Below are 121,896 nucleotides of genomic sequence, written 5' to 3'. Positions count from 1 at the left end.
AATACATTTTTATATTATTATTAATAATATCACCAGAACCATTAATGGATTTAAGTTCATCATCATACACAAAGAGATCATTATGACATCATTGCTTTTGGAATTCCAATCATTTCTAGAACATTTGCAAAACCACAAGACCCATTCACTTGGCTAGGTTCTATTCAATGGTTCCATGGTCCATTTATTGTAAAAACATGAAGTCCTCACAAGTTTTCTTAAGAGAACCTTTTGTCTCTGAAAGGCTAAGGAAGAGAACAGGTAAGCGCTTTTAAGTATTTTTGTCAAACGTAGCACTATCATGACATTTATTTACATCCCATTTGATTTGCAGTAAATATGAATCAGGATTGCCATAGTGTGACAGCAGGACCCCATTCTATCTCTAACCAGGTACCCAGTGGAGTCCTTCTCACTCTCAGGCATTAAGAGCAGCAGAACCCCCTAGTATACTTGGCTCAAAACACCCTCACGCTCTCTGCCCTCCCCTGAAGCCAGCAGACATCTCCTACAGACACACGGTGAGGAAGGGAGGCAGTAGGTCAGTGGCGCCCAAAGAGCCGTCGGTCACGGTCCACCTGGACTTCCGCTTCCTCAGAGCCTCCTCTGCCCTGGAGAAGTTCAATGGGGAGCTGCTGTATAAGTGTGCCAGCTGCCTGTGGTACTACCCCAGCCTGTCCCCTCTGCAGACACACATCACCCTGAGCTTTATGGAGGGCTTCAGCTGCAGGGTCTACTACAGGAAGCTGAAGGAGCTGCGCTGCAGGAATGACATGAAGAGGATCCAGGCAACAGAGATGAAGAGCAGTGAGGAGACAGAGAAGAAGAGCAGCGAGGAGACAGAGAGGAAGAGCAGCGAGGAGACAGAGAAGAAGAGCAGCGAGGAGACAGAAGAAGAGCAGCGAGGAGACAGAGAAGAAGAGCAGCGAGGAGACAGAGAAGAAGAGCAACGAGGAGACAGAGAAGAAGAGCAGTGAGATTCAGAAGTGGCTCTCTGAGATAGAGGACCCCACTGACCATTACAGTCACTGAGATCATTATCCCTATTTTCATTACAGATTCATTTTCACAGTACAAAACACAGCTATAGAAAATAAAACGTTTTCATGATCCCTGCTTCTTGTTATTCTCAGAGTACAGTCAGAGCCAGATATACTAAATACATGCTATTTCATAAGGGAATGAATGAGTATACTGATTGGCGTCTGGGATTTCAAGCAGGTGGTTTTCTAACTCTGTCCATGGTGTTGAAGTTGGGTACATCCTGAGGTCAGTAGCACAGCACCCTCAGATAAGTACAGAGTACGAGGGGAAGGCTAGTGTCTTTTTGGACAGATCTGTAAAAGGTCCTTCTACAACAACTATCACTAACAGAATAACAGTATTTTACAAATGTATGTGGTAGAGCTCATCTACTCAGCCCTCTTTGCTCTACTGCCCTCTAGTGCATTTTATAGACACGTCTGGGTCATTCTTTCACTAAATGGCCCTGCTGGCCTGCATGTATTTCAAAATCATAAATTGATTTGTATTCAGGATTTGTTTTTTGTCCAATATTTCCTTGATTTTTTTCCTAAAACCTTTTTCAACATCTCCAGCAAATTTGAGCAAAATAAAACTGTTAATCTTATCACCAAACTTACAGTGTAATGTTTATTAATCTACCCAAGTGCTTCTCATGACAAACATATTCATTTTATTTCACATGCAAAGCAGGAGGCCCTCAAAGGCAGAAGGAAAACACAAAAAGTATAAAATGCGCACCATATCTATCTTATTTCTTAATGGCCTAATACATTACACTACAGGACAATCCATAGACAACAGGGAGGTCTTTAAGAGCTTCAGAAGGCTTCAGCAAGCTTTACAGAGCTTTAGAGAGCTGCAGAGAGTGTCAGAGAGCTTTACAGAGCTTTACAGAGCTTTAGAGCGCTTTAGAGAGCTTTCTAGACAGACTCTGCATGACAACCCGTCTGGCCAGGTCACTGTACAGCGCCACTCGGTGGACACGACTATCCACGACGTGGTAATCAAACCCGTTCGCCTGTCCCGTCACCAGCTCGCACACGCCCTCCTCGTCAAAGCCCTCGCCCACAGTGACGGCCAGCAGCTGTGTGTTCTCTGCCAGGGCGGCGGCGGCGACTCTGGGGATAGCAGCCCGGGCAGAGGCCACAGACCTGCCGTCTGTGAACACCACCACTTTCTTGGCAACAGCGGAGCGGCCCTCCCTCTGGAGGGTGGAGGTCAGGAATGCCAGGGCAGCCGGTAAGTCGGTGGCCCCGTCCATATAGCGGGTAGCCGCTAGCCTCGTTTGGACATCTTCAACCCTGGCAGTGAAGGGCACCTCCACTCTCTGCTGCTGCCCATCGCTGTACTGCATGACAGACAGGCGGAGCAGCCCTCCCCGGTCCGAAGACAGCAGTCTGGCGGCCATGTTCTCAACAAACTCTCTGGCTCTGTAGAAGTTGTCCTGGCCCACACTGGAGGAGCCGTCCAACATGAAGACTATGTCTGTAGCCTCCTCGAAGTTGGCTGGAGAAAGAGTGGACCATTTTAGGGCAACAGTTGAGGTTCAGATACATTTACATACATTCCACTAAATCTTTCAATTGCAGTACTTAATAAATAACGTATTGTAAGGCATAGGAAACTGTGACCATAAAAACAAGGGAGAGGAGCAGTCTTACCTGGACAGCTGTAATCAGGACATTTCTTATCTGTAAACACAACACAGACTTTAGTTGAGAGCAAAGGAACATAGCATGTAGCTAGCTCTTGATATTATAAATTAGGGCAAGCCTGTACATAGTCTACCTTGGCAGATATAGCCAGTAACGTTGTTGAAGAAGGAGTCCTCCAGCAGCTGCGCGTGGTCTGTAATCTTCAGGTAGAGTCCAGGTGAGGCTGTGCCCAGACAGGTGATCTCCTCCAGCATGGTGGCGTAGGACGCCCGTCTGAAGATGTCTCCAATGCCAATGCCCACCACCTGAGGAGCCAAGATGGAGGACATACTGAGGCTTTGACACAAAATGGCTGACTTGGAGGAGCGAGAGATGGTTATCTTTATGTCTATTGAAATGGACCCTTAGTCCTGCATTCATCTCTTCACCCCCAACCTAAACATGTCCTTCAGCCCAATGCCCACTCTCCCCATCCCATTTCCCAGTCCCATTGCCATCCCTGACCATTATATTTGGCACAGAGCAGAGGGAGGACAGCGGTTTGGCGTCCTGGCGGGTGTCCGACCGTCCGTCCGTCAAGACTATGGCCACCTTTCGGTCCAGCTGGGAGCTGCCGAATGCCTGCCGGGCAAAATCCAGCGCCTCTCCCGTGTACGTACCACCGGCAATCCAGCGCATGTTTCTCACCGCGCTGCAAGTAGGGGGCAACAAACACAACAGTTAGTCAGTCAACTGATATCAGGTAACTGCTGTACTTTGGACTTTTGACTCTTATCTGGTCTGACCTTTTGAGCTGTGCTACTGTGGTGAACTTGGGGTCCTCCATAGATACCAGCTCCTGGGTGCCATCATGGCTGTACTGAACTACACCCACTCGTGATCCTAGCTCCTTCTGCAAACAGAAACACACACAGAGAAACAACATTTCGTTAAGGCCCCTCTCTCACCCAGGGAAGTCAGGACAAACGTTCACCCACCTTGTCTTTGCTGAACTTGGTAATCTTGTTGATGATTCGAATTATGAACTATTTTTCCAGGGTGAAGTTCTGCAGCCCAACGCTCTCTGAACTGTTGTTAGATTAATTTGGATTTTAAGAATAATGACTAAAGGATTTCACCCCAAATACAGTATAAATGTTAAAATTATCATGTAGTGTCAAACCACTAACAGAGGGGGCGGTACTAAACATTCAAGGGGGAAGGCGGAAACTGTTTAGAAAACCCACCTAAAGGTGGGAGGAGTCAAGTTCAGGAGGTATAAAATCGTATGTTTGGGTCTTTGGCCCAGAGCTCTCCATGAATAAATATACAGATAAATACTTGTGGGTTGTGGACCTTGAATCATTGATGATTAAAACCAGAGCCTTACAACCTCTGGTAATGATTCAAGCTTAGGTTGAATTAGAGATAGAAATTCACATGACAGATTGGTCCTTCGAGCCGGATCTTAATACATCTTTATCGTTCTAAGAACACCGAAACCCGTGCACGGGCGGGTGATAGCATCCGTGAAAGAGTCCTGGCCTTCGACGTTAAGGTTATAAACAGGCCGGTGATTACTCTTTATGAACGATAAAGACGTTAACAAGTTTGAAAAAGCATTTAAATCCAAACTGCAAGGAAAAGGTCAGTAATTTTTATTCATGGATTTTGGTGAAATGATTTGAACTTGTATGAGAATAGTGATTCTTGTGAGAGGGCAGAGAATAGTTACCAAAGTCTCAAAGGAAGTAATAATTATTACGAAACAGGGAGGGTCCGCAATTGACCCTAGGTAAATAGCTATTACCAGAATAATCTAGTCCGAAATGACAAGGGGTGAAGGCCATCACCAATGTAAACTAGTTTTTTATTGAGACTGTACTGGGTACAGTGCTACAATAAACAGGGAAAGGGATGATTTTTTGTCGTGTGCTATGGATACATAAAACAGGTCAAAAGTCGCGTATACGACTGGGGATTTGCTAGAACTCTGTGTGTTTCATGAAACTAGAGCAGTTACGACCTCTAGGTTACAAATAGGTTTAGCAAATGATTGTATAATGTTGTGTACGTGTGAGACTTGAATCCATCAGTATACGTGATAATTATTTCAAGGAAGGAGCTAAAAAATAAGTCGCGTGAGAAAAAATTGTTATCTAACTCTTTTCATGAAACCGGAGTTTTAAATAAAAGCTCTGGGTTAGGGGTTAAATAATTTTAAATGGTTAATTACAAAAGCAGATCATACATTGGCTCAAGAGACGCACTAAAATAATAGCTCCTAGAATAATAATTCTGGGAATTATTACTAAAGGGGGGATTTTTAATTTTCCGCCATGGGAAAAAAAACTTCTAAAGAGATCGAAGAAATATGTGTTATGGATCCACTTGGGAGAAGAGGTATGAATTTATTGGGCATCTCGAAGTAAAAAAGTTAGTAGGCAGATGCATATAAAATGAATTTGAAAAAACAGCGAAAGGAGGGGCTAGAGACAGCGAGTGTTTTTTTAAGCGCGAAAGTGCTTTAACGGTAACAAAGGAAAATATTTGAAAAAATGATTCGTGTCAATTAAGAATTGGCTAAAAACACCACAAAGCGATTATTTGAGAGGTACATATAAAGTCCAACGATGCATATGTATGAACTTTCACACTCAAACGTAGACGTACGTCATGAGTGAGAAAGTAGAGAATATTTACATTTGCATTTTTGGTCATTTGGCAGACGCTCTGGTCCGGAGCGACTTGAAGAACCAATAGAGGGTTGCATTGAACTATTCTGTTGTGTTGGGCATTCGAATGGCATAAGGTGAAATATGTGGGTATGAGGGAATTCAACGGCGGGTATGAATGATAACCGGATACTACTTAGTATTTGGTTGGTTAAATGCTGAATAAGAGATTTGAGGCGTGGTTATGGGGTAACTAGGAAGACGCACTTATTCAATGGGGAATGGGTGTAGGGAGAGAGAGTTTTTTACATGTATTAAAAGTTGCATTAGATAGCTTTAGTAATATTCTAGATAGGTCTATGAAAATATGTTACAAGTACGAATGACATTATTTCCTAAGAAGGAAGATTGTAGGGAAGTTTCCCGCGCCTCCCCCATAATGTAGGAAGGAGCAGGAGAGGGGGGGGGGGGGGGGGGTGAGAGACAGTAAATAAGTTCAGATGGTAGGAATGTCATGTATGCTGATCAACGATATCAAGCATTTGTTTTATTGATTGGGGCCGAATCAGAGAGAACTGTTAAAGATATTGAATAGCGAACTGAAATGGGTTAGCGGGAAAATACAAATAGTTGGAAAATTTTAAAACGATAATTTATTTTCGTCACAGGGAAGCAAGTGGCATTGGCTGTTGTGCTGGGGGAATAGCGCCAGCCTGTGGTGGGTTCTGGATTTGTTATAAATAAATTTATATTTTAAACCAAAGTGACGGAATAGACTACAATTATAACATCAGAAAAAGGACACAATATAATTCGTAATAGTTATTATAATTATTATTGATAGTTATTGCAGTTATTATTATCCTGAGTGGCGCAGTTGTCTAAGGCACTGCATCGAAGTGCTAACTGTGCCAGTAGAGATCCTGGTTAGAATCCAGGCTCTGTCGCAGCCGGCCGCGACCGGGAGACTCATGGGCGGCGCACAATTGGCCCAGCGTCGTCCAGGGTAGGGGGGAAAATGGCCGGCAGGGATGTAGCTCAGTTGATAGAGCATGGTGTTTGCAACGCCAGGGTTGTGGGTTCGATTCCCACGGGGGGGGGGGGGCAGTAAAAAAATATAAAAATAAAAATGTATTCACTAACTGTAGGTCGCTCTGGATAGGAGCGTCTGCTGGGTGACTAGAATATAAATGTATTATCATTGATTCAGTAATGATAGAAGGGTAGAGAGGAAATAGGCAGGTTAAGGGTAGAGTTAGATAGAGAGAAAGAGGTAGTGAGAGCTATAGAGGGTGTAGTGCACCCTAAGACAGGAATAGGGGGGTTCAGGAGGGATTTGGAGAGTCTAGCAGCAAGCTTTAAGCTAAACACAGGGGATATTGAGAGGGCAGTCAGAACCCTAGTTGGGAAAGATTGGGCAGCTGTTGGGGGGCAGTGGGTTTCAGGGGATGCCAATGGAGCAGTCCTACCATGGGCAAATGATGGGCAATATGTTGGGAAAATAACTGAGTTGTGTAATAATTTAAGGGAACCTTACCATCGACATGCTGACTTCTCCAAAGTACATGAATGTAAACAGGAAAACAGTGAGACCATCAGCCAAGTGAAATACCTGAGCCTCCCCAGGGACAGGGAAATGATACTCCGTATCATCAGCAGCTAAAAAATAGCATTCCTTAGTGGAATGAGACCAGAAATAAGCTGGAATATTAAGAGGACTTTAGTGGGATGGGGAACTACTTCGTTAGCCGAGGTCAAGAGATATGCAATCCATCATGAGCGGAATAGTAGACAGGATAGAGTAAGAAAAATAACATACGGGAGTTGAGTATTTAATGGCCACTAGGGGAAATAGCTGGTAGAGGTAGAACTCCAGAATAGAAGGGGAGAGAGATTTTCTTAGGGGGTGGATCAAATAATTGATAATGGATCATTTGAAATGAGATCACATGTAGCAGATTTAGAGTAATCAATTAAATAATCATTGTATACTCGAGGAATTTTGAGGGATTTTATGGATTAGTTATAAGGAATTAGATTGATACTGTTGAATTTAGGGGATTTTCAACAGTTCATAGGTGGTGTTTACTATGCTGTGGGATGGAACGGTTTATTGGGTGATATTTGAAACTAAATTAATGGAATAAGCTGCAGTAATCAGAGGAATGTACAATCTAAGGCGAGACAACTATTGCCTAGATCATTGATTTAGCAATAGGATCAGGTAGATAAGGACTAGGAAAAAAAAAACTGGTGAGCATCCAGTCACTAGAAGGAAAACTGGAAGCAGGCCTGTTGGGAAGGGCCCTATCAGGTTTCGTTGGTCACCGCCTTTGCCATTAGAATAGCAGAAAGAGCAACCTGGGTCCATGTTACCCACTGCAAGAAGGTAAGACCACATACACATAAAAAAAATTAGATGAAGAATGATGAGCTTTTTGGTAAGGATAGACTGCTGTAAAGCTTGGGTACTCCATTATGTACTGCATACGGGTAAACTTAAGTGATCTTATCTATGGGAAGGCAATGGCAGGCCTGTTGGGAAGGGCCCTATCAGGTTTTGTTGGTCACCGCCTTTGCCATTAGAATAGCAGAAAGAGCAACCTGGGTCCATGTTACCCACTGCAAGAAGGTAAGACCACATACACATAAAAAAAATTAGATGAAGAATGATGAGCTTTTTGGTAAGGATAGACTGCTGTAAAGCTTGGGTACTCCATTATGTACTGCATACGGGTAAACTTAAGTGATCTTATCTATGGGAAGGCAATGGCAGCCCATGGTAAAATCATTTGGAACTCTGAGGAGGAAGAACAGTTTATGTTGTTGCTCTCTTCCCAAACAGTCTTAGCTTTCATACATATATCAGGGATGTTACCCAAATGGTAGAGAGTAAAGAGGGATATGACATTGGTCGTGATTTAAAGATTAGTTTTTTTTTTGGTGGGCTATTAGAGATAACTGGGTTAATCACGAACATAGAGGTTTTTATTCTTTGTTGCTAGGCAGAACACTTAGGTGACCTAAATATGGACTTGTCATGTCCAACAATCAGTCTTCAGGTCAAGCCCGAGAGAGCCGGGGTAGAACAGAGGTTGAACTAAACATAAGTGTTTTTACAAGATAAGAGATTGTTTGATTGGATTACTAATTGATTCTGAACTGAATGAAAGTCGAATTTAGCCGCCATAAAGACAAAGGAAGTGGGAGGAGCAATAAAGAAGCAAAAGACAATCTCAAAAAGAAAGGCATGGCAATTGGTTGATAAATTACCTAAGGGAATGTTTAGGAAGGTGGTAAAAAAATTGACACATAAGCAGAACTATGTGTCAAGAGGGGGGAAGAGGCTAATTGTAGGATTAAATAATATACGAAGGAGAGGACAAAATACTTTTTAAAAAAAACATTTTTTTAGATACAGTCTAAAAAGAGAATGCAGTCAGAAATTGTTACATTAATCTGAACATGTGTGAAGATAGTTTATTAACCACACCCGTATGTCAGAGGTTTTGTGCCCCACAGGTGAACTAAAGGAGAAGGTGACCCACTATCTAACCAGGTGACTGGTGAGCATCCAGTCACTAGAAGGAAAACTGGAAGCAGGCCTGTTGGGAAGGGCCCTATCAGGTTTTGTTGGTCACCGCCTTTGCCATTAGAATAGCAGAAAGAGCAACCTGGGTCCATGTTACCCACTGCAAGAAGGTAAGACCACATATAAGCACCACTTAGCACATGCAGAGTTGGCGAGCAGAACTGGGCCACAGGGTCCGGGGGTCACCTCTGTCAACGAAGATCTCCTACCCAGACCTATCATCACTGTAGTGTGTTCCTAGGGTGTGAGTATGGGGTGGTACCGAGCAGAAGGACTCAAGACAGGAGAGGGTTGGCGGTTTTTGGGAATATGGGTGACCCTGAGCTGCATCATAGTCTCGGCAATAGTCGTGGTAGGTCAAGATCCACCACCACCTCGCACCAATTACACTATGGCCTTACCATTATTAAGAAATAAAAGGGAAGCGACCCGACATACTGACCGTCAAGGGCGAGTGATCTACAAAATAGGAGTCAGAGAAGGGTGGGGAGTAAGATTCAAATTTAGGATCAGGGATCTTATCAGGGCAGATAAGCAAGCAACGTGGGATTATAAAATCCCATTGTATTTATGTTCAGCTCCCTCGGCGGATTGTTCCTGGGCTCAGGTATTTAGACATACTGGGGGACGGAGAGATGAGACGGGGGGGGGGCTGGACGTCCAGATGGAGGATAAGAAGGTATAACGACATCCCCACGGAGATGGTAGTAACGATAGTAAAAGTCACTAAAGAGGACATGAAAAGAACTTACTGGGCTTGCGCGGACAAATACGGATGGGATACTTGTCTAAGATTACATTTGATGGAGTCAAAAGATATGGAAAGCACAGGTGTTGTCATTAATCCACTAACAGTAATAGACCGAGTAAATCAGTCAAGGGATGACGGAGTCAATTCGACTAACCCGTCCACTATGAAAGATTTTCTCCTCCAAGAATGGAACAATGGGGAAGTGGAGGGGGTTCCTGATGAGAATCTCTGGTTAAAGTGGATAAAATACACCGCTAGGGCCTTGGGGGAGACTAATTGTTATGCATGCTCCATTGGGCGACCGACAATGTTGACCGCCCCAATGCCAAAGGCAATGTTTCCCTGTGTATTAGACCTGGGGTCCAATCAAAAAGAGCCCAATTGCACAGGGATTGGGCTGGCAAAATTGACATACTCGGCCAGCCCACTGTCAAGGGCTGATGTAATGTGGTGTGGGAGTCAGGCGCAGGACACCGAAGCTTAGTCCAACAGTCTTTACTAGTGAAACACTAGGCAAAATACAATAACGGCCTCAACACAAAACAGAGGCGAGCGATTACGCAAACTGTGCGTAAACAACGAAAACAACAAACATAGAGAAACATGCAGCACTAACGGACAGGCGTAACAATAACACACAAACTAACCAACACAAAGCAGGCAACTTATAGGACACATAATCAGACACAAACGGACACAGGTGCAATAGACAGACAAAACCAATCTAACATCGAAACATCTAACGGTGGTAGCTAGTACTCCGGGGACGGCGAACGCCGAAGCCTGCCCGAGCAAGGAGGAGGAGCAGCCTCGGCAGAATCCGTGACAGTACCCCCCCCTTGACGCGCGGCTCCAGCCGTGCGCCGACCCCGGCCTCGGGGACGACCAGGAGGACGCGGAGCCGGGCGCGTGGGATGACCACGGTGGAACTCAGTCAGGAGAGATGGATCTAGGATATCCCTCCTAGGCACCCAGCACCGTTCCTCCGGACCGTACCCCTCCCACTCGACGAGATACTGGAGACCCCCCATCCGACGTCTCGAGTCCAAGATGGTCCTGACCGTGTACGCCGGAGCTCCCTCGATGTCCAGTGGGGGCGGAAGGGTCTCTCCTATCTCACCTTCTTGGAGTGGACCAGCTACCACCGGCCTGAGAAGAGACACATGGAACGAGGGGTTAATATTCTTATAATCAATAGGCAGTTGTAACCTGTAACACACCTCGTTCAATCTCCTCAGGACTTTAAAAGGCCCCACAAACCGCCGACCCAGCTTCCGGCAGGGCAGGCGGAGGGGCAGGTTTCGAGTCGAGAGCCAGACTCGATCTCCCGGTGCGTACACCGGACCCTCACTGCGGTGGCGATCGGCGCTCGCCTTCTGTCGACGGATGGCCCGCTGCAGATGGACATGAGCAGCGTTCCACGTCTCCTCCGAGCGCCGAATCCACTCGTCCACTGCAGGAGCCTCGATCTGGCTCTCGTGCCATGGTGCCAGAACCGGCTGATACCCTAACACACACTGGAAAGGGGTTAGATTGGTGGAGGAGTGGCGGAGAGAGTTCTGTGCCATCTCTGCCCAGGGGATATACCTTGACCACTCCTCCGGCCGGCCCTGGCAATAGGACCTCAGAAACCTACCCACATCCTGGTTGACTCGTTCTACCTGCCCATTGCTCTCTGGGTGGTAACCCAAGGTAAGGCTCACCGAGACCCCCAAGCGTTCCATGAACGCCCCCCAGACTCTGGAGGTGAACTGGGGACCTCGGTCAGACACTATATCCTCGGGAACCCCATAGTGCCGGAAAACGTGGGTAAATAGGGCCTCAGCGGTCTGTAGGGCAGTAGGGAGACCCGGCATTGGGAGGAGACGACAGGCCTTGGAAAACCGATCCACAACGACCAAAATGGTGGTATTCCCCTGGGAGGGGGGAAGGTCGGTCACAAAATCCACCGAAAGGTGGGACCATGGTCGTTGTGGAACGGGCAGGGGATGTAACTTTCCCATGGGAAGGTGTCTAGGCGCCTTACACTGGGCGCACACCGAGCAGGAGGAGACATAAACCCTCACATCCCTAGCTAATGTTGGCCACCAGTATTTCACGCTAAGGCAGTGCACTGTCCGGCCAATACCGGGATGTCCAGAGGAGGGTGATGTATGAGCCCAATAAATAAGGCGATCACGAAACTCGAGCGGAACGTACGTCCGCCCCACAGGACACTCACAGGGGAGTAGGGTCGGTACGCAATGCCCGCTCGATCTCTGCATCGACCTCCCACACCACCGGAGCCACCAGACAAGACTCCGGCAGTATGGGAGTAGGCTCAATGGACCTCTCCTCTGTGCCATACCGCCGGGACAGGGCGTCTGCCTTACCGTTCTGGGACCCTGGGATGTATGTGATCTTAAAAACAAACCGGGTCAGGAACATGTTCCACCTAGCCTGACGAGGGTTCAATCTCCTAGCTGCCTGGATGTACTCCAGGTTACGGTGGTCAGTCAGAATGAGGAAAGGGTGTTGAGCCCCCTCAAGCCAATACCTCCACACCTTTAGGGCCTGAACCACAGCTAACAGCTCCCTGTCCCCTACGTCATAATTACGCTCCGCCGGGCTGAGCTTCTTAGAATAGAACGCACAGGGGCGGAGTTTGGGTGGCGTGCCGGACCGTTGCGACAGGACTGCCCCAATACCGGCCTCGGACGCGTCTACCTCAACTTGGAATGGTAAAGCCGGATTGCGCCAGCACCGGAGCCGAAGTGAACAGGTTCTTCAGTTTAACAAATGCCCTGTCCGCTTCAGCTGACCACTGCAAACGCACCGGACCCCCCTTTAGCAGGGACGTAATGGGAGCTGCCACCTGTCCAAAGCCCCGGATAAACCTCTGGTAGTAATTAGCAAAACCCAAAAACTGCTGCACCTCTTTTACAGTGGTTGGAGTTTGCCAATTACGCACGGCCGACACACGGTCAACCTCTATCTTCACACCAGACACGGACAACCGATAACCCAAAAAGGAGATGGACTCCTGGAAAAACAAGCATTTCTCTGCCTTGACATACAAGTCATGCTCCAAAAGCCTCCTCAACACTCGGCGCACCAGGGCTACATGCTCGGCTCGTGTAGAAGAGTACACTAGGATGTCGTCGATGTATACTACCACACCCTGCCCATGCATGTCCCGGAAAATCTCGTCCACAAAGGATTGGAAGACTGAAGGAGCATTCATTAACCCGTATGGCATGACGAGATACTCGTAATGACCCGAGGTGGTGCTAAATGCTGTTTTCCATTCATCCCCCTCCCTAATGCGCACCAGATTGTACGCGCTCCTGAGATCCAACTTTGTGAAGAACCGCGCTCCGCGTAATGACTCCGTCATAGTCGCAATCAGAGGAAGAGGGTAACTGTACTTAACCGTGATCTGATTGAGACTATGGTAATCAATACACGGGCGCAAACCCCCGTCCTTCTTCTTCCCAAAGAAGAAACTCGTGGAAACCGGGGAAGTGGAGGACCGTATGTATCCCTGTTCCAAGGACTCGGCTATGTAAGTCTCCATAGCCGCTGTCTCCTCTTGAGACAGGGGATACACACGGCTCCGCGGAAGTGCCGCTCCTGTTTGGAGATCTATCGCACAATCCCCCTGTCTATGAGGTGGCAGCCGTGTTGCCCTAGTTTTGCTGAACACAAGTGCTAAATCCTCATATTCAGGGGGAATGCGCATTGCGGGCACTTGGTTCGGACTCTCCACCGAAGTCGCCCCTAAGGAAACACCTAAACATCTCCCTACACACTGGGCAGACCACTCCATAAGAGCCCTCTGTTGCCACGCAATGGTAGGATCATGGGCGCTTAACCAGGGAAGCCCCAGCACCACGGGATACGCAGGAGAGTCGATCAGATAAAACTGAATGATCTCCTCATGACCCCCCTGCGTAGTCATCTTAAGTGGTGCTGTGACTTCTCTGATCAACCCCGACCCCAGCGGCCGGCTGTCTAGGGCATGAACATGAAAGGGGGCTTCCACCGGCCGAAGGGGAATTCCTAACCTAGAACAAAATTCACGATCAACAAAATTCCCAGCTGCGCCTGAATCTACTAGCGCCTTATGCTGGGAATGAGGTGCCACCTGTAGAAATCTCACAGGTATACACAGGTGACCAACAGAGAGCTCTGGGTAAGTGGGGCGCCTACTCACCTGAAATGACTCCCCAGTGCGTGGCCTGTTGTCCCCTCTCCCAGGAGACCCTCCCCAGCACCTAGCCGCAGTGTGCCCTCCACGGCCACAGTTGGTGCAGGGGACGGCCCCCCTCGGGTTCTCTCTCCTCCTCTCCCTAGCGCCAGCACCCCCGAGCTCCATGGGAATCGGCTCGGAGGTGCTGGAGGGCGGAATGGACGACCCCCATTCGGGACGTCCGCGGGTAGCCAGCTGGGTGTCGAGACGGATGGAAATGTCCACCAACTGGTCGAAGGATAGGTTGGTGTCCCTGCAGGCCAGCTCACGACGAACGTCCTCTCGTAGGCTACACCGATAATGGTCGATGAGGGCCCTCTCATTCCACCCCGCATCAGCCGCTAAAGTCCGGAACTCCAGGGCGAACTCCTGTGCACTCGTCTTCCCCTGTCGGAGGTGGAACAGACGCTCCCCCGCCGCCTTCCCCTCAGGTGGATGATCGAACACAGCCCGAAAGCGGCGGGAGAACTCCGCGTAGGTGATGGTGGCGGCGTCTATTCCCCTCCATTCAGCGTTGGCCCACTCCAACGCCTTGCCGGATAGACAGGAGATGAGGGCGGAGACGCTCTCGTATCCCGAGGGCGCCGGGTGTACGGTGGCCAAGTAGAGTTCCACCTGCAGGAGGAACCCCTGACACCCGGCTGCAGTACCATCATATGCCCTCGGGAGCGAGAGCCGAATGCCACTGGGTTCCGGTGCTGGGAGAGGAGGACTGGCCGATGGTGATGGTAAGGTGTGCGACGGCGTGGGCACCTCTCCAGTAACCAAACGGCGCAGAGTGTTGGACACCTCGTTCATGGCGGCCCCAAGTTGCCGGATCATGGTGTCTTGATCGCTGATCCGATCTTCCAGCGACTTGGGTGCCGCCGCTGCTCCTGCTGACTCCATTTGGTGTGTTATTCTGTCAAGGGCTGATGTAATGTGGTGTGGGATTCAGGCGCAGGACACCGAAGCTTAGTCCAACAGTCTTTACTAGTGAAACACTAGGCAAAATACAATAACGGCCTCAACACAAAACAGAGGCGAGCGATTACGCAAACTGTGCGTAAACAACGAAAACAACAAACATAGAGAAACACGCAGCACTAACGGACAGGCGTAACAATAACACACAAACTAACCAACACAAAGCAGGCAACTTATAGGACACATAATCAGACACAAACGGACACAGGTGCAATAGACAGACAAAACCAATCTAACATCGAAACATCTAACGGTGGTAGCTAGTACTCCGGGGACGGCGAACGCCAAAGCATGCCCGAGCAAGGAGGAGGAGCAGCCTCGGCAGAATCCGTGACACCCACCTAGATTCACTTTAACTCCTGGCGAATACCAGTGTTACAGACATAGAAATGGCACCCGTAACTTGGGTGATTTTGATGGCTGTAAGGAGATAATTAATGTGACTGATTTAGATGGGGAAGGGAGGAAAAAAAATTAGGAGCCTAACCATCCCTCTGACTGATGTGTGGTGGGCATGCACTAACAAAGGGAGCATTCGGCAGACATTACCAGAGGGATGGGTGGGTACTTGTGCACCAGTATTGTTGGTCCAACCTGTAAGAATTGGTAATCAAAGACCAGTGACAGGAAGAATAATTAGGAGAAAAATAAATATAAGTCAGGAAGGAAATAGCCCAATTTGGATAGATGGTATAGGCATCCCCAGGGGTATTCCAGACTAATACAAAGCTATGAATCAAATATGGGAGAGTTTTACTACAACATTTTTCTGGTGGGTGACAATAAACAAAAATATGGATTGGATAAATTATATCTATTACAACCAACAACGATTTATTGACCAGACTAGAGATGCAGTAAAGGGGATCTCTGAGCGATTATCCGCCATCCCGCTCATAACTTAGTAGAGGTTGGTTCTAGATCAGGCAGAAAGGGCCGGTGTCTATAGAAAGATAAGCCATTGTTGCACATTTATCCCTAACAACACCACACTGGATGGGACAGTCACCAGAGCTCTTACAGAATTAACTGCACTAAGTGAAGGATGAACTGAACTCAGAAGTTAGCACATTGTGGATAGATGGTTTGATGAAATATTTGGTAAATGGAAAACCCTAGCAGCCACCATTTTAGGAGCGGTCAGTGTTTGTATGGGTATTCTTGTATTATGTGGTTGTTGTCTTGTTCCCTGTGTCCGAGGATTGGTGAGTCAGGCGTTGGTGAAATGCAGTATCTAAACAATGATGAGAGATGGACTGACTCCGGACTCTGACCAGGGGAATGTGAAAAACGATCCTCCAGGCTTGGTGGATGACGAGGATTTGGACCCTGAAAGACCGCAATAGGATGAAATGTTTATTAGTTCTGATGTGATCTCTGAGATTAATCATGCTTGTAAAATACATTTATCCTGAATGTGGGAATATTTAGTCAAAGGGGTGTATTGTTAGATTAATTTGGATTTTAAGAATAATGACTAAAGGATTTCACCCCAAATACAGTATAAATGTTAGAATTATCATGTAGTGTCAAACCACTAACAGAGGGGGCGGTACTAAACATTCAAGGGGGAAGGCGGAAAGTGTTTAGAAAACCCACTTAAAGGTGGGAGGAGTCAAGTTCAGGAGGTATAAAATTGTGTGTTTGGGTCTTTGGCCCCAGAGCTCTCCATGAATAAATATACAGATAAATACTTGTGGGTTGTGGACCTTGAATCATTGATGATTAAAACCAGAGCCTTACAACCTCTGGTAATGATTCAAGCTTAGGTTGAATTAGAGATAGAAATTCACATGACAACTGTCCATTACGAAGAGGAGCTTCACTGGACCACACTCGCACACTGTGAATGCCAGTTACATTATCATTATAATAATATTATGATATATTCTCAGCATCATACACCATATGCATAGTACAGATGAAGGATCTTAATTTGATCACTCTTTTGTTGCTGATAATTTTTCTGCACAGCAGGAAATGCAAACTTGTAGTGTATTCAAGGTTTAAAAAGGCTTCTAAAGTTTGTAATTTCCACTTTAAAATGTCAGACTTGATTTGCCCTAATGAAAAATGTATCTACCCCTACAAAAAATGCCCATTAACTATCATCCACATAATAATTCACATTCCCTGTTGCTGCAGGATTATTTTCCTGCTGTAGCAAACTGTCTCAATTTAAGATCCTACATCTGTAAATCTATGTGACTATTTACAATACATGCTGAGGATGTCAGTTGGTGTCTCTCAGAGTCTCTCGCTGGCATACAGAGTAAAATTGAATCTTGAAAATGTTAATTGAAGGTCATTTAAGGATGTAAAATAATGCCATGTGTAAATGTTAAGAGCTAAAACTTTGTATAGGTCCAGGAACTTACCACAGCACGCTACAAGAGAAAAACAAAGACATTAAATCAAGATCCACCCTGACTGATGTCTTTGATCGCAGCCCCATCATTTAAAAACACTTGCATTCTAAACATACACAACACTGAACTACAGAATGATTATATCTACATTACATCCACAGCTGCCGCCACAATTACGTGTGTCCCTGAGTGTGCGTGTGTACCTGCGTGTGTGTGAGTGTGTGTGTGAGTGTCACTAATAACCGATGTGGATGTGGTGGAGGAGTCAGGCGCAGGACACAGAGGTTACGTCCAACAGACTTTAATAGTCCAACGTAAATGAGAAAAACACGACCTCGACTAAAACCAAGAGGCGAGGGAAAATTACGCAACACGCGTAAACACTAAACACAAAACAAAACAGAGTGCAAACACGTAGCTCCGACAAAGTGGCAGTCATAACAACACACAATCAGTCTAGTGCAAAACAAGGAACTTATAAGACAAGTAATCAACACACAAATGGACACAGGTGTAACAGACAGACAAAAGCAATCAAATAACGAAACATAGAGCGGTGGCAGCTAGTACTCCGGGGACGGCGAACGCCGAAGCCTGCCCGAACCAGGAGGAGGAGCAGTCTCGGCAGAATCCGTGACAGTACCCCCCCCTTGACGCGCGGCTCCAGCCGTGCGCCGACCCCGGCCTCGGGGACGGCCAGGAGGACGCGGACCCGGGCACGTGGGATGCCCACGGTGGAACTCAGTCAGGAGGGATGGATCGAGTATGTCCCTCCTGGGCACCCAGCACCGTTCCTCCGGACCGTACCCCTCCCACTCCACGAGATACTGGAGACCACTCATCCGGCGCCTCGAGTCCAAGATGGTCCGGACCCTGTACGCCGGGGCCCCCTCGATGTCCAAAGGGGGCGGAGGGGTCTTTCCTATCTCATCTTCTTGGAGTGGGCCAGCTACCACCGGCCTGAGAAGAGACACATGGAACGAGGGGTTAATATTTTTGTACTCTATAGGCAGTTGTAACCTGTAACACACCTCGTTCAATCTTCTCAGGACTTTGAAGGGCCCCACAAACATCCGACCCAGCTTCCGGCAGGGCAGGCGGAGGGGCAGGTTTCGAGTCGAGAGCCAGACTCGATCTCCCGGTGCGTACACCGGTCCCTCACTGCGGTGGCGATCGGCGATCGCCTTTTGTTGACGGATGGCACGCTGCAGATGGACATGGGCAGCGTCCCACGTCTCCTCCGAGCGCCGAATCCACTCGTCCACCGCAGGGGCCTCGATCTGGCTCTCGTGCCATGGTGCCAGGACCGGCTGATAACCTAAAACACACTGGAAAGGTGTTAAATTGGTGGAGGAGTGGCGGAGAGAGTTCTGGGCCATCTCTGCCCAGGGGATGAACCTAGACCACTCCTCCGGCCGGTCCCGGCAATAGGACCTCAAAAACCTACCCACATCCTGGTTGACACGTTCCACCTGCCCATTGCTCTCTGGGTGGTACCCCGAGGTAAGGCTTACCGAGACCCCCAACCGTTCCATGAACGCCCCCCAAACTCTGGAGGTGAACTGGGGACCTCGGTCAGACACAATATCCTCGGGGACCCCATAGTGCCGGAACACATGGGTAAATAGGGCCTCAGCGGTTTGTAGGGCAGTAGGGAGACCCGGCATTGGAAGGAGACGACAGGCCTTGGAAAACCGATCCACAACGACCAAAATGGTGGTATTCCCCTGGGAGGGGGGTAGGTCGGTTACAAAATCCACCGATAGGTGGGACCATGGTCGTTGTGGAACGGGCAGGGGATGTAACTTACCCCTGGGCAAATGTCTAGGCGCCTTACACTGGGCACACACCGAGCAGGAGGAGATATAAACCCTCACATCCCTAGCTAACGTTGGCCACCAGTATTTCATGCTAAGACAGTGCACGGTCCGGCCAATACCTGGATGTCCAGAGGAGGGTGATGTATGAGCCCAATAAATAAGACGATCACGAACCTCGAGCGGAACTTATGTCCGCCCCACAGGACACTCGGGGGGAGTAGGGTCGGTACGCAGTGCCCGCTCGATTTCCGCATCGACCTCCCATACCACCGGAGCCACCAAACAAGACTCCGGCAATATGGAAGTAGGCTCGTTGGACCTCTCCTCTGTGTCATACCGCCGGGACAGGGCGTCTGCCTTACCATTCTGGGACCCTGGGATGTATGTGATCTTAAACACAAACCGGGTTAGGAACATGTTCCACCTAGCCTGACGAGGGTTCAATCTCCTAGCTGCCCGGATGTACTCCAGGTTACGGTGATCAGTCAGAATGAGGAAAGGGTGTTGAGCCCCCTCAAGCCAATGCCTCCACACCTTTAGGGCCTGGACTACGGCTAACAGCTCCCTGTCCCCAACGTCATAGTTGCGCTCCGCCGAGCTGAGCTTCTTGGAGTAGAGCGCACAGGGGCGGAGTTTAGGTGGCGTGCCGGACCGTTGTGACAGGACTGCCCCAATACCGGTCTCGGACGCGTCTACCTCTACTTGGAATGGTAAAGAGGGATCCGGATGCGCCAGCACCGGAGCCGAGGTGAACAGGTTCTTCAGTTTGACAAATGCCCTGTCCGCCTCAGCCGACCACTGCAAACGAACCGGACCCCCTTTTGCAGGGACGTAATGGGAGCTGCAACTTGTCCAAAACCCAGAATAAACCTCCGGTAGTAATTAGCAAAACCCAAGAACTGCTGCACCTCTTTTACAGTGGTTGGAGTTTGCCAATTACGCACGGCCGATACATGGTCTACCTCTATCTCCACACCAGACGCTGACAACCGATAACCCAAAAAGGAGACGGACTCCTGGAAGAACAGGCATTTCTCTGCCTTGACATACAAGTCATGCTCCAACAGTCTTCTCAACACTCGGCGCACCTGGGCTACATGCTCGGCTCGTGTAGAAGAGTACACTAGGATGTCGTCGATGTAAACTACTACACTCTGCCCATGCATGTCCCGGAAAATCTCGTCAACAAAGGATTGGAAGACTGAAGGAGCATTCATTAACCCGTATGGCATGACGAGATACTCGTAATGACCCGAGGTGGTGCTAAATGCTGTTTTCCATTCATCCCCCTCCCTAATGCGCACCAGATTGTACGCGCTCCTGAGATCCAACTTTGTGAAGAACCGCGCTCCGCATAACGACTCCGTCATAGTCGCAATCAGTGGAAGTGGGTAACTGTACTTAACTGTGATCTGATTGAGACTACGGTAATCAATACACGGGCGCAATCCCCCGTCCTTCTTCTTCACAAAGAAGAAACTCGAGGAAACCGGGGAAGTGGAGGACCGTATGTATCCCTGTGCCAAGGACTCGGCTATGTAAGTCTCCATAGCCGCTGTTTCCTCTTGAGACAGGGGATACACACGACTCCGTGGAAGAGCCGCTCCTGTTTGGAGATTTATCACACAGTCCCCCTGTCTATGAGGAGGTAGCCGTGTTGCCCTCGATTTGCTGAACACAAGTGCTAAATCCTCATACTCAGGGGGAATGCGCAGTGCGGGCACTTGGTTCGGACTCTCTACCGAGGTCGCCCCTACGGAAACACCTAGACATCTCCCTACACACTGGGCAGACCACTCCATAAGAGCCCTCTGTTGCCACGCTATGGTAGGATCATGGGTGCTTAACCAGGGAAGGCCCAACACCACGGGGTACGCAGGAGAGTCAATCAGATAAAACTGAATGATCTCCTCATGACCCCCCTGCGTCGTCATCGTCAGTGGTGCTGTGACCTCCCTGATCAGGCCCGACCCCAACGGCCGGCTGTCTAATGCGTGGACAGGAAATGGAGCTTCTACCGGCCGAAGGGGAATTCCTAACCTACAACAAAATGCCCGATCAATAAAGTTCCCAGCTGCGCCTGAATCTACTAGCGCCTTATGCTGGGAATGAGGTGCCACCTGTGGAAATCTCACAGGAATACTCATGTGACCAACAGAAAGCTCTGGGTAAGTGGGGCGCCTACTCACCTGAAATGACTCCCCAGTGCATGGCCTGTTGTCACCTCTCCCAGGAGACCCTCCCCAGCACCTGGCCGCGGTGTGTCCTCCACGACCACAGGTGGTGCAGGGGATGGCCCCCCTCGGGTTCCCTCTCCTCCTCTCTCTAGCGCCAGCACCCCCGAGCTCCATGGGAATCGGCTCGGAGGTGCTGGAGGGTGGAATGGATGACCCCCACTCGGGACGTCCGCGGGTAGCCAGCAGGGTGTCTAGACGGATGGAAATGTCCACCAACTGGTCGAACGACAGGTTGGTGTCCCTGCAGGCCAGCTCACGACGAACGTCCTCTCGTAGGCTACACCGGTAGTGGTCGATGAGGGCCCTCTCATTCCACCCCGCATCCGCCGCTAGTGTCCGGAACTCCCGCCGCTTTCCCTTCAGGTGGATGATCGAAGACAGCCCTGAAGCGGCGGGAGAACTCCGCGTAGGTGATGGTTGCGGCGTCTATTCCCCTCCATTCGGCGTTGGCCCACTCCAACGCCTTGCCGGACAGACAGGAGATGAGGGCGGAGACGCTCTCGTATCCCGAGGGCGCCGGGTGTATGGTGGCCAGGTAGAGTTCCACCTGCAGGAGGAATCCCTGACACCCGGCTGCAGAACCGTCATATGCCCTCGGGAGTGAGAATCGAATGCCACTGGGTTCCGGTGCTGAGAGAGGAGGACTGGCCGTTGGTGATGGGATGTTGTAAGAGTGCGTGGGCACCTCTCGAGTCACCAACCGGCGCAGAGTGTTGGACACCTCGTCCATGGCGGCCCCAAGTTGCCGGATCATGGTGTCCTGGTAGTTGATCCGGTCTTCCAGGGATTCGGGTGCCGCCGCTGTTCCTGCTGACTCCATGGTAAAGGTGTGTTGTTCTGTCACTAATAACCGATGTGGATGTGGTGGAGGAGTCAGGCGCAGGACACAGAGGTTACGTCCAACAGACTTTAATAGTCCAACGTAAATGAGAAAAACACGACCTCGACTAAAACCAAGAGGCGAGGGAAAATTACGCAACACGCGTAAACACTAAACACAAAACAAAACAGAGTGCAAACACGTCGCTCCGACAAAGTGGCAGTCATAACAACACACAATCAGTCTAGTGCAAAACAAGGAACTTATAAGACAAGTAATCAACACACAAATGGACACAGGTGTAACAGACAGACAAAAGCAATCAAATAACGAAACATAGAGCGGTGGCAGCTAGTACTCCGGGGACGGCGAACGCCGAAGCCTGCCCGAACCAGGAGGAGGAGCAGTCTCGGCAGAATCTGTGACAGTGAGTGTTTGTGTGTGTGTCGTTTTGCATCTCTTTCACAAAGTTTCTCCCAAACTCAACCCAGGATAAATGATGCTTAAAAGGAACTGTTTAGCTAGGAAGATAAACTATGCATTAGTCGTATTTTAGCCTTTAAAGGAGACGTGTTCAGATGACTAGTGCAGGGGCATTTTCTAACAGTAGAGGTAGGGACTGTATTCAGTCTCACTGACACGTCTTCTAAATCTATGTTGCGTAAAGTTTTGTTTCACTACAAGAACATGTTCGGCAAAGCACAATGTTCATCTGGAAAATAATCACTCCCTTCAAATGAAGATATTACTGAATTTTGAGCACTCTATATACTTACAGCAGAGTTTCTGAATGACCTCCAGGATCTCACATTCCTGAGACAGGAAGATAAATGCATTACAGGGAGATTTAGGAGAACATGCGTGTGTGTGTCTGTGACTGGTATCTAAGGGAGTGAAATATACACTGTCGTCATTCAGGGTAAGCAGTGTTGACTGCTGACCTGTTTGACACAAATCACGATGACAAGGTTTAGTACACATCCCCTGTGACTGAGGAACAGAGAGGTCACTTTTCTTTAACCTCTGACCAACCTCATCAAACTAGCCCACCCCACACTCGCCCATCCCTACGAGCGCCAAACCCCAACATTCCTCAACTCTTATTCCTGCACTCCCCTATTACACACAACCAGGGATGAAAAGTGGGTTTGACTTCTGCTCCTTCCCATCACCTACAATTGCTCCGTTATTTAAGAGTTACTCACGTCTGCCCCCAGGTGGCCCACTGGGCCTGGTGATCCCTGTAAGGAAGGACAGGAAGCCATGAGTCAGTATGCATATTTTTGTTGGTACTTAGTAGGTACTACTTAACATATTCATAAAGCATAGGTCATAATAAAAGTTGACAAATATGTCAACTATGTATTCAGAGCTGTGATGTCATAATATTTACTGTGAACTCAGTGTTGTTGTGGAACTTACATTCTCTCCTGTGAGACCAGGGTATCCTTTTGGCCCACGGGGGCCTCCCCGCCCTGGCTGGTCGTTCTGTGGAATCAATATGGAAGGAGTATGAATGAGCACACAGGTATTAGCCATGCTAGGCTATAACATTTATACCATACAGAGAGATTACAATGCACCTGGTTTGGCCCTTTGGTGGCAGTGGACAGTGCTGAACTCTTTGTGATCTAAGGTCAACTTACATCATCACCGCGATCACCTGGCAGGCCGACATCACCCTTCAGCCCGGGGAATCCCCTGATACCCTATTAGAGAGAGAGAGCGAGAGAGAGAGACAGAGAGAGAGAGAGAGAGAGACAGAGGGAGAGAGAGAGAGAGACAGAGGGAGAGAGAGAGACAGAGGGAGGAGAGACAGAGAGATAGAGAGAGAGAGAGAGAGAGAGAGAGAGAGAGAGAGAGAGAGAGAGAGAGAGAGGGAGAGAGAGAGAGAGAGAGAGAGAGAGAGAGAGAGAGAGAGAGCGAGAGAGAGAGAGAGAGATAGAGGGAGGGAGAAGAAAGAGAGAGTAAAAACAAAACCCACAGTTTGACAACAAATGCCTCTTACAAAGGCAAACTTCACACCAGTAGGTTTCCAATATAATTGCACACATCAATCGCTTGCTTTGTTTTTTCATAATGTGATTATTGATGAGCTGGGACTTTCCTGTTTATCATGTGAGAGAAATCAAAGAGAATTTCAGTGGAAGTTCTCAAGGAGTTCTCAGCAACTTCTTACCACTAACCATCAGTTTTTTCATTGTACATCTGCAACACATGCCTGAGAATGTATGTGGATATGTGACTAGTGTCGTATCGGATGAGTGGTGGCAATTATTGCTGATGAACAAAGGAGTCCGCTCATACTGAACGTTGATCATAAGGTTTATTCAGATCACAAGCTTCAGCATAAGTGACAGGTGACATGACACCCGGAGAGCGACGCCTCAGAATGGCTGCTCTGCCTCTCTTCTTCGTTTTTCCCCCTATTTATAAACAATGCAAAAAGATGCTCCCTCTTCTGGCCAATCACCAGTCTCCCCTGTCTACAACACACTTCCTGTCTGTTGTATGTGGCGTTACACTAAAACATTCCCTCTTGATACTAAAATCAACATTCTTTCAGTTCCACTTAAAAAACATTTAACACCATCATAATCTCAATACACTACATATTCCCCCCTTCGAGACAAACTAAAAGTCTCGAAAACAAACAGAATAGGATTATGACAAGTAACAATTTATCTTATTGAGTATCTTTAACATTAAACCAAAAACATTCTCCTCTAGAGTGTAAATACCTTTCTTATGAAATAACTGTTTATGAAGTGTGAATACATTACTATGAAATATGAACAAATCTCTATGGAGTGTAAGAGCGAAAAACTGTCCGGCAACCTTCAATCAAGACAGTAAAATTCTCTCACGGTCCCTCTGCCCCAGGCAACCACCTTCGGTACTCCAGATAAACTCATAAACCATGTAAATGCATTTGAAACTATGATGCAATTAAATACACATGTAAGCCCCTGCAAACAAAATCCTATCCAAAAACATCCACTCTAAGGCTGGTCAACCCATTGGACCCTAAAGTGGAACTCTCCCTGCCTAGCCTCTCTGTCCCTAAACATCACCGAAATAAACAAAAACATCTAAGATCCTCACATGTATTCAATAACATCATTCTACAAAAATTTATACCTAAGAATATGACACAATTATGTATTACACATGTCTATATTTCATTGCAGACACTGGAATGTAGTCCACTACACTTCATCTCCCCGTAGTCTCGACTTCCAATGGATTTGTTGATGATGGAATCGGCCACACCCTCCTTGTTTCATCTCCTCCAGTCATATTGTCCCTTCCCATGTTCCCCCAAATGCTTCTGGAAGAAAAGAAAAAACCAAACAGTATCTTTTGCAAAACAACACTTTCAAATTAAACATCAATATCAACTAAGAATATAAAAATGATATATAAATGATGTATGAATCACATAAACCCATTCCCCCCTTTGATTCATAAATCATACTACAAATCACACTAATATTGGAAGATTTTTTTTTTGAAAAATGATCAAAACATCAAAAATGATATTTATCCATTCAGTTCCACTTGTCCATCTTCCTCCAGATCAGGAACAGTCAACACCGGCATCTGAGTGTTGTCTCCAGGCATCACTCTCCAACCTATCTCAATATCATAGCTTTCTCAAAGGTCAGTAACAAATTACAAACATCACACAGTGTTATCAAAGCTGCCATTAAATGTAACCCATCACTGCCCCTACTGGCCTACCTGATCTTGCAACCAAGTCTTCTCAGATCTCCCAAACGCATCCCTTATATTCTTCAATGCATATATAACACTCGTGATATTATCGGAACTATCTGGACTCAAAGTATACCTAATATTATCAATATGATCTTCCCAAATGTTACACCATACCATGGAAAAAGTCCCCCCTTCTCCCTTAGATGTATCCTTCAATGATAGGCTTGAAGACTATGACATGTAGCCATGTCTCTTTTCATCCAATTTCAAACCTAGCTTCAGATTTCTGTGTCCGGTGCTACCCCTCTTATAATGGTAGAAACCTCATATGGAAGCTTCAACGTTGACATGTAACAACATCCTGTCTATCCATAGGGTAAGAATATATATGCTTTATCACCACAAACCCTCCAAATATCTCAAAAATTCCCCATAGTCACATTGTCAGGCAAAAGCTAATATTTTAACCATCAAAGTCCTGCTGTTCTTACTACCTGGTACATAAAAAGTAACATATTTCTCATTACTACCCTTAAGGTCATGCATACCCAAAGTTATCATATAACATCACAATCTGATATTCCCATAAACATATCCCTTACCTCATATGTTTTATTAGAACAAAAACAACTTTTAGCCCTCAATGGTTACACCTCAAATGCTTCAGTTACGCTGTTACCTGATTTTACTTTCCATCTAACAAATGCACCCAAGTTAATTCACTTAACCCAATAACACCTAACCCTAGGCTTAAACAAATGTTTTGACAATGACATTATTTTATCGGTTACTGATTGTTGTTGCTGATACAACAGTCATGACAGCATAAGATTGGCACATACTTGATAGAGGTCGAACGACCGTCTCTAACATGTTTGGTTCTGGAATTCTCACCAGACATGGACCCTCAAGATTCCTCACTGATCTTACCGAATGAGCTGACCGCTGGAACCAAAGATCCCTACCTGCCATCTATCTCTAACTTTCACAACAGAAGAATCAAACCACATGCATATAGTTTCTCTCTTCCCTAACGAGCGGTACTGATCAGATACCTCTCCTTGTCTGTCATTAAAATCAAAGACCTCATCCTGTACCTCCATGATAGTATCACTATTTCAGATGAATCTATATTGTTCTCTACTACTATCTGCTCTCCTATTTTAAGTCCTTCTTGCTACCCCTTTAATTTCAGAAAAGTTGTTGTCGGTGTCATACTTCCTACATTTGCTATTGACCTAATATTATCATTAATCCCTTCCAAAGTTACCATTAAAGTAGTTGATTTAGCTGATGTATAAACCTTAATTACTTCTAGTGCGAAAGTTACCAATATCCTATGTGTATTATCTACTGTTGGAGTGGCTACTGTAATCTACTCCTCCTGAACTCCCTCAATGACTGTGGAGGCTACAACAGACCTCAACTCTTCCATTATAAGCGTTACTTTATGAATTACATAGCCTTTTAACACATAATTCTTAACCGGAACAAATTCTAATGCTTGCCCTAGATAAGTATACTTCTTCTCCATAATTATCTCTCCATGTGGGAGAAACGTCCCCATCCTAACCCTAATAAGTATTCTTTCCTAAAATTGGCGCTGGAGCTATTGGTTCCCTTATAATCAAATGCGATATATTTATGGCTTTAATAACTATCAATGTTGAAAGAGTTAAATTGCTTCTCACTGTTGTTTTAATAGACTGAAGTGTTAATGTCCTTATTTACTTCTAGTTTTTTCCCAAAGAAAAGTTGTCTTTGCTTGTACTTCCATCTATCACCACTAGTGTCACTTTTTCCCAACTCTCAGTCCTATCTCTAATCCCTGACTTTCAAACTTTTGATTATAAAAAATACACCTATAATTACCTTGATCTCCCTGCTGGGAACTGTAACTATAGATACTCAGTCACCCTCAATCTTCTCTTATCATTCAGCAACACATACTTTCTCAATGCATCTGCTCCTAACAGATCTAAACTCCTACCATATCTTCCCACTAAACTCTAAAATGTCCTTCACTACTGTTCTCTCTCTCACTTACTACTAACTTTGAAACTTAGCTTACTGTCTTAGGGTTTCTTCAACCTAGTTCTCCTAACTTATTTTAATCTAATCTTTTCCTCCTAACCTTTAAAAACCTTTTCCACTGATTTATTCACAAAATCCCTTTACCACCAAATTTTAGAATATGTGATTGGGAAAGTCCCCACCTGCTTCTGACTTTTTTTACACACAGACTTGGCAAATGACTAAACACCTTTTAGCCTAGCCTGAAATCTCTTAGTGTAAGAATGTAACCCAGAATAACAGTCACCCCTTTTCACTTTATTTCCCAGACAGATTGTCCAATAGGCAGTCTAATAGATTATCATCCTTCCTATGATATTATCTTTTTAAGCAAATATGATTCCCAAAAACCCTACTTTTTAAAATCTTCTACCAGACAGCCGTCTAGTGTACATCTTATTGTACAATTCAATTTAAACAATGCATCTCTTCCCAATAATGCAATAGGTATATGCTCTAATATTAGTATCTTAAGAGTAATTAACTGTTTTACTACCTCAAATCCCTATCCTAATTAGTTAATTTTACATAGTGAGATGTTTAACCTCTTTAGGCTGAACACAGATAAGTTTTTCCACTATTCACCATCACTTCTCATAGTCCTCTGGTTTTACTTCAATTGTTAGATATTTTCTCTTCTCTAATCGGTGCTATCAGCTGACACCCCCCTCGTATCTTCTAGGCACTCTAGAATCTTTAGGGTTCACCTGGAGAACCGGTGATCTTGAATTGCCCCTGTATCTTCCTTAAAAATGTTCTCTGTTTTTCCTCCTGACTTGTTGCACTCACAGGTAAAGTACCCAATCTGTCCACAATTATAACAGTCTTCTGAAAGTTGCTGGAAGTGTAGCTGAAATCTTCCTCCTCCTTCTAAGCCTTCTCGTCCTCTTCCTCTCCAATTCTGTGTCTGTCCAGAAACTGGCTGTGGATATGGAACACCTGGGACCCCCCTTGGCTGGTACAATTGCATTTGATATTGTTCAGTTGAAGCTGTAACAGTGATTGTTGATTTGGTTCACTCTGATTCTTCATAACCAAAGCTTCTCTTCTCCACCAGTTGTATGATTGAGTTTTCTCAGAGTTTCTTCGTCCTGTTCTTTCTTGCTGTTGACATATCAGGATTCTTCAAAAGCTTATATTCTAAGTTCTGTCCTCAAAATATCATCTTCCATCATCTTCTTACTTCTCTTCTGTGCCAGTCCTTGTAGGACAAACTCCTTTTGAATACACAGCACCTTCAGTCTCCTCTTTCTCGCTGTCTTCATCTGAACTCGAATCTCTTGTATCCTTCTTCCTTCAACTTTCATCAGAGATCAAATCTCTAGTATCCTTCTTCTTTCCTCTCTTGCCAACTTCCTTCTGATCACAGAGTCATATCCACCCATGACCTCTTCTCAATCACTCTCATCTTCATCATCCTCGTCCTCTTTAACCTCACTCTTCTCTTCCAGACATCTCATTTTCTTCCTTCTGGAGTTTTGGATTCATCTTTATCGTCGTTTCTGCTTGTCCTCTATCTATTATTCATCTTCATCTCTGATGCAACAATCACCCTCCTGGATGATCCCTGGAAGCTGAGGATAAACATCCCTAAGCTCTACTCCCTTAGCCTTATCTCTATAGCTTTGTTTATGTTATCGCTGGAATCTTTTATCAGTTTTTGTTTGAGAATGAAGGGCAACTTTTGTTTCACTTGCCGGATAACCTCACAATACTTTAGTTAAAGGGTCACTATTTTGTACTATATCAATCGGTGTAATCACCTTCTTATAGCCTTGCTGACCTTTCTCCCCATTGTAACTACTCTTTTATATTCCTTTATTATGAATTATCTTATTTTAGACTATATAGCCTATGGCTTCCCCCCTGTAATTATTAATATAAACCTAACAACTCCAAAAAAAAAACAATTTTTTTTTTTTCTTTTTTTCTCCCAAAATCAAATCAACTAAAATATGAATATTAAAAAATTCAATTAAATGTTTTATTCAAAAACCATTTCTAATTAAAATAAAAAAATCAATCAAAAAATCAATTAAAAATTATGAATAATTAAAACCAATTTTTTATTCCTATATCACCAATTTATCAATTAGTGTTGGCTATCTTACCACAACCCATCAAATGCAAGTAGTAAACTTTAGACCACAATACCCATAAACAAAGCCTGTAACCCTACAACACTACACTTCCCATAAACCCCTTGCTCTATAAACACCTAATTATCTTACATTTACAGAATAATGTCAGTCCTTGATTCCCAACACATCTCCAATCAAACCCCAGTGATGCACATAGCCTCCAAAATGCAATTTTTATTCAAATGAGTATTTGCCAAGCCTATGTGAAATTGTCATACCATCACATATTTTGTGAACTAGCCTGATATCTGATCCGATCCTCTGCCGCGTCACGTGATGTCACGTCAGCACTTCCTGTATCTCCTCTCTCTCTCTCTCTCTCCTGTCTCTCATGACAAGGGAACAAAGACACAGGAACAGCTTTTAGTAGTTAATGCAATCACTGAGTTATTTCAACCATATTCAATATTCGTTCGTTCTACATTCGCTCTAAGAATTAACTCAGGAATAATTATCGATCGCTCAAAAACATTTTATTTAATTTTAATCGTCTTTTAATTATTTAATTCAATTTATTATAATCCGTTACCATATATCTAATTTATAAATTCAATAGGTCACAAAACAAGTTTCATCTTTAACCATCCGCCGTTTAAACTAGAAGATTCGTGTTAAAATCTCTCCTCTGTCTGTCTATTTCTCTGTCTCTTCCTGCAGTGTAACCCCACAGAATATGACACGTTACCCACAATGCCGTTTTGTAGTTTTACTATACCCTCGTGTCGTAGTTTAGTGCCGTAAAACAAAACGTGTCCTAATCTCGTGCCATAAACTCCCCCTTTCTGTAGTGTAGTGTTGCAAAATTAAACGCATGCGCAAATGCATTCTAAAATACTTTTTCACCGTGGAAGGTCTTAGATCTCTCCCCAATCCCCAAATAGACGGTTAACAGTCCAGCTGTACCTCCCGTTTCCCCCTCATAGTCAAACAACATTTAACAGCGCTCACAAAACATATAACCTGACTTACACACACAGAGACAAGTTTAAGAGACTTTAATCCATCGCAATGGGGTCTCTAAGGATATCCGTTAGCATGTAGCACGCAACACAATTAGCATTAGCATTATCATTAGCCGCTATGTACCAGGTAGCATGACCCACACTCCAGCATTTAGAATTAACCTTAGCCGCTATGTACCACGTGGCCTGAAACACAATCAAGCATTTAGAATTAGCCTTAGCCTTTAGCTAACTGCGGCCTACCACACAAATAAATATCCTGCATTGTGCCCAAATCATTATCCATCATTATCCATATCTCCGCCTAACTTTATGCTGCCTTGAGCGATGAATATCATATCGAGCGGTTACCCCCAACATATCTCCCGTCGGCTATAAGAGGAGTATAACATAAATACAATCGTTCACGTCATAGTTCCCAGAACCAACCTGACGAAGTCTAATACGTCGACCAGGATTTGTAGCCCACTCCTACGAGTCGCCCCGTTTCGAGGTCTTTAACAGATTCACAATGCTCTAATATTGCATACGTATTCCTGACTTCATTCTGCCAATATCTGCCGTTAATATCTCTACCATCGATTGCTCTAAAATTCCACGCCTACTCTCCCCCTTGTTGCCCTGTCTACCAGTGCAACAATTGATAATGATTAGCCAGACCCCCAGTAATCAGCAATAACTCCACGAGGCACGGTCGTATGGTACACCTCTCCAGTGTACAATCACATAGCATCCAACCTAACAATCTCCAAAGCTGTGAGGAAAACTCACCCTTGTCTGGTCATGACTCCAGACCGAGTTAGCTTAAGTTAGCTTGGCGGCTACAAATGACACAGAGGAGAGATGCAGACCAGCCCCACGTTGGGCGCCATTTGTCGTATCGGATGAGTGGTGGCAATTATTGCTGATGAACAAAGGAGTCCGCTCATACTGAACGTTGATCATAAGGTTTATTCAGATCACAAGCTTCAGCATAAGTGACAGGTGACATGACACCCGGAGAGCGACGCCTCAGAATGGCTGCTCTGCCTCTCTTCTTCGTTTTTCCCCCTATTTATAAACAATGCAAAAAGATGCTCCCTCTTCTGGCCAATCACCAGTCTCCCCTGTCTACAACACACTTCCTGTCTGTTGTATGTGGCGTTACACTAAAACATTCCCTCTTGATACTAAAATCAACATTCTTTCAGTTCCACTTAAAAAACATTTAACACCATCATAATCTCAATACACTACACTAGTCAGTGCGTTATGTGTCTTGAAGTGAAGTCCAGAACAAACACTTCCATATTTCTCTTGAATCCTGTGGTTCATTAAGTACCAGTAGGACATGATTCAAGATAATGTGAATCTCTCTTTGAAGCTTTGATTAAAAAGTTTTCAACACAGCTTGAGTAACTGGAGATATGTTTCACTTTATACATATGCCAGAGTCACAGCTTCCTCATAGACACTTATACTTTACAAATGCTATTTCCCCCCCCAACTGCCACTTACAAAGAAACGTTTAATTTCTCAGCTTAGAAACTCTGGTCCCATCTGGTCTGGCTGTTGATAAAAGCCAAGGTCCAAGTGTTGTTTGGATGTCACATAATTGTTATTTTAAAAGCATTACGTTCCAGGTATTTTTTTATAGTCCTACAAATCCAAAGCCCTCACTCGGTCACTCAGAAACGTATTCCAATGTCTACCTGCAATCTGAAAATCTTTACCAGTGTGTGTGCGTGTTTAGGCTACCTGCCCCTCCCCCTCCCACTCCAAAGCATAGCTACTGTACTGACGTTACAAGCATGATTCAGAAGATAGGGAGAGAGATTTTTAATTAGCTAGAGAAGATTGGATTCACTTGTTCAATGCTAGTTGAGGATTATATAGGCCTAGTTATCACATTTCACATTGGATATATTAACTAGAAAAAGGAAAGACGTGTTTTTAATTCTGGTGCCGCTCTGCACACACAAGCTTGTTAGCTAGCTAGCTCAAGCTTGTTAGCTAGCTAGCTCAAAGGACATTCAAAGTTCCTCCATAGAAGCCGCTCCTCCTAGGTATAATTCTGTGGACCTAATTCAGATAACACATGTCACAACAAGATGCCTAGCACTTCAAGCCTCCTCCTCAACCTTCTCTCACTGTCTCCCCACCGGCAAAATTTTAGTTGTCATAGGCTACACTTGTCTATCCACCACTCATGTCAACAACTAGCTTGCCTGCTCTATCCGCACTGATTGATGAAGTAATCTACTGAGCTAAACCGGTTCATAACTTTATTTTGCTGGTCAGAAGAGTGGAACTGAATGAAAATAATAGTGTTTCTGTTCAGAATGAAACGATTGGAAAATAATTTGGTTCCAAACCCTTGAACAGACTAAAGTTACAAAAAAATAATAATTGGGATTCAGCTTTACCTGAACTTAACCTTATAGAGTTACTATAGTGCTCTCACATACATACTGAAGCTCTTCACTTTTGTGGGCCAAACGTAGGGCTACAACACTCTGAAGGATTCTGGGAAATTAGGCATTAGACTGTTAGCTTCCCTGCCAGTGACAGACAGCCCTAACTGGCAGCAGACTGTTCAGACTGTCAGCTTTAACACATATGGAATGTAAAAGTGTTGTGATTGACAGACGGACACCTGCAGGTCCCCTCAGACCAGGGTATCCAGACAGACAGACAGACAGACAGACAGATAGACAGATAGACAGACATATCTTTAAACATGCAGGTCCTCTCAGACCAGGGTATCCAGACAGACAGATAGACAGATAGACAGACATACCTTTAAACCTGCTGGTCCTCTCAGACCAGGGTACCCCTGTAAGAAGATGAAAGAAAAATCTGAAATAGGCAAATGAGGTCCCTGGATATTTGGTCCAAACAATGTTGATAAATCATACTTATAACTAAGAATAAAAACATGAATGCCTACTTATTGTTCAGAAATTCACTGCTGAAGAAATACAGACCTGGAATCCTGGATATCCAGGTTGGCCTTCTCCCTGTGTTCCATCATCGCCCTGAAGAGAGAATCAAGATAATATTGTGTATTCAGAATATTAGCCTCATGATAAATCAGATAACCTCTTCAATACAAACGTTATATCCTCCCATACCCCAGAAGTAACTCACCCTTTTTCCAATGGGCCCTGAATCTCCTGCGGCTCCTGGAGGCCCCCAGGGGCCCTTAACACCCTGGGGGGGAGACCCTGGTCAAAACATGTACTGCAGTTTGCATGTGTTAGCACGTGGTATAGCTGTGTCATCATTGAAATCTGAAGTTTACATACACTTAGGTTGGAGCCATTAAAACTTGTTTTTCAACCACTCCACAAATTTCTTGTTAACAAACTATAGTTTTGGCAAGCCGGTTAGGACATCTACTTTGTGCATGACACAAGTAATTGTTCCAACAATTGTTTAAAGACAGATTATTTCACTTATAATTCACTGTATCACAATTCCAGTGGGTCAGAAGTTTACATACACTAAGTTGACTGTGCCTTTAAACAGCTTGGAAAATTCCAGAAAATGATTTTAGAAGCTTCTGATAGGCTAATTGACATAATTTGAGTCAATTGGAGGAGTACCTGTGGATGTATTTCAAGGCCTACCTTCAAACTCAGTGCATCTTTGCTTGATATCATGGGAAAATCAAAAGAAATCAGCGAAGACCTCCACAAGTCTGGTTCATCCTTGGGAGCAATTTCCAAACACCTGAAGGTACCACGTTCATCTGTACAAACAATAGTACGCAAGTATAAACACCATGGGACCATGCAGCCGTCATACCGCTCAGGAAGGAGACGCTTTCTGTCTCCTAGAGATGAATGTACTTTGGTGCGAAAAGTGCAAATCAATCCCAGAACAACAGCAAAGGACCTTGTGAAGATGCTGGAGGAAACAGGTACAAAAGTATCTATATCCACAGTAAAACGAGTCCTATATCGACATAACCTGAAAGGCCGCTCAGCAAGGAAGAAGCCACTGCTCCAAAACCGCCATAAAAAAAGCCAGACTACGGTTTGCAACTGCACATGGGGACAAAGATCGTACTTTTTGGAGAAATGTCCTCTGGTCTGATGAAACAAAAATAGAACTGTTTGGCCATAATTACCATCGTTATGTTTGGAGGAAAAAGGGGGTATGCTTGCAAGCCGAAGAACACCATCCCAACCGTGAAGCACGGGGGTGGCAGCATCATGCTGTGGGGGTGCTTTGCTGCAGGAGGGACTGGTGCACTTCACAAAATAGATGGCATCATGAGGAAGGAAAATTATGTGGATATATTGAAGCAACATCTCAAGACATCAGTCAGGAAGCTTGGTCGCAAATGGGTCTTCCATATGGACAAAGACCCCAAGCATACTTCCAAAGTTGTGGCAAAATGGCTTAAGGACAACAAAGTCAAGGTATTGGAGTGGCCAACACAAAGCCCTGACCTCAATCCTATAGAACATTTGTGGGCAGAACTGAAAAGTGTGTGCGAGCAAGGAGGCCTACAAACCTGACTCAGTTACACCAGCTTTGTCAGGAGGAATGGGCCAAAATTCACCCAACTTATTGTGGGAAGCTTGTGGAAGGCTACCCGAAACGTTTGACCCAAGTTAAACAATTTAAAGGCAATACTACCAAATACTAATTGAGGTATGTAAACTTCTGACCCACTGGGAATGTGATGAAATAAATAAAAGCTGAAATAAGTCATTTTCTCTGCTATTATTCTGACATTTCACATTCTTAAAATATAGTGGTGATCCTAACTGACCTAAGACAGGGAATGTTTACTAGGATTAAATGTCAGGAATTGTGAAAAACTGAGTTTAAATGTATTTGGCTAAGGTGTATGTAAACTTCCTACTTCAACTGTATATTCTATCACGTTTCTCTCTATTATGCGTGGGAATACTTGGGAACAGATTTCTTAAATTAAAAATCACTTGGAGATGATTTCCTGGTGTTTTTAGTCTATGTCCAACAATTTAAAAGATACACTCTTTTTTTTTCTCGAAACCTTGGGGGGTCAAATAAAACCACCCCCGGGCCAAATTCGGCTCGCGGGCTGCCAGTTGAGGAACCCTGATCTAGTAAGATATGTGTCTTCCTGTGTCAGATTATCTGGACAGTGTTTGTCCTGGTCCTGGTGTTGCACTGATTCAAGAACTAGCTGAGTTACAAACCTCTGTGCCTGGTGTTGCAGATGGCCCAAAGTCCCCCTGTAAAACACAGAAAGGTGGACAGGTGCCTGAGGTCATTGTCCAATTGTTATTGGTTACGGCATCATTTCTCCATTCAACTATTAAAAATGCACCTATACATTTGGGCACTTATCACAACCGGCAGTTATCAAAAACGGCAACTTAATGACTATAGAGTTATTGAGGTGGTGGTGTTCTTATATCGTCTCCTCGGTCACCTTTATTTCCAGGCCCTCCCATTGGTCCAGGCTCCCCTTACAGGAACAGATGAAAACAATACAGCCACATAGGAAAGCTCTCCTGTGTGATAGATGGAATGATCTATAGATAGATTGAATGATCAAATTATTGAATTATGAATTGATTAACTAAATGATTTGATTGGTTGATCAATCTATAAATTGATTATATTATTGATTACCTTGGCTCCATTGGCTCCAGACATTCCAGGAACCCCTAGCTCCCCAGGTGGTCCCATCTCTCCCTGTGGACAGGAAGGTCAAATAGAAACTTAAGTCACTCACACATTAAATGCAGAACAGACAATCAAGGTGCTGGGTATGAGAGAGTTACCTTTTGTCCAGGTAATCCATAAGATCCTGCATCTCCTTTCTGTCCCAGAGGACCTGTCTCCCCCTATCAGAGGAAACAATCATTATTAACATGAACCAGTCTGAACTTAAATATGAATACTTCAGATATAATTAACAGCATTTCTCTATCATTATCAATTATATTTATCTAGCAATATTCTATCCAAGTGGGAGTATTGTAAAGACCCCCAAAATACCCCAAACAAATAAACTCCCACTCATGCATCATTCAGACATAAACAAACAAAGTGGTTGTTCTTATCCGCCTGGCTAATTACCCCAACCATGCCAGAAAAAAACACACTCAAATTAATTGAATTGCTTTAAACCGCAGAATGACGCACAACTGTTTTAACAGCAAAATTGAATGACAATGAAGTCTGCTGAGGACAGAGTTATGGGGATAATGTGCACTATTGTTACTTCCTGTTTGTAGTACATGTCAGTCTAGTGACTGGCCCTGGTCCTAGAGCGCTATTGGCTGCCAAGTGGTTCTTGGCTTTGGGGAAAATAATCTGGGAAATTATGACCTCTCCCAGAAGAAGTTTCACTCCTACTAGTCTAGGCGGTCATGAATACTGTCAAGGGCTGATGTGGATGCGGTGTTGGAGTCAGGCGCAGGACACAGAAGCTTAGTTGAACCGACTTTAATTGTCACAAAGACAAATGCAAAATAACGGGCCTCAAAACACAGGAGGCGAGCGATTACGCAAACGGTGCGTAAAACACTAGAAAACAATAAACATACACCAACGGACAGGCGTTCAACAACACACAACTGCAAACAAAACCAAAGGAAACTTATAGGTGACCTAATCAATACATAATACGAAACAGGTGCACCAACAAGACAAAACCAAACAAACATAGAGAACATCAAGCGGTAGCAGCTAGTACTCCGGGGACGACGAACGCCGAAGCCTGCCCGAACAAGAAGGAGGAGCAGTCTCGGCGGAATTCGTGACAAATACAGTAAGCCGTGGTGTATGTGTGTGTGTGTGGGTGCGTGCACATGGGATGGAGTAGATTTATTTTTTAAAGGGGGAGTGTGGAAATGGAACTAAGTAAGGGCCGGTGGTGATCAGTCTGGAAAGACTGTGAAGAAAAGGACAAACGGTAGGAAACGAGACAAGCAGTGTGATGACTTTGACTTTGGTTATGTGACCTTACATCACCTCCTATAGACTTACCTCTGCTCCCTCGTCTCCTTTACAACCAGGCAGGCCCATAACCCCAGGGTCCCCCTACAGAGAGAGGAAGAGAGAAAGAGAGAGCGCGGGGTGGGGTGGGGGGGGAGTTACTGCACATTTCAAGGAATAACAGTAACATGAGTGACCTAACTGAAGGTTTCCAGAGAAAAAGTACTCTCTAATGTACTTCGTAATCTGGGCCTACTGCACAGTTATCTGCATCTGTAGATCTGCTCTGAAAAACATGCCAAGTGATGCAGGACCCGCTGTGGTTGTGGAGGAGGGGGTGGGGACATTCTTTACGGCAAATCTCCCAGGGTGATTCTAAAGGGATGTGACAATGAGGCTTTAGTGCTAAACAAGAGAGTACACTTAGCCTATAAAACACCTATATGATCAATCTGGCTCATATCCACCATACACCTGGATCGGTCATGTGATCATTTTTATTTGGCACCTTGTTATGCTCCACATAGTGCCTCACGGAGCTGGACAAAAGTATTGCGCTATACTATATACAGCTGAAGTCGGAAGTTTACATACACTTAGGTTGGAGTCATTAAAACTTGTTTTTCAACCACTCCACCAATTTCTTGTTAACAAACTATAGTTTTGGCAAGTCGGTTAGGATGACACAAGTAATTTTCCAACAATTGTTTACAGACAGATTATTTCACGTATAATTGACTGTATCACAATTCCAGTGGTTCAGAAGTTTACATACACTAAGTTGACTGTGCCTTTAAACAGCTTGGAAAATTCCAGAAAAGGATGGCATGGCTTTAGAAGCTTCTGATAGGCTAATTGACATCATTTGAGTCAATTGGAGGCGTACCTGTGGATGTATTTCAAGGCCTACCTTCAAACTCAGTGCCTCTTTGCTTGACATAATGTGAAAAGCAAAATAAATCAGCCAAGACCTCAGAAAAATAATTGTAGACCTCCACAAGTCTGGTTCATCCTTGGGAGCAATTTCCAAATGCGTGAATGTACCACGTTCATCTGTACAAACAATAGTACGCAAGTATAAACACCATGGGACCACTCAGATGTCATAGGAGACGCGTTCTGTCTCCTAGAGATGAATGTACTTTGATGCGAAAAGTGCAAATCAATCCCAGAACAACAGCAAAGGACCTTTGGAGGAAAATTATGTGGATATATTGAAGCAACATCTCAAGACATCAGTCAGGAAGTTAACGTTTGGTCACAAATGGGTCTTCCAAATGGACAATGACCCCAAGAATACTTCCAAAGTTGTGGAAAAATCATCACAAAGCCCTGACCTCAATCCTATAGAAATGTGTGGGCAGAACAGAAAAAGCGTGTGCGAGCAAGGAGGCCTACAAACCTGATTCAGTTACACCAGTTCTGTCAGGAGGAATGGGCCAAAATTCACCCAACTTATTGTGGGAAGCTTGTCGAAGGCTACCCGAAATGTTTGATCCAAGTTAAACAATTTAAAGGCAATGCTACCAAATACTAATTGAGTGTATGTAAACTTCTGACCCACTGGGAATGTAATGAAATAAATAAAAGCTGAAATAAATTGTCACGCCCTGACCTATGGGACTCTAGTATGTTGAGTCAGGGTGTGGAGTTCTATGTTGTAACTTCACGTTACGTTGTTTTGTTGTTTTTGTTCGTGTGTTTATTTTTATAATAAATATGTATGCATTTCACGCTGCGCCTTGGTCTGACCCGTCCTTAAACGAACGTGACAGAAGATCCCACCAAACACGGACCAAGCAGCGTGCCCAGGAGCAAACACCCTGGACACAGGTGGGGAAGATTTGGTCTTGGGAGGAGATATTTGCGGGGAAAGGACCCTGGGCGAAGGTGGAAGCCCAGGCAGGAGAGGAGCAACGGCAACACAGAAGCCGGCCGAGGAGGAAGCCCGAGAGGCAGCCCCAAGTTCCAAACCTCTGTTTGGGGGGCTAAAGGAGTGGTCTGTTTGGGGGGGGGGGGGGCTAAAGGAGTGGTCGGGGAGCGAGAGAGAAGAGCCCCGACCACTGCACCCGGTGGGTTTCCAGGTTGAGTCCCTACGACCATGGGAAGAAGAGTGGGAACAGTTTCACACTGAGGAGTCGGAGGATGACGACGACGATGAGTTTCTGTTCCCTAACTCGTGGGGGCTCCCGGAGGAGTCCTCACTGGAGGAGGAGTGCCGAGAGAAAGAGAAGGATCGGATCTGCAGGGTAAGAGAGGAGGCCACCACATTACGGGGGCTGATAGCAAGAATAGAGCGGGAGAGCTCCATTCAAGAGGAGGCACTGCAGGAGGCTCGTAGGGAGAAGGAGGAAGTAGATGCACGGAGAGAGGAGCTGGTTAGGCAACATAAGGAGCGTGGGTTAATAGAGGAACCCATGTATGCGGAGATACGCACTGTATCACCAGTGCGCATGCACAGCCCAGTGCGTTCTGTGCCAGCGCCCCGTACGTGTCGTGCGAAAGTGGGCAGCCAGCCAGGACGGGTTGTGCCGGCTCAACGCTCCTGGTATCCAGTGCGCCTCCAAGGTCCAGTATATCCTGCTCCGGTTCTACGCACTGTGTGACCAGTGCACCTCACCAGTCCTGTACGGTCCGTACCTGCTCCTTGCACCAAGCCAGTGGTGTGTGTTCCCAGTCCGGCCCGGCCCGTGCTTGCTCCCCGCACCAAGCCAGTGGTGCCTGTTCCCAGTCCAGCCCGGCCCGTTCCTGCTCCTCGCACCAGACCAGTGGTGCGTGTTCCCAGTCCGGCCCGTTCCTGTTCCTCGCACCAAGCCAGTGGTGCGTGTTCCCAGTCCGGTACAGCCCGTGCCTGCTCCCCGCACCAAGCCAGTGGTGCGTGTCACCAGCCCGGTACGCCCCGTACCTTCTCCCCACACCAGGCCAGTGGTGTGTGTCCCCAGTCCGGCCCGGCCCGTTCCTGCTCCTCGCACCAGACTAGTGGTGCGTGTTCCCAGTCCGGCCCGGCCCATTCCTGTTCCTCGCACCAAGCCAGGAAGCCAGTGGTGTTACCAGGAAGCCTTCCCTGTTACAGTGGGGAGAACAAGTATTTGATACACTGCCGACTTTGCAGGTTTTCCTACTTACAAAGCATGTAGAGGTCTGTAATTTTTATCATAGGTACACTTCAACTGTGAGAGACGGAATCTAAAACAAAAACCCAGAAAATTACATTGTATGATTTTTAAGTAATTAATTTGCATTTTATTGCATGACATAAGTATTTGATACATCAGAAAAGCAGAACTTAATATTTGGTACAGAAACCTTTGTTTGCAATTACAGAGATCATAAGTTTCCTGTAGGTCTTGACCAGGTTTGCACACACTGCAGCAGGGATTTTGGCCCACTCCTCCATACAGACCTTCTCCAGATCCTTCAGGTTTCGGGGCTGTCGCTGGGAAATACGGACTTTCAGCTCCCTCCAAAGATTTTCTATTGGGTTCAGGTCTGGAGACTGGCTAGGCCACTCCAGGACCTTGAGATGCTTCTTACGGAGCCACTCCTTAGTTGCCCTGGCTGTGTGTTTCGGGTCGTTGTCATGCTGGAAGACCCAGCCACGACCCATCTTCAATGCTCTTACTGAGGGAAGGAGGTTGTTGGCCAAGATCTCGCGATACATGGCCCCATCCATCCTCCCCTCAATACGGTGCAGTCGTCCTGTCCCCTTTGCAGAAAAGCATCCCCAAATAATGATGTTTCCACCTCAATGCTTCTCGGTTGGGATGGTGTTCTTGGGGTTGTACTCATCCTTTTTCTTCCTCCAAACATGGCGAGTGGAGTTTAGACCAAAAAGCTCTATTTTTGTCTCATCAGACTACATGACCTTCTCCCATTCCTCCTCCGGATCATCCAGATGGTCATTGGCAAACTTCAGACGGGCCTGGACATGCGCTGGCTTGAGCAGGGGGACCTTGCGTGCGCTGCAGGATTTTAATCCATGACGGCGTAGTGTATTACTAATGGTTTTCTTTGAGACTGTGGTCCCAGCTCTCTTCAGGTCATTGACCAGGTCCTGCCGTGTAGTTCTGGGCTGATCCCTCACCTTCCTCATGATCATTGATGCCCCACGAGGTGAGATCTTGCATGGAGCCCCAGACGAGGGTGATTGACCGTCATCTTGAACTTCTTCAATTTTCTAATAATTGCGCCAACAGTTGTTGCCTTCTCACCAAGCTGCTTGCCTATTGTCCTGTAGCCCATCTCAGCCTTGTGCAGGTCTACAATTTTATCCCTGATGTCCTTACACAGCTCTCTGGTCTTGGCCATTGTGGAGAGTTGGAGTCTGTTTAATTGAGTGTGTGAACAGGTGTCTTTTATACAGGTAACGAGTTCAAACAGGTGCAGTTCATACAGGCAATGAGTGGAGAACAGGAGGGCTTCTTAAAGAAAAACTAATAGGTCTGTGAGAGCCGGATTTCTTACTGGTTGGTAGGTGATCAAATACTTATGTCATGCAATAAAATGCAAATTAATTACTTAAAAATCATACAATGTGATTTTCTGGATTTTTGTTTTAGATTCCGTCTCTCACAGTTGAAGTGTACCTATGATAAAAATTACAGACCTCTACATGCTTTGTAAGTAGGAAAACCTGCAAAATCGGCAGTGTATCAAATACTTGTTCTCCCCACTGTACCTTTTCCCCGTCAGCAATCTGTAATGGACTTCCCTAGGCCAGATGTAGCCGTCACCATAATGCACATGGCCATCTATCCCATCCCTTCTGATATAATGGTTTTCAGTCTGGGTTGTAGGGGTGCATCACAATAGTCTAAAGTAGTTCTCTCTCTATTGTGTTTACTGATCTGAAATCACCTGTTTTCATTTCAGCCTGATGAGACAGCATGGCACATGGTCCTCCGAGAGAGAGAGAGAGAGAGAGAGAGAGAGAGAGAGAGAGAGAGAGAGAGAGAGAGAGAGAGAGAGAGAGAGAGAGAGAGAGAGAGAGAGAGAGAGAGAGAGAGAGAGAGAGAGAGAGAGAGAGAGAGAGAGAGAGAGAGAGAGAGAGAGAGAGAGAGAGAGAGAGAGAGAGAGAGAGAGAGAGAGAGAGAGAGAGAGAGAGAGAGAGAGAGAAGAGAGAGAGAGATGAGAGAGAGAGAGAGAGAGAGTACATATGTACAGCGCTCTCTCGTACACAGTTTCACACACACAGCACACAGTGCATGTCAACACAACTCATAGAAAGTCAATTCATAGAAAAAACAGAGGGTTGTTTATTTTCTTGAACATTTGGCAGTCTTTGTTTTCCACTTAAATACAGTCATCTTCTCCCCCATCCCCAGCAGATCCTTATCTTATGGCAGTGAACCCCAGCCATCAGTACTTCACTTTCAAGGGATAGCCACCTTCACCACAAAATCCACTTTCTGAACATTTACAATAACAACAAATATGACTTTCCCCCCCATACCTGTTGTGTAACTGGCAAACTTTGATTTTGGGGTGAACTGTCCATAGAATTAGAATACTAATTTAATAGGATCTCTATGGAACTGTCCCTTTTAAAGATGGGCACACCGCGCTGTCTCTGTGATTGGTTGGTCAACAGCTTAATTCATACAATTCATACACTGCTCATTCTGAGAAACATCAATATTGCTGCTCATACACTTGAATGTGATGCATTGTCTTATATAAATGATCAACCAAGTATTTTAAAGACAATACTTAATACATCTTTCACATGGCACACATTGCTATGGAATATTGCATATCAAATTTCTAAGGAAAATACAGTAGCTGCTTTAAAATCAATCCATATATCTTTAAACATCCATGTACATCCATTTTGTGAACTGAAATCTTAATGGTCAAAGAAACATTGACAGTGGATAACTTAGATCTCAAGTTGACCAGAGATCACAAGCAGTTACATAGAATTCTAATATAATTCATTGGTGTGACTACATATAAATGTAACTAATCCCCCCCAAAATGTGACACATTTCTTTCATCACATCTAAGTAATAACAGTCTGGTTACAAAAATTATTCTACATGCCATAAGGCAACTTGATGTAAAGACGTGCCCTAACTTGTTTACATAGTAAGCCCCTCATGGAGGTACAGAGATTGGAGGGGGGAGGAGGACGATTGTTTGTGAGAGAAATGGTCATGACTCCATTACACTCGTTGGATCAATAACACATCAAATCATTGCTAACAAACTGGAATCTCCCAATATCATATCTACTTGTTCCAATATCCTTCAGTGGAAGACTCAAGATTACTAGGATGAGGGAGTAAAAACGGTAAGGTATTGAAATGCAGCTCCCTCTATGCTGCATCATCAGCCAACAACTCTACACTGCCATCTGTCTGCCCATCAGGTGGACACGGATACATACCTTCATTTGGTCAGGGGGATTTCGTATTATAATGCATATAACATTATGCATGTTATAATAAACATTTTTTCATACAAAAAGGGGACAAGGGCTTTAAAATTCTTACAAAAAAGAGCTTCAAAAGGATTTGATACAAAATAACTGGATAAAAATATATCTGCATACAAAATACATGTTTAAAAAAAGAATCATCTTGAAACCCAAAAGATACTGTTTAGTACGAAATTAAAAGCGAAAGATTTAAATATACTCTGGTGTGTTAGCTAGCTAAAATTATTTCATAGAACATTTCAATCCCATTCATAACTGGCACAGATACACATACAGGAAGCTTAGCTGATAGGTAGGTACACACATAAGCTGCATACCAGTAACGTATACTTCATGCCCATTACCAAGTACATATATTTACATAAACTTGTTCCATTTTCCTTTCCAAGAGTTTGTCTGTGAGAGGGAATTTGCACAGCAAATGTGAATGAATGAATCCTCTATGAGTGTGTATAACAGTGTGTGTGTGTGTCAGTAGTGGGTGCGGTGTGTGTGTGACGATGTAGGTGCGCCGGAATGTGTGTCAGTACTGAGGGTGGTACTTGGGGAACAGGTAGAGGTCTTTGCAGAGGGAGCTGGTGAATTCAGACATCTCCTTACAGCGATGGTGGGGGGTGCCAGGAGCATAGCCTTCTCTTTCTTTAATACAACCATTCACCTGGGGACAGAGGTTACAAAAGGTTACTAGCACTGAAATTGCTGATAACTACTTTATTGAGGGAAAATGCACTTACTATGACAGTGATATGTGGTGTGTGTTTGTTTGTGTTTACCTGCACCAGTATGTCTGATAGGTGTGTGTCTCTGGCTCTGAAGCGGAGTGCTGAGTTGAGCTCTTGGATGAACCAGGATCCTCTCTTGGTGTTCCTCATGGCTGCAGTGCCTAGTAGGGACCAACACACTACATTACCTAGTAGGGACCAACACACTACATTACCTAATAGGGACCAACAGACACTACATTACATTTACATTTTAGTCATTTAGCAGACGCTCTTATCCAGAGCGACTTACAGTTAGTGAGTGCATACATTATTTTATTTATTTTTTCATACTAGCACCCCGTGGGAATCGAACCCACAACCCTGGCATTGAAAACGCCATGCTCTACCAACTGAGCTACATCCCTGCCGGCCATTCCCTCCCCTACCTGGACGACGTTAGGCCAATTGTGCGCCGCCCCATGGGTCTCCCGGTCACGGCCGGCTACGACAGAGCCTGGATTTGAACCAGGATCTCTAGTGGCACAGCTAGCTCTGCGATGCAGTGCCTTAGACCACTGTGCCATTCGGGAGAGTTGGTCCCTACTAGGTAATGTAGGGACCAACTCTCCCGAATGGCGCAGTGGTCTAAGGCACACTACATTACCTAGTAGGGACCAACACACTACATTATCTAACAGGGACCAACAGACACAGCATTACCTAGTAGGGACCAACAGACGCTACATTACCTAGTAGGGACCAACAGACGCTACATTACCAAGTAGGGACCAACACACTACATTACCTAGTAGGGACAAACAGACGCTACATTACCTAGTAGGGACCAACAGACGCTACATTACCTAGTAGGGACCAACAGACGCTACATTACCTAGTAGGGACCAACACACGCTACATTACCTAGTAGGGACCAACAGACGCTACATTATCTAGTAGGGACCAACAGATGCTACATTACCTAGTAGGGACCAACAGACGCTACATTACCCTGCCGGGTGTCAGGGGTTCCTCCTGCAGGTGGAGCTCTACCTGGCCACTGTACACCCGGTGCCCTCGGGACACGAGAGCGTTTCCGCCCTCATCTCCTGTCTCACGGGCAAGGCGTTGGAGTGGGCTAACGCCGAGTGGAGGAAGATGGACGCCAACACCATCTCCTACGCCGAGTTCTCCCGCCGCTTCAAGGCCGTGTTCGACCATCCACCTGAGGGCAAAGCGGCGGGGGAGCGTCTAGTCCACCTGAGACAGGGGAGGAGGAGCGCACAGGCGTTTGCTCTAGAGTTCCGGACTCTAGCGGCGGACGCAGGGTGGAATAAACGGGCCCTCATCGACCATTTTGGATGTAGCCTACGGGAGGACGTTCAACGTGAGTTGGCCTGCAGGGATACCCATCTCACCTTCGACCAGTTGGTCGATATGTCCATCCGTCTGGACACCCTGCTGGCCACCCGTGGACGTCCCGAGGGGGGTCCGTCCATTCCGCCCTCCGGCACCTCCGAGCCGAGCCCTATGGAGCTCGGGGGTGCCGGCGCTAGAGAAAGGAGGAGGAGGAGCCCGAGGGGGCCTGTCTCCTGCACCAAGTGCGGTTGTGGAGGGCACACTGCGGCCAGGTGCTGGGGAGGGTTCTCCGGGGGAGAAGACAACAGGCCACGCACTGGGGGGGGCCTCCCAGGTGAGTAGACGTCCCACTTACCCAGAGCTTTCTGTTGCGCACTTTTGTATACCTGTGTGTTTTCCACAGGTTGCACCTCATTCCCAGCATAAGGCGCTAGTAGATTCAGGCGCAGCTGGGAATTTTGTTGATCGGAAGTTTTGTTTAGATTTAGGGATCCCTCTCCTACCTGTTGACAAACCTTTTCCTGTTCATGCCTTAGATAGCCGCCCGTTGGGGTCGGGGTTGATTAGGGAGATCACAGCACCACTTAGGATGTGTGCGCAGGGGGGTCATGAAGAGACTATACAGCTGTATCTGATCGACTCTCCTGCGTACCCAGTGGTGCTGGGAATTCCCTGGTTAAGCACCCATAACCCTGCTATTTCGTGGCAACAGAGGGCTCTCGATGGGTGGTCTGCTCAGTGCGAGGGGCGATGTCTGGGTGTTTCCGTGGGGGCGACTTCGGTGGAAAGTCCAAACCAAGTGCCCGCACTGCACGTTCCGCCTGAATATGGGGATTTAGCTCTCGTGTTTAGTAAAACTAGGGCGACGCAGTTGCCTCCTCATAGACAGGGGGATTGTGCGATTGATCTCCAGGCAGGAGCAGCGCTCCCACGGAGCCACGTGTATCCTTTGTCTCAAGAGGAGAGAAAAGCTATGGAGACTTACATAGCCGAATCTTTGAGACAGGGATACATTCGGCCCTCCACTTCTCCCGCCTCCTCGAGTTTCTTTTTTGTGAAGAAGAAAGATGGAGGGTTGCGCCCGTGCATTGATTACCGTGGTCTCAATCAGATTACTGTGAAATACAGTTATCCACTCCCTCTGATTGCGACCATGACAGAGTCATTGCATGGAGCGCGGTTTTTCACAAAATTGGATCTCAGGAGCGCGTATAACTTGGTGCGCATTAGGGAGGGCGACGAATGGAAGACAGCGTTTAGTACCACGTCAGGTCATTTCGAATATCTCGTCATGCCATATGGGTTGATGAATGCTCCCTCAGTCTTCCAATCCTTCGTAGATGACATTTTCCGGGATATGCAGGGACAAGGGGTGGTCGTGTACATTGATGACATTCTGGTGTACTCGTCTACCCGAGCCGAGCATATAACCCTGGTGCGTCGTGTATTGAGGAGGCTGTTGGAGCACGACCTATATGTCAAGGCAGAGAAATGTCTGTTTTTCCAGGAGTCGGTCTCCTTTTTGGGTTATCGGTTGTCCGCGTCAGGGGTGAGAATGGAGGTGGATCGTGTGTCCGCTGTGCGTAATTGGCAAACTCCAACCACTGTAAAGGAGGTGCAGCAGTTCTTGGGCTTTGCGAATTACTACCGGAGGTTTATCCGGGGTTTTGGACAGGTGGCAGCTCCCATCACGTCCCTTCTGAAAGGGGGTCCGGTGCGCCTGCAGTGGTCAGCTGATGCGGACAGGGCCTTTAGGAGACTGAAGGACCTGTTTACGTCGGCTCCGGTGCTGGCGCATCCGGATCCCGCATTACCCTTTCAGGTTGAGGTAGACGCGTTTGAGGCTGGTATAGGGGCCGTTCTCTCTCAACGGTCCGGCACGCCACCTAAACTCCGCCCCTGTGCTTTTTACTCAAAAAAGCTCAGCCCGGCGGAGCGTAACTATGACGTTGGGGACAGGGAGCTGTTAGCTGTAGTTCAAGCCCTTAAGGTGTGGAGGCATTGGCTTGAGGGGGCTCAACACCCTTTCCTCATTTTGACTGACCATCGGAACCTGGAGTACATCCGGGCAGCGAGGAGACTGAACCCTCGCCAGGCTCGATGGAGTATGTTTCTCACCAGGTTCGTATTTAAAATCACGTACATCCCTGGGTCCCAGAATGGTAAGGCAGATGCGCTGTCCCGGCGGTATGACATGGAGGAGAGGTCCATTGAGCCCACTCCCATACTACCGGAGTCTTGCCTTGTGGCACCGGTGGTGTGAGAGGTCGATGCCGAAATCGAGCGAGCGTTGCGTACCGACCCCAGCCCTCCACAGTGTCCTGAGGGTCGGAAGTACGTTCCGCTCGAGATTCGGGATCGACTCATTTACTGGGCTCACACGTCACCCTCCTCTGGACATCCGGGTATTGGCCGGACAGTGCATTGCCTTAGCACTAAATACTGGTGGCCCACTTTGGCTAGGGATGTGAGGGTTTATGTCTCCTCCTGCTCGGTGTGCGCCCAGTGTAAGGCGCCCCGACATCTGCCCAGGGGTAAGTTACAACCCCTGCCCGTTCCACAACGACCATGGTCCCACCTCTCGGTGGATTTTGTGACAGACCTTCCCCTCTCTCAGGGGAATACCACCATCCTGGTCGTTGTGGACCGGTTCTCTAAGGCCTGTCGTCTTCTCCCTATGTCGGGTCTTCCTACTGCCCTACAGACCGCTGAGGCCCTATTTACCCACGTCTTCCGGCATTACGGGGTACCCGAGGATATAGTGTCTGATCGAGGCCCCCAGTTTACCTCCCGTGTTTGGAGAGCGTTCATGGAGCGTTTGGGGGTCTCGGTTAGCCTTACCTCAGGGTACCACCCGGAGAGTAACGGGCAGGTAGAACGTGTCAACCAGGATGTGGGTAGGTTTCTGAGGTCGTATTGCCAGGGCCGGCCGGAGGAGTGGGCACGGTACATTCCCTGGGCCGAGATGGCCCAGAACTCTCTCCGCCACTCCTCTACCAACCTAACCCCCTTCCAATGTGTGTTAGGTTACCAGCCGGTTCTGGCACCTTGGCAGCAGAGCCAGATCGAGGCCCCTGTGGTGGATGATTGGATGAGGCGCTCGGAAGAGACGTGGAACGCTGCCCACGTCCACCTGCAGCGGGCCGTCCTTCGTCACAAGGCAAGCGCCGATCTCCACCGCAGTGAGGGGCCGGTGTACGCACCCGGAGATCGAGTCTGGCTCTCTACCAGAAACCTACCCCTCCGCCTGCCCTGCCGGAAGCTGGGTCGGCGGTTTGTGGGGCCCTTTAAAGTCCTGAGAAGATTGAACGAGGTGTGTTATAGGTTACATATACCTGTTGAGTATAAGAATATTAACCCCTCGTTCCATGTGTCTCTTCTCAGGCTGGTGGTAGCTGGTCCACTCCAGGACAATGAGATAGGGGAGACTCCTCCGCCCCCACTGGACATCGAGGGGGCTCCGGCGTACACCGTTCGGTCCATCTTGGACTCAAGACGCCGGATGGGGGGTCTCCAGTATCTCGTGGAGTGGGAGGGGTACGGCCCGGAGGAGCGGTGCTGGGTGCCGCGGAGGGACATCTTAGACCCATCTCTCCTGTCGGAGTTCCACCGGGACCATCCCGCGCGCCCTGCTCCGCGTCCTCCTGGTCGTCCCCGAGGCCGGGGTCGGCGCACGGCTGGAGCCGCGCGTCAAGGGGGGGGGGGGGGTACTGTCACGGTTTCGGCCGAGGCTGCTCCTCCTCCTGGTTCGGGCAGGCTTCGGCGGTCGTCGTCCCCGGAGTACTAGCTGCCACCGATCTATGTTTCATGTTCGTTTGGTTTTGTCTTGATGTTGTACACCTGTGTCTTGTTAGTCCTCGTTAGTGTCCTATTTAGTTCTCGTTGTGTGTGTTTGTCTTTGTGTGTGATTGCTCTTCTGTTTTGTGTTGGAGCTACGTACTTCCCTCCAGTGTTTTGGAGAGGTTTTTCGCACATGTTAGTGCGCCGTTTGTTTGACGCCTGTGTGCGCCGTTATTTCGCCTTCGGGCTTATTGTGCTTATTTTCTACGTGAATATTGCACTAAAGTCTTTTGGACTGAGCTTCTGCGTCCTGCGCTTGATCCATGCACCACACCCACCTTCAGCACCCCTTGACAGTCTGTGAGAGCCAGAATTCTTACTGGTTGGTAGGTGATCAAATACTTATGTCATGCAAAAAGTCTCTCACAGTTGAAGTGTACCTATGATAAAAATTACAGACCTCTACATGCTTTGTAAGTAGGAAAACCTGCAAAATCGGCAGTGTATCAAATACTTGTTCTCCCCACTGTAGGTTGGTGCGGTCGGAGTCCGCACCTTTGGGGGGGTGGGGGGGTAATGTCACGCCCTGACCTATGGGACTCTAGTATGTTGAGTCAGGGTGTGGAGTTCTATGTTGTATTTTCTATGTTCTCAGTCTAGGTTGTGTGTTTCTATGTGTGATTCCCAATCAGAGGCAGCTGTCGCGCGTCGTCTCTGATTGGGGATCATACTTAAGTAGCCTGATGGCACTCATTAGTTGTGGGATCTTGTTCCGTGTATAGGCTTGTATTGTGTTTAGCCTGAGGACTTCACGTTACGTTGTTTTGTTGTTTTTGTTCGTGTGTTTATTTTTATAATAAACATGTATGCATTTCACGCTGCGCCTTGGTCTGACCCGTCCTTCAACGTCTGTGACATAAATCATTCTCTCTACTATTATTCTGACATTTCACATTCTTAAAATAAAGTGGTGATCCTAACTGACCTAAGACAGGGAATGTTTACTAGGATTAAATGTCAGGAATTGTGAAAAACTGAGTTTAAATGTATTTGGCAAACATGTACGTAAACTTCCGACTTCAACTGTAATAGGTCCATAACCTATGGAAGAAGATACAGGTGTTACATAACACTAACAGCCTTCAGCATGGGCTGAGCCATCATTCACCTGTATTTCATTCTCATCTTGTTTTCGTCTCAACCCCTCTAATAATTCTGGAAAATGAGTGTATATAAAAGGAGACCCGTGAGGGCGAAGCCTGAATCCCTTTTTAATTGGTCACACACTTTATGAGGCCTTGATTGCCGTGTTTTGCTGCTGTTTGTAAGTTTACAGAGTGAAACCCTTGTTAAATGTTTAATAATGCGGGGGCCGTGTGTTAAAGAAGAGCTAGAAGACAAACAAACCACAAAGCCGTCTTTCCCGCCCACTCCATCCGCTCCTTTCTCTCCCTAGGACACAGAAACACATTGGTCACATTACTTTAATTCCCACCACTGCAATTGGTTAAATTGGTGAGTATGTGACCATGTGCATGACTGAATGGATGGATGGATACATGAATGAATAAATAAATTAATTAATGATGCATCAAATAAAAAAACATACCTTTTGTCCAGATGGTCCTCTTGGACCCTGTAGGGTGAGCAAAATAAAGTTTGACAGCTGAACCTATGGCTGTTGGATGATTTGATGTGATATATTCTTTGTTTACAATATATACTCACGTACTACACTACCGGTCAAAAGGTTTAGAACACCTACTCATTCAAGGGGTTTTCTTTATTTTTACTATTTTCTACATTGTAGAATAATAGTGAAGACATCAAAACTATGAAATAACACATATGGAATCATGTAGCAACCAAAAAAGTGTTAAACAAATCAAAATATATTTTATATTTGAGATTATTCAAATAGCCACCCTTTGCCTTGATGACAGCTTTGCACACCCTTGGCATTATCTCAACCAGCTTCACCTGGAATGCTTTTCCAACAGTCTTGAAGCAGTTCCCACATATGCTGATCACTTGTTGGCTGCTTTTCCTTCACTCTGTGGTCCGACTCATCCCAAACCATCTCAATTTGGTTGAGGTCGGGGGATTGTGGAGGCCAGGTCATCTAATGCAGCACTCCATCACTCTCCTTCTTGGTAAAATAGCCCTTACACAGCCTGGAGGTGTTTTGTGTCATTGTCCTGTTGAAAAATAAATGATAGTCCCACTAAGCCCAAACCAGATGGGATGGTGTATCGCTGCAGAATGTTGTGGTAGCCATGCTGGTTAAGTGTGCCTTGAATAAATCACAGTGTCACCAGCAAAGCACCTCCACACCATAACACCTCCTCCTCCATGATTTATGGTGGGAAATACACATGCAGAGATCATCCGTTCACCCACACCGCGTTTCACAAAGACACGGCGGTTGGATCCAAAAATATCAAATTTGGACACCAGACCAAAGGACACATTTCCACCGGTCTGATGTCCATTGCTCGTGTTTCTTGGCCCAAGCAGGTCTCTTCTTCTTATTTGTGTCCTTTAGTAGTGGTTTCTTTGCAGCAATTCGACCATGAAGGCCTGATTCACACAGTCTCTTCTGAACAGTTGATGTTGAGATGTGTCTGTTACTTGAACTCTGTGAAGCATTTATTTGGGCTGCAATTTCTGAGGCTGGTAACTCTAATGAACTTATCCTCTGCAGCAGCGGTAACTCTGGGTCTTCCTTTCCTGTGGCGGTCCTCATGAGAGCCAGTTTCATCATAGCGCTTGATGGTTTTTGCGACTGCACTTGAAGAAACTTCAAGAACACCTTGTCACAACACAACTGATTGGCTCAAACGCATTAAGAAGGAAAGACATTTACAAATTAACTTTGAAGAAGGCACACCTGTTAATTGAAATGCATTCCAGGTGACTATAGTGTGCCAAGAGTGTGCAAAGCTGTCATCAAGGCAAAGGGTGGCTATTTGAAGAATCTCAAATATTAAATATATTTTGATTTGCTTAACACTTTTTTAGTTACTACATGATTCCATATGTGTTATTTCATAGTTTTGATGTCTTCACTATTATTCTACCATGTAGAAAATAGTAAAAATAAAGAAAACCCTTTGAATGAGTAGGCGTTCTAAAACTTTGACCGGTAGTGTACATGGTTTATAAACACTATTATAATCATTATTACTCTCCACAAGATCGATGAGAGCTTACTCTGTCACCAGTAGGACCATGGTCACCCTGTAGAGAAAGAGAGTGACGAACATCAGAGTTTAGCGTCTAAGCACTAAATACGGATCCGGACATCTAAAATCATGGTGTTGGAAACATTGGGAACGTAACCACTTAATATGGATCCGGACATCTAAAATCATGGTGTTGGAAACACTGGGAACATAAGCACTTCATACGGATCTGGACATCTAAAATCATGGTGTTGGAAACACTGGGAACATAAGCACTTCATACAGATCTGGACATCTAAAATCATGGTGTTGGAAACACTGGGAACATAAGCACTTCATACAGATCTGGACATCTAAAATCATGGCGTTAGGCATATTTCAATACAGTTAAGTGAATGCACATGGAACAATGCATTAGCTAACCTTGTACAGCCAGACAATTATGTCTCTGAATATTGCATTTACGCCAAAGCTGTACATTCGGGCAGGCAAGATTATATTATAGCTAACCAATGTTATGAATAATCAAAAACATTCAAAGTGGTATTTACTTTTATTTTAGATAAATAATCACTCTGACCTTCTCTCCTCTGTGTCCTGGGGGTCCCTGGTCACCTGATGTCCCCTGGATGACAAAGATATGATCCACATGGTGAGCATTTCTACATTGACTGTAGCCATCATCTGTAGCCTCATCTGTAGCAATTATCTGTAGCCATCATCTGTAGCCATCATCTGTAGCCATCATCTGTAGCATCAAACAGGCTACAAAGCATAATGCATCCACTGTCTACAATCAGCAGACAGACAAGCTCATGTTCTGTAATGTGTCATATATTACCTTTGCTCCCAAACTTCCGGGTCTCCCGGCAACCCCTTGACGTCCTGGAGTTCCCCGAAAACAAGAATAATATGTTTAATCTATTTCTCATTGTCATCAGTGAACCTCTTCCGGTGTTAGTCATTCTGAAGCAGAATCTGAGTGAAGCAGTATGTATAAACTGTGTTGTGCTACAGGCAGCTTCTATCCCCAAGCAATAAGATTGATAAATAGCTAACAAAATAGCTACACGGACTATCTGAGTTAACCTTGTATCTTTATTGACCTTTTATTTTTATTTGTGCATTGTCTCTATGCAGACTCACAGGGGCCTACACAGTCACACACACTGTCACTCCAACACACACACACACACACACACACACACACACACACACACACACACACTGTCACTCCAACACACACACACACACACGCTCACTCCATCATCTTCTCACTCACACGTAATATGCGCATACATTTATACTGACTCTGCACACACGCACACTCACCCACTCTTATATCCTGTTGCCTTTTCACCTTACCCCTATACATATCTACCTCCATCCCTCCAGTATCCATGCATATTGTAAATATGGTATTGGAACTGACCCTGTATATAGTATGCTTACTTACTTACTTATTATGTTCTTCATATTTCTTCTTATTTCTCGTGTGTGTTTTTTTTCTAGTATTACATTGTTATTGATTATTGCATTGTTGGGTTTTGATTTAGCAAGAAAGGCATTTCACTGTACTTGTGCATGTGACATTAAAAACTTGAAACTTGAAATAACTCAGATGATTTACACCCTTTGGCCCGAAATTCCCATTGAGACAGAGAAGAAAGTCTCAGATTTGCCAGACTCCCAGAAGTTGTGCACAGAACACAATCCTGTACAATAGAATCAATCATACTAAGCCCTATTCAGTTCTACTACCTCCTCTGCTATTTAATGCATGTTTTGGCTGGACCACACAAGAGCAGTGTTGACTAGCAGTGGGCTTGGCAGGCTATCTGGATGCCATGTTTAGATCAGACACAGAGAAGGCCAGTCATTAGTCCCCATCAGGTAAACATGGGCCTGGGGGCACGCTATTGAGAACACTCTGATCGCACATAGAAATGTATGTTATAGAGCGGACATGATTCCCTATTCCGCATGACATAGAAGCATAACTTTTCTATGCAATATATTTCTATCTGAATGTTCCGTAATGCTGCACCCCATGGAACACGGTCCTGGTAACGCAAAGATTGTCATCTCATTAACATTCCATTGGATATTGGTGCAAAGCCACTCCCGTCCTTAAAACATTTGGTTTGAATCCAGACCACAGTAGGGGCAGCTCTGGATCATCTGTAGGTAATACCCTATTGAATCCAGACCACAGTAGGGGCAGCTCTGGATCATCTGTAGGTAATACCCTATTGAATCCAGACCACAGTAGGGGCAGCTCTGGATCATATGTAGGTAATACACTATTGAATCCAGACCACAGTAGGGGCAGCTCTGGATAATCTGTAGGTAATACACTATTGAATCCAGCCTCAGTCTTTCACTTTGTCTTACTCTCTCTCTCTCTCTCTCTCTCTCTCTCTCTCTCTCTCTCTCTCTCTCTCTCTCTCTCTCTCTCTATCTCTCTCTCTATCTCTCTCTCTCTCTCTCTCTGATACACAGTCATGCATGCCTCTCCCACACACACACACACACACACACACACACACTTTATTTTCTCTTTCTCACATGTACATCAGAGAGTGAAACACGTCTCTTTGCCCTGATAGTAAAATCACATGCCATGCCAGCTGCATCCCTCCAACCTAAAAGTGTCCCCACAGACGATTAATGGGGTAATGACATCACAGCAATACCCTGTTGTATTTACTGTAGGTCCGATGAAGCAATCCAGTCTTGGGTGTCTCTTTCTGGTGTGTGTGTGTGTGTGTGTGTGTGTGTGTGTGTGTGTGTGTGTGTGTGTGTGTGTGTGTGTGTGTGTGTGTGTGTGTATGTATGTGTGTGTTTGTGTGTGAGTGTTTGTGTGTGTGTGTTAAATAGGACTCTCAGTCCTTGTACGATCTTATTCTGGCACGGAAAACATCCCATGATACTGTAGATGACTGGCTTGAAATATATATATATTATTTATTCATTTTCTCTTTATTTCAATCAATCTGGTTTCAAACCAGTATCAATACTTTCTGTTTCACTCATTCTTTCACTGTCCTGATATTTACCTTGTTACACTGTGTGGTTATAAATGTCTGGCACATATGCAGTAACATGTGCTTTTCAGTGTCAACAAATGACAGGAAACACATACAAACACACACACACACACACACACACACACACACACACACACACACACACACACACACACACACACACACACACACACACACACACACACACACACACACGCTAACACTCACACACACACACACACACACACACACACACACACACACTCAGGGACCCCTGTGTTTACATTGTGAATCATTACTGTATATGAACTGTTACAGTGTGTGAGCCAAACAATCCCCTTATCACCAGGGTCTGATTAACGTTCCTCAGGCCCCTTCTCTACGCAGCCCAAAGATGGGCATTTTCAACTATTTTTACCTATAGCTGAGGTGGGCAGCAGATAGTCTAGCGGTTAAGAGCGTTGGGCCAGTAACCGCAAGGATGTTGGTTTGAATCCCCGAGCCGACTAGGTGAAAAATCTGTCGATTTGCCCTTGAGCAAGGCACTTAACCCTAATTGCTCCTGTAAGTCGCTCTGGATAAGAGCGTCTGCTAAATGACTCAAATGTAAAAATGTGATGTTTTAACTAAAAGGAAAACAGAGAGCACCCTACCGCGTCCCCTCCAGCACCAGCAGGGCCTTGAGATCCCGGAGGAGCCTGTGAAACAAAGAACATTGATGAGAAAGACTTCTGAATCCACTGGACCCCATATTAAGACTGTACTGAGATCAGATTAATCAAGACAAACAATCTGTAATGACGTTTTCTGCGAGACCATGTTGAAAAATGACAACAATGTGATCAGGCTTACCTTGCACTCAAACGAACAGCACTGAAAAGGAACAATAAACATAAATCAACCCCAGTTATAATCACTGTTCATAAATGAGATCACAAATCAAATCACATTTTATTGGTCACATACACATATTTAGCAGATGTATCAGAAAGACTGAAGAAAAACCTCACCAAAGATTCAGAATCCTTGTACTACAGATCCATAAAAGAAGAGACAGACATTTGATTAGAATAATCTGTTTGGGCAAAATAAAAATGGCCTACAGTAAATTACATTTAGGTACAGGGCCTTGGTTTCAAAATGTCCGCTTGTATGATGGTAACTATGTGACGATGGTGTACTCACCATGGTAGACACTATGGAGCTGATGGTGTTCCTAACAACCTGAGGGTCTGTGCTGTCTGTCCAAGAGCTGAGTATTAACGCAACCCTGAGCAACCATATAAGGAGAGGAGCTGTTCTCATACACTACCTCTCAGCCCCGATTCATCACTGTAGAACCACAGTTCACACAGAGGTCAACACACAACATGTTCATAAGACTGCATGTAGTGAGGCAGACCTCCTGAGATGATCGTTAACAACACATTGTCAGGAGAACACTGTTGCCCAGAGCAGTTATCAATGGTCATTCTGTGTGCAGTTTATCAGGGTGGGTCTGAGTGTGTGGTGAATTTACTGGTACAATATGACTATTTTTTATAATGATCACAGAGAGTGGTTTATGGAATGAAACAGGATGTTTGCCAATGGAAGCCTCTGTAGGAGGATTGATATTGTTTGGTCTGCGTTACAGTTTCAGGGGTGAATAAATGGTCAGGTGCGAGTTTCCCAGAAGCCTTGTAGCTAACGCTGCACTTTATTTCTCTTGGCAAGCTAGCCATAATCATTACTATGTAGCATAACTTACCTTTTATTTGCTAATTGTCATGAATTCTTTGAAGGGACCTGAAAACACCCAATGTTAACCACATAATATTTTTATGAATACCAGTCATGTAGTCAGTATGGAGGTGGTACACACCTAGTGTTGAGCTGGTCCACAAAGTCCAGGGCAAACTGCTTGATCTGTTCAACAAAGGAGCCGTAGGGCTTGGCTCTCAGCGCCACACTCTCTGAGGTGTCCAGAACAATGTACACGTCTGCTGGGCAGTCTGGGGCAACAGGGGGGGGGGGAGGATAATGTTAGATTTGACATGGCAAAAATGGTGAGACTGTGTTCCATGATCTCGCCATCACGGTTGACAACTCCATTGTGTCCTCCTCCCAGAGTGCGAAGAGCCTTGGCGTGACCCTGGACAACACCCTGTCGTTCTCCGCTAACATCAAGGCGGTGACCCGATCCTGCAGGTTCATGCTCTACAACATTCGGAGAGTACGACCCTGCCTTACACAGGAAGCGGCACAGGTCCTAATCCAGGCACTTGTCATCTCCCGTCTAGATTACTGCAACTCGCTGTTGGCTGGGCTCCCTGCCTGTGCCATTAAACCCCTACAACTCATCCAGAATGCCGCAGCCCGTCTGGTGTTCAACCTTCCCAAGTTCTCTCACGTCACCCCGCTCCTCCGCACACTCCACTGGCTTCCAGTTGAAGCTCGCATCTGTTACAAGACCATGGTGCTTGCCTATGGAGCTGTGAGGGGATCGGCACCTCTGTACCTTCAGGCTCTGATCAGTCCCTACATCCAAACGAGGGCATTGTGTTCATCCACCTCTGGCCTGCTGGCTCCCCTTCCTCTGCGGAAGCATAGTTCCCGCTCAGCCCAGTCAAAACTGTTCGCTGCTCTGGCACCCCAATGGTGGAACAAGCTCCCTCACGACGCCAGGACAGCGGAGTCACTCACCACCTTCCGGAGACATTTGAAACCCCACCTCTTTAAGGAATACCTGGGAAAGGGCAATTTTGCCACTTTCCAACCTCACATTTCATCTCCAGCCCAAACAACTGTCTATATTTGTGAAAACGACGCATTTCCATGATCTGTGGTTAAAAGGTTCAGAAGAAAGCTCCTAAGAAATGCTTCTCTGTGACATCACTGGGTAAGATTATAAGTTTAAAAAAAAAATTAAAACTTTTGATGATGTCATCGGGTAGAACGTTTTAACTTGATATTTTTTTTCTACAAAACTTAGGCATGTGCTGTTTTCACATGTGTTGACAATGGTACGGTGCTGGAAATACTGAAAATGAAGTTGAAATGTGGTGGAGCTGCCCTTTAAAGTGCATCTAAATTAAAATGTACTACCCTTTCTTTCGCTTGGCAACATTAATGATTCTTGTGTTTTATGCTTTGCTTTGGCAAACGTTCAACGGATATTAAGCATTGGCATAACATCTTGCTGAGTAAAAAAGAGTAGGCAGGAGAGCAAGGCTACTGAGCTGCAGCTTGGCTTGATATCCTACCATAGAGGTCTCTGTTCCTCCCATCGAGAGAGCAGGCACCGTGGATTAACTTTGGAAGTATGCTTGGGGTCATTGTTCATTTGGAAGACCCATTTGCAACCAAACGTTAACTTCCTGACTGATGTCTTGAGATGTTGCTTCAATATATCCACATAATTTTCGTTCCTCATGATGCCATCTATTTTGTGAATTGCACCAGTCCCTCTTGCAGCAAATCACCCCCACAGCATGATGCTGCCACCTCCATGCTTCACGGTTGGGATGGTGTTCTTCGGCTTGCAAGCAACCCCCTTTTTCCTCCAAATATAACGATGGTCATTATGGCCAAACAGTTCTATTTTTGTTTCATCAATTCAGAGGACATTTCTCCAAAAAGTACGATCTTTGTCCCCATGTGCAGTTGCTAACCGTAGTCTGGCTTTTTTATGGCGGTTTTGGAACAGTGGCTTCTTCCTTGTAGAGCGGCCTTTCAGGTTATGTCGATATAGGACTCGTTTTACTGTGGATATAGATACTTTTGTACCTGTTTCCTCCAGTATCTTCACAAGGTCCTTTGCTGTTGTTCTGGGATTGATTTGCACTTTTCGTACCAAAGTACGTTCCTCTCTAGGAGACAGAATACGTCTCCTTCCTGAGCGGTATGATGGCTGCGTGGTCCCATGGTGTTTATACTTGCGTACTATTGTTTGTACAGATGAACGTGGTACCTTCAGGTGTTTGGAAATTGCTCCCAAGGATGAACCAGACTTGTGGAGGTCTACAATAATTTTTAGCTATGAGGAATTGTCTTTGTGGAAGAGAGAGTATGTGGGTGGGAGTGTAGGGGTATACTTCTTCTGCCTTGTTCATCATCATGACTATGAAAGCACTCCTTGACATGTTTTCAGTCTTGTTGTAAATACTACCTTCATCACGACACCTGTATTTGTACCCTTTATACACCCCTTACCTAAAAGACAAAAACTGCACAGGGGTTTAGAGGTATCTGTTGCAGCATGTGTCCTCAACTTCTTTGAGTCAAACTGGAACAAACCTGTCTGCTTTTCATGAATGAAAAGTCAAGTTAAAGAACAGATCACCAAGAACTGCTGATAAAGGGCTCAAGGTTTTTGGCAGGCACACTGAACTTCATGTCTTTCAGTGGAATTGTAAAAGCCAACAATCAGTTCTTCCAGAGACTCATTAACATTGCGAAAGCTGAATACAGTATTCTACCAGCTTTTGTCACATCTCATCTGAAAATGTTGCCATTTTGACTTAATTCCATGCAATAATTACAGTTTTTTTGGATTGCTTACATACTAAAATTAAAAGTAGTACACTATTAGCAAAACCTTACACTCAAGAAGCAAAACATCAGCCCATATTTGCACAACTATAAGCACATTGTCAACCTTACACTTGTTGCAAAACTCTACACACAGTGATTTGCAAAACACTAAACACACTTAACATACATTACACACAAAAATCTATCATGAAGTCACGTCCTTGCAATACCAAAGCACTGACTGTCAAATTACCACACCGTCCAACCAATTGGTTCAACACAGTCATCAGGTGTGCAAACACTCGTTTGCTTAATTGTAGACACACCAATCAGGTGTATAAGCACTATAAAAAGCAGCAGGTGAGTTCATCGGTCTTCAAGCACAATGGAAAGAGTCAGAGAAAGAGTAAGACGAGGAGGAGGAGGAAGGGGAGGAAGAGGAAGAGGAAGACGAAGAGGAAGACAAGAAGGTGCTCAAAGAGGACCGAATCTGACAAATGAGATCCGCGCAACACTGGTTGACCACATTGTCAACCACGGCCTGACGCTGAGGGAGGCTGGACTGCGAGTACAGCCAAATCTAAGCCGATATACAGTGGCAAGTGTGATGAGAACATTTCGACTGGAAAATAGGTATTGTAAAAATATCATCATATCAAAAACATCTGCACGGTTTCAGTAACTGCTTACAGTACTATATTCTATGCACTATCAGCACTTCTGTTACCTTTTCCTGTGAAATTACTGTACTATTGTATACTGTTTTTTTTTCTACATAGGATTGAGGGTCAGGGACGACAAGGGGGAAGGCCTCCTATGTTCACAGAACAGCAAGAGAGGGAGATAGTAAACATGGTTTTGGCCAACAATGCTATAACACTCAAGCAGCTCCAAGCTAACATTGTCAATAACCACGCCATTTTCAACGATATCCATCAGGTCTCAACATCAACACTGGCACGCATCCTAAAAAAAAAACATATTCAAATGAAGCAAATTTATCGAGTGCCTTTCGAGCGCAATTCCGAAAGGGTGAAACGACTGCGGCATGATTATGCAGAGGTATGTATTCACTTTAGCAGTGTGATCTTTGCATACTGTCTCATAATCTTTTACTGTACTGTAATATGTATACTAGATCTACACTGAACTACACAATTTTGCCTGACACTGTTTTTCAGAGAGTTTTACGAATGGATGGAGAGGAGATCCAGCATGAGTTCATTTACGTAGATGAGGCTGGGTTCAACCTGACGAGAACACGAAGGAGGGGAAGAAACATCATTGGCCACAGGGCTATAGTCAATGTCCCAGGGCAACGTGGGGGTAATATAACACTCTGTGCAGCCATTACACAGAATGGGGTCCTCCACCGCCATGGCCATATGGGCCCTTACAACACAGCACTCATACTTACATTCTTGGACCAATTGCACAACATAACAGCAGCAAATCAAATCGATCATATGCAATACATTGTTGTCTGGGACAATCCACCGCTCTGCTCTGGTTCAGAACTGGTTTCAGCAACATCCACATTTCACCGTCCTATATCTTCCACCATACTCTCCATTCCTCAACCCTATAGAAGAGTTTTTCTCGGCATGGCGGTGGAAGGTATATGATCTCCGTCTCCAGGCTGAGGTACCCCTCATCCAAGCCATGGAGGAGGCCTGTGACCAGATGGAGGTAGCAGCAATGCAAGGATGGATTCGTCATTCAAGACGTTTCTTTCCAAGGTGTCTTGCTAATGACAACATTGCCTGCGATGTTGATGAAATTCTCTGGCCAGATCCAGCTAGGCGAAGAGACAATGTCTAGTTATTTTTAAAAAAAAATTTTGAACTTACAATACGTAAAGTGACGTTTGGTTACAGTATTATGAATCTCCATGTCAACATTTTGGGCGTGTTGAGAAATAAATGAGTTTCTTCAGTCTGCAACATTGGTCTTGTGTAGTGTTTGGTGAATTTACATTATATTTGTACTTTGTTGAGAGTAGCCTACTCTAATCATAGGGAAGTAGAAGTGCTAAAAGTGTTTTAGGTTTATCACAGCAGAGTGTAACTCGTGCAAACAGAGTATAGTAATGTGAAACGTGTGTGTTTCATATGGTAACAAAGTGTGGTTTTTAAAAAGAAGTGTATAGTTTTTACAAGAGTGTTTAATTTTGCAAAGGATCTGTAGTGTTTTGCTAATTGGGTGTGTGGTTGTGCTAATTGTGTGTAGTGTTTTGAAAACACGGGCCCTGTTTTGAAAATCGTGCTTAAGCAATCAAAAAAAACTGTAAGTTATTGATTCATGACAGACAATCCAGGGGCCTCATGTTTTAAAAATGTTTTAATCTTTTGCAGTGACTTTTTCAAAAAAAGAAATGCACGCTGCCTATAGGGAGTGCCGAACACTGGCCGCGTTCTGAAAGATTGATTGTCTATTCGAACCATTTAAAAATAAAAGCTACAGCCCACACTGCTATGCAAAAGACAAATTGTTGTTCAACAATATACCTAACTTGGTATAGGCTCTGAGATTAAATAGGCTATGATGTCACTCTCCTATCCTGTCTTGGTCTAGGCTCTGAGATTAAATAGGCTATGATGTCACGCTCCTATCCTGTCTTGGTATAGGCTCTGAGATTGAATAGGCTATGATGTCACGCTCCTATCTCACAGCAATAGGCTACTATATTCTACCCATATTGTAAAATATTTTAAATAGGCTACCGGTCTATTTACTTTAGAGGATGCTTAGCTATTGAATGAGACATGTCCTGCAATACGATTAGGCTATGATTTAGACCTATATACAGTATGTGTTATAATGTACTGTCTCTGAGGCTGCTGTAAGGGGCTGTCTCTGAGGATGCTGTTAGGGGCTGTCTCTGAGGATGCTGTGAGCGGCTGTCTCTTAGGATGCTGTGAAGGACTGTCTCTAAGGATGCTGTGAGGGGCTGTCTCTGAGGCTGCTGTAAGGGCTGTCTCTAAGGATGTTGTGAGGTGCTCTCTGAGGATTCTGTGAGGTGCTGTCTCTGAGGATGCTGTGAAGGGCTGTCTCTGAGGATTCTGTGAAGGGCTGTCTATGAGGATGCTGTGAAGGGATGTCTCTGAGGATGCTGTGAGGGGCTGTCTCTGAGGCTGCTGTAAGGGCTGTCTCTGAGGATGCTGTGAGGCGCTGTCTCTGAGGATGCTGTGAGGGGCTGTCTCTGAGGCTGCTGTAAGGGCTGTCTCTGAGGATGCTGTAAGGGCTGTCTCTGAGGATGCTGTGAGGGGCTGTCTCTGAGGATGCTGTGAGGGGCTGTCTCTGAGGATGCTGTAAGGGCTGTCTTTGGATAGACCCAGAGTGTTGAATGAATAAAAGGGAGATGAGTGAACGCAGCATGGTCCCGTAAAGCTGTAGGATGCCCTTCCCCAGGGCCAGGCCCTATGATTTATGATATGAACCAGAGATGGGGAGGGAGGGGAGTGGGACAGACGGAGAGATGGAGAGAATGAGAGAATGAGAAAGAAAAGGGAACTGTCTTCAATCAGACTAGATGCCTCTGGGCCATGTTTTACTCCAGATTATAGATTCTGATAACTCAGATGGTGAACATTATTTTCACATAGTGGGAGGATTCCTGACAGCTATAAAGCATGATGTCATATTTTCAACATGCACACTTGGACGCAAGTCAGCTGAGTTGTGTGCGACATCCATAAGCTGTCAGTGCTGATCACTTAAATTCACAAAACAAGGTTCTACCATACTAACCGCCACACTGCCTTTATACAGATTTTCCAGATTCACTGTTTTGAATTGCACACACAGCCTATATTGGTCTGCTAATGGAGGACTAGTAAGACTAGTAAGGCCCTGTGCACTACTTTTGTGAAAACATTTAAACTAAATATATTTTAGTGTTACCAGCATTTGTAACTTGAGTCGGATAATTATCTGTACAAAACAGTTCATCTGATAATACTTTGGAATATACAAATATTTTCTTGAACTTTGTATTCCAGTTTCTTGAAATACTTTGCAAATGCAACTTATTTGTATGTGAAAACTGAAATGGTCTATTCATTCATTTTCCATTTTAGCAGACACTCTTATCCAGAGCAATTGATAGTAGTGAGCGCATCAATTTTGTACTGGTCCCCCGTGAGAATCTAACCCTGATAGATTAATTATTAATGACTAATTATTACACGCTGAAACTGTGTGAAATGTGTTAGAATGTGTGAGTGTAGGACCAGTAAAGATTATGACATTGTGTTACTATTTAGCAATGTGAATAAGAGTTAGGCCAGACAACAAAGGACAAGGAGAACTGTCTACAGTTAGCTCCTGAGTGGCGCAGTGGTCTAAGGCACTGCATCGCAGTGCTAACTGTGCCACTAGAGATCCTGGTTCAAATCCAGGCTCTGTCGCAGCCGGCCGTGACCGGGAGACTCATGGGCGGCGCACAATTCGTCCAGGGTAGGGGAGGGAATGGCCGGCAGGGATGTAGCTCAGTTGATAGAGCATGGCGTTTGCAACGCCAGGGTTGTGGGTTCGTTTCCCACGGGGGGCCAGTATAAAAATATATGTATTCACTAACTGTAAGTCGCTCTGGATAAGAGCGTCTGCTAAATGACTAAAATGTAAATGTACAGGCAACTGATAATTTAGGGAGGAGAGAAACTGTTAGGCTTTTTAATGAGTATGAAATATGGTGCAGGATATTGTGAGGCAGCCTATGTGTGTGTGTGTCACGCCCTGGCTCGGGGGACTCTTAAATGTTGAGCCAGGGTGTGGAGTTTCTGTTACATTTTCTATGCTTTTGTTCTAGATCGTTTATATCTATGTTGGCCAGGGTGGTTCCCAATCAGAGACAGCTGTAGCTCGTTGTCTCTGATTGGGGACCATACTTAGGCAGCCTGTTTGGCACTAGTATTTTTTATGGATCTTGTTCCGAAAGGTTTGTGTTGTAACCTAGGACTTCACGTATCGTTTGTTTGTTGTTTTGGTTCGTGTTGTGTACACAAATAAAGTATGTACGCTTATCACGCTGCGCCTTGGTCCGCTTCATCTGTCGACGATCGTGACAGTGTGTGTGTGTGTGTGTGTGTTTGTGTGTGTGTATGTGTATGTGTGTGACCTAATGGTTAGGAGAGCAGTTTTAATGTGGAAAACTACAGCCCGCCTACAGAGAGGAGGGATGTTTGTATGACATATGAGTATAAAAGATGGACTCTGAAACTGTGATGGCAGAATTCTCAATGAATAAATCTTTGACTATGCAGACCGGGACTCTGTCCGTTCCTTCATTTTGGGAGACGCTGAAATAGTTTGTTAAATAATTCACATAACAAACCCACAACCCTATCTTTATAAGCACCATACACTACCAACTGAGCTACATCATCACATCACATCATCACAAACCACTTGATGTCTCAATGTCCTTAATTACTGTATTGTGCATTGTTTTTCCTCATGGTGATGGAAAGTCTACAGGTACAAACCTTGATGACCAGCCTATGTCCAATACAGTAATGTACATTTCAAATCAAATCAAATCAACTTTTATTGGCCACATGCGCTGAATACAACAGGTGCAGACATTACAGTGAAATGCTTACTTACAGCCCTTAACCAACAATGCATTTATTTTTAATAAAAAAAAGTCTTAATAAAACAACAACAAAAGTGTTGAGAAAAAAAAAACTTGTTCTCAACTGGCTTACCTGGTTAAATAAAGGTGAAATAAAATAAATAAATACAATTACTTAAATCTGCAACATTGGTTTGATGCAACCTCAGCCGCTGCATCAGAGATTCAAACTCTCTCACCAACCGCCACATTCTGAATAACAGTAAGACTACAGCAACCACTGCTGCCATAAGAAAGCTTTTATTTCAAACAGGCACAGTTTCACAGGCTTCTGAACTTTCCACATGATTGAAATTAGCTGTGATAGTGGTTTTCTGGAAAAATGCTGCTACTGTCCTTTTAAAAAGCCTGTTGAGAAACACTCTGGCTGTATAAACACACTGGCTGTGTTTCAACAGCTACCCGAAGAATCCAATTCAGATTTGTTTTCCATATCCAATCTTTTTTTTCTGTGTGTCCACACTCAGTTGCACATTCACACTTATGTAGCCTCTGAAGTAGCACACAGATGCAATGTTCATTTCCTGTCACCATACCTTAAAATGTTGGGGTGGTTGCCATGGTAATGGCAGGTGATTTTTTTTTATAATAACACTTCAGAGCAAATCAATTCAGATTTGAGCATCCAGACTGAGGTCACATATGTAGCATCAGAATTCTATCAGGATTGAGATCCACATATGGAGGTGGTATAAATCAGAAATCAAAAGATCAGATTCTGTTGTTTTTTTTGGTGTTGCTGTTTACACATTAGGGACAAGATCAGATAGGTATCAGATGTGGAAATAATTGGCAAAGGATCTGAATTGGGCTGCCTGTGTAAACACAGCCTCTGTGGTCCACAGCCAGACTGGCATGACCTGTAGTTCTGTACATTGAACAGCCAAGTTCCTTTGTTTACACCTCCTAAAGCCTCAACGTCTGTGTATAAAACACAGCCGGCACCAGCTGTAAATCGAAAGTGATAAGGAGTAAATGTTAGTCTTCTCTATTTAGAGAAAGAGGAGAGGAAGAAGAACATAAAGTTGTGACTTTGGTTTTCCTGTACACTACCAGTCAAACGTTTAGACACGCCTACTCATTCAAGGGTTTTTCTTTATTTGTACTATTTTTTACATTGTAGAATAATAGTGAAGACATCAAAACTATTAAATAACACATATGGAATCATGTAGTAACCAAAAAAGTGTTAAACAAATCAAAATAGATGTTATATTTGAGATTCTTTAAATAGCCAACCCTTGCCTTGATGACAGCTTTGCACACTCTTGGCAAATAGTCTGGGTAGCCATGATTAGCTGTTCAGGAGTCTTATGGCTTTGGGGTAGAAGCTGTTGAGAAGTCTTTTGGACCTAGACTTGGCACTCCGGTACCGCTTGCCGTGCGGTAGCAGAGAGAACAGTCTATGACTAGGGTGGCTGGAGTCTTTGACAATTTTGAGGGCCTTCCTCTGACACCGCCTGGTATAGAGGTCCTGGATGGCAGGAAGCTTGGCCCCAGTGATGTACTGGGCCATACGCACTACCCTCTGTAGTTGCCATACCAGGCGGTGATGCAACTACAGATGAAGCCAGTGATTGATGTGGTGTACTCCTCAATGCTATCAGAAGAATCCCGGAACATGTTCCAGTCTGTGCTAGCAAAACAGTCCTGTATCTTAATGTAAACCATTTACATTAAGTGGTTTGTAAGGATGGTAAATTAATACTTGTCAAGATCGTCTAACAGAGTGGACCAATGCGCAGCGTTGAAGGCAAACATATTTATTCTCACTGAAGGCAACACGAACAAAAACAACGAACGATACGTGACAGTTCACGGTTACCATAAACAGACTCGAAACAAAAACCCACAAACACGAATGAAAACCCGACTGTTTAAATATGGCTCCCAATCAGAGACAACCAGCTGACACTCGTTGCCTCTGATTGGGAGTCACTCAGACCAACATAGAAATAAGTAACCTAGACCCACAACAAAAACATAGAAACTAACACCCTGGCTCAACATACGAGAGTCCCCCGAGCCAGGGCGTGACAGTACCCCCCCCCAAAGGCGCGGTCGAAACACAACAGGGGAGGGACCGGGTGGGCACTCCGCCTAGGTGGCGGATCCGGCTCCGGGCATGATCCCCACTCGCCCTCTAACCCCCCAAAGTACCCCCGGTCCGGTCTGGTCCTGCTGACCGGAGCTGGACTGCACACCGGTGGAGCGGATTGCTCTAGCTCCGGCGTAACGCATCTGACCGGCGCCGGACCAGGCACCAGTGGAACAGACACGTGCCGTGCCGGACCGACGACGCACACCACTGGCTTGGTGTGGGGAACAGGCACGGGCCGTGCTGAACTGACGACGCACACCACTGGCTTGGTGTGGGGAGCAGGAGCGGGCCGGACAGGGCTGACGAAACGCACCACAGACTTGGTGCTGGGAGCAGGAATGGGCCGGACTGGGCTGGCGACGCGCACCACAGACCTGGTGCGGAGAGCAGGAACGGGCAGAGCCGGGCTGACGAGACGCACCACAGGCTTGGTGCGGGGAGCAGGAATGGGCCGGACTGGGCTGGCGACGCGCACCACAGACCTGGTGCGGGGAGCAGGAACGGGCAGAGCCGGGCTGACGAGACGCACCACAGACTTGATGCGGGGAGCAGGAATGGGCCGGACTGGGCTGGCGACGCGCACCACAGACCTGGTGGGGGGAGCAGGAACGGGCAGAGCCGGGCTGACGAGACGCACCACAGACTTGATGCGGGGAGCAGGAACAGACCGGACCGTACTAGGGACACACACCACTGGCCCTACACCGGGATCTGGAACGGGCCGGACCGGACTGGCAACACACCCCAGTACCTCTCGCCGTGCCTCCACACCTTCCATCCCCTCTTCTACCAGTGGCCCCCGTAACCTGGCGGCCTCCTCTGCAACCCCGCTGGACCGCTCCATAGCGGCCTCCTGCTGCCCCGACGTCGTGAGCCCCCCCCTAAAAAATTTCTGGGGGTCTCTCCTCCCCGTGGACCAGGCCTCCATCGTTCTCGCCCACCTCTCGCTCCTCTGTCTCCAACCCTCGTCACTCAGCTCCTCAATGGGCTTGACCCAGTCGAAGCTGCCACGGAGATCTGCCAGCGATTTCCCTGGCGATGGCTCCTCGACTCGCTGCTTGGTCCAGTAGAGGTGGGTTTTTCTGTCAAGATCGTCTAACAGAGTGGACCAATGCGCAGCGTTGAAGGCAAACATATTTATTCTCACTGAAGGCAACACGAACAAAAACAACGAACGATACGTGACAGTTCACGGTTACCATAAACAGACTCGAAACAAAAACCCACAAACACGAATGAAAACCCGACTGTTTAAATATGGCTCCCAATCAGAGACAACCAGCTGACACTCGTTGCCTCTGATTGGGAGTCACTCAGACCAACATAGAAATAAGTAACCTAGACCCACAACAAAAACATAGAAACTAACACCCTGGCTCAACATACGAGAGTCCCCCGAGCCAGGGCGTGACAATACTGCACAAAAAGTGGTTGCTTCCCATGTTATTTGATCAAGAAAAATATTTAATTTGATGTGGATGTTTTGTGTCTTTGTCCATAACTTTGCACCTTTTGATGTAAATGTTTGAGGACAGGGTTTTGTTCTTTCTGGATTCCGTTAGAATGACAGTTTCAGAGAAAGGGACAGGGCAACAACTCTTACAATTCCAACTATTGAATCCTGCAAGATACTGTTCTTAATTATACAACTACCTGTCTTGTTTTGTATGCTTTATACAAAATAATAAAATGCAGGACGACAGGATATTTATAAACGTAGCTCTTTATTAACTAGCTATAACTTGCATGTCCATGTGTCTCTGGCCATGATCATCTTAGAATGACCTCACCACCTGGGTGGTCTTAACCAATCATAGCACAGTATGATATGACAGTATAATGCATCCAATTACAATTCAGTATGCTGACACATATGAATATTACATCCCCCTTCTTTAAAAAAAAGAAAAAATATGTAGAACAATAAAGCGTTTCTTTTGAATATATGCTCTGTAGTTTGAACTCGAGGTAAGTAACCATTTAATCTGCACCAACTGCATCAACATAACAGACAGACAATGATTCAGCATACTGTTACTTTTAGAACAAATATTTCTCAGCAACTCAGCTTTTCACTGTAGCAATGACATCTCAACATATCAAACAAATACCATACCAAAGCATTTCAAGTTAACTTTCAATAACAAGTTTACAGTCTGGAACTCTTTTAGGGCAGCGATCCGCCTACACCCTTTGACATTTCACAGGTCTAGGACAGCTCTAGGCTTGACCTCTCTTCCTGACCTTGTGTGATATGAAGCTGAGCATGCTTCTGTGTCAGTCAACAGTTCTTGTGGTGTTGCAGGTAAGTATGGTGTATGTTGTGTTGTGTCTGTGTTTAGTCCACCCCGTTCTCTTTCAGGGGAACAGTTCATCTCGTCACTGTGTTGTTCTTTTGTGTTCAGTAGGTGACGACGATTGCGGCGGTACACCGCTCCTTCTGCGGTGCGAACGAGATATGAACGTTCAGTGTCAGCTGGTTGGATGACGACTGCTGGCTTCCAGTAGCCATGCTCCTGGATTCTAACTTACTCTCCGTCGTTCAGTGGTGGCACTGGTCTGGCTGACCTGTCATAGTATCGCTTTTGCTGTTGTTGTCTCTGTGCACGTTTTGCATGCACTTCCTTGTAGCTGACGACCTCAGGTTGCAGCTGCTGGTTGGTGCTGGGAAGGATTGAGCGAAGTCTGCGGCTCATCAACAGCTGGGCTGGTGATTTGAAGTTGTCAACTGGAGTGTTGCGGTATTCAAGGAGACTGAGGTAGGGGTCTCTCTTGTCTGCTTTTGCTTTGTCCATGAGTGATTTAGCGATCTGCACAGATTTTTCAGCAAGGCCATTACTTTGAGGGTAATGTGGGCTTGTGGTGACATGTGTGAACTCCCATGCTTTTGTGAAGGATTCAAAATCATTTGATTTGTAACAGGGCCCATTGTCAGATATTAAAGTCTCTACAATGCCATGCCTGGCAAAGGCTGCTTTCAGCTTGTGTATCACAGCTGCAGATGTGGTGCTGTGAAGCTTGTCGAGTTCGAAGTATCTGCTGTAGTAGTCCACTGTTATAATGTAGTCCTCGTTGTTCCACGTGAACAGATCAGTTGCCACGACCTGCCAGGGTCGGTCTGGGATACGGTGAGGTAACATTGGCTCTTTAGTGTTTGAGGGGCGTCGTTCAAGACAGGTGGGGCATTTACCAACCATGTCCTCTATTTGTTTGCACATTCCGGGCCAAAACAAAATGTCCCGTGCTCTCTGTTTGCACTTTTCCATGCACATGTGTCCAGTATGGATCTTTGTCAAAATCTCTTCTCTGAGACTGGTTGGAATGATGATTTTCTCTCCTTTGAAAATTATTCCGTTGATCTGTGATAGATCTCTACTGGTGCTGTCACTGATAAAACTAGCTTGATAAGGTCCATGTCTAAACATGCTTTAAGACCTAGCACTGCAGGTGCTCGAGTGTCAACAACGTAAAAGTCCAACATCATGTCCCTTTCCTTGTATTTGCATTTGAGAGTGCATGTGCCTTTTACTGGGAGCTGTTCACCACCATAACCAGTCAGTCTGCGCGTGGTGGGCTGTAGCTCACACTCAGATGTCAAGCTTCTGTACTTACTCAGAGGAATAATGTTTACTTGTGCACCAGTGTCTAGTTTGAATTTTAGCTCTGTGCCTTGTCTTCCTATCTCAATGTCAGCAAAGGCTTTCTCTGTCTCTGATATCTGACTTTTCTGTGTCACTGAATCAATAAACAGTTCGTCAGCATTTGACTCTTTGATTGACATTTCATCTTCACTCACTGTATGTACTGTTTTTCCACGGTAAACTCTGCACACTTTTGCAAAGTGATTCCATTTTCCACATTTAGTACACTGTTTGCCTTTAGCTGGGCAATTCCCCTGTTCGCCATGCACTTTGTATCCACAATATCCACATGTTTTGGGGCGTTTGGAGTCTGTGTCGCTCTGTTTTGGAGTTCTGTCTCTCTCCGTTCTGAAACATGCTCTCTGGGCATGCGCTCGTGCTGCCGCCTGAAATGGTTTTCATCTGAACCTGTGCTAGCTCGTGAGATCTGGCTATGTCGATAGCTTTGTCCAGTGTTAACTCTGATCCAACATTCAAAAGTTTCTCTCTCACTCGCGGTGAGTGTATTCCAAATACAATACGGTCCCTGACCATCTCATCCTTGTTTGCATAATCACAGTCTTTCACAAGCAGACGCAGCTCAGTGACAAACTGTTCAAACGATTCGCTAGCGCCTTGTACTTTCTCATGGAATTTGTACCTAGCGAAAATTGTATTGGTCTTTGGCACAACATATGCTTCAAAACGATCGTAGTATGTTTTCAGTACCTTTCATTCAGCCTCGGTAAGTGTCCATGTGTTGTAAATGTCTCTCCCTTTTTCACCGATCCAGAGGAGCAGGTAGCTGCACTTTTCCTCTTCTCCTCTTTTCTTCAGAGGACCCGTGAACATCAGCTCCACATGCTGTTTGAATTTACGCCATGCATCGGGTAGATTTGTAGACCCCCAATCCATTCGAGGTGAAGGAACTCCAGCAAAATCCATCTTTTAGTCCTTTTACTCTGACACCATGTCTTGTTTTGTATGCTTTATACAAAATAATAAAATGCAGGACGACAGGATATTTATAAACGTAGCTCTTTATTAACTAGCTATAACTTGCATGTCCATGTGTCTCTGGCCATGATCATCTTAGAATGACCTCACCACCTGTGTGGTCTTAACCAATCATAGCACAGTATGATATGACAGTATAATGCATCCAATTACAATTCAGTATGCTGACACATATGAATATTACACTACCTTTTTTGCCAAAGCCGAGATGCTGAATAAATGTTTTTGCCTGCGCTACAGAGGTCTATATCGATCTGCTAATAATAGTAAATGCCCAGTGCGCCACTTTTGTGATGTATACAGTACCAGTGAAAAGTTTGGACACACCTTCTCATTCAAGGGTTCTTCTTTATTTTTACTATTTTCTACATTGTAGAATAATAGTGAAGACATCAAAACTATGAAATAACACATGTGGAATCATATAGTAACCAAAAAAGTGTTAAACAAATCAAAATATATGTTATTTTTGAGATTCTTCAAAGTAGCCACCCTTTGCCTTGATGACAGCTTTGCACACTCTTGGCATTCTCTCAACCAGCTTCACCTGGAATGCTTTTCCAACAGTCTTGAAGGAGTTCCCACAAATGCTGAGCACTTGTTGGCTGCTTATCCTTCACTCTGTGATCCAACTCATCCCAAACCATCTCAATTGGTTTGAGGTCGGGGGATTATGGATGCCAGGTCATCTGATGCAGCACTCCATCAATCTCCTTCTTGGTCAAATAGCCCTTACACAGTCTGAAGTTGTGTTGGGTCATTGTCCTGTTGAAAAACAAATGATTGTCCCACTAAGCGCAAACCAGATGGGATGGTGTATCGCTGCAGAATGCTGTGGTAGCCATGCTGGCTAAGTGTGCCTTGAATTCTAAATAAATCACTGACAGTGTCACCAGCAAAGCACCCCCACACCATAACACTTCCTCCTCCATGCTTCATGGTGGGAACTACACATACAGAGATCATCCGTTTACCTACACTGCGTCTCACAAAGACACAGCGGTTTGAACCAAAAATCGCCAATTTGGACTCCAGACCAAAGGACAGATTTCCACCGGTCTAATGTCCATTGCTTGTGTTTCTTGGCCCAAGCAAGTTCCTTCTTCTTATTGGTGTCCTTTAGTAGTGGTTTCTTTGCAGAAATTTGACCATGAAGGCCTGATTCATGCAGTCTCCTCTGAACAGTTGATGTTGAGATGTGTCTGTTACTTGAACTCTGTGAAGCACTTATTTGGGCTGCAATTTCTGAGGCTGGTAACTCTAATGAACTTATCCTCTGCAGCAGAGGTAACTCTGGGTCTCCATTCCTGTAGCGGTCCTCATGAGAGCCAGTTTCATCATAGCGCTTGATGGTTTTTGCGACTGCACTTGAAGAAACGTTCAAAGTTCTTGAAATGTTCCGTATTGACTGCCCTTCATGTCTTAAAGTAATGATGGACTGTCGTTTCTCTTTGATTATTACAGGGGGGAGAAGAGGACTGAGCACAACCCCATTCTCATCGATGGGACTGTAGTGAAACAGGTTGAGAGCTTCAAGTTCCTTGGTGTCCACATCACCAACAAACTATCATGGTCCAAACACACCAAGACAGTCGTGAAGAGGGCAGGACAAAGCCAATTCCCCCTCAGGAGACACAAATTCCCCCTTTGGCATGGGTCCTCAGATCCTCAAAAAGTTCTACAGCTGCACCATCGAGAGCATCCTGACTGGTTGCATCACCGCCTGGTATGACAACTGTTCGGCCTCCGACTGCAAGGCACTACAGAGGGTAGTGCGTATGGCCCAGTACATCACTGGGGCCACGCTTCCTGCCATCCAGGACCTCTATACCAGGCGGTGTCAGAGGAAGGCCCTAAAAATTGTCAAAGGCTCCAGCCACCCTAGTCATAGACTGTTCTCTCTGCTACTGCACGGCAAGCGGTACCGGAGCGCCAAGTCTAGGTCCAAAAGGCTTCTTAACAGCTTCTACCCCCAAGCCATAAGACTCCTGAACAGCTAATCATGGCTACCCAGACTATTTGGATTGCCCCCCCACCCCACCCCCAACCCCTCTTTTACGCTGCTGCTACGCTATTTATTATCTATTCATAGTCACTTTAACTCTACCCACATGTACATATTACCTCAATTACCTCGACTAACAGGTGCCCCCGCACATTGACTCTGTACCGGTACCCCCTGTATATAGCCTCCCTACTGTTATTTAATTTTAATGCTGCTCTTTAATTATTTGCTATTTTAATTTTGTACTTATATTTTTTTTACTTAACACATTATTTTTTAACTGCATTGTTGGTTAAGGGCTTGTAAGTAAGCATTTCACTGTAAGGTCTACATCTGCTGTATTCGCCGCATGTGGCAAATACAATTTTATTTTATTTTATTTTATTTGAGCTGTTCTTGCCATAATATGGACTTGGTATTTTACCAAATAGGGCTATCTTCTGTATACTACCTTGTCACAACACAACTGATTGGCTCATGCGCATTAAGAAGGAAAGATATTCCACAAATTAACTTTTAAGAAGGCACACCTCTTAATTGAAATGCATTCCAGGTGACTACCTCATGAAGCTGGTTGAGAGAATGCCAAGAGTATGCAAAGCTGTCATCAAGGCAAAGGTGGCTATTTGAAGAATCTCAAGTATAAAATATACTTTTTTGGTTACTACATGATTCCATATGTGTTATTTCATAGTTTTGAAGTCTTCACTATTATTATACAATGTAAAAAATAGTAAAAAATAAAGAAAAACCATTGAATGAGTAGGTGTGTCCAAACTTTTGACTGGTACTGTATATTTTTTTATAATATATGTTTTTATTCTGATTTTTCAAGGGGTGCTGCAGCACCCTCAGCACCCCTATTTCCCGTGGCTATGATCGCACATGTCTAAACAAACTAAGACAAGCCTAGCGCAAAGTATTTATCAGACCAGCTGGTAGAGCACGGCGCTTGTAATGCCAAGGTAGTGGGTTCGATCCCCGGGACCACCCATACACAAAAAAAAATGTATGCACGCATGACTGTAAGTCGCTTTGGATAAAAGCGTCTGCTAAATGGCATATTATTATTATTATTATCACATCAATGTATGACATCCAAACATGAGTTGCCAAATACAAATACACTGCCAGTACATTTCTTTTGAGAAATCAGTCTTAAAATTAAAAAAAGATGCAGGGTTTTGCTCAATTCCTAACTCACTCAGCAATTACATTCAGGGAGTGTAGACAAAAAACCAATGATCTGGAAACAAATGTATTTAATTGTTCAGGAGGCAGAGTGGCGTCGGAGGCAATTCATGTCTAAAATTGCATATAAAAAAGACTTATGTAAAAAGGTTTGTGTATGCTGCAGTTCTGTGGTGCGTGGTGAGAGTTTTATAGGATGCTAAATTAGGCCATACATGTAACTAGGGGTAGCCTAGCCCAGTGGTTCCCAACTCCAGTCCTCCAGTACACCCAACAGCACACATTTTTGTTGTAGCCCTGGACAAACATACCTGATTCAACTTATTGAGGGCCTGGGGCCTCATGTATCAATCTTGCGTACGCACGAAAACACGGCGTACGCCAGCTTTCACGTTCACGGTCAGATGTACTAACAGTGAAATTAACGTAAGAATGTGCGTTCTTCCACGTAAACTTCAGGCCTGGCGTACGTACATTTTTGTGATGTTTGTCCGTTGGCGACTCATAGAGGCAATAAAGTGAAGTGGCAAACATTACACTACGAACTGTTCTATCGCACCTGCCAGATATTGCTTATAATTTGTAATTGATAAATGATTTGCCATATTATTGTCACACGAGTCTTATTAGAATATTCTATTAATTATGCAATTAAGTAAGAACATATATAAAGGATGTGAAAATTGATACAACCCGTCTAGCAATGGCAGCTTTGGCTTTATTAGAAGACATTTTCAATGGACAAATCCGGAGAGAACGAGTTTTTAGGGACCACGGTGATTTTCTGGCCCACGACGATGACTTGCTCATCAGCCGTTTCAGATTTCCAAGGGCTATACTCTTGGAGCTCTGCGCTGAGTTGGGTCCGAATTTGGAAAGAGAGACAGTGAGGAGCCACGCATTACCCGTTCCTTTACAGGTGCTTACTACACTTGGTTTCCTAGCAACCGGTTCTTTCCAAAGAGAACTGGCAGACCGCTCAGGAATAAGCCAGTCGTGTTTGAGCCGTGCAATGCCACCTGTATGGGACGGCATCATCCGCTTGTCTACCAGGTATATAACGTTCCCATATACGATGCAGGTGACCAGCCAAACATCAAAGCGCAATTTGCAGCGATAGCCGGTTTTCCTAATGTAATCGGAGCGATCGACTGCACACATATTGCTATAAAGGCGCCATCTGAAGACGAATTTGCATATGTGAATCGGAAACATTTCCATTCAATAAATGTGCAGATTATATGTGATGCACAAATGCGCCTAACAAATATTGTGGCAAGGTGGCCTGGGTCAACCCATGATTCATATATCCTTACAAACAGCATGGTTGGGATGAGACTCCAAGCTGGCAGGGTGCGCGATGGGTGGCTACTTGGTAAGTTATGCATTTAAATGTATGGTTCTATCTAAAAGTAAAATGTTTGTGTCTGTAATTATTATTACTGCCCATCAGGAGACAGTGGTTATCCACTAAAGACGTGGCTGTTAACCCCCCTCACCAACCCACAAACTGACCGAGAGCGCAGATACAATGATGCCCATTCCCGCACTCGGTCAGTTGTGGAGCGGGCGATTGGGCAGCTGAAATGTCGGTGGCGCTGCCTTGACAGGACCGGGGGGATGCTGTTATACCGCCCTGACAAGGTTTGCCGCATCATACTGGCCTGTGGAGTGCTGCACAATGTCGCGCACAGGCATGGCATACCCCTTGGTGAGGTGGGGGCACCGCCAGATGACCCTGACCCAGGACCAGTATATGTGCAGCACAATCAACAAGCCATTCAGGCCCGTCAACGTGTAATTGCGACAATATAAATGGTACTCAGACACAAAGTTCATTTTTTGACCAATTCTTTTAATGAATGGCTTATTTCTGTGAGTGCGTCAGTGACATTTTTAAGGTGACTGTTCATTTCTTCAATGGCCCTAACAATTTGTTGTTGTGACTCCAGAACAGCATGCGTCAAGACACGGCCAGATGGACGGGCTTCAGCACTGGGGGGAACATTAGAGACACGGGAGACGCTGGACTGAATGGGCTCTGGCTGCTCAGGTGGTGCGGACTCTGAGTGCGTGCCAGTGGACGTTCCTGCGGTTCCTAAGTCCAATTAAACACAGGCACATCTTAACAGTAATTTGAGTCTGTTCCTTATTAATGGGTACACGCATTTGCAATAAAAGCAGTGGATACGTGAAATCTCTGGTGTACCTTTTGCTATATTGCATGCATTTTAAAATTAAACGGTGGCTGGCTATGTATATCAAAGTTAAGGAAATAAATCTGAGTCACCTTGCTGGCAGTCCTGTAGTATATCCGAGTCTCCTACATCAGCGGATACGATTCCAGAGATTAACGTGTCTCCTACAATAGAGGCAACTCTCTGATCAAAGGGTGCAAGTTCATCGGTCCCTGTACCACCGCCTGTTCTGCCCACACTTTGTCGGTGCGCAGCAGTTCTCCGCTTAACTTCCACCTTTATGTCTGACCATTTCTTCTTCAGTTCATTTACGGTGCGACTCTCAGATCCCACCGCGTTGACGGCATCAGACAAACTCGCCCACTCTTTTTTCTTTCTTTTGTTATTAATTCCAGAGGACAGATTTCCAAATAAAATATTTTTTATTGTTTCTACCTCTGATAGTAGCACCTCTAATTCGTTTTCAGTGAAATTTCGTTTCTTGCTTGCTTTAGCCATGTTCTTGCAGGTTTCTTTTGCCAAATTGGACTAATTACCATATTTAAATTGATTTAATTGAGGGAGGAGACAGGGTGTGGTGTGGTGCTCGTGCATGTGCGCTCAATTTCGCGTTGATTGGGATGTACAAAGAGAACGTATGTGGAATGCTGCGTACGCAGAGATTCATACATCAGATTTTTTTGGTGCGTACGCACATTTATGGCTTTGTCCGTACGCAATGTTTTAGTATGAATTCAACGCAAGTCTTTGTACATGAGGCCCCTGATGATTAGTTGATAAGTTGAATCAGGTGTGCTTGTCCGGGGCTACAATAAAACTGTGTACTGTTCGGGATACTGGAGGACCGGAGCTGGGAACCACTGGCATAGGATACTATATGCCACAGTGTGGTCAGCAAGGGAACTGGACTGAATCTAAACCATGACAAGCAGGAGCAAAGTGACAGGTGTTGCCCGAGGATAAACGTCTGCTGAGTGAAAAAGGTTTCAGACCTCTTGGCATAACAACTTCTCTACACTGGTGTCAGAAATGGGATGGAGTCCACTGAAGGTGTACTTTGGAGTGAGGTGCCCTGGAGCAGAGAAGTGTATTTCTATTTCACCCCAAAATGTTCTGTTCCCTGGTCCACTCTTGTTTTGCAGATCTGCTAGGTCTGGATAGGTAACAGCAAAATGGTCAAAGATGTTAGTAATTGTCACTGAAAGTCAGAAACGCAAGGCAAGGTTGTGAGGTTTGTAAATTTCATTAAATGCTGAATAGCATATAGCGCTGGAGGCACTCCTCTTGCAAAACACAATCGTAGAAAACAAACACATTCTTCATTAAAAAGGTCTTCAATCAGCCTTTTGAATTTCGCTAGAGGCACCAATTCATCCAAATGTAGAGAGCCTTGCATAACCGATAAAGACCAACAACACTAGGCCTATATTGTAAAGGCTACTATTATTTTAATGGTATTAGTCTCCAGGTACAAATAACCACTGCCGTTACACCACTTTACTATTTCTATCCGCCTTTCTTCAGAACTTCCTTATAATTCCTTCCAGCTGCTCCAACGTTATCAAGTTTCCCCGTAGAACTAATTCAGGGGAACATTTGAAAGGATGTGGGGGTGTGCATGGTGCACATGTCCTGTAGACTATACTGAATTGTATGGGGATTAAATACTGTAAGCTACTCTCTGCCCTACCATGCGATGATTCCGGGCGGGGTGTGAGCAGTGTCCGGCCGCGCCTATTTCTGCAGAACAAGATTGGGCTTTGGGTCCTATAAGGGAATGGGATTCCTGCCTGCGCGCACCGGATAGTGCATCAACCCCATTGTAAGTTTACACTATTTATTTTTTTGTTCTGCATGCAAACCAAGGCTACATTTGAATAATTGAAACATTTTGTGATCGGTTTAAATGAATTTTCTCACAATGTCTCAGTGTATATGCCTAATTATCCTTTTGAGGACATAGTGTGAAACATAATGTAGGTTTTTGTAGACAATCTTTTGAATTCAATGGGTGGTTTTGAGGATGCTATTCTAAGTGCAAAGTTGTCTAGTTTATTTTTTAAAATATAAAATAATCTTATAATAAAATAAATAGGCTGAAGTGAATTAATCACAAATCACTCTATTGATAGTGTCCATTGGATAGGCCTACGCGTCGCCGCAGTATGCGTTCATTTACGTTCAGCAAATTAATAGCCTACTCTGAAATGTTAGTCGTTTAGGATGTCCCTACAAAGATAATAAAGCCCGCCTTGTTGATTAGAGTTAGACTGCATGCGCAACATGTTTCAAGCGTGTATTGAACCAATTAATTAGGTTCAAATTATTAAGAAAAATGTACAACCTCTTTGGCGTCGATTAACCTAATCAAAATAAAAAGTAAAATAGTATGTGTGTATGTGTGTGTTTGTGTGTGCGCGTGCGTGTGTGTGCTTGAAATTCGTTCTAATAAATTCTTGTCCATTTGCCAAAATCATGTTCTGGGAACGTTTGGATAACTTTCTCAAACATTCTGTGGCAGTCTTTGTTCCCAAAATTGGTGTGTTTGTTATAGACAAGTGGTGGTCACTGGTAGTGGAGCCTCCTGCCAGCTGTATGCTGTAACAGTATTCACAGACAATCCAGACTACTGCAGATCATGCTTATCATCCTACCCACCATTAATCACCATGCTGTACAGTTGCATAATTGACCATCCCTCTGTTGAAGTACTTTTGTTTGACTAATGAAGTTTGTCAATGGATGACGCCTTATGATGGTGGGATGTTATACACTCTTAGAAAAAAAGGTGCTATCTAAAACCTAAAAGGGTTCTTCGGCTGTCCCCATAGGAGAACCCTTTGAAGAACCCTTTTTGGTTCCAGATAGAACCCTTTTGGTTCCAGGTAGAACCCTTTTGGGTTCCATGTAGAACCTTTTCCAAAGACGGTTCTACCTGTAACCCAAAAGGGTTCTACCTGGAACCCAAAAGGGTTCTACCTGGAACCCAAAAGGGTTCTCCTATGGGGACAGGCAAATAACCCTTTTGGAACCCTTTATTCTAAGAGGCTACAGTGTGATTGTGTGTGATTGTTCTTTGGCCCAGATGAATGTCCACACATTTGATTCTGGATTTTAGATGAGCCCCCCCAAAATGCTTTATGAATAAAGGCAGCCGGCACTCACAAAGATGGTAAATTATTTTGTTTTACTCCATAAGATTTTAGTTTGACTTTCCAAGAAACCATGAATCAGGGATTGAGGCTGAGCAGGTACAATGTTTGTGATGCTGGTTGTAAACTCAAGACATGATGTTGAGTCTTTGTCTGACCAGATAAACACAGTCAAGCACAGCTTATGGGTGCTTCACATCCCGCACGCGCACACACTCGCGCACACACTCGCGCGCACACACACACACACACACACACACACACACCACAGAGCAGAGTGAGCGCATCCATCAGCAGGTCCAACCCAGAGACCAGACCATCTCGTGACTGTTTATGGTTTCCTGTTTGTATGGTTGTGGGGGAATCGTTTTTTCATGTTCAGGAAATGCGAAAATTGCTCCAGGTGTGTTTACAGGTTCTGTCACGCCTTCTTCGACACCACATGAAGTCCTCCTCATCAAAATACATTAATTATAATCCACACAATAATTCACATTTCCTGTTGCTGCAGGATTATTTTCCTGCTGTGAGAAACTGGTCAAATTAAGATCCTGCATCTGTAACCATTATTCTGCCCTGCTCTCCACCTCTCTTTCCAAATAACTTCTCAATTTAGATGGGATACTTTCGTTAAGACCAAAGTTTGGATACTTTCTCATGATATCGTTCAGTGTTGCTCTATTTCCTTTCAGGAGAAACACTGTGTTCTCTTCTTGTTGTATCAGTCTGCATCACAACGCCCATGGATGTGCACCCTTCATTTGTTGCAGAATTTAATAATGGGGAATTTCCGCCTGATACACAAGACCGAGCCAATTAACGGGACAGTGGCCGTTCAAACCATTTAGAGACCGCATGGGCAATGTTTAATTGTTTCACCCCCAGGCTCAGACTTGATGTTGCCAAAGCCACATATTTTCAGATACGTCAGTCAAAAGTTTGCAACACAAACAAATGTAACCTGTATTGTGACAGGGAGTCATGCTGAGACCAAGGTCTCTTTTACAGAGGAGCACTGTAATTACACAAATATACAGAGCTAGCTCTCTCACCTGTGAAGCCTTGGGCCAGAATACAAGTATAACATTTTTAATCTTCAATGACATGCAAACCACAACAGCCACATCAATAAGGGTCCTGACTTAATTTCTCAGATGAACTGGATCATATCACAGCCAGAAGTGTGCTAAGTTTGAAGCGAATAACAGCCAAACAATAACCTCTAATCAGTGCTACTCCGACTGCTTATGGTTCAAGTAGCCTAAGGGTGAAAATAAATATTGTTATAGCTACGCAGTCTAGTACAATGTGATCATTACAATACAAATTCAATGTAGTGTCCTGTTCTATTGATGATCAAGGTCACACAATACTATGTTGTTATTACTGTGTAATTACTGCGGTTGTTACTATACTGTACTGTACTGCATGGCAACACTATTGCAACCAACACTACATGTATATAGATTTTATATTGTGTTATTGACTGTATGTTTTGTTTTATCCCATGTGTAACTCTGTGTTGTTGTTGTTTTTATCGCACTGCTTTGCTTTTTCTTGGCCAGGTCACAGTTGTAAATGAGAACTTGTTCTCAACTGGCTTACCTGGTTAAATAAAGGTGAAATAAAATAAATAAATACAGTTACTTAAATCTGCAACATTGGTTTGATGCAACCTCAGCCGCTGCATCAGAGATTCAAACTCTCTCACCAACCGCCACATTCTGAATAACAGTAAGACTACAGCAACCCCTGCTGCCATAAGAAAGCTTTTATTTCAAACAGGCACAGTTTCACAGGCTTCTGAACTTTCCACATGATTGAAATTAGCTGTGATAGTGGTTTTCTGGAAAAGTTGCTGCTACTGTCCTTTTAAAAAGCCTGTTGAGAAACACTCTGGCTGTATAAACACACTGGCTGTGTTTCCACAGCTACCCGAAGAATCCAATTCAGATTTGTTTTCCATATCCAATCTTTTTTTTCTGTGTGTCCACACTCAGTTTTACATGTGACCCATTTCAGATTTGCACATTCACACTTATGTAGCCTCTGAAGTAGTTTGAAACATGTTGGTATTACAGACTCAGTCAGGGACATGTTGAAAATGTCAGTGAAGACACTTGCCAGTTGGTCAGCACATGCTCGGAGTACACGTCCTGGTAATCCGTCTGGCCCTGCGGCCTTGTGAATGTTAACCTGCTTAAAAGTCTTACTCACATCGGCTACGGAGAGCGTGATCACATAGTCATCCGGAACATCTGGTGCTCTCATGCATGCTTCAGTGTTGCTTGCCTCGAAGCGAGCATAGAAGTGGTTTAGCTCGTCTGGAAGTCTTGTGTCACTGGGCAGCTCGCGGCTGTGCTTCCCTTTGTAGTCTGTAATAGTTTTCAAGCCCTGCCACATCCGACGAGCGTCAGAGCCGGTGTAGTACGATTCAATCTTAGTCCTGTATTGACTCTTTTCCTGTTTGATGGTTCGTCGGAGGGCATAGCGGGATTTCTTATAAGCGTCCGGGTTAGAGTCCCGCTCCTTGAAAGCGGCAGCTCTACCCTTTAGCTCAGTGCGGATGTTGCCTGTAATCCATGGCTTCTGGTTGGGGTATGTACGTACGGTCACTGTGGGGACGACATCATCGATGCACTTATTTATGAAGCCAGTGACTGATGTGGTGTACTCCTCAATGCTATCTGACGATTCCCGGAACATGTTCCAGTCTGTGCTAGCAAAACAGTCCTGTAGCTTAGCATCTGCGTCATCTGACCACTTTTTTATTAACCGAGTCACTGGTGCTTCCTGCTTTAGTTTTTGCTTATAAGCAGGAATCAGGAGGATAGAGTTATGGTCAGATTTGCCAAATGGAGGGCGAGGGAGAGCTTTGTATGCGTCTCTGTGTGTGGAGTAAAGGTGGTCTAGAGTTTTTTTTCCCTCTGGTTGCACATTTCACATGCTGGTAGAAATTAGGTAGAACTGATTTAAGTTTCCCTGCATTAAAGTCCCCGGCCACTAGGAGCGCTGCCTCTGGATGAGCGTTTTCCTGTTGACTTATGGCCTTATACAGCTCATTCAGTGCAATCTTAATGCCAGCATTGGTTTGTGGTGGTAAATAGACAACTATGAAAAATATAGATGAAAACTTTCTTGGTAAATAGTGTGGTCTACAGCTTATCATAAGATACTCTACCTCAGGCGAGCAAAACCTCGAGACTTCCTTAGTATTTGATTTTGTGCACCAGCTGTTGTTTACAAAAATACACAGACCGCCACCCCTTGTCTTACCGGAGTCAGCCGCTCTACCTGCCGATGCAGCGTATAGCCCGCTAGTTGTATGTTGTCCATGTCGCCGTTCAGCCACGACTCGGTGAAACATAAGATATTACCGTTTTTAATGTCCCGTTGGTAGGATAACCGTAATCTTAAATCATCCAATTTATTCTCAAATGATTGAAGATTGGCTAATAGGATTGATGGGAGCGGCAGTTTACTCGCTCGCCGTCGGATCCTTACAAGGCACCCCGACCTACTTCCACGATATCTCCGTCTCTTCCTCATGTGAATGACGGGGATTTGGGCCTTGTTGGGTGTCTGTAGGATATCCTTCGCGGCCACCTTGTTGAAGAAAAAATATTCGTCCAATACGAGGTGAGTAATCGCTGTCCTGATATCCAGAAGCTCTTTTTGGTTATAAGAGACGATGGCAGAAACATTATGTACAAAATTAATTACAAATAACGCGGAAAAACACACATAATAGTACAATTGGTTAGAGGGCTGTAAAACGGCAGCCTTCTTCTCCGGCGCCATTATCACAGAAAAAGTGCTTCACAGAGTAACAGACACATCTCAAATTCAACTGTTCAGAAGGGACCTTGTGAATCAAGCCTTCATGGTCGAATTGCTGCAAAGAAACAACTACTAAAGGACACCAATAAGAAGAAGAGACCTGCTTGGGCCAAGAAACACGAGCAATGGACATTAGACCGGTGGAAATGTGTCCTTTGGTCTGGAGTCCAAATTGGAGATTTTTGGTTCAAACCGCTGTGTCTTTGTGAGATTTTACATTTGCGTCATTTAGCAGACGCTCTTATCCAGAGCGACTTACAGTTAGTGAGTGCATACATTATTTTTCTATTTTTTCATACTGGCCCCCTGTGGGAATCGAACCCACAACCCTGGCGTTGCAAACGCCATGCTCTACTAACTGAGCTACATCCCTGCTGGCCATTCCCTCCCCTACCCTGGACGACGCTGGGCCAATTGTGCGCCGCCCCATGGGTCTCCCGGTTGCGGCCAGCTATGACAGAGCCTGGATTCGAACCAGGATCTCTAGTGGCACAGCTAGCACTGCGATGCAGTGCCTTAGACCACTGCGCCACTCTGGAGTTATGCGGTGTGGGTGAACAGATGATCTCTCCGTGTGTAGTTCCCACCGTAAAGCATGGAGGAGGAGGTGTTATGGTGTGGGTGTGCTTTGCTGGTAACACTGTTTGTGATTTATTTAGAATTCAAGGCACACTTAACCAGCATGGCTACCACAGCATTCTGCAGCGATACGCCATCTCATCTGGTTTGGGCTTAGTGGGACTATCGTTTGTTTTTCAACAGGACAATGACCCAACACACCTCCAGGCTGTGTAAGGGCTATTTTACCAAGAAGGAGAGTGATGGAGTGCTGCATTAGATGACCTGGCCTCCACAATCCCCCGACCTCAACCCAATTGAGATGGTTTAGGATGAGTCGGACGGCAGAGTGAAGGAAAAGCAGCCAACAAGTGCTCAGCACATGTGGGAACTCCTTCAAGACTGTTGGAAAAACAATCCAGGTGAAGCTGGTTGAGAGAATGCCAAGAGTGTGTAAAGCTGTCATCAAGGCAAAGGGTGGCTATTTGAAGAATCTCAAATATAAAATATATTTTGATTTGTTTAACACTTTTTTATTTCATAGTTTTGATGTCTTCACTATTATTCTAAAATGTAAAAAGTAGTAAAAATAAAGAAAAACCCTTGAATGAGTAGGTGTGTTCAAACTTTTGACTGGTACTGTAGGCCTCTGACTTCTTGTCAGCAGAGCCAACAACAGCATAAAGCCGTGGTGAAGAGCTTTGAAATAGGATCCATTCACATGTGTTTGGGCTTTATGATGATGATGTGTAGATTTGATGTCGCAGTCATGCAGGTAAGCAGTTTAGAACTGATGCCTACCAGAACCCCACGGTCATCAGTTCAACAGTCAACATGGACTGATAGGTAACAAACATAAATTCCGCTTGCAATAAACCAACCACTGAAACCCTATTGTTGATTTATATGTTATATTAAAGTCAGTCTTGGATAATTGTACTGGATCGTTCTGACCATAAAAGACAATCTTGACCTTGAGTCAACATGAAGAGGTAAACAAAATGGTGGTGGTGTAATCATTGTCCTATAGAAAGCTTTACAGTACTCCATAATTAAACAGATCCCTTGTGCCTTAATGTTCACGGTCAATCTGTGACCACAGTTTCTGAGTGGAATAGATGATTTGCCATTGAAAACAATGGGGCCCCACTCTTTTAGACCCCACTCTGTGGACCGGAAAGGAATTGCTTTGAACGCTGCCTAAGTAAACCGTGATAGAGAACAGAGCATGAAGGAAATCTGCATGGAGATCTGTTAGACCCAGATGTAAATATATTCAGTGGACTCTGTCCTGAACAAATGAGATGTCAAGACCGCCCTTTCAAACAGTGATTCTTGTTTGAAATGGGGGTTTGCAAATCATGACTACGTCCAGGTGCATCCAGTTAGGATGGTCCCCCGTTTCCTGAATTGCTCAACTCATTGGGATCGGGCCTCAACAAGCGTTGATCTAAGACTCTTAAACAACCTGACACATACAGTACACACTAACTAGGCACACACACACAGACACACTCTCTCTGGATACAGTCTGTTTCAATCGCTAAGTTGATTATTGTTGCGCTTTCTGACTGAAAAACTGTACAGTATGTTCCAGCCATTTCCAATACCCTTTCTCTGGAGTAAGTCTGACTGGACCCAGGCACATCAAGCATTGTTTGTAAAGGGAAACCTATCAGAATTTTATTTTTATTTTAGTTGGATTGCAAGATAGGACGGCATATTTGGAATCCATTTGGGTATGGTGGTCGAATCTACAGATAATCCATAAAGAGGAAGTATTTTCAAAGGGCCTTTGTCCTAAAGACATTTATAGGTTGTTTTACATTAGCTGAATCCTGTCCTAAAGACATTTATAGGCTGTGTTTTACATTAGCTGAATCCTGTCCTGAAGACATTTATAGGCTGTTTTACATTAGCTGAATCCTGTCCTAAAGACATTTATAAGGTGTTTTACATTAGCTCAATCCTGTCCTAAAGACATTTATAGGCTGTTTTACAACAGCTGAATCCTGTCCTAAAGACATTTATAAGGTGTTTTACATTAGCTGGATCCTGTCCGAAAGACATTTATAGGCTGTTTTATATTTGCTGAATCTTGTCCTAAATACATATTTATAGGCTGTGTTGTACATTAGGTGAATCCTGCTGGGGATTGAAAGGAACAAGGAAGAATAATTCAGATGAGTGGCCCTCTTCGACATGCCCTTGGTCTAGGATGTGGTGCACACATGCCATACTGCCAGGCAGGAAATGAACACTTCTGTTCCCTTCACATCAAAAAAGAAGGCACTGGCAATGTCTCAAATAGACAGAAATGTCCCAAATGTCCTAAAAGTGTGACAAAGGACCAATGTGTGTTTGTGTGTGCGCACTTAGAAAAAGGGTTGCAAAAGGGTTCTTCTGATGACCCCAAAGGAGAACCCTTTTTGGTTCTAGGTAGAACCCGTTTTGGTTTTAGGTAGTTCTCTTTTGGGATCCATGTAGCACCCTCTGTGGAAAGGGTTCTACATGGAACCCAAAAGGGTTCTTTAAAAGGTTATCCTATGGGGACAGCCAAAGAACCCTTTTAGGTTCTAGATAGCACCTTTTTTTTCTAAGAGTGTAGTGTGATCAGCAAATTGATATAGACATGACTATATTGAAATGGCTTGGGAGAAGGAGACTAGTGTGGCCAAATCCTCCACTCAAACAGTAGAGCCCCCCTTGTTATACCTGCACAGACTGTTTTCCTCAAAAAGGTTTGATTTTAACCATCAATCCAGTGTCCTTTGTACACACACACACACGGGCGCGTGCACACACGGACACACACGCTCACATGCACACACACACAAGCAATCAGGGACCTTAGATGTTGTCTGATGCATTGCATCTGGAACTGGTTGGCTATCCGTTTACAGAGCAGCAACCCAGAGAAATCAATTTAATCCAGATGCTTCATGTTGCCTCTGAGGTCTGATTCACTTGTTGCATGTTTGGCCACCTGTGCTCTGAAGTCATTAAATGTTGGCTCTTGATTTTACTGTAAGATACTCAAATTGTCACGGTACCCTTTCCTCCCCCTCCACATTGCCTACCCCCCCCCCCCCCCCCCCCCCCCCCCCCCCCTCCCTCCCCAAATGCCACAAACTATTTAAGAAATGTATAATCTAATTTAGGCACTGACATGTGTAACCGGTGTGAAAGGGCCGTGGCTTTTGTGGAGCGATAGGTACCGATGCTTCGTGGGAGGCAGTTGTTGATGTGTTCATAGGATCCCTATTTCGAGCCCAGGTTGGGGTGAGGAGAGGGACGGAAGTAACACTGTTGCACATGCATGAGTAGTACAAAATAATGTTATGATGTAAGAAACATTTATAAATGAAGACTTTAATGATTTTTTGACATGTTCCTGGGATTTGTAGGATGTCACAGGATGCTATGTTTAAATTAGATCGAACAACATTTCAGTTGAATCTGTTGTCAACACAACTTGATCTGATAAACAGCAACTCTCTGTGTTCCAACAGTTGATCAGTCCATGTTTGTGTTTCAAGGAGAGAGACTAGAGAAAGGTTCCAACATGGAGGGGACACAGGGCCTCCTGGCCATCTTCACCATAGCAGCATTTTTTCTGGTCAACGGAGCACAAAAAACAGGTAAGCATGTTTGTCTCCTGACATCTGAATCAGTCCAGAATGCAGAACACAGTCCAGAATGGCATAAACAGAGAAGCGTTGAAGAAATACCACACAAATACAAAATTACGACCAACTTAGTTATAAGAAATGTGTTTTTAAAAAAGCACTGTATAAATAATATTTGATTAATCGATTGATTGATTGATTGATTAATTGCATTCATTGCATTCTTGTGGTTTAGACATGTGTAAGAAATTCCATTGGCTGACGACTGTTCTCTTCCTCTCCCAGTCTGCAAGGAAGAGGCCGTGGCAGACATCGTCTTCCTGGTGGACGGCTCATGGAGCGTCGGCTCAGAGAACTTCAAGCAGATCCGCCAGTTTTTGTACACGCTGGTCAACAGCTTTGACGTGGCACCCGACCAGGTGCGCATCGGTCTGGTCCAGTACAGCAACACGGCGCGCACCGAGTTCCTCCTTAACACCTTCCAGGACAAACAGGACATACTGCAGTACATCAACAACCTGCCTTATATGGGCGGTGAAACCAAGACGGGCCTGGGCCTGGACTTCCTGCTGAACGAGCTCTTTGTTGACCGAGCCGGGAGCCGAGTGAACGAGAACGTGCCCCAGATCGCTGTGGTGATCACTGACGGCAAATCGCTGGACAAAGTGGGGCTGCATGCCCTTAAGCTGAAGAAGCGGGGCGTCACACTGTACGCCATCGGGATCAAAGAAGCAGACGAAGATCAGCTGAAGGAGATCGCCACTACGCCTCACGACCAGCACGTGTACAGCGTGTCTGACTTTGCCGCGCTGCAGGGGATCTCCCAGATCCTCGCCCAGATGCTGTGTACTACCATAGATGAGGCAAAGAGACCGATCTCCCAAGTGGTCCAAGGTACTATAACAGTGTATTCATTGTTTCCATTTGAAAAATATTATTTATAAATAAATGACATGAAGTATTCTTTTCCTTCGTCTCCAGAGTGCCGCAGCGCCACAGTGGCTGACATTGTGTTCCTTGTGGATGGCTCCACCAGCATCAGCCCTACAAATTTCCAGTTGGTTCGGAGGTTTCTCCACAGCTTCATCGAGGGGCTGGATATCGGAGCGGACAAGGTTCGCGTAGGACTGGCCCAGTTCAGTAACGAGATCCAGAAGCAATTCCATTTGGGTGAACATACGGACAAAAGGGCCCTACTGGAACAAGTGGACAGGCTTCCACAGCTCGGGGGAGGCACAGCCACCGGCAAAGCCATTACCGTCCTTCTGGAAGAGTTTTTCACCACGGCCAAAGGGAGCCGCGCTGATCAGAGGGTGCCTCAGATTGCTGTGGTGCTCACTGACGGGGAGTCTGAGGACGACGTAGTGCTGCCAGCCAAGGCACTAAGGCAGCATGGGGTCATTGTGTTTGCTATTGGAGTGGGGGCAGCCAACATCAACGAGCTGAAGGCAATCGCTAACAGGCCCCACCAGCATTTCCTGGTCAGCATTGAACGTTTCCAGGCCCTACAGACACTTTCTCAGGGTCTGCTGCAGACTGTCTGTGTCTTCATGGAGAACCAGAGGATGGGTAAGATACTTTTATAAGGTAACATACTGTATGTTGTAACAAATGGTGAATCTTGGACTTGCAAAGTGTCTAATCCAAGTGACTTGCTATAGTTGTACCATGGGATACCATTCTAAGCAAAAGTATGCAACCTTGAGAGGCAGACATTGTCTACTGCCACTTGTGCCAACATTAAAGTCAATATTAAAAGGACCACTTCTAAAAATGACAATTAAATATGGCATACATTCACACTGCTGTCATAACAATTATTATTTCCTTTATTTTAATATGTTTTCAGCTCTGATCCCAAAGTTTTCTGACATCTTCTTCCTGGTGGACAGCAATATGACGCAGGCAGACTTCCAGCAGGTCAGAACCCTTCTGATGCGATTGGTCAACCAACTCAACCCGAGCAGTAAAACCATGCGCCTGGGTCTGGCCCAGTTTGCCCAGGACACAAAGGTGGAGTTCTTACTGAGCTCCCACAACACCAAGGAAGAGTACGTGGCGGCGCTCAAGAAATTCAGGCTGCCGCTGCGCCCCAACAGGTCTCGTCACCTGGGTGATGCCCTGGAATACGCCCGCGCACACTTCTTCACCACAGCGTCTGGTGGCCGTAACGAACAAGGCTACCGGCAGTTTCTAGTCACAGTGACAGGGGGGGATTCAAAGGATAACGTGATGAAGGTGGCACGTACTATTAAATCTGAAGGGACAACCATTGTGTCCATCGGGTTGGGTGAATCTACACTTCCAGAGCTAAAAGTAATGGCCACCTCGCCATTCTTTTACCAGACTACACCCATCGCCTCTGTGCTAAAGACTGTCTTTGAGACTGAAGAGGAGGTGGTCACTGTGACTGATGGTAAGGGCATTTCATTTGGAGATTTGTGGTGAATTAAGTGAATATCTGATCTCCTGTGAAATAATTGCTAATTATGCATAAAGGATAAGAGATTGCTGTTGACTAACAATTTCCTCTCTATTGCAGATTGCAGTGAAGCTTCGCTGGCTGACATTGTGTTTATAGTTGATGAGTCTTCGAGCATTGGAAATGCAAACTTCCAGCTGGTTCGTGGATTCATCCACAAGATAGTGGACGGCCTGGAAATTAATTTCAACAGGGTGAGGGTGGGCATCGTCCTCTACAGCAACAAGGCCTCGGCTCAGGTCTACCTCAACTCCTTCCAAGAAAAAAGTAATATCCTTCAGTACATCAAGATCCTGCCCTACCGTCGCGGTCTCAAGTACACTGGCGAGGCCCTGGAGTATGCCAGGGAGAAGATGTTTATCAAGGAGAGGGGCAGCCGGATAGAACAGGGGGTGCAGCAGGTGGCGATTGTCATCACAGACGGAAAGTCCCAGGACAATGTAACTTCTCATGCCGCTGCACTACGCCGAGCTGGCGTCACTGTCTACGCAGTGGGGATCAAGGATGCTGACGAGAACGAGCTGAGACAGATCGCTTCAGATCCCCCTAACAAGCACGTATTAAATGTGGACAGCTTTGCCAAGCTCAAGACCCTGGAGAAGAGCCTAAAGAGGAGTGTGTGCTACAACATCCTCAAAAAAGTAGTCAAAGATAATGCAAGGACATACACTGCCAAGCAAAGTGAGATCAAAATGACTCCACCATGCTTCTTGTTGTTTAATTTGTAGAGGAATGTTGATAAAGATGCGGTGTACGAAATGACACCAGTGTTTTCTTTTCTCTTTTGATTCTAGGCTGTTTGCAGACAGATGAAGCAGACATCTTCTTCCTGATCGACCAATCTGGGAGTATTGAAGTTCAAGACTTTGCTGACATGAAGACGTTTATTAACGAATTCATACCCACATTCCACATCGGGCCGCATCATGTCCGCGTGGGTGTGGTAAAGTTCTCTGATAAACCAGATCTTGAGTTTGACTTGACAACCTACCCTGACCAACTTTCAGTGAAGAATGCAGTGAATGGTATCAACCAACTTGGAGGCTGGACAAGGACCGGATTAGCGCTGACCTCTATGGGTCCCTACTTTGATCGGGCTAAGTCCACCCGTAGTCACAAGGTTCGCGAGTACCTCATTGTCATCACGGACGGGGAGTCTCAAGACAACGTGAAGGATCAAGCAGCAAAGCTGAGGGCGCAGGGCATCACCATTTATGCCATTGGGGTGAATCAAGCCAACGATACACAGCTGCTGGAGATTGCTGGCAGCCAAGAGAAGAAGTTCTTTGTCAACAACTTTGACGCTCTGAAACCAATAAAAAATGACATCATCACAGATATCTGCTCCCCTGATGGTAAGGCAATCTCTAATGTTTTTAAGTGTTGCATCTCATTTATTTTCTGATTTCAGTAAAAATATGAAAAACCTTGTCTCTTGCCAGGGATTGATTATGAGCAACAGCTAAATTAATATTTGTTCTCTTTTCACAGCTTGCAAGGACATGCAGGGGGACGTCCTCTTCTTGATCGACAGCTCAGGGAGCATCAACAACGAAGACTTCCAGAAGATGAAGCTCTTCATGCAATCCATCATCAACAAATCTGTGATAGGCCTGGATAAAGTGCGTGTGGGCATCATACAGTTCAGCATCAGCCAACAAGTGATCTTCCCTCTCAACGAGCACAACAATAAGGAAGGCATGTTGCAGGGTGTACAAACAATGCAACAGTTAGGCGGGGGCACACACACCGGCGAAGCCCTGTCCTACACCTCGCAGTTCTTTGACCCACCGAAAGGGGGGCGCACTAACGTGAAGCAGTTCCTGATTATCGTAACCGATGGTGAGGCGCAGGATGAGGTAAAGGCTCCTGCCAAGAAACTTCAAGACAAGGGTGTGATCATCTACGCCATTGGGGTGATCAATGCCAACAATACACAGCTGCTGGAGATCAGTGGCGCACAGGAGAGAGTCTACTCCGAGAGGGACTTTGATGCACTCAAGGCTTTGGAGAGCCAACTGGCATTGGCAATCTGTGATCCGGTGAGAGGTGAGTGCCACTTGGTTCACGGAACATTACTTAAAAGCAGCAATGTGTTCGCATTTCTTAGATTTTGACATTGATCTTTTCCTCCATCTCTTCTTCTCTTCCACCAGAGTGTGTGAGGACGGAGATCGCGGACATTATTTTCTTGGTGGACCGCTCCACCAGCATCAGCACAGAGAATTTTGCCATCATGAAAAACTTCATGATGTCCGTGGTCAATGAAACCTCTGTTGGGGAGAAGCAGACACGTTATGGTCTGATTGTCTTTTCAGATGACCCCAAATCTATATTCACGCTCAACGAATACAAATCTAAGAGAGATGTCAATAGTGCCATCACAAAGCTTATAGAGCCCAGTGGAGACACCTACACTGGCAAGGCTCTCAAGTATTCCTTGGGTTATTTTGGTGCACAGTACGGCGGGCGAAAGGCCCTAAATGTCCCCCAGTGGCTGATGGTGATCACAGATGGTGAGGCTACTGACCCCAATGACCTAGCTGGGCCAGCCAAGGAGCTACGGGACAATGGGATCATAGTCTATAGCATCGGTGTGGTTGGAGCAAATAAACAAGAGCTTGATCTCATGGCAGGGGACACGAATAAGGTTTTCTTTGTGGATGACTTCCATAAACTAGACACACTGCACAAAAATATTTCCTTTGAATTCTGCCACACCAGCAAACCAGGTAAGGCAGAATGCAACTGTAAAAATATCTAAACTGAAAGCATAAAGCCTGTTGAAATTAGATGGTTCAATATGATCTGACGTCTTCTCTTCTCCTCTTAGTCTGTGAAAAAACGCAGGGGGATCTGGTTTTGTTGATTGACAGCTCAGGGAGCATCAGCACCACCGACTTCACTATCATGAAGAAGTTTGCCTCAGACCTTGTTTCCAGCTTCAACATTTTAGAGCAGTCGTTCCGGGTGGGAGTCGCCCAGTTCAGCAGTGATCCGCAAAAGGAGTTCTTCTTGAATGAGTATTACACAGAAGCAGAGGTGAACAACCAGATAAACAAGATGAGTCAGATTAGTTACACGACAAACATTGGAAAGGCCCTGGACTACGTCCGTACTGAGTACTTCCAACCAGCTAGAGGGAGCCGTATCAATGCCAAGGTCTCTCAGAACCTGGTTGTGATCACGGACGGACGTTCAGATGATGTTGTTGTGCATGCAGCAGAGGAACTCAGGGTCATGAACATTGAGGTGTTTGCCATCGGTATAGGGAAAGATCACAAACCTGTTGAGCTCGGGCAAATCACTCTCAATCCGAAAAGGGTCTTCTCTGTGCAGAACTCTGCCAGCCTGGACAAGATCAAGAAGAAGGTGGTGGATACTATATGCTCCTCCAGGGTACCAGAAAATCCAGCGGGTGAGTTAATAGTATGCCGGTTTTCTTTCCTTTCACTCCCTTCCTCTCTTTTCTCTATCTGTCTCTATCTGTCTCTATCTGTCTCTATCTGTCTCTCCTGGCTCAATGTAAAACCCTCATCAAAGAATGCTTATTAGTGTTTGAAAAAAAGGCTATTTTACATTGTCTCTCATATTATCCTTGAGTAAACCTAGCACATAAAACTTTTGGACTTGTTAAAGGGGTTCATTTGGATGACAAGTAATAATGAGTGTGTCTGTGTCCAATAGGCTGCACCATAGACATCGCCATGGGGTTCGATATTACACGCAGGGCCACCGCCCAGCGGCTCTTCGATGGCCAAGCCCAGCTACAGAACTTCCTGCCACAGATCATCCGCTATGTGTCCAGCCTGAAGGGCTTGTGCTGCGTGGCGGGAGACGGTCCCATTCAGACTAACATTGGCTTCCGTGTGGTGGAGCAGAACGGAAAAGTTCTCTACGACTTCGCATTCGAGAAGTACGACGAGAAGATCGTGGAGAAGGTTATGGCCCTGCAGACCTCCCAGACGACATACTTCAACTCCTTCCTCCTGCGCTCCTTCCGGGATAAGTTCCAGAATTCCAATGCTGGTGTGAAGGTGGGCCCAAACACTACATGTCTCCTGTGTGGTTGATCCCAGGCTCCAAAAGTTAATTTCTTAATATCTTTTGTTGGTTATATCACATTGTAATAACAATGTCACAACAACTTTGTCCTTTAGGTGCTGGTGATCTTCTCAGACGGACTCGATGATGATGTGATGAAACTTGAACAAGAGTCGGAACTTCTCCGCACTAAAGGTTAAAGAACCAGGGGCAACCCACAGAAAGTGAAAAATGTAAGAAAATTCATGAGACGAAAATAACATTAAAATTTGTCTTCCATATCACATTTCAGGAAAAGGTATCAACGCCCTGCTTACAGTCGCCTTAGAAGGGGTCCAAAATGCCAACCTTCTTCAGATGGTGGAGTTTGGGCGAGGATTCGGCTACAAGCAGCCACTCAACATAGGCATGCACAATGTGGGAAACACCCTGTTGACACAAATAGTAAGTCATTCATCATTTTGTGACAACAGAATCAGAACAACCCTTTTAGTTGTGTCTCCCTGTGTTCTAGTAATACTGTATCTCACTTAGACTGGCTAAGACTCTTTGGGCTGACATGTAAGTCCTTTATGTCTCTATCTACAGTAATTCCATTTCCTGTCATATCCCCAGCCTTAGGGATAGAAAAGTATTTCTGATATGTCTGAGTATTTTGGGTCATACTGTACAATGACAAATGTTTGGTTAAGAAAAGGGGATTATGTGATGTTGTTGAAGGATGTCAGGATGTCAGGATGTCAGAAATGACAGAAAGGAATTGTGTTCCTGTTTCGGCATGTCAGGTTGGAAGTATCAAAACTAGAACTCTGGGATCATGGGAAATGGGACATAGAACACCATGAAATAGAGTCGTCACTTAGCAACAGGAGCCACTGGAGACAAGCAAAACAGAGCAGTGACATTAGTGGTTGTTTTTAGATTGGCTTTTGAGATGAGTGCCTCCAAAGGTGTCTCCAATTATGAGGGTATGTCAACAAATGACATATTGGATTTCATAACACGTCTCATTCTCTCTCTTTCTCTCCCCCTCTTTCTGCCCCCAGGACACAGTGGCTGAGAGGGAGTGCTGTAATGTGATGTGTAAGTGCACCGGACATGAAGGTATCCCTGGCAACAGAGGAGGCCCAGGCACAAAGGTGAGGCCCTCTGAGCCTTCTTTAAAAAATGATACAGTGTTTTAGATGTGTCGTGACACAGTAAGTGAACACTGTTGATATACTGTAAAGAAGATGTGGGTGTATGTACTTCCTCAGTACTCCCTTTGCCAGTTTCAGTTTCCTTATTTGCTCTTCGTTTCTCTCCTAACAGAGTCAGCCAGGACCGAAAGGACACCCTGGCTTCCCTGGCGAGGAGGGGGGAATTGTAAGTGTGTGTTTTCAGGGAGGGAAGAATAATTGTCAGTGTGTTATTCAGACATCTGACAAATCAAAACATATGAGTTGTGGATGGTGGGCAAGGTCTACATGTCAGTTTAATAACATGTGACCTTTGACCTTTAAACCAATGACCCTTGTCCTCGCTCTCTGATTCCCCACAGGGCGAGAGAGGTCCACCAGGTCCCACTGGCCCACAGGGACAACAGGGCTGTCCTGGGAGGAGAGGCCTCAAGGTGAGCAGATGGACTACTGACCAACTAAAAATCTATGTTTATAGACCATCAAGTCTGGAATGTTTCCCATTAGATGTCTTCCCAACATCTGCTTTTAGATCACAGATTACCATGACCCGGGGGCAGTTACCTGTCCAAGATAATCCCATCTAATCTGAACCATAACACGGGGCAGTTACCTGTCTAAAATAATCCCACCTAATCTGATCTCTGTACCATGACACAGGGCAGTTACCTGTCTAAAATAATCCCATCTAATCTGATCTCTGAACCATGACACGGGGCAGTTACTTGTCTAAAATAATCCCATCTAATCTGATCTCTGAACCATGACACAGGGCAGTTACCTGTCCAAGACAATCCCATCTAATCTGATCTCTGAACCATGACATGGGGCAGCTACCTGTCCAAGATAATCCCATCTAATTTGATCTCTGAACCATGACACAGGGCAGTTACCTGTCCAAGATAATTCCATCTAATCGGATCTCTGAACCATGACGCGGGGCAGTTACATATCTAAAATAATACCATCTAATCTGATCTCTGAACCATGATGCGGGGGAGTTACCTGTCTAAAATAATCCCATCTAATCTGATCTCTGACTCTGCTTTTTTACAGGGCTCAAGAGGCTACAGAGGGAACAGGGTAAGTGTATGAGGCTGTTGATACCACATTCACACAGCTAAATGTAGTGTACAGTATAAACCTTTCTAGCTGCAGTTTACTAGGTATTTTGTCTTTACCGATGGAAAACCAGGTTCACCATGGTGCTTTTTTTTCATTGTGTGGATGTAAGTGTTTGCTGTTGCTGAGTGTGTTCTGAATCAGTGTGCACATTACCATGGCAGGGTGATGATGGAGACAATGGTCTTGATGGGGTTGATGGTGAACAGGGTCTGATTGGAACAGCTGGAGCTGCAGGAGAGAGAGGAAACCCAGGAAGCCCAGTAAACACATCCTCTCATATATTTCACCAATATACTACTCCTATGTCACCAATATACTGCTCCTATGTCACTGATATACTACTCCTATGTCACCAATATACTACTCCTACGTCACTGATATACTACTCCTATGTCACCAATATACTACTCCTATGTCACTGATATACTACTCCTATGTCACCAATATACTACTCCTATGTCACCAATATACTACTCCTATGTCACCAATATACTACTCCTATGTCACCAATATACTGCTCCTATGTCAGCAACATACTACTCCTATGTCATTAATATCATTCTCCTATGTCACCAATATCCTACTCTTCCTCGATTCTCTTCTCTAATGTCTAACCTTTTGATGGTGGGTTCTCTTGTAGGGCAACAGCGGCCTCATAGGAGAGCCAGGAGTGAAGGGGCAGCGTGGACTTAGAGGTGACCCTGTAAGTTACATAAAACATGGACCCCATTTAACAGTGCAAATCATTTAAGATGGTTTAGGGCCTAGAGCCTGCTTGTTTTAAATGTTTCCTTTCAATGAAGACCTCGACAACCAGGTGAGGGGAGTTTGTTTTACAAATCAGTGACCTTAATTCATCAATCAAATACAAGGGAGGAGCGAAAACCCGCAGATAGACACTCGGAATGAGTTTGGAATGAGTTTGGAATGAGTTTGGAATGAGTTTGCCACATGTGGTTTAGACTAACGAATGCAGTGTTTCTATATCTTGTTTTCTAACTGCTACTTAAGGTTAGTCTCTGGTCTTTTAGGGAGACTCTGGCGTGGACAGCATTGTCGCGGGTCCCAAAGGAGGAAGGGGAAACACAGGGTTACCGGTATGTAGCATGTAGTTGGTATGTAGCATGTAGTTGGTATGTAGCATGTAGTTGGCCACTGTCAATGTACTGATCTAAGAATCAGAATCACTTATTCACCAAGTTCATTTGCATGTACCAGATCAGTTTAACTGTCTCTTTCTAGTGAGTAAAGCAGGATTATTCACTTACCGTCCCGGAGGGTGATAACACTGCTGTTATTCACATCCTCTCTCTCCCTCAAACACACTCCCTTTCTCTCTCGTCTTCCATTCCACACTGACAGGGAGACCCAGGAGAAGAGGGCCGTCGAGCAGAAAGTGGAATCGTCGGAAACCCAGTGAGCCATGTTTCATTTCTGCTAAGCTGTCCTTGTCCTGTTACACTGATGTTGTCTCACATTTTTGGTCAATTGTCACATGATGATTATGTCCCATCTTCTGCTTTGTAGGGCCCTCAAGGAAGAAGAGGTCTACCTGGTCCAAAGGTACAGTAGGCAGCATTATCAACAAAGCTACTTCATGAATAACAGTCCCTAGGATTACTATCTATCTATATTTATGTCCCCATTTGTATGTTCTTTGTGTGTGTGTGTGTGTGTCCAGGGAACACCAGGTGATCCAGGAGATGTAGGACTCCCAGGAATTCCTGGCCCTTCTGGACCACAGGTAAGTAATATATACCCATTCCCCTCATCCACAACTCCACAGTAATACTACTACTGATGCACTTCTGTAGCGTTTGAAACTGTCCTCCCAGTATCACAGATACAGTTGCTGAACATGTTACACTCCTGTGTGCATAGGGTATAAGAGGAGACTTGGGCCAGCCCGGACCCAGGGGCCTGCAGGGTTTACCTGGACCTCAGGTCAGTTTTCCTACCGTTCTACTTCCATTCCATCTGACCACATTGAAGATGCCTTATATGTAGATCCTACTGTTATGCGATCTTGACATGTAATGATGGTGTATGAATGGCTTTTCCCTCAGGGGACACCTGGAACTATTGGTGGTAAAGGATCCATAGGAAGGCGAGGGATGAATGGACAGAAGGTGCGTTGCCTTTGACCTTTGTAAATACAGTTTACAATACAAAACATTAGCCATCTTGGTAGGACAATTTGTTACCAGAGCTGCAGTGCAACTGAAACTTACTATATATAGACACAAAAGAAGTATACATAAAAAAATGCCTGTAAAATAATGTTTTATAGCCCTTCTTCCAACCCAATGCTGTGTGGTTTCCTCACAGGGCCAACCTGGGGACCCAGGAGACAAAGGAGCCCTTGGAACACTTGGGCCCAGAGGGATGCCGGTAAGGTGTTGCCTTGTCATTACACACTTTACCTGCACGCACACATACACGCATATACACACTGTAAGACTGTGGTGTGTTTGTAAGGTCATGTAAGAATGGGACGTGATGGTGTGTTTCCTTTGATAAAGGGTCTTGATGGCAGTGATGGTCATGGACCTCCCGGACCCCAGGGAATGAAGGTAAGGTACACTTACTCAGTACTCAGATCAACAGCAGCTGTCCGTAGACATAATAGTAGTTGATGAGTGCATTGTTTCCACTTTGGAGCAATTGGAAAAGTTTGTAAATGTACTTTGTAGATTATAAAATAAAATGTATATTTTCATCCAAATGAAGGTCGACTGACCGAAAGCTCAGCTACATGAAATACATTTGCATCTGACTGGAAGTCTGCAGAGACTTTTTCCTATTTCTCTAGTTTTTCCTTTTTCCTCCAGCACCTTCACTAATCAGATCTGGTTCTGAGGTAGATTCTGCCTATTGTCTTTTCATCCAAATGAAAGGATTTTAATATACAGTAGATTTGTATTACAGACATGTTTGATGGACACTAATAAATCATTCCTTGTGAATTGTGTTTACTTTAAAGGGAGAGCCTGGTTTCCATGGTTACCCTGGATTACAGGTCAGTTATTGATTTAAAATCTCCACTTTCAGAATGAATAAGAGAACCAGGCTGGAATTCAGTCATGACACATTGCATTCTGAAGCTCACAAAAAGTAAACAACACCTTTTTTCCTGTTTGTCGTCTTCAGGGTGAAAATGGTGATTTTGGAGTCAAAGGAGGTCCAGGCACCAAAGGAAATCAAGGCAGAGTGGTGAGACTCACACTATTGCTAGAAGACCCAAGAGCACCCTGTTTCACATGCTTTGCTGCAATTGTTCAGCCAATATGGCTACGTTTTTAGTGCCCAGAACAGTCACACTTTATTTGGATAGTCCCAGTGTACAAAACATTAAGGACACCTGCTCTTTCCATGACATAGACTGACCAGGTGAATCCAGGTGAAAGCTATGATCCCTTATTGATGTCACTTGTTAAATCACCTTCAAATCAGTGTAGATGAAGGGGAGGAGAATTGAGGGTGTTCTAATGGCAAAATAGTGGGGGTGCAACTCAATATTAGCAAGGTGTCCTTAATGTTTTGTACACTCAGTGTAGATGCTCTACAGATGGTCATACTATCAACAAACTATATGTTGATAAGCAACTGCTTGCTAAGGTTACAGTTAGGATAAGGGTAAGGTTTAGAATAAGGGTTAGGGTAAGGGTTAAGGCTAGGGTTAGTGGATAGTTAGTTGATTTGTTGTTGACAGTTATTGAATATCTACAAACCATCTACAAACTACCTTCTTGGGACTAACCAAATAAAGTATCACCCCCAGAACTGTATATACTCACACATATGCACTCTTTGACCCAAGAATAGAGATTCTAACACCACTGCTTAGATTCTGAGGGGTTGTACTTTTTCACTTGGGCCACAGGGACTTGTACAGTGAGGGAAAAAAGTATTTGATCCCCTGCTGATTTTGTACGTTTGCCCACTGACAAAGACATGATCAGTCTATAATTTTAATGGTAGGTTTATTTGAACAGTGAGAGACAGAATAACAAAACAAAATCCAGAAACATGTATGTCAAAAACGTTATAAATTGATTTGCATTTTAATGAGGGAAATAAGTATTTGACCCCTCTGCAAAACATGACTTAGTACTTGGTGGCAAAACCCTTGTTGGCAATCACAGAGGTCAGACGTTTCTTGTAGTTGGCCACCAGGTTTGCACACATCTCAGGAGGGATTTTGTTCCACTCCTCCTTGCAGATCTTCTCCAAGTCATTAAGGTTTCAAGCCTGACGTTTGGCAACTCGAACCTTCAGCTCCCTCCACAGATTTTCTATGGGATTAAGGTCTGGAGACTGGCTAGGCCACTCCAGGACCTTAATGTGCTTCTTCTTGAGCCACTCCTTTGTTGCCTTGGCCGTGTGTGTTGGGTCATTGTCATGCTGGAATACCCATCCACGGCCCATTTTCAATGCCCTGACTGAGGGAAGGAGGTTCTCACCCAAGATTTGACGGTACATGGCCCCGTCCATCGTCCCTTTGATGCGGTGAAGTTGTCCTGTCCCCTTAGCAGAAAAACACCCCCAAAGCATACTGTTTCCACCTCCATGTTTGACGGTGGGGATGGTGTTCTTGGGGTCATAGGCAGCATTCCTCCCCCTCCAAGCACGGCGAGTTGAGTTGATGCCAAAGAGCTCGATTTTGGTCTCATCTGACCACAACAGTTTCACCCAGTTCTCCTCTGAATCATTCAGATGTTCATTGGAAAACTTCAGACGGGCCTGTATATGTGCTTTCTTGAGCAGGGGGACCTTGCGGGCGCTGGAGGATTTCAGTCCTTCACGGCGTAGTGTGTTACCAATAGTTTTCTTGGTGACTATGGTCCCAGCTGCCTTGAGATCATTGACAAGATCCTCCCGTGTAGTTCTGGGCTGATTCCTCACCGTTCTCATGATCATTGCAACTCCACGAGGTGAGATATTGCATGGAGCCCCAGGCCGAGGGAGATTGACAGTTCTTTTGTGTTTCTTCCATTTGCGAATAATCGCACCAACTGTTGTCACCTTCTCACCAAGCTGCTTGGCGATGGTCTTGTAGCCCATTGTGGTCCTCTGTAGCTCAGCTGGTAGAGCACGGTGCTTGTAACGCCAAGGTAGTGGGTTCGATCCCCGGGACCACCCATACACAAAAATGTATGCATGCATGACTGTAAGTCGCTTTGGATAAAAGCGTCTGCTAAATGGCATATTATTATTATTATTCCAGTCTTGTGTAGGTCTCCAATCTTGTCCCTGACATCCTTGGAGAGCTCTTTGGTCTTGGTCATGGTGGAGAGTTTGGAATCTGATTGATTGATTGCTTCTGTGGACAGGTGTCTTTTATACAGGTAACAAGCTGAGATTAGGAGCACTCCCTTTAAGAGTGTGCTCCTAATCTCAGCTCGTTACCTGTATAAAAGACACCTGGGAGCCAGAAATCTTTCTGATTGAGAGGGGGTCAAATACTTATTTCCCTCATTAAAATGCAAATCAATTTATAACATTTTTGACATGCGTTTTTCTGGATATTTTGTTGTTATTCTGTCTCTCACTGTTCAAATAAACCTACCATTAAAATTATAGACTGATCATTTCTTTGTCAGTGGGCAAACATACAAAATCAGCAGGGGATTTTTTCGCTCACTGTATGTGTTGAAATGTATAAAACTTCTGTTAAAATGTTACGATGTGATTGAACCAGGGGAACTCGGGCAGATCGGGTGAGTCAGGAGACCCCGGATCCATTGGACCACCTGGACACACTGTTAGTATATCATTTGCGTTTTTTGATCTTTAAAAAGCACTTTACAAATCCCATGTATTCATTTTATTATTATTATTATTATTATTATTTGTTTCAAATGAATAATAATAGTAGTTCTAGTATTGGTTGTTTTTCCAGTAAAAGTATTGGTAAAATATTCACTGTTTACATGTGGATTTATGACTAACTCTCTATTTCTATCTAGGGCCCTAGAGGCAGACCAGGAGAGAGAGCGATGTCTGTATGTGCATTCTGTCTGATCCTTGTTCCAATTTAACTATATATTTTTTATATAGAGAATCTTGAGAGCTATTTAACATGTTATTTTATTTGTCTCCCTAGGAATGCCAGCTGACTACCTATATCCGTGACAACTGTGGTAAGCCCTTGGTATTCCTACTCTATATTTTTTGTAAGAAAAAGATCAGCTGTGTCAATTGCATTATTGCTGCTAAGGTCATGTTTTCATAAGCAAAGATGAATTCATTGCTAATTTAGTCTCTAAACTATGATGTTTTTCTCCCCCAAACAGCATGCTCTCAAGGTATGTCTCCATTAACCCTTTATCGTCCAAGTAAATGTATATACCTGACTTATTGCACATTGACTGTAGATTCTGGTGTAATCAAACCAGAACTCTTGGCAAAGTGATGTTATGAATGGTTGTCATTCAACATAGTTGTTTTTCATCTCCCTACCATTGCCCCCCTCTCCCTACCATTGGCCCCCTCACCTCCTCTCTCTGTCCCTCTCTCCCCTTATCTCCCCTTCTCTCTCTCTGTACCTCTCTCTCTCCCTCCCTTTCCCTCTCTCACCCAGGCCAGGCAGCATGCCCAGCCTACCCCACAGAGCTGGTCTTTGCTCTGGATATGTCACAGGATGTGCAGCCTGCCGCGTTCGAGAGGATGCGCTCAGCTCTCCTCTCCCTATTGGACGACGTTGCCATCGCCGAGAGCAACTGCCCGACGGGTGCACGTGTTGCCGTGGTATCCTACAGTGCCAACACCAAGTACATGATCCGATTCCAGGACTACCAACACAAGCGGGAGTTGTTGGAGGCCATCCGAAACATCGCACTGGAACGAACGTCCAACCGGCGCCATCTTGGGGCGGCCATGCGCTTCGTGGGGCGCCATGTCTTCAAGCGCATCCGTAAAGCGTTGACGATGAGGAAGGTGGCCGTGTTCTTCACCAACGGGCCCTCTGTGGACAGTGCTGCCATCGTTACGGCCGCCATGGAGTTCAAGGCCCTGAACATCGCTCCTGCTGTCATCGCCATGAGGAACGCCCCCGATGTTCAACGGGCTTTTGAGGTACAATTACAAACAGATGCTTTCTGGGAAGGGGTAGTAAACAGGGGCAGTAGAAAGGTTGGTGGATTGAAATGCAGCCCATATGTGTTTTTGTTTTGTTGTGGCGCAGGCTGATGACACGGGCAGCTTCATCCTTGTTCGGCTGGTGGATAGGTCACAGGACCAAAATGCTGTGCTGACAAGAATCAAAGATTGCGTCATCTGCTACGGTAAGCACACAGGGACAAAATATTTCCCTTTGAATTACTTTATTCCAGCAGTTGAAGCGCAGAAACTTTAGTCTTATTTGGTGACAATGTATGTCTTGCTCTTATGGTTAATTCTGCTGTAGAACCAATGTTCCCCTTGGGCATAAATAATACAGTTTTCTACTACTACTACTACTACTACTACTACTACTACTACTACTACTACTACTACTACTACTACTATCTCTAAGCTCTGGTTCTGTGTGTCCATCAGACCACTGTAAACCAGCCCAGGAGTGTGACTTTACTGATGCTCAGCTGCCCCTGGTGGTGGATATGGACCTGACCATGGTGGTGGACGGTTCAAGGGAGATCCGGGCCGACCAGTACGCTGGTGTCCAGGAGCTTCTGGGCTCAGTGGTGAAGCAGGTAGCCTGGAGCCCCAAACCCGGCGTCGCTGACGGCCGTGCCAGGGTAGCACTTCTCCAGACCAGTGGCTCTCTGCTCCCCCAGACTTCCCTGACCCAGGCCGTCAAGGTAGAGTTTGACCTGCAGAAGTATCACCACCACATCGGTCTAGAGACACACCTGAGGAACATGCAGCAGCAGGGAGGAGTGTCGTCTCTGGGGCAGACCCTGGAGTACGCTCTGACCGAGGTGTTCCTCAAGGCCACCAGGCCCAGGAAGAGTAGAGTGGTGCTGGCTGTGGTGGGGGCCGAGACGGCCTACTGGGACCAGGCCAAGCTGGCCTACATTTCCCAGAAGGCCAAGTGTAAGGGCATTTCCCTGTTTGTGATCACGGTGGGCAACCTTTACAACAGCACCCAGGTGGAGGAGTTGGCGAGCACGCCGTCAGAGCAGCACCTGCTCCATCTGTGGCACGTGAAGGAGTGGGAGAGAGGCTACGCACAGCGCTTCTTCAGAGCCTTCCTCGGGGTCCTCAGCAGTAAGGAACACTAACATGCTTCTTCATCTGGTTGTCTCTTGAGGGAGAGATAATTATGCCAGAACAGATCATACATTTGAACATGTGTTCTGATCAATGAGTTGTTGTTGTGTGTGCTACCGTGTGTCCTAATGCTCTCACTCCTCCCACACTATTTCAGAGGGAATGAACAGCTACCCTCCTGCCCATCTCAAACTGAAGTGTGAGCTGATGGTGGGACAGGAACACGGACAGGAACACGGACAGGGACAGGAACAGGGACACGGACAGGGACACGGACACGGACACGGACACGGACACGGACACGGACACGGACAAGGACAGGAACACGGACAGGGACACGGACAGGAACACGGACAGGGACACGGACACGGACACGGACAAGGACAAGGACAGGAACACGGACAGGGACACGGACAGGAACACGGACAGGGACACGGACACGGACACGGACAGGGACATGGAAAGGGACACGGACAGGGACAAGGACAGGCAGAGTGGGAGGTGGGGACAGAGGAAGAGGAGGAGGACAAGGATACAAAGCAGGGGGAGTTCCTGGAGCACACAGGTGTATTTCAGACTCAGACAGCTCTTGACCAGGTTGACCTTATACATGCCTTCTCCAGGGGAGATGGAGCCACTTCACCCCCCCGGCCACAGCCAAACTCAAATGGTAATCAGTAACCCCACAGTTATATCATAACTTATATTTCTCTCTCCCTCACGTGTCCCCTCGTATCCCACTGCGTGAGTAGTCTCAGTTTGCGACCGCGTGCTGCATGTCTTCCTTCCTCGTTTACAAACCCGCTTGTTCTGCTTTCAGCTCACTGTAAGTTGGATGTCGATAGTGGCACCAACTGCGGGGACTATGCCCAGTGATGGCACTTTAACAAAGCTCGGTGCATGCTCACCCTTCTGGTACAGCGGTTGCGACGGTAACGCCAACCGTTTTAGCACGGAAAACGAATGCTTCGAGACATGTGGCACTTACAGTAAGTCACCCCAGCCCTCTACTGCTACCACCTCTACTGAACATCATGTGGATATCATAGATATAAAGGTCTGTTAGGCACAACCTGAATTACAAAGGCTGTTGTACTGTTGGTCAAATGCTGAAGTACATAATGCATGCTGCATGAGAAGAGGACACTAGTTCTATTTGCATTCTCAAATCAGGATGCTTTCAGTCAAGATAATTCTAATGAGCTGAACCCCTAACATCAGTGACTGTAATAAACCTTGTTTAAGCAGTATGGCAATTACAGAAATTAAATGACAAAGGTTTGATGCCATTTTTTTCAGTTGTCATGTTGTTTCTTGCTGTCGTGTCAGCTGCGAGCTCATCATTCACAGCACTACACCAGAGATTTATAATGTTCTGTGTTCACAGATCACGCATCCCTCCTGAGGACAGAGGAAAGTACAGTTCTTAACCAGGGTAAGGACCACATCTCTCTCTAATTTTGTATGCAATAATAAATGTGAATAGACAGCAGGCTCGGGTCTGTACAATAGTGTAAAAGGCATGAGTCTCAACCTTTGGCTTTGTCCTCTCTCCTCTCTCTTTCCTCTCACCTCTCTCTTTCCTCTCACCTCTCTCTTTCCTCTCCCCTCTCTCTTTCCTCTCTCCCCTCTCTTTCCTTTCTCCTCTTTCACTGTTTTCTCCTGAATCCTCTCCTCTCTTTGTCCTCTCCCCTCTCTCTTTCCTCTCCCCTCTCTCTTTCCTCTCTCCTCTCTCTTTCCTCTCTCCCCTCTCTTTCATTTCTCCTCTTTCACTGTTTTCTCCTGAATCCTCTCCTCTCTTTGTCCTCTCCCCTCTCTCTTTCCTCTCCCCTCTCTCTTTTCTCTCTCCTCTCTCTTTCCTCTCTCTTTCCTCTCTCCTCTCTCTTTCCTCTCCCCTCTCTCTTTCCTCTCCCCTCTCTTTTTCCTCTCCCCTCTCTCTTTCTTCTCCCCTCTCTCTTTCCTCTCCCCTCTCTCTTTCCTCCCCTCTCTCTCTTTCCTCTCCCCTCTCTCTTTCCTCTCCCCTCTCTCTTTCCTCTCCCCTCTCTTTTTCCTCTTTCCTCTCTCTTTCCTCTCTCCTCTCTATTTCCTCTCCCCTCTCTCTTTCTTTTCTCCTCTTTCACTGTTTTCTCCTGAATCCTCTCCTCTCTTTGTCCTCTCCCCTCTCTCTTTCCTCTCCCCTCTCTCTTTCCTCTCCCCTCTCTTTTTCCTCTCCCCTCTCTCTTTCCTCTCCCCTCTCTTTTTCCTCTCTCCTCTCTCATTCCTCTCTCCTCTCTCTTCCCTCCCCCCTTTCTCTTTCATTTCCCCTCTCTCTTTCCTCTCCCCTCTCTCTTTCCTATCCCCCTCTCTTTCCTTCCCCCTCTCTCTTTTGGTTTCCCCTGAATCCTCTCCCATTTCTCTCCTTTGCCCCGTTACCTCTCCCTCCTCTTTCCCAGATGCATGTTTCCTCAAACCGGACGAGGGAGGTTGTCAGAACTACACTCTGAAGTGGTACTTTGACACGACACAGAGCGAGTGCTCCCGTTTCTGGTATGGCGGCTGTGGCGGCAACGGTAACCGCTTCGAGACGCAGGAGGCTTGCGAAGGCCTCTGTCTGAGGAGAAAGCATTAAAACGCACAACTTCACACATCTAAAACCCTGAATAGAGCTGAAGGTGTGAACATCAAAAACAGCACTGTCTGTATAAATAACTCTAGGCCTTATCTTTAGCATTTATTTGTTCTTCTTTTGGGTAAAAATGAATATTTTTCTATTTTATTAAAGTCTGTTCAAGCAGACCTAAGTAACAAATTTGACTCTCATGTAGGCATGAAACAAACATACATAAGGGCACTGATGCTTTTGTGAGAATGACCTTACAGCAATAAAACTACCTGTATGACCCCTTGGTGCTATTTTCCACCCTAATTTCACAGATCAACAGCTACCAAACCAACTCAAGCACCACTCCAGTCATAGCAAGTGTTCTTAATAATCCCACTATGAAAGGCAATGCACTGTTAACTTCTGGAGCTTGGATGTTTACCGTAGCTGTAAATTCAGGTTGTATGTCATCCGCTCAGTGTTTGTAAATAGGATTTGTTGCACTGTGTGTCTGTTTCCTCTAACTTTACCATTTGGTGCTAAGTGTTGAAAATAAAACTGCACAAATTCCTTAGCGGTCAGTTTATTTTTGATGCTCTTATGACCTTATTCTACTGATATAGATTCTGAATGGATACAGGGCCGGATTAAGAAATCATAACAATAGCCCAGGCCAATGAAGAGACACACAGATATGTACAATATTAGAAGGAAATACATGTGCATATACAGTACCAGTCAAAAGTTTGGACACAGCTACTCATTCAAGGGTTTTTCTTTATTTTTACTTCATTGTAGAATAATAGTGAAGACATCAAAACTATGAAATAACACATATGGAATCATGTAGTAACCAAAAAAGTGTTAAACAAATCAAAATATATTTTAGATTTTAGATTCTTCAAAGTAACCACCCTTTGCCATGGGCTACTCACAGTGGTGGCCGATGCACTCGTCGTCGTGGCAATAGCTTATCTCAAGATGAGCTACTTTTAAAAACAGTGCTGCTGTTCACAAAAAATTGGGAGTTGAGGAATGTATTTATATTTGTTCTACAGGCAGATTAGTCTTCTCTTTCAGCAGTATGTATTTGCTTTCCAAACTGTACGTTTTTCCCGCGATTGTATTTTTAAATCTGCAAAAGGAAAACCTACAGCAGCAACCAACCATAGAAATATATTCCATAGATGGCTGTTCCCATTCAAATCAGGACTGTCAGCCATTGCTAGTACCCATGAGTTTAACAGTCAAATTGCCAGGGTAAGAGGTTCCAAAACCCTTCTATGGATTATAAATCTATGGCCACAACGCAACAAGCTGTAACATATATTTGGCGCATATGCTGCCCAAGCTGTGGCCTTTCCGACTATAGGCATACCGGTAACTGCCTAAATAAAGGAAACACTTTGAGTAAAGGAGGTATACAAAGTATATTTTATGGTGTGGGGTGCAGTTTCCTGGCATGGTTTAGGTCCACTTGTAGAATCTATGCCAAGGCGCATTGAAGCTGTTCTGGCAGCTTGTGGTTGCCTAACACCCCTATTAGACACTTTATGTATGTGTGAGCTCCTGTGCTGGATTTGAAAAACGTTTTTTTTTTTTTTTTTTTTGCCTCTCTCTTTATTATGCAGTTAATTTTTTTAATTAGTCAGTTCCCCAATCAAGGCAGGGCCCCCAAGTTACCCATGTGGGCCCCCTACCTCCTCTCCTCCCCCCATCTGACGATTAACAGAGCGGCAGCAGGTTGTCTACACTCATTGAGAGCGGGCTCCTGAGTCCTCTCGTGGTTGCAGTAAAAAAAATACTCAATATATACATATACTGTATAATATATACTGTATATATTTCCTTATTTCTTTTTTTAAAAACTGCCTATTGGGCCCCCCACGGGCCTGGGTCTGGGGGCTTCAGCCCCAGTAAGCCCCTGCATTAATCCTGCCATGAATGGATATGTGTGTTTTGTTTTGATATACAAATAAAACTTGTGACAGTTGTCATTGATAACAGCTTTGAGAATGTGGACACTGTTCATGCCAAGGGTTGGTTTCAGTCCTGGTCATGGCCTGTTTTGTTAACGTTACAACTTGAGACTATGAGAGAAGACTATAGTGCTAAATAAATACTGTAGAGTTCATAACCTCAGCAAAAAAAGAAATGTCCTCTCACTGTCAACTGCGTTTATTTTCAGCAAACTTAACATGTGTAAATATTTGTATGAACATAACAAGACTCAACAACTGAGACATAAACTGAACAAGTTCCACAGACATGTGACTAACAGAAATTGAATAATGTGTCACATCTTCTGAGCCCAATTTAGCCGTGCATGACCCGTGGGAGTGTGTATTCTCGCTGGTGCCACACAGTCATCGAACCGAGTCTGGAAGTGTCTCACACACACAACCATATGCAAACACGCACACACACACACACACACAAACACGTCACAAGAGTTTCCATCTCCAATTGCAATTACGACAGTGTTGTCATGTCACACAGTGTTACCAAGGCAGTCGCTCCCACGGGGCATGAGACTAGGTCCTGTCAGTCTACTGTTTGTCTATGATACTGTGTGTTAATAATCTGAAGGGGTCTCACAGACACACATAAACTCAGCAAAAAAAGAAACGTCAACTGCATTTATTTTAAGCAAACTTAACATTGGTAAATATTTGTATGAACATAAGATTCAGGGGGGGGGGGGGGTCAGTATCTGGTCTGGCCACCAGCTGCATTAAGTACTGCAGTGCATCTCCTCCTCATGGACTGCACCAGATTTGCCAGTTCTTGCTGTGAGATGTTACCCCACTCTTCCACCAAGGCACCTGCAAGTTCCCAGACATTTCTTGGGGGAATGGCCCTAGCCCTCACCCTCCATTCCAACAGGTCCCAGACGTGCTCAATGGGATTGAGATCTGGGCTCTTCGCTGGCCATGGCAGAACACTGACATTCCTGTCTTGCAGGAAATCATGCACAGAACGAGCAGTATGGGTGGTGGCATTGTCATGCTGGAGGGTCATGTCAGGATGAGCCTGCAGGAAGTGTACCACATGAGGGAGGAGGATGTCTTCCCTGTAACGCACAGCGTTGAGATTGCCTGCAATGACAACAATCTCAGTCCTATGACGCTGTGACACACCGCCCCAGACCATGACGGACCCTCCACCTCCAAATCGATCCCGCTCCAGAGTACAGGCCTCTGTGTAACGCTCATTCCTTCGACGATAAACGCAAATCCGACCATCCCCCCTGGTGAGACAAAACCGCGACTCATCAGTGAAGAGCACTTTTTGCCAGTCCTGTCTGGTCCAGCGACGGTGGGTTTGTGCCCATAAGCGACATTGTTGCCGGTGATGTCTGGTGAGGACCTGCCTTACAACAGGCCTACAAGCCCTCAGTCCAGCCTCTCAGCCTATTGCGAACAGTCTGAGCATTGATGGAGGGATTGTGCGTTCTGGTATAACTCGGGCAGTTGTTGTTGCCATCCTGTACCTGTCCCGCAGGTGTGATGTTCGGATGTACCGATCCTGTGCAGGTGTTGTTACACGTGGTCTGCCACTGCGAGGACGATCAGCTGTCCGTCCTGTCTCCCTGTAGCACTGTCTTAGGCGTCTCACAGTACGGACATTGCAATTTATTGCCCTGGCACATCTGCAGTCCTCATGCCTCCTTGCAGCATGCTCTGTCGTAGCCGGCCGCGACCGGGAGACCCACAATTGGCCCAGCGTCATCCAGGGTAGGGGAGGCAATGGCCGGCAGGGATGTAGCTCAGTTGGTAGAGCATGGCGTTTGCAACGCCAGGGTTGCGGGTTCGATTCCCACAGGGGGCCAGTATGAAAAAATATATATATAGTATATATATGCACTCACTAACTGTAAGTCGCTCTGGATAAGAGCGTCTGCTAAATGACTAAAAATGTAAAATGTAATGCCTAAGGCACGTTCACGCAGATGAGCAGGGACCCTGGGCATCTTTCTTTTGGTGTTTTTCAGAGTCAGTAGAAAGGCCTCTTTAGTGTCCTACGTTTTCATAACTGTGACCTTAATTGTCTGCCGTCTGTAAGCTGTTAGTGTCTTAACGACCGTTCCACAGGTGCATGTTCATTAATTGTTTATGGTTCATTGAACAAGCATGGGAAACAGTGTTTAAGCCCTTTACAATGAAGATCTGTGAAGTTATTTGGATTTTTACAAATGATCTTTGAAAGACAGGGTCCTGAAAAAGGGACATTTCTTTTTTTGCTGAGTTAAGTAGTAGTTCATAAAGGGTTCATTCATCATACCAAACTTTATTGACACTTCTTGAACAGTTGCTTTTGAGCAGTTTAACAAACAGATATCAGGCATTGCATAATTGTGACTTCAGTGAATGTCATTACAAACAAAGTGTTAACATCTACTCATATTTTGCAACAGGATTTCTAGAAGCTTCTCTTATATTAATTAGCTTTAAAATATATTATGTACAAAAGTCTACAACAGTAGATCAAAACAGTAGATCAGCGAGAGTGGGAGGGCCTGAAAGCGGCAATTTATTTCCAGACTTTGACGATGCCGTCTCTGGACGAAGTGACGATGAAGCCCTGTGTGGTCTGGAAGGTGGCGATGTCAGTGATGATGTCATGGTGGCCCACGGGGAGGGACTCGGGACCCCTGCGTGGGGTGTCCTCTGTGGCTCCACTCTTCTGTTTGCTGTGGATCTCCTGCAGGGAATGACAGGACAGGGAATGTAGGTCAATCTCTACCTGTCTGTTGTTTCTTAGTCATACAGGTTTATATAATGCTGCAAATTAATTGCTCTCCGGGGACAAAAATGATGTATTGAACACCTCATTGTAGGACCAGGTGCTTAGAGGAATACACTGAATACACCGCCGCCGTCCTATCAGGGCATACCTGTACAACCTCGGTGCCCTCGATGATCTTGCGGCTGTAGAGGACTGAGGGACAGTGCAGCGGTTCATTGGCTCCACCTGCCACGATGTAGGACCTCTCTGGGTAGGCCAAGTCCCAGAACCTGGGAATAAACACACACACACAGTATAGAAAAAAGACAACTCACAAAAAAAAAGCAAACGCCATCCAACACACTTCTTGGCTAAGCCACATCGTCAAACACAAACTTAAAATGTCATCCAGTAAACATACGTGGTCAAAACTGGGTTAAATATATCAGAAGGATGGTTAGTCCAGTCAAGAGTATAGCAACCATACCTGATTCTCATGTCAGAGCCGGCTGTGAGGAGGAGGGGGTTCCCGTCTGCAGGGCTGCAGTAGATCCCATGGACACTGTGGGGGGACGGCTGCATCTCTGAGAGAGGGGGAGCAGAGCTGGCCCACAGCGTGAACTTCCTGTCCCCAGTCTCCATGTCCCACATGGATACCTCATTGTTGCCCTGGACTGCTACAAAAAAACAACAAAATACACAAATAATAGTTTGAATTGCACCTCAAAGAAAGACCCGAAAAAGTTGAGGTTTTGTTAATAAAGATAAATAATATGATGACATCGAGTCTCACCAGCGATGACGGAGGATTGGTAGAGCGGGTGCATGAGCAGCCGTCTGATTCGTGCTCGGGCAGGGTGGGAGTGGTTTGAGATGGGGAGCTGGAACCGCATGTCCCAGCATGCCATAGTGCCGTTGCTTGTACCTGTGTGTGGAAGAATCAGAATGGGATTCAGTTGACTCCTGATAAGTGCATGTCAGATAAGTCACAACTCTGTTTAAGTACAATACAGTTTTCAGACTAAATTCATTTACATTTTTCATACACACGACATGCACCACACACGACCCACATCCACCCACGTGCTCACACCAACATCCACGTACCTAGGCAGAGCCAGCACTGGTGCATGTCCACAGTGAAGGAGGTGATAAGACCCAGTCGGAGGTCGTGGCGGAGGGTCCAGGCGTTGGAGTTGGAGCGCAAGTCCCAGCCCACCAGGGAGCCGTTCACCGTGGCGTAGGCCAGCACAGATTGGGCTCCAGAATTAAAATGGTGGACGTCCACCACGCAGCCGTCATCCTTCTGGTCCAGGAACCTGAGAGGACAGTCGATATAACAGTTACTGTGTAGTTATAACTAACTAAATATTTACACTGTGGCATCTAAATGATACGGCATGATCATGATAACTACATTATACTGCAAGTCCATTGATGGTGGATGAGGTAAGTTTCCCCCCTTACTATGTAAAGTGCTTGGAGTACCTCAGTTCGTAGAAAAGCACTACATAATGCCAATAAATAATAATAATAATTATTATTATTATATAAACTACAGTAAATAAAACCATCTTTATGCTTCATAAACACCTGATGGGTAGTACATACCTGGTCTGAAATGGGTTAACCTTGGGTGATTTGGGAGGCTTGTTGGCCTCAATGGCCAGGAGCTGGATGGAACCGTTGTCTGAGGCAGCAGCCAGGTAATGTGACCCCTGACAGAAGGTCAACGACTTCACGTGGCCCCCGATGCGAGAGTACGTCAGCACTGACCTGTAAGACAGCATCAAAACATTCACACAGGTTGGATTGAGGCCTGTTGTTCATTACTTTTTCCATCAACGTTTTGGTCATTTATAGCAGACGCTCTTATCCAGAGTAGAGCACATCTGTGAAAAGGCGAGCTGAAGTCTGTTCCTCCTCCGACGCCTTAAACACCTACATATACAGTACCTTGAGAAAGTATTCACACCCCTTGACTTTTTCCACATTTTGTTATGATACAGCCTGAATTTAAAATGTATTAAATTAAGATTTTGTGTCACTGTCCAACACACAATACCCCATCATGTCAAAGTGGAATTCTGTTTTTAGAATTTTGTTTTAATTACTTCAAAATGAAAAGCTGAAATGTCTTGAGTGCTGATGAATATTTCTGTCTGTAATACAGCCCTTTTGTGGGGAAAAACGAATTCCAATTGGCTGGGCCTATGCCCTCCCAGGCCCACTCATGGTTGCGCCCCTGCCCAGTCATGTGAAATCCATAGATTAGGGCCTAATGAATTTATTTCAATTGACGGATTCCCTTCTATGAACGGTAACTCTCCTGGTAACGGTATTCACCTCCTATATCCTGGTAACGGTATTCACCTCCTATATCCTGGTAACGGTATTCACCTCCTATATCCTGGTAACGGTATGCACCTCCTATATCCTGGTAACGGTATTCACCTCCTATATCCTGGTAACGGTATGCACCTCCTATATCCTGGTAACGGTATTCACCTCCTATATCCTGGTAACGGTATTCACCACCTACTCAGCTAAACTAGGGTAAGTGTCCCTATTAAGCCCACCAAAATCTAAGTTTAGACATTTCTAACATATACTGCCCTAATTATTTATACAAAAAGTGGAGATAACATGAAAGATGAATCTCTCATGTGAAGTTTTACTTTAAAAAATATATACAGTGGGGGAAAAAAGTATTTAGTCAGCCACCAATTGTGCAAGTTCTCCCACTTAAAAAGATGAGAGAGGCCTGTAATTTTCATCATAGGTACACGTCAACTATGACAGACAAAATGAGAAAGAAATTTCCAGAAAATCACATTGTAGGATTTTTAATGAATTTATTTGCAAATTATGGTGGAAAATAAGTATTTGGTCAATAACAAAAGTTTCTCAATACTTTGTTATATACCCTTTGTTGGCAATGACACAGGTCAAACGTTTTCTGTAAGTCTTCACAAGGTTTTCACACACTGTTGCTGGTATTTTGGCCCATTCCTCCATGCAGATCTCCTCTAGAGCAGTGATGTTTTGGGGCTGTCGCTGGGCAACACGGACTTTCAACTCCCTCCAAAGATTTTCTATGGGGTTGAGATCTGGAGACTGGCTAGGCCACTCCAGGACCTTGAAATGCTTCTTACGAAGCCACTCCTTCGTTGCCCGGGCGGTGTGTTTGGGATCATTGTCATGCTGAAAGACCCAGCCACGTTTCATCTTCAATGCCCTTGCTGATGGAAGGAGGTTTTCACTCAAAATCTCACGATACATGGCCCCATTCATTCTTTCCTTTACACGGATCAGTCGTCCTGATCCCTTTGCAGAAAAACAGCCCCAAAGCATGATGTTTCCACCCCCATGCTTCACAGTAGTGTTAGATTAATTTGTATTTTAAGAATAATGACTAAAGGATTTCACCCCAAATACAGTATAAATGTGTGAACGGTGTTAGAGTTATAATGTAGTGGCAACCCACTAACAGAGGGGGGCGGGACTAAACATTCCAGGGTGAAGGGGACTGAGAAAACGGGTTAAAAAAAGCCTCCTAAAGGTGGGCGGAGCAAAGTGCCTTTGTGTGTCAAGGGGTATAAAACAGGAGTGTATGGGTTTTGGCGCCAGAGCTCTCCATGAATAAAAATACAGATCATTCTTGCTGGTTGTGGACCTTGAATCATTTATGATTAAAACCAGAGCCTTACAACCTCTGGTAATGATTCAAGCTTAGGTTGAATTAGAGATAGAAATTCTCATGACAAGTAGGTATGGTGTTCTTTGGATGCAACTCAGCATTCTTTGTCCTCCAAACACGACGAGTTGAGTTTTTACCAAAAAGTTCTATTTTGGTTTCATCTGACCATATGACATTCTCCCAATCCTCTTCTGGATCATCCAAATGCACTCTAGCAAACTTCAGACGGGCCTGGACATGTACTGGCTTAAGCAGGGGGACACGTCTGGCACTGCAGGATTTGAGTCCCTGGCGGAGTAGTGTGTTACTGATGGTAGGCTTTGTTACTTTGGTCCCAGCTCTCTGCAGGTCATTCACTAGGTCCCCCCGTATGGTTCTGGGATTTTTGCTCACCGTTCTTGTGATCATTTTGACCCCACGGGGTGAGATCTTGCGTGGAGCACCAGATCGAGGGAGATTATCAGTGGTCTTGTATGTCTTCCATTTCCTAACAATTGCTCCCACAGTTGATTTTTTCAAACCAAGCTGCTTACCTATTGCAGATTCAGTCTTTCCAGCCTGGTGCAGGTCTACCATTTTGTTTCTGGTGTCACACATTTTTTTATCTTAAAGATAAGGAAGTGGGCTTAATGGGTACACTTACACTACACCTACTCAGACAAATGCACCAATCTGGACCTACCATCACTACACACACCAGTCTGGATCTACCATCACTACACACACCAATCTGGATCTACCATCACTACACACACCAATCTGGACCTACCATCACTACACACACCAATCTGGACCTACCATCACTACACACACCAATCTGGACCTACCATCACTACACACACCAATCTGGACCTACCATCACCACACACACCAATCTGGACCTACCATCACTACACACCAATCTGGACCTACCATCACCACACACACCAATTTGGACCTACCATCACTACACACACCAATATGGACCTACCATCACTCTACACACGCTGAGAAAGTCTCAAGATCCTTTGTAAGATCACTTCTAAAATATGATCCCTTCTGCCATATGCTCCCACCCCAATGATGGTCTAAGTCTACACCAGAACCACTCCTTAAAGCTGAGATCTGCATAAGGTGAAACAGTGCCACTGGTGGCCGCAGGCGCAGGCACATTTGTTATTGTTTTTGAAATGTGGCAGAGGAGCATCCTGCATCGTGGTAAACAAAAATCATAGTACATAATCTGCTGTTCTATCGCGCGTTCAATGACGTGCAATGATGTCCGAGGGGAAAAAAACTATGTTCGTTGTTTGAAGTAACGTCTTTGTTGTTGTAATACCGCGAACGGGCGTGTCAGTTTCACTGCTACGGATTCCAGCTTTAGCTAAACTGGAGCTGATCCACAGCAGGACTGAGCGTTTCGGTTGCAGCGCCATCCCAACCATGGTTCGCCTGCTGAACAGTTGATGAACATCATTTTTTTGCACTCACAATTCAGCATGTTGCTGCCATTTGTACTGTTGAAAAAAACATTCTCTCTTCTCTCTCTCATTAAACAAAAAAAAGGGGAGGTAACCACAACTACTTGATTAACTGGTTGGTTGTTGGTTACTACTTGGTTAACTGGTTGGTTGTTGATTACTACTTGGTTAACTGGTTGGTTGTTGGTTACTACTTGGTTAACTGGTTGGTTATTGGTTACTACTTGGTTAGCATACCTGGTGGTGGTGGTTTTGCCCTCCATCTTCTGGCTGTCCCAGACCTTGACGGTGCCGTCGTTGGAGGCCGTGGCGAAGATGGAGTGCTCGTCTGACACACGGATACGGTTGACAGCAGACTTGTGCTCATGGAGGTGGGCCACTAGAAGACCCTTAGGGTGCCACCCTGCAGAACAAAACAACAACACAATGTGGACGGGCCCCGACTAACCCTACTGCTTGTTGACATTTCTGCTGTGCTTAATCCAAATTGGCAAGAAACACACCGCTAGTGGTATATTCAATAATACAATGACCAAAAAAGAATCACTTGTGGAGTGATTATGGCCTAGCCTATGTTGTGTCAGTGGCACTACTTTACCTGGCGGAGGCGGACGGCTCTCCCATTCAGCGCTCTCCATCATCTGCTTGGCCATGCGCTCTGCGCTGCACTGTTCCCTCTTCTGCTGCACCAGATGTTGAAGCTCCGCCTTGCACGTGTTGAGACGACGCTGGTAGGTGGAGACTGCGCCTGCAGACTGCCCCACAGGGACACCAGGGGAGGCTGTGCTCTTCCTGGTCTGAGTCCCCGCCCCTTCAGGCACCTGGTGGAGTACACAGAGATAGAAGATAGACTACCAGACTGGACCAGGCTATTAAATCAATCACTTAGTATATCAATCAATCGGTCGATCATTCAAACCTCGCCCCCCCCCCCCACCTACTATTCCTAACAGACATCATAGGTTAACCCGTTATGTACCGTCGGGGGCTGTGGTGCTGTAGCCGCTGGCTCCTGAGAGCCAAACATGCTCTTCCACTCTTCATTCATGTTTGAGTCCTGTTTGGTGTGTTTCCGTGCTGAAGCGAGAGAGAAAAAAACAAGAAAAAGCTAAGAAACACTAGTTAAGAAGCATTCAGCACTGGAGGTCAAAAGCTTGGGGACTGTTGGATTGAATAGCCATTAAGTTGAAGGGGCCTACCAATTTTCAGCTATTCCAATAAGCCATGGAGAAGGCACTACGGTTTCTAACGTCTAATGAAAATACCAATGGGAGATGGCAGGCATTAAAGGAGTTGAAGGCCAATGCAGATACAACAGGTTAAGACCACCAGACTACATGAAGCAGTTGGAGCTGGGAGATATGCTAATCACAGGACATGTTAGGGTGAGTAGTTAAATTAGTCACCAGCAGCAGTCCAACACTCCATAAGGCCAGTTCCATGCGATTGAAACATACCAGCTGCAACACACAGTCACTCTTAGCCCACGGTAAGTTATGTCAGACAAGCTACTAACAGTATCTATGAAAAAACACTCCAAAACACCAAAGATGTTAGATGTTAATATACCTGTTATCCCTATGGCGTAGATACACAACACAATCTTTCAGTATGTGCTTGAATAAATACTTTATATTGAATACCATGGAATCTAATATCTAGACCCATATGGGATTTAACTGGTATAGTGTTACTTAAGCAGACTAAGGGCCTTAGATCCATTGTTTACACTACTGCCAGAGAGCACACATGTCTTTTTAACAAATATTGATGCCCCTAAGGGGAGTCTGCCTGGTATGTTAACAGAACTCAAGGCCAGTCTGACATTTTATTTGATTACAGGGAAAAGGAGATGTGTATGTGCTGAACACTAACATGTACTGCTCTGTCATTGGTAGACAGCTAGAGAGGTCATGAGAAAATGTGAAAACTCTGCTTCTCCTGATGCAGTTTTACCCATCAAATGAATTAAATGTAATGAAGCGATGTGGGTAATCTGGGGGAAATGATGTCTGGATGGGATTATTTGTAATGCACATCATTACAGGCAAAACCACACCAGCAATATACCAGATGCTGTGGCGATGAAGTCTGCAAACAGATAAACGACAAGTCATTGACATCAAACATGGTGAGAATATATCAACTATAATATCAACCTATCCAATCCTTTCAGTGTCTATACACACACAAGTGTCTTAAGGCTAAGGGTCAATTTGGCTGTGTTTACACAGGCAGCCCATTTCCAATATTTTGTTTCACTAATTAGTCTTTTTACCAATCAGATTAGCTCTTTTGACAAAAATTGGCCAAAAGATCAGAATTGTGCGGTCTGTGTAAATGCAGCTTTTGGGTTTGTGTAACCATCTCTGCTATTACAGGGGTGTACTTTGACCACCAGGTGGCAGTGGCGTCCCTACCTCGCTTGTCCTCTGCCTCCTGTTTGGGTTTGACCAGGTCCACCTGACGTCCCATGATGCCCAGCG

The 121,896-nt window shown here is 45.2% G+C and overlaps 2 protein-coding genes and 1 pseudogene across 4 annotated transcripts in view; 1 reads left to right on the top strand and 2 right to left on the bottom strand.

Annotated features, from left to right (window-relative positions):
* Positions 1–1,924: 1,924 nt before the first annotated feature.
* LOC311107598 (collagen alpha-1(VI) chain-like) lies at positions 1,925–59,755 on the bottom strand (annotated as a pseudogene). The gene is made up of 30 exons: positions 59,683–59,755; positions 58,302–58,431; positions 57,623–57,707; positions 57,448–57,468; positions 57,290–57,310; positions 57,091–57,135; positions 54,250–54,303; positions 53,989–54,033; positions 53,437–53,463; positions 51,833–51,859; positions 51,631–51,675; positions 37,996–38,049; positions 36,786–36,848; positions 36,634–36,696; positions 36,411–36,467; positions 34,147–34,209; positions 33,984–34,034; positions 33,797–33,832; positions 23,768–23,830; positions 23,544–23,609; positions 23,327–23,362; positions 22,898–22,934; positions 17,254–17,262; positions 16,669–16,718; positions 3,659–3,742; positions 3,467–3,573; positions 3,186–3,372; positions 2,815–2,986; positions 2,688–2,717; positions 1,925–2,532 (listed from the first exon to the last, which is right to left on the bottom strand). The product of its transcript is annotated as a collagen alpha-1(VI) chain-like (transcript).
* A 30,079-nt stretch (positions 59,756–89,834) lies between these two features.
* On the top strand, positions 89,835–110,092 carry LOC311112816 (collagen alpha-6(VI) chain-like; the record flags this gene model as incomplete). Its single annotated transcript, XM_084155952.1, has 39 exons — positions 89,835–89,910; positions 90,184–90,792; positions 90,880–91,467; positions 91,748–92,314; positions 92,441–93,061; positions 93,175–93,735; positions 93,872–94,429; positions 94,537–95,112; positions 95,214–95,798; positions 96,068–96,417; positions 96,541–96,619; positions 96,723–96,868; positions 97,471–97,563; positions 97,736–97,789; positions 97,965–98,036; positions 98,659–98,685; positions 98,889–98,987; positions 99,368–99,430; positions 99,759–99,824; positions 100,090–100,143; positions 100,255–100,290; positions 100,409–100,471; positions 100,609–100,671; positions 100,794–100,856; positions 101,056–101,118; positions 101,250–101,300; positions 101,711–101,746; positions 101,878–101,940; positions 104,429–104,491; positions 104,697–104,732; positions 104,834–104,870; positions 105,024–105,035; positions 105,311–105,804; positions 105,914–106,013; positions 106,267–106,938; positions 107,099–107,151; positions 107,398–107,611; positions 108,329–108,376; positions 109,374–110,092. The coding sequence occupies 39 exons, from the start codon at positions 89,835–89,837 to the stop codon at positions 109,547–109,549; spliced, it is 8,187 nt and encodes a 2,728-aa protein (XP_084012078.1). The 3' UTR covers positions 109,550–110,092.
* A 3,700-nt stretch (positions 110,093–113,792) lies between these two features.
* LOC311117626 (phosphoinositide 3-kinase regulatory subunit 4-like) overlaps positions 113,793–121,896 on the bottom strand; it is a 13,458-nt gene continuing 5,354 nt past the window's right edge. Inside the window, exons 10-19 of one of the 2 annotated variants that reach the window (XM_084157546.1) lie at positions 121,831–121,896; positions 120,390–120,487; positions 120,009–120,231; positions 119,648–119,813; positions 115,862–116,026; positions 115,358–115,569; positions 115,044–115,175; positions 114,738–114,927; positions 114,420–114,540; positions 113,793–114,226 (exon numbers count right to left, since the gene is read on the bottom strand). The exon at positions 121,831–121,896 is cut by the window's right edge and continues 136 nt beyond it. In XM_084157546.1, coding sequence (XP_084013672.1) covers positions 114,056–114,226; positions 114,420–114,540; positions 114,738–114,927; positions 115,044–115,175; positions 115,358–115,569; positions 115,862–116,026; positions 119,648–119,813; positions 120,009–120,231; positions 120,390–120,487; positions 121,831–121,896 — 1,544 coding nt within the window. In that variant the 3' untranslated portion in view covers positions 113,793–114,055. The remainder of the gene's footprint in view (positions 114,227–114,419; positions 114,541–114,737; positions 114,928–115,043; positions 115,176–115,357; positions 115,570–115,861; positions 116,027–119,647; positions 119,814–120,008; positions 120,232–120,389; positions 120,488–121,830) is intronic. The other variant, XM_084157547.1, reaches the window with a different exon arrangement.

The sequence above is a fragment of the Coregonus lavaretus genome (genome assembly GCF_964263955.1).
Source record: "Coregonus lavaretus genome assembly, chromosome: 3".
Taxonomy (NCBI): Eukaryota; Metazoa; Chordata; class Actinopteri; order Salmoniformes; family Salmonidae; genus Coregonus; species Coregonus lavaretus.
This window is presented reverse-complemented; position numbering and strand designations above follow the sequence as displayed.